At 47.8% G+C, this 133,298-nt stretch overlaps 2 protein-coding genes across 6 annotated transcripts; one reads left to right on the top strand and one right to left on the bottom strand.

Moving 5' to 3' along the window:
• Positions 1-28,415: 28,415 nt before the first annotated feature.
• Positions 28,416-46,727, top strand: ZYX (zyxin). 2 transcript variants are annotated; one of them, XM_045000006.1, is made up of 10 exons: positions 28,416-28,670; positions 33,614-33,900; positions 41,938-42,119; positions 42,626-42,718; positions 43,196-43,729; positions 44,069-44,213; positions 44,317-44,486; positions 44,708-44,886; positions 45,083-45,203; positions 45,428-46,725. In XM_045000006.1, exons 2-10 carry the CDS (start codon positions 33,636-33,638, stop codon positions 45,536-45,538), a joined length of 1,800 nt encoding a protein of 599 aa, XP_044855941.1. In that variant the 5' UTR covers positions 28,416-28,670; positions 33,614-33,635; the 3' UTR covers positions 45,539-46,725. The 2 variants fall into 2 exon arrangements, with proteins under 2 accessions (XP_044855941.1, XP_044855952.1); XM_045000017.1 differs by lacking the exon at positions 28,416-28,670 and adding an exon at positions 32,844-32,983 and having other exon boundaries at positions 45,428-46,727.
• A 14,220-nt stretch (positions 46,728-60,947) lies between these two features.
• On the bottom strand, positions 60,948-128,272 carry EPHA1 (EPH receptor A1). Of its 4 annotated transcripts, none has more exons than XM_044999966.1 (18): positions 128,155-128,272; positions 119,241-119,308; positions 97,621-97,896; positions 93,328-93,718; positions 86,129-86,284; positions 85,553-85,885; positions 84,364-84,488; positions 79,893-80,052; positions 78,071-78,167; positions 67,690-67,745; positions 67,245-67,370; positions 66,939-67,124; positions 66,389-66,450; positions 65,805-66,014; positions 65,054-65,203; positions 63,922-64,115; positions 63,473-63,628; positions 60,948-61,993 (listed from the first exon to the last, which is right to left on the bottom strand). In XM_044999966.1, the coding sequence occupies exons 3-18, from the start codon at positions 97,876-97,878 to the stop codon at positions 61,915-61,917; spliced, it is 2,739 nt and encodes a 912-aa protein (XP_044855901.1). In that variant the 5' UTR covers positions 97,879-97,896; positions 119,241-119,308; positions 128,155-128,272; the 3' UTR covers positions 60,948-61,914. The 4 variants fall into 4 exon arrangements, with proteins under 4 accessions (XP_044855901.1, XP_044855900.1, XP_044855907.1 ...); XM_044999965.1 differs by lacking the exon at positions 128,155-128,272 and adding an exon at positions 127,823-128,148; XM_044999972.1 differs by lacking the exons at positions 119,241-119,308; positions 128,155-128,272 and adding an exon at positions 110,896-110,981.
• Positions 128,273-133,298: the final 5,026 nt, after the last annotated feature.

Genomic DNA, 133,298 nt, shown 5'->3' with positions numbered 1-133,298 from the left:
GAAAGACTCTCTGGTGGCCAGAGGCGGCAGCAGCAGCTGGATCCCATGGGGGTGGGTCTGGTCACAGGTACTGGCTCTTAATTGAGCTACAGGTCCAGGAGCAGTTATTTCACGCAGAGAAAGGACAATCCCAAGTACCCCTGGCCCTGCACTGCACTGCCTCACACACTGCCCCTGATGCTCATGAACCAGGAGAGCTCACAACACTGGGCTCTTACAGTGTGGTTTTACTCTGAAAAGAGTCTAAAATATTGGCTGCTTTATGCTCACAGACCTGTCCCCTGTGTTATCCACAGTCCTAGCTGCTGGTCTTGAGTTACAGCTTTACTCTATTATACACCATTAGTTCAGCAGAGCCAACACTGCTCAGAGACAGGAACAGTTCTTCTTGTGTATCAAGAGAATTGTTTACCAAGTTCTTCTAATCAGTTACTACTGTGCAGACCCTTTGAAGGCCAATGGAGCTGCACAGGTCACTGAGAAATGAGTTTGGCCTGTAGAACCATTATTAGAGGGAAAGGGCCCTACTTGACTCTCAGATCCCAGGCTGAGCCTGCAGGATTGGCAACTATGGAACATTCCCTCCTTCCCCGTTCATTTTTTTAGACAGAATACATGTGAACCTGAAAATAAAATCTGGCCTCCTTCAGGAGTTTCCTTGCATACCCCATGAAACAGCATTTGTGCCTTACCTTAACCATGGTAGAGGTGTTGCAGGCACAGCTAAGGTTGAATTTCAGTTTTGCACACTCTTTTCTGAGCCCATTTCTCCTTTCAGACTTCTCATGCTCTCTAATCTAAACTCTTTGTAGTTTATGTCTTCATACCTCAAATCTGACCCCTTTTCTCTCCCTGACTGGTGTCTTCTCTGGTTTTCTCTTTAAGTGATTTTAGAGTATGGGCTGATGAGGCCATTGAACCTCTGTGCTCCGTCTTCTTATTCTCCATCCTTGCCTCCCTCAGTCTTAGTTTATCATCTCACCCAACCCAACTCATGGCCATATTCTTGCTCTCATCATAAGCAACTTTCTCTCTCCCCTTTTCTATTCCATCTACAGTGTAACTTGTACCATTCTCTCCTTGCTTATGACAAAGCCTCTATCCTTCAACCTTCAGAGGATTATTTTTCTTGCCTCACCATTTTCTCAAATGTCTTGATACTACCAGGCCTCTCCATCCTTATCTGTAATAATGATCTCTTATTTCCTTCACTTCCAACAGTACCTTGTTTTGTTATATACAACCCTGCCCTGTCCACTGCCCGTAACCTAATTAACTTAATCACAGAATCCATACTCTTCTTTGTACCTGTAGTTCTTCCTGATAGACTAATTAGTTATGGACCCTCACACATATAAATCTAAGTTTTAAAAATCATCTCTGTGGTTATTAAAAGTTCTGGAGATCTCATCATATACTCAGTGTTTCTCAAACTGGATTGGGCCCTACATGTGGAGCATAGTGAGTCTTTAGGGACCTCATGATATGTAACTGATTAAAATTTTAAAATGGGGAAACTTTCCATTTTTCTAATAAATTGAAAGCTAACAGATAATTCAACAGGACAGAAAATGGTTTCCTTTATCAAGCAAGGATTTACCAACAGTTATATGCAGTGGCATCAGAAATACAACACTTAATCTAGCTGCATCTCAGACAGTAGCGTGATAACTGCTAGTAAATACTGACTTAAAATGGCTACCACTATATCTCTTGTTTTTTGGAAGACAAAGGCCAACCATAATTGCATAATGACTTAGTAAAAGAAAGAGGGATCCCTGCTTGTCAAGTTGATAGTCAAAATAAATGTGGAACATGGCCACAGGAACACCCTTAGGGATCTACTGACCTTCAGTGCTGTAGTATCTTTTAAGCCTAGCCTGAGAGGACTCTGCTAGGTTTGTAACCACGACTTCTACTTGTACACTCCCAGCACCATATCTGATTTTCATTGTGTATTTTCCCTCTGCATTTTTCTCATGTGAAAATCCTAAGACTTTCTACCCTGATAAATCTGGATTTGCCTTGTTTTGTTTTGTTCTAGAAGAAAAATAAACCAGGGAAATTAAGATATAAGAACTTCAGTTAGTGTTATGTTAAGACTATGAATTTAAATAAGCCCTCAACATTCAGGAAATACCAAAGTGAAGATTCAGCCAATAAGTTTAAATCTTCTCCTCTCTACAAATGCAATACAATTTTTAATTAGATGATTGTGTTATATTTCTCAAATAATACATTATACCATACAGTTTTTTCTACAGCTTTAGATACACAGTTAAGAGCTTTTTTACGTTTGAATATTTACATTAATTTAGAGACTTGTATATGAACAATTATTTTCTCAATAATCACAGAAGTTAGAGATGGAAAAAGCAAAATAGCTCATCAAGTTCATCGCACTACTAAAGCAGGATTAGAGGAATTTACAGACTGACAGATGTAGTTTTTGCTTTGTAAACAAATACAATCAGAAAAGTTACTTATTTTAGTAACTCAAACTGATTCTCAGTAAATTTATTTATAATGTAGTAATTGTGTGTATTTTAAAATATTTCTTGTATTATTATATCTTTTAAGCAGCATAGTTATTTGCATTCATCATAAAACCTATCCTCAAACTTTCTTAATATAGTTAAAGTATTATTTGTAGGACTCATTGAATATTTTTCCTCAAACCTGTTTTTCAAAAAAAAAACCCATAAAAATAAAGTTCTTTCTATGGAAAATTTCAAGTTTTCATCAGAAAATTTTCAACCAAAAATTTAAATTTTTGGCTTTTTTTTAAAGTTGAACTTCTCTGCAGATAATTTCACCAATTTTTTTTTCATTTTCATCAGAACTGTCTAAGGAAAAAAATACACTTTCTGACCAACTCTAAATATTTGCTCTAAATATTGGAAGCACTCTTTAAAACCACTCTGAAGCTGTTTTTTCATATAAGCATGTATACACAAAATGTGTATTTTTACACCACTGATCTGAAAGTTAAACTGAAATATCTTGACAAGTATGAGTGCTCAGATACTACAATGATGGGAGGATATAGAATTTTAGTTATAAATTGGGGACACATCAGTTGGAAGTAACAGAGGAGGAGAAGGACCTCGGAGTATTGGTTGATCACAGGATGACTATGAGCCACCAATGTGATATGGCCGTTAAAAAAGCTAATGCAATTTTAGGATGCATCAGGCGAGGTATTTCCAGCAAAGATAAGGAGGTGTTAGTACCGTTATATAAGGCATTGGTGAGACCTCATCTGGAATACTGTGTGCAGTTCTGGTCTCCCATGTTTAAGAAGGATGAATTCAAACTGGAACAGGTTCAGAGACGGGCTACTAGGATGATCCAAGGAATGGAAAACCTGTCTTATGAAAGGAGACTCAAAGAGCTTGGCTTGTTTAGCCTAATCAAAAGAAGGCTGAGGGAGGATATGATTGCTCTTTATAAATATATCAGAGGGATTAATATTAAGGAGGGAGAGGAATTATTTAAGCTTAGTACCAATGTGGACACAAGAACAAATGGGTATAAACTGGACACTAGGAAGTTTAGACTTGAAATTAGACAAAGGTTTCTAACCATTAGAGGAGTGAAGTTCTGGAACAGCCTTCCAAGGGGAATAGTGGGGGCAAAAGACATATCTGGCTTTAAGACTAAGCTTGATAAGTTTATGGAAGGGATGGTATGATGGTCTAGCCTAATTTTGGCAATTAATTTGGCAATTGATCTTTGATTATCAGCAGGTAAGTATGCCCAGTGGTCTGTGATGGGATGTTAGATGGGATGGGATCTGAGTTACTGCAGTGAATTCTTTCCTGGGTGCTAGCAGGTGAGTCTTGCCCACATGCTCAGGGTTTAACTGATCGCCATATTTGGGGTTGGAAAGGAATTTTCCTCCGGGGCAGATTGGCAGAGGCCCTGGAGGTTTTTTGCCTTCCTCTTCAGCATGGGGCACAGGTCACTTGCTGGAGGATTCTATGCAGCTTGAGGTCTTCAAACCACAATTTGAAGACTTCAATAACTCAGACATAGGTTAGGGGTTTGTTATAGAAGTGGATGGGTGAGATTCTGTGGCCTGCTTTGTGCAGGAGGTCAGACTAGATGATCATAATGGTCCCTTCTGACCTTAAAGTCTGAGTCTATATAAATAGACAGGAATACAGACAGATACTGTACATAGATTTATAGATAGATACTGCAGAGTGAAGGACTGATGGGGCCCAATTCTCCATTCTACTGCAGCATAATAAAGGAAATTATAGTGGGCAGAACTGTCCCTTGGGGAATATCTTCTGTGTTGGGAGGTTCCTTGCTTGATGTAGAACTCTATGTCACTCTCTTCCCAGACCATGATGTAGGAGGTGTGCTGGGTGTGGGAGGGAAAGGGCATAGCTGGAGCATGCTGAATTCTGGCTATCTTTGTCTGTTGCCACTGCCCAAAGGGGGCTTTTGCAGCAGAGTGTGAATTAGAACAGCTTCAGGTGTGCTCTAATTTATATACCAGCAGGGTCAGGAATGCAGGAAGTGCAAAGGTGGCATAAAGCCCCTCGTTTCCTCCACTATTCCTGTACTTATCTGAGGAGTAGAGCAACAGGGAACTGGGCTCATAAACTGTAGTTAGAATCATAGAATATTAGGGTTGGAAGAAACCTCAGGAGATCATCTAGTCCAATCCCCTGCTCAAAGCAGGACTAACACCAACTAAATCATCCCAGCCAGGGCTTTGTCAAGCCGGGCCTTAAAAACCTCTAAGGATGGAGATTCCATCACCTCCCTAGGTAACCTATTCCAGTGCTTCACCTCCTAGTGAAATAGTGTTTCCTAATATCCAACCTAGGCCTCCCCCACTGCAACTTGAGACCATTGCTTTTTGTTCTGTCATTTGCCACCACTGAGAACAGCCAAGCTCCATCCTCTTTGGAACCCCCCTTCAGGTAGCTGAAGGCTGATATCAAATCCCCCCTCACTCTTCTCTTCTGCAGACTAAATAACCCCAGTTCCCTCAGCCTCTCCTTGTAAGTCATGTGCCTCAGCCCCCTAATCATTTCATTGCCTTCTGCTGAATTCTCTCCAATTTGTCCACATCCCTTTTTTAGTGTGGGGACCAAAGTTGGACACAATACTCCAGGTGTGGCCTCACCAGTGCTGAATAGAAGGGAATAATCACTTCCCTCAATCTGCTGGCAGTGCTCCTACTAATACAGCCCACTATGCTGTTGGCCTTCTTGGCAATAAGGGCAACAACTGCTGACTCATATCCAGCTTCTCATCCACTATAATCCCCAGGTGCTTTTCTGCAGAACTGCTGCTTAGCCAGTCGGTCCCCAGCCTGTAGCAGTGCATGGGATTCTGCCTTCCTAAGTGCAGGACTCTGCACTTGTCCTTGTTGAACCTCATCAGATTGTCTGCTTTTCTGAAGTCCAGGGTCTGTATTTTGCTACTCTCCTTTCTTCCTTTTGTCAGGATACTGACTACGTTAGATAGTGTTATAACCACAGGTAAATACTGCAAACTGATAAAGTTTAAAAGAAAAAAGATCAGACGTGTTTCACATGATGTACATCTTTCAAACCATTGTTGAATCACATCTATGAAACTGTATTCTTCCAAATGTTCCATCAATCTATCCATAAATATCACCTCAAGATCTTTTCCTAATATAGATGTTAGATGTACAGAGCTGTAATTTTTCAGCCTCCTTCCTAGAACCTATCCTTGTAACAAATGAGCTATAGTCACTGTTTCCCAGCAACCTGATACCTATATACATTTATGTAATTAATTCATTTATTTAAATGTATACCAATTATATCACAATAATTAAAGATCTCCAGTCCTGTGCCCTCGGTGGCCTTAATGGCCACTTAAAAATACAAATATAAACCCAGCAGCGTGATCTCCCACTCTCAGCTAAAAATATCCAGCCAGAAAGATAATTTAAAATGTCACTATAACACCCACCCTAATCCTTGGCTTGGATGCAGCCTCGCACAGCCTTCACTGGAACCCCTGCCCAAAAGCTCACAGAAAGACTTGCTAAGAAATAATTGTTCACCTCTTTGATCTCCTCTGCATTACTACCTGCTGCTTTGTTCACTTTAATTTTATCTAAATTCTTGTGGCCGGATCACCTCCTCCCATGGAAAAACCTACAGGAGGAAGGTCCCCTTGCAGAGTTTCCTGAGAGGCATATATTCAGATCTGGGAGCCATACAGAGGGCTGGGAGTTGAGGCCTCCTAACCCCATGCAGGAAAAACAGCCTCCAGATCTATGGAGGCAGGAACCCATTCTGCAAAGACGCTCCTCTGTGCAGTTCTGGTGGTCTTCTGCCATTAACAGTATAGCTTCTTCAGTAAGTGTCTGAGTCCCCTGTGACTGCTTAATCACAGTCATGGAGGAGACACCACAGGAGTTAATGATACATCAAGCTGCATTAGCACCTGATAGGTTTTTCCTGTGGACTGGAAAGGAGATGGTGCTGCAGAATGTCTGATGCCATTCTCTACTCTTTCCTGTCTGGATAGGGTGACCAGATGTCCTATTTTTAAAGGGACAGTCCCGTTTTTTGGTGGGTGTAGCAGGGTGAACCCCTGCCCCGGCCCCGAAGGGGTTAAAAACAGCCCTGGGAAGGGGCCGAGGCTTGAGAAGACAGCCTTTCGGCTGGGCTGATTGGGGAAGTGGCTGCAGCTGGGGCCATGCCCCAAACTGAGCCACAGCTGGCCCCTATAAAAGGCCAGGGAAGCCAGAAGCAAGGTCAGTCTCTCTCTGCCTTCAGAGAAAGAAGGGCCTGGCTGCAGGGGCTATAGGCAAGGTACCTAGGGTGAAGCAGGGCTGGGGAAAGGCTGAGGAGCTCCAGCCTAGAAAGCCCCAGGCTGTGGCCTAGCGAAGGCCAACTGGTACTGGGGGTTGCAGAGGGCAGCCCAGGGGTAGGCCAAAGCAGCAGGTCCAAACCCCTTTGCCTGTGATGAGTAGGCTGATACTGCAGTCTGCCCCAGAGTGTGGGGCTAGACAATGACTGGCAGTAGCCAAAACTGAGGCAAGGTGGGGATAGAGGGTGGGGGTTCCCCAAGGAGGGGAGATCCAGAGAGAAAGGGGTTACTGCCAGGGGCAGCACCCCATGTGAAAGGGCACCATATGAGGAAAGATTAAAGAGGCTAGGACTCTTCAGCTTGGAAAAGAGAAGACTAAGGGGGGACATGATAGAGGTATATAAAATCATGAGTGATGTTGAGAAAGTGGATAAGGAAAAGTTATTTACTTATTCCCATAATACAAGAACTAGGGGGTCACCAAATGAAATTAATAGGCAGCAGGTTTAAAACAAATAAAAGGAAGTTCTTCTTCACGCAGCGCACAGTCAACTTGTGGAACTCCTTACCTGAGGAGGTTGTGAAGGCTAGGACTATAACAATGTTTAAAAGGGGACTGGATAAATTCATGGTGGCTAAGTCCATAAATGGCTATTAGCCAGAATGGGTAAGAATGGTGTCCCTAGCCTCTGTTCGTCAGAGGATGGAGATGGATGGCAGGAGAGAGATCACTTGATCATTGCCTGTTAGATTCACTCCCTCTGGGGCACCTGGCATTGGCCACTGTCGGTAGACAGATACTGGGCTAGATGGACCTTTGGTCTGACCCGGTACGGCCTTTCTTATGTTCTTATGTCCAGGGAGGGACACGGGGGGGTCTGAGGACAGGCGGATCACCAGCCTGCAGAGGGCGCTCCAGCGCTGGAACAGAGCTAATTCCCGGAGTCCCCAGCAGGAGGCGCCGTAGGGGTGAGTCCAACCCGTCTACAGGGGGTTTTCTTATATAGGCACCTATTACCCTCCACCCCCTGTCCCTTTTTTTCATAGTTGCTATCTGGTGTCCTATGTCTGGAGCTCCTTCTGTGCAGAGGTTACACAGAGAACATTTTGTGGGGACCCAAGGAATAGAGGAAAGCGCCTTGAATGTAATATTGTACCTTCTTCTGCTTTGTAATGGGGATTCCCTCCCATGCTAAGTTCCCTCTGCTCAGATAAGGAGCAAGGTCTATCTTAGGCTTGCTCAATACATTTTCAGTAATCTCCGTCTCTTCCAATTTGACCTCATTGGAACCCACAAACCTATCTGCCACAGGATACGTTGTTAGTTCTTGATTTCTCCCACATCTCACTAATAACACCACTGCTTCTCTCTCTTTTAGTCTTCTAATATTATATGTGAACTGCAAGGCATTACCTATAAAGTTGTCCGAGTGTTTTCATTATAAGTGTGAGGAGGCAGATTTAACTATAGCATTTCCTCTCTTTTGAGTACTTCACTTGTCTAAGATACTTTTTTCATATGTACTATTTAAAGGATCTCCAGTTTTTATCTCAATATTTGTACTTCATTTCCCCTTTGTTCTGATGCTCTTTTCATCCCCTCTGTCTTTTTTATAAACCTCTGTGGCTGTAATGCAATCTTGAGTTCTCTCTAGTTTTTAGATCTCACTTTTTACTCACAATTAATATTAACAGTATATCTTTCACTCACACTGGCTTTAAAATTGGATGTTTAGTTTAACATAGTAATACACACTCCCCTTGAACCAGCTCTGTGACTTCTGTAACCTTTAGCTAATCATTGCCTGCAGTACTTCTTTTCTAAGATACATTATCAATATTTCTCTCTTCATTTCATCAAACTGGCCATTTAGTAGGGTGACCATATGTCCTGTTTTGGCTGGGACAGTCACTTTTTTAAGCCCTGGCGGTCCCAACTTTTTTTTCCAAAAGGAGGCATTTGTACCATTTGCTCTTGCTGACTCGATCAGTTGACAAGAGGAAACAGGACAAACATCGACTTTTGTCAAAAAAGGGGGGCGCGGTGCAGACGGGGCAGGCGGAGATGCCAGCCCCCCACAGGGGGGAGGCAAGGCTGGTGGGGGGGAAGCAGCGTTCCAGCATGCCTGGCCACCGCAGGGTTCCAGTGACCGAACAATAGCCTGGCACGGGGTGGTGGGGCAGGGTTCCAGCAACCAGCAACAGCATGTGCAGGGAGCCCTTGGGCAAGGGCTGGGGTTGTCCCATTTTCTTTTGGGGAAATATGGTCTCCCTACTGTTTACCTATATTTGTATCCAAAACATCTCCAATAGTTAAAATTTGGACCTTATTTCCAAAACTATTCTTTATAGTCACTTTATTTACCATGTCTTCAACATTCACTAACATCTCTAGGTATCAGAGACAATATAGTCCAATGCATAAGGCAAGGAGATCAGTTTTGTCCTTGACTCTGCCATAAACTTCTCATGTGATCTTAGGCAAGTCCCCTAGACAGAAATTTTCAAAACTAGCCACTAATTTGGGATGCTTCAATTTTTAGAGGTCCAATTTGGTGCACTTTGGGCCTGATTATGAGAGATGCTGATCATTCACATCTCCCATTTATTTTAGCTGGAGTTCTGAGTTCTTATAAGTCCTGAAAATCAGGCCCTAGGTGTCTCAAGTAGGGCACTCAAAAATGGAAGCACCCAAAATTAGTGGACAATAATGAAAATATGGTCCTAATCTTTCTATGGTTCAGCTTCCCACCTACATGATAGGAATAATGATACTTGCCCATTTTTGTAAACTCTTTGAGGTCTACAGATGATCACTAAGAATTATTATTAACTCTTATTTAGTTTCAAATGCTTTTTTGCCATTCCTGTGACTGTACCCAATTTTTAACTTTTTGTAACAATTTAGTAAAGGGTTTTGTCAGAGATGACAAGCATGAAAATTATTATTTTTTTTAGTTTACTATAGTTGAGAACTAATGGTTTACTAATGCCACAAAACCTCGCAACTCAGTAATATTGGATGGGAACGCTAAAGCACCATCATTTGTACTTTAACTGGGAGACTCCTTCTGCCTCAACTATGTTGTGATGGGTTAGACTCCCCCTTCCAGGGTCCCACCTGATGCACTGGGGTCCCACTGAGCCAGCCTGTTCCACCAGCCTGGCCTCCCTCGCTCTGTTCCTCTGTGCCAGGCCCTCAAGCCTTCTTCAGCACACACACACACACACAGGTAGGGACACACCCAGCTGCAAATGGACACAGTGACACTGAGATCAGCTCTGTGTGGGAGGAATCAGCTTGGAGATTGCCCAGCACTCAAGTGCACACCTCCTTTGGGATGCAAACTCAAAATTATATTGTCTTGCTCTGTATAGAGCTCTATATAGTATAAGCTCATACATTTGCCCCCTCCCTCAAAGTGGAGTAAAATATGCACAGCTCTTTGCCCCTCCCCCAGTTATGAATTGCACAAACTGGGTTAACTACAAAAGGTAAATTTTAAGTGACTATAAGAGATAGGAAACAACAAAGCAGATTACTGAGCAAATAAAACAAAACACTCAAACTAGATTGAATACATTAAAGAAATTGGCTACAAATAGTGATTTCTGACCCTAATTGTTGTTTAAGCAGGTTGCAGAGTTTCTTGAAGGTAAACTGCACTGCTTGCAGCTTAAATCTCCTGGACTCAGCCCCCTACCCCACCCCCCCAAACTTAGTTATTTTGTTTCTTCAGGTGTTTTCAGCAGTCTTCCTTCTTGGGTGGGGAAGGCAGTGGTGAAGAGTCAAGATTAATTCACTCCCCAGCCTTAAATAGGATTTAGATATGGTGGGAATCTTTTGTTTCCTAGCCCACCCCCTTCCAGTGGAAAAATACCAGCACAAGATGGGACCCTCTACCAGGTGACATGATCACATGACCTTGTAGTGTCAATGCAGCATCCCAGGAAGCTTCTCAGGAAGGTGGGAAATTAGTATCTTCAAAATTCTATTGCCCCTCTCAATGGCCTATCCAGGCTGATTGCTTACTGTCTGGTGCGTTCCCCCAAGTACACACACAGTTGTAATTGCTACATAGTCAATATTCCTAACTTCAGATACAGAAATGATAATGCATACAAATTGGATAATCACATTCAGTAAATCAGAACCTTTCCAATAAAAACAACGAGGAGTCCTCGTGGCACCTTAGAGACTAACACATTTATTTGGGCATAAGCTTTTGTGGGCTATAACCCACTTCATCAGATGAATGGAGTGAAAAATACAGTAAGCAAGTATAAATATACAGCACATGAAAAGATGGGAGTTGCCTTACCAAGTGGGGGGGTCTGTGCTAATGAGGCCCATTCAATTAGGGTGTTGGCCTTGTTAGCACTACAAAAAGTAATTTTCCCTCTGTTGATATTCACTGCTTCTTGTCAACTGTTGGGAATGGGCCACATCCACCCTAAGTCCCCAGCTTATAACCAAAATTATTTTTATTAATCCCTAAATGCATGACCTTGCACTTTTCACTATTAAATTTAATCCTATTACTATTACTCCAGTTTACAAGGTCATCGAGATCTTCCTGTATGATATCCCGGTCCTTCTCTGTGTTAGCAATACCTCCCAGCTTTGTGTCATCCGCAAACTTTATTAACACATTCCAACTTTTTGTGCTAAGGTCAGTAATAAAAAGATTAAGTAAAATTGGTCCCAAAACTGATCCCCGAGGAACTCTACTAGTAACCTCTTTCCAGCCTGACAGTTCACCTTTCAGTATGACCCGTTGTAGTCTCCCCTTTAACCAGTTCCTTATCCACCTTTCAATTTTCATATTGATCCACATCTTTTCCAATTTATCTAATAATTCCCCATGTGGAACCATATCAAATGCCTTACTGAAATCGAGGTAAATTAGATTCACTGCATTTCCTTTGTCTAAAAGATCTGTTAGCTTCTCAAAGAAGAAGATCAGCTTCTACATCTGTAGTATGCAAGGTCTTGGAAAAAATGTGAAGGAGAAAGTAGTTAAGGACATTGAGGTCAATGGTAATTGGGACAAAATACAACATGGTTTTACAAAAGGTAGATCGTGCCAAACCAATCTGGTTTCTTGGGATGCCTCTGATAGTTTCTGCAACTAGGCCTAGGCCAGCGCCCTTTGTTCCTGTGAGGCTGGGCTGGGTTTGTCCCATCCACGCCCTGATGAGGTATGAATTGCCCCTCTGCTTCTGGAGAGTTTTTGCCTGGGCTTACTTTAAGCCATGAGGATACATTTTCAGCCTCTTAACTATATACATGAAATTATAACCTATAGCATCACTGTAACAATTACTATAATATCACTATAACAACCATGCTCAGTGCATCATGAGCCTTCCGAAGACACCCAACATGACAAACTTTGCATTGGATACCACAATCATTTTATAAAGATGAACATGGGGGTGCTGGGTGTTCCCCCGAGGTACAGAGCATCACAGGAAGGAAGACCAGACTTGATATTCCTAAAATAAAAAACAATCTGAAAAAACAAATTATTTAGAAAGAAGAAATGTTCTGACTTTTTTTATACATCAAAGAGAAGCAAAAAAAAGTTTTTTAATTTTATTCATTTATGTATTGTTTTATTTGCAGATTACTTTTAACAATTCAATTCACGGTGAACAACAGTTTGTCATGTGCAAAGCCTCAAACTAGCTTCTGTTTGTTTCACTGTTTGAGGATCAGACATTTATTGCAGAGAGATGCAGATTTAAAGAATTCCAGTGTTGACAGCATCCAAAATGGGAACATACGAATACAAAAGACAAAATGTGACTGCCATCACAGCAGCCACCCCTGAGACCAGGCAGACAAAAACTATGGTCATCACTGGGGAATGAACTCTAGGTGTTCAGCACCAAATGCACAAACTCCCACCACTTGTGCTAACACAATACATCTGTTAGCTGTAGCTAAGTAGCTGGATGTTATAGTCACTGCCAGCCAGCCACTAGAGAGAGGCACAATCACACAAACTAGGCCAGTAGGTTAGAAATGTTAACAAGACAACCCCTCTAACCACAGTTCCAGATGGTGGATTGCTTTCTGGTAATCCTCCATACACCCAAAATCTTGAAATGGGAACTGTAGGAATGACAATATTGATATGAGACTCTGTAATAAATATAGCATTAATCATATCTGGCAGTCCTTTGTGGCAGAGAGTGAAGATCAGAATGGACATAGAGGCTGGAAGAGCAATAGCTGTTATTTCTGAAAAACTAAGTTATAACACAGCAATGTTGTTCTCAAACACAATAACTAGAAAAACTGTGGGAAAGTTAATGAAAGTGAAGCATCAGCATGAGGTGGTGTAGTGAGGCTGAGTGGACTCCCTCGGTGCAGGTTAAGGATAATCTAGGCATGGTACAATATCTAAACAAATACTTTGCCCCAGTCTTTAATGAGGCTAATGAGGAGCTTAGGGATAATGGTAGGATGACAAATGGGAATGAGGATATAGAGGCAGATATTACCACATCCAAGGTAGAAGCCAAACTCGAACAGCTTAATGGGACGAAATCAGAGGGCCCAGATAATCTTCGTCCAAGAATATTAAAGGAACTGGCACATTAAATTGCAAGCCCATTAGCAAGAATTTGTAATGAATCCGTAAACTCAGGGGTTATACCATACAACTGGAGAATTGCTAACATAGTTCCTATTTTTAAGAAAGGGAAAAAAAGTGATCTGAGTAACTATAGGCCTGTTAGTTTGACATCTGTAGTATACAAGGTCTTGGAAAAAAATTTTGAAGGAGAAAGTAGTTAAGGACATTGAGGTCAATGGTAATTGGGACAAAATACAACATGGCTTTACAAAAGGTAGATTGTGCCAAACCAACCTGATCTCCTTCTTTGAGAAGGTAACAGATTTTTTAGACAAAGGAAACACAGTGGATCTAATTTACCTCGATTTCAGTAAGGCATTTGATACGGTTCCACATGGGGAATTATTAGATAAATTGGAAAAGATGGGGATCAATATGAAAATTGAAAGGTGGATAAGGAACTGGTTAAACGGGAGACTACAACGGGTCATACTGAATGGTAAACTGTCAGGCTGGAAGGAGGTTACTAGTGGAGTTCCTCGGGGATCGGTTTGGGGACCAATCTTATTTAATCTTTTTATTACTGACTTTAGCACAAAAAGTGGGAATGTGCTAATAAATTTTGCAGATGACACAAAGCTGGGAGGTATTGCTAACACAGAAAAGGACCGGGATATCATACAGGAAGATCTGGACACTAGGAAGTTTAGACTTTAAATTAGACAAAGGTTTCTAATCATTAGAGGAGTGAAGTTCTGGAACAGCCTTCCAAGGGGAATAGCTGGGGGCAAAAGACATATCTGGCTTCAAGACTAAGCTTGATAAGTTTATGGAGGGGATGGTATAATGGGATATTAAAAGAATCTGTTAGACTCTCGAGTGAGTCACCCCCTCTTCCTTTGGTCAGTTTGGAACTGCGATAAGGTAATGCTCACCCGACTCTGAAGCGGGGGGGGGGGGGGAGGGCAAAGCCAAGAGAGAAGAAAGAACATGATAAAAGGGAGAGACATTTGCTCCGCTCTCTCTCTATTCGACCTACATCTACACACACCACACCAAGTGACTGAAGCACTGATCAAAGGGGAGAGCCTGGCAGAAGAGCAACCAGCCAGCCTGTGATGAGAAGTATCTAAGTTTGTAAGGGCACTGAAAGTGTTAAGATTAACTTAGAATGTGTTCTGCTTTTATTTCATTTGACCAAATCCGATTTGTTATGCTTTGACTTATAATCACTTAAAATCTATCTTTCATAGTTAATAAATTAGTTTGTTTGTTCTACCTGAAGCACTGTGTTTGGTTTGAAGTGCGTCAGAGACTCTCCTTGGTATAACAAGCCTGGTACATATCTGTCAGCGTTCCCTCCCCACTCTGAACTCTGGGGTACAGATGTGGGGACCCACATGAAAGACCCCCTAAGCTTATTTCTACCAGCTTAGGTTAAAAACTGCCCCAAGGCACAAATTCCCTTCCTTGTCCTTGGATGGTATTGCTGCCACCACCAAGTGATTTACAAAAATTCAGGAAAGGGTCACTTGTAGTCCCTATTCTCCAAAAATATCCCCCCAAACCCCTTCACCCCCTTTCCTGGGGAGACGTGAGAATTTTATTTATATATATATATATATATATATAAATAGGTTAACCAAGTGAGCACAGACCCTTTGGTTTTTAGGACACTAAAAATCAATCAGGTTCTTAAAAGAAGAACTTTATTATAAAGAAAAAAGTTAAAGAATCATATCTGCAAAATCAGGATGGAAGGTAACTTTACAGGGTAATAAAAAGATTTAAAACACAGAGGACTCTCCTCTGGACTCAGCTTCACAGTTTCAAAACAGGAATAAACCTACCTCTTAGCATAGGGAAAATTCACAAGCTAAAACAAAAAATATAACGCATTTCCTTGCCTTACTTACATTTTTTATAATTTTAGATGGTTCATTTCAGGTATGTTTTCAGGAGATGTTGTACCTGCCTGGTCTCTCTCTGTCCAGAGAGGGAACAAACAAAGAGAGCACAAACAAAACCTTCTGCTGTCCCAGATTTGAAAGTATCTTCTTTCCTTATTGGTCCTTTTGGACAGGTGCCAATCAGGTTATTTGAGCTTCTTAACCCCTTACAGGTAAAGATTCAGTACAGCTACCCAGTAGGGATTTTATGCTACCCTTATCTGTATGTTTATGACAATATCAATTTCTTTGTTAAATTGACAAATTTATATAAGCCTGCAGCGTCCAGCGGGCGTAACTGGACACTGCAAGACAGAAGTTCCTAGGGTTGTGTCTGGGACCAGAGATATTGGCTAGTGTCATTCAGTTGCAAGTAGCTGGGAGCAGCTTACATGCATGAACAGCCCAAGAGCGGGGGTTCTCACAGCAGAGCAGGGTAAGGCTGGCTCCTAGAGTCGAGGATTGGAGTGACCTAGCAGATCACCAGTCCAGATAACACCAGAGGGGAACATCACACTTCCTTTGCTGGAGAACTCATTGGAGTTATCAGAGATGAGGACTGGGAGCATTTTCAGTCCTTAATTGAAGGATTGCAGATGTTGAATTTTTAACAAGGTGAGCTTTTCTCCAACATGTTTCTCAGACATTTGAGTTAAATTAATGTTAATAAAATCATACTAAAATGCTTAAAATGAAGTCCAAATAAAAATTGATTTGATTTTTTCCTTTTATTTTATTTCAGAGATTTATCGAGTCCTCTTCCTCATCTAAAATGCTTGCAATTTCATATTTACTGCCAAATGGTTATATCTGGAGTAACAATATTAAGGAGACCTGTCATGGGTCTACCCTCACTTGAAACTGGGCGGTTTCAAAGTGAGGACCCGCATGTCACCATGTCAAAGGTCTCACCCCCACTTGGAGCTTGTGGGTTCAAAGATGGGGACCCGCATGTATTCTGCCACCATGTCCTATGGGATCTCACCCCCACTTTGAGCTTGTGGGTTCAAAGATGGGGACCCACAGGTATTCTGCCACCACCCTAACCCTTAGGGTGGGGTTCCTTCTCGCTGCCACCACTCAATTAAGAAATGTGAATTGAGACACAGTCCTTCCCCAAAATCCTAGGGGATTCCAAGAGCCCCAAATCCATGGAGTTCTCACACCCAGGAGAAACAAACCATTCCCCCTGCTTCCTCCCCCCCCCCTTTTCCTAGGAGAGATACCGGGATCCAACTACAGAGGGATACCTCCCCCTCCCCTTTCCCTGAGAATCCACCCAAGGAAAGACCAACAAGTCCTTAATAGAAAAGAATTTATTAAAGAATAAAAAGAAACTACAGAATCTCTATGAGCCCAAGCTGGACACTCATAGGGTATAACCTTATCAATCTCTGGAGAGAATCCCCTCTCCCCCTTTTCTCAGTAAAAGCAATATCAGCCAACAGGAATAAAGCATTTCCTTTAGCAAACACACAATTGCAAATATAGAAATCAAATCATAAGACTAATTCGCCTTTCTAATTAATACTCACTATTAATTAGTAGAAACTACTCCAGGAGAACTTGGAGACATGACTGTCCTCTGTTAGATCCAAAAACAGTTCTCACCCAGACAAAGGCTTCCCTCCACAGAGATTTGAAAAAATCTTATCTCTGATTGGTCCTCTGGTCAGGTGGTCACCAGGTACTACATGTTAACCCTTTACAGGTAAAACAGACCTTAACCCTTAACTATCTGTTTATGACAAGACCAGAAGTGAATTTGAAATATAACAATGGAGTTTAATTAAAGAGATTAAGTGAGTTTCAGTAAAACTGCTCAAATCTCAAGAGCAAATTCCAGTTCCTGACATCTCAGGTGAAGAAACTGTGCCCACCCGAAAGGGGAATAGGCATAGAAGGGAGTTGCAGTGGGAGTTGTTTGCTTCTGGAGTACTCACATCTGGCAGAGGAATGGCATCCAGGTTTGTTTTCAGATTACAAAACCACAGGATTTAAAATCACTTAGGTGGCAGGTTTGACTCGACTCAATGCCTTATCATTCCTGTGAACTCTGCTCTGTTGTTTCCTGTACCCACCCACTAAACACTTCTCAATTTCTTATCAGTTTTTGTTTTGACAAGTTACTACAAGGAGCCCTAAGTGTCTGCTTTCATTCCTCCCATTCTTGATCTATTTGACACTGCCAGATTAAGTACATTTCTGTTCAGTCAGAGAGGAATATTCCACAGGATGGTGAGACAATTGAAAGTATTAGAGGTGTGTGAAATGAAACAGAACAGGACCAGGTTTCTGCAGTGAAATTATACAGGAAGGGTGTATTATACTAGTAGCTGATAGACTGGCTGTCACAGAGATGTAATTCATAAAATCATGTGTGTAAAAAAACTGAAAATGGCTGAGAACTTAAAAACTGGACAGTAACTGACTGAGAAACCCAGTGATGATGGAACCTGGTGATATTCTAAACAAAAGAGCTCTCAGCCATGCTTGGAGCTGTTTCCATCACATCGCATGGACTCAACAGCCCACTCTAGGTTTCAGAGTGATGTTTCAAGTTATTGTTTGTACTGGGTGTATGGTGTGCATGGTTGTGTTGTGTGGGGAGAGTTGTGGTGATTTGTGCAGGTGGCAAGTGAGGAGTGTGTGCTTTGGTGTGAGGCAATGTGTGTTGGAGGTTATTGTGTGCACAGGCTGTGTTGTTGTATAGTTGGTTTTGAAAAACTGTGGGAGTTGGTCAAAGTAATCCACCATCTGTGTAGTCTCCTTCATACAATGAATCTGTTGCATGCAAATTGGCTAGAGAGTAAGTGTGCTGATTGATGAATTACATCTTATGCCACACAATGGTGTAGAGAGACAAGGTGAGTGAGATAATATCTTTTATTGGACCAACTTCTGTTGGTGAGAGAGAGAAGCTTTTGAACCACACAGAGCATTTCTTCAGGGGGGTGCTGAGCCAGCAAGTTAGAGTGCTATAAAATGTAAGTGAAGACAAGCCCTTATAAGTGAAGACAAGCCTAAAGTGACAGGTTTCAGTGGTAGCCATGTTAGTCTGTATCAGCAAAACAAACAAACAAAAAAAAAATGAGGAGTCCTTGTGGCACCTTAGAGACTAACAAATTTATTTGGGCATAAGTTTTCTGATGAAGTGGGTTCTAGCCCATGAAAACTTATGTCCAAATAAATTTGTTAGTCTCTAAGGACTTGGCTATACTTGCGAGTTAGTGTGTAAAAAAACAAGCCCCGTGAGCGCTAGCTCACTCCCCGTCCACACTGGCAAGGCACATAGAGTGCTCTGACTCTGCAGCTAGAGCGCTGCTGGTACTCCACCTCGGCGAGAGGAATAACGTTTGCTGTGCCTTGGCTACAATGCATGGGCGTTAGTGTGAACAAGGTGTTGCATTACTGCGCTCTGATTGGCCTCCAGAAACGTCCCATAATCCCCTTAAGTGGCCACTCTTGTCATTGTTTTGAACTCCTGTAGGAATGTGGAAATGCCCTTTCAAAGCTCAGTTTCTGACAGCTGGCATGCAAGCCCTTACTGTGGAATGCTGTGTGTGTGAGAGAGGCGGGCGGGGGGAGGGGGAGGTCTGCTGCTGTCTGAACTTACAAGACAGCATGCTGACATGCTCTCAGCCCCCCAAAAACCCACTCTCTCTCCACACATACACACAACACACTCCCTGTCACACTCCACCCCACCGACCCCCATTTGAAAAGCAAGTTGCAGCCACTTGCATGCTGGGATAGCTACCACAATGCACTGCTCTCTGTGGCCATTGCAAGAGCTGCTAATGTGGCCACGCCAGTGCGCTGTCAGCGTGGACAGACTACAGCGCTTTCCCTACTGTGCTCAGGAAGGCTGGTTTAACTCAAAGTGCTCTATATCTGCAAGTGTAGCCATGCCCTAAGGTGCCAAAAGGAGTTCTTTTTTTTTTTTCAAGCCTAAAGTGTCACTGCTAAATACAGGCTTGAACAGATTATTTAGCATAAGTAGTTAACACATATTTCAAGGGACCATTCACAGTGAAGTGGCCCATTAACACCCCTTCAGTCAAAGAGAGGCAGGGAGGGGAAACAACTGGGAGAGAGTTGTTTTTAGGTTATAGATTGTTGTAATAAACCATAAATCTAGTGTTTCTATTCAGTTCATGATTGTTAGTGTCTAGCAAAGTTATGATTTTATGATCCCAGGCTTATCTTTTGAAAGTGTTGTGCAGGTTTCCTTTGAGGATGAGGACTGAGGATTCGCAAGTGATCAGTTTGTGAAAAGTGTTCACCCACAGGTGAGCTGATGTTTTTGTCTTTTATAATTTTCTTATGTGAGTTCATTCAAGGGCACAGTGATTGTTTCACCCACATAATTGTTAATGGAACATTTAGTGCACTGGATGAGTAGAGCCCTGCAAATCCATGGATAACTGTGGACCATTGTGACGTTATTGATATATTCTGGGACCATATAGAACATAGTTGCAAACAAGGTCCTGTAGTGGCACCAAATCTTATGTAAAGGGGGTCATATAAGGTGTCTAAGACCAGGTTATGTGTTGCTGGTTATAATTATGCTCTCTATATGTATGTATCATTTTGTAGTTGAAGTTATGAGTATTGGCTCTATACTGTCTGTATTTCAAATTTGTGCTGTGCTTCTGGGAGACATCCCAGACAAGTTGGTGTTAGCTCTGCCTAGCCTGCTTGACACAATTGACCCATGGAGAGAAGGCAGATATGCCTTGTAACTCAGCAAAGTATGCAGGGACTTGCCCATGTGACTCCAGACTCCATTTTGCTGTAATTTTCCACAGTAAGAACAAAGAAGTGTTCTTACACCTGGAAGAGCCTATATAAGACTAATGCCTCATCTCCATCTTGTCTTCAATCCTGCTTCTTACCTCTGGAGGAACTTTGCTACAAACTGAAGCTCTGCACAAAGGACTGATGACCCATCCCAGCGGGGGATGTTCTCCAGAGACTTGATTTAAACCTGCAGTTTATTCCATCACTGCTACAAGCTTGAACTAAGAACTTTGCCATTACTGTATGTAATTGATTCCATTTAACCAATTCTAGCTCTCATCTCTACCTTTTTCCCTTTATGAATAAACCTTTAGATTTTAGATTCTAAAGGATTGGCAACAGCGTGATTTGTGGGTAAGATCCGATGTGTATATTGACCTGGGTCTGGGGCTTGATTCTTTGGGATCGAGACAACCATTTTCTTTTATTGGGGTGTTGGTTTTCATAACCATTCAGCCCCAGGACGAGTGGCACTGGTGGTGATACTGGGAGACTGGAGTGTCTAAGGAAATTGCTTGTGTGACTTGTGGTTAGCCAGTGGGGTGAAACCAAAGTCCTTTTTGTCTGGCTGGTTTGGTTTGCCTTAGAGGTGGAAAAACCCCAGCCTAGGGCTGTAACTGCCCTGTTTAAACAATTTGTCCTGAATTGGCACTCTCAGTTGGGTCCCGCCAGAACTGCATCGTCACAACCATTTTTGCAGATCGTGAATTGGAGGCGGATAAAAATTTTTTATCTGTGTAGGGCTCTGTGGATGAGGTACACCACATATTGTGACAGGCATGTGTAGGACCCATGGATCTTGAAAGGTGTGTTGTGGGCGGTGTTGATTGGTGTAGTGGTGGAGATGTTGACTGGTTTTAGAATGGCCGGAGACCAGTCGAGAGATTTGTCTCCCTACCTGCCTCTATCATCAGGGTTTAAGATTGCCCAAAATAAAAACTAACAAGGAAGTGCAGGAGTAAAACTCAGATACGTTTATTAAACTAACAACAGTTCATAGAATCATAGAATATCAGGGTTGGAAGGGAACTCAGGAGGTCATCTAGTCCAACCCCCTGCTCGAAGCAGGACCAATTCCCAACTAAATCATCCCAGCCAGGGCTTTGTCAAACCTGACCTTAAAAACCTTTAATGAAGGAGATTCCACCACCTCCCTAGGTAACCTATTCCAGTACTTCACCACTCTCTGAGTGAAAAAGTTTTTCCTAATATCCAACCTAAACCTCCCCCACTGCAACTTGAGACCATTACTCCTTGTTCTGTCATCAGGTACCACTGAGAACAGTCTAGATCCATCCTCTTTGGAACCCCCTTTCAGGTAGTTGAAAGCAGCTATCAAATCCCTCCTCATTCTTCTCTTCTGCAGACTAAACAATCCCAGTTCCCTCAGCCTCTCCTCATAAGTCATGTGCTCCAGACCCCTAATCATTTTTGTTGGCCTCTGCTGGACTCTTTCCAATTTTTCCACATCCTTCTTGTAGTGTGGGGCCCAAAACTGGACGCAGTACTCCAGATGAGGCCTCACCAATATCGAATAGAGGGGAATGATCACATCCCTCGATCTGCTGGCAATGCCCCTACTTATACAGCCCAAAATGCCGTTAGCCTTCTTGGCAACAAGGGCACACTGTTGACTCATATCCAGCTTCTCATCTACTGTAACCCCTAGGTCCTTTTCTGCAGAACTGCTTCCTAGCCATTCGGTCCCTAGTCTGTAACAGTGAATGGGATTCTTCCGTCCTAAGTGCAGGACTCTGCACTTGTCCTTGTTGAACCTCATCAGATTTCTTTTGGCCCAGTCCTCTAATTTGTCTACAAGGCAAGTACCTTGTTCAACAAGGTAAGTAAACTGGGAATATTATAAAGGACTCCCAACACAGGTAAGTAAAGCAAATAGGTAAAGGTGACATTATAACTCTACTGATTGTGAACAAAAAGGTTTACTCCCTCCCGAAGATGGGTCCCAGGTAAGGGGTATGGAGGACTTAAAAGGTCTCTGCCATTTCTTGCAGTTCCTGACCTCACTGTGTGAATTGGGTCTAGAACCGAGCAGGAGACTTGGCAGGGTGAGAAGTGGATCTCAGACGACATGTAGGTGGTACTCTGTGGTTTTTCTTCTTTCTTCCCTGTGGCATTATGGGTGCAAGTAAGATCCAGATGAGACGGTGGCAGCTAGCAGCTCACCCTTGTGTGCAAGTATGTTAAACCCTCTGTGGTGGGGCAGCTGCCCCACCCCCATGAGAGAGGGGGCTAGAGTAGGCCAGAGAAGCTAAGCAGGCCAGCAGCCAATTAGAGAAGGGCCCACTGAGAGCCAATCAGGGCCAAGATTAGAGCCAGCCAATCATGGCTAGGCTAGGCCCTATATAAAGGCGACCCAGGAAGGGAGCAGTGAGTCTCTCCCAGACCTTTGTGAGAGAAGGTCTGTCTCCAGAGCAGGAGACCAGCACCTCAGACAGAGCAGTGCTGGGCAGGCTCGGGGGGAGCATAGTATGGCTCTGGTCCAACACTTGCCAGACTGCGGGCCCTGATAGAAAGGGCCTAGTGGGTTTGAGGGGCCAGAAGGGAAGTGGCCCAGGGACAGTTGGACAAGGGGAGAGAAGGAGGGTAGGGAGGCTGCCACTAGAGGGTCCCTGGGTCAGAACCCAGAGTAGTGGGTGGGCCTGGGTCCCCCCCTTCCTTCTCCCCAGAGCAGACTGCAATCAGCCATTGAGACGGGATAGGATAGACTGTGAGGTTGCGGGTGACCACTGCTGTTAACCTCCCCGGAAGGGCCTGGCTGCCTGGGACTTGAGTAAGGTACCAGAGTAGAGCAGTGCTGGGGAATAGGGCAAGGGAGCTGGGGAGCTCCCACCTGGAAAACCCCCAGGCTGCAAGCCTAGGCAAAGGCCTGAAAAGGTACTGGGGTTGCAGAGGTGCAGCTCAGGGGTAGGTGGAGGCAGCAGGTTCAACCCCCCCTTGCTGATGATGAGTGATATGGACTGCAGTCTGCCCCAGAGTGCGGGGGCTAGATGAGGACTGGCAGTGAATACTGAGACAAGATGGGGACAGAGGGTGGGGGTTCCCCTGGGAGAGGAGCCCAGAAAGTGGGGGTACTGCCAAGGGGCAGCACCCAAGGGAGAGGGGCACCAGGGTCCGGGAGGGACACAGGGCCAGCGACAGTGGGACATTGACCTGCAGAGGACGCTCCAAGGCTGGAGAGCTAATTCCCATACCGGACCAGCAGAGGCGCTGCAGGGGTGAGTCCCGCATTGCTACATCCCCCTACAGAGATATCTACAGATTTTGTATCTGTTCTGGCAGGGTCTGGTGCTGCTTTGAGCTGGCGTGTCCTGGTCTGTGGGGAGCTTGCTTTTGATGATGAGCTTGGAGAGGCTTGGGGGGTTGTTTGAAGGCCAGACGATGGGGTTCAGGAAAAATTGTTTTCAGGATGGGGTCCCCATCAAGCATAGGTTATAGCTGTTTGATGATACCCTGCAGGGGTTCCAGTGTGAGGTAGTAGTTGACAACTAGGGGTGTGTGATCAGGAGGGGGATTTTTCTGTATCAAAGCACATTCTCTTGGGGTATATGGGTGGCTCATTCCATCATGCTATCTTCTTCTCTGGTGAATGCTCTGGGGAGAAAGTCTGGGATATACACCTAATCAAACTCAAAACTGCCTTCGCCAAACAATGACAGTCCACCAGAGAAATCAATCACATCATAGGTGCTGACTTTCTAAAAAATTTTCCCTGGGGGTACCCCACCCATACTCTGCCCCTTCCCCCAAGGCCCTGCCCTCACTCCACTCCCTCCCCAAGGCCAGACCCCACCTGCTGCTCACTGCTCTCCACTCTCCACCCTCCCCCAAGCCCCTCCCTGAGCCACCAAACAGCTGTGGCTCATGGGTGCTGAGTACCCACTATTTTTTTCCCATGGGTGTTCTGTGGGTGTTCCATGGGAGTCAGTGCCTATGGATCGCATCACGGGACGGGCCACCCAAACGCCCCAAGAGAATCTGCTTCAAGGACACTGGAATGGGGCGGGGAGGGGCAAGGGGCCATGGCCCTTCCACTCTTTGCCATGGACCCAGCCCCCTGTCTTTCCTCTTCCCTCTGAGGCCCCACCCCCAGCGAGTCCGAAGCTTGAGCCTGGCCAGGGTAATTGCGGCCTGGGGAGCCCAGACGGCTGTGGGGAGCCATAGACCCTCCATCTGCCCAGGATGGGGGGCCTCTGAGCAGCCCCTGGACTATGTCCCAGCTGCTGCCCCCCTCACCCAGGCAGGTAGAGGTCCGTGACTCCCCACAGATGCCCGGGTGGCTCTACCATGGCCCAGTTGTGGCTCTTTGGCCCCTGAAGCCCTGCCCCAGGCCAGAAGCCAGAGTCGGGTTGGGGTAAGAGCCATGTGGGTAGTGGTGGGGAGCTGTGGACTCTCCATCTGCCCTAGGCAGGGGGCAGGGACACAGGCCAGGGACTGCTTTCAGGCCTTCCCACCCTGAGCAGATGGAGGGTCCATGGTTCCCGGCCGGGCTCTGGGTTGGCTGGGAGGTGGGGCCTTGGGGGAAGAGGAGGGGCCACAGAGGGGGCATGATCTTATACCTGCTCCACTTTTAGGAAGAATCCGTTGCCCCGACTTGCTTCAATACAGAAATATCACCCCACCCCACCCCGTTGTCACCTACACATGCCTATCACAACATGTTGTGTACCTCATCCGGTGCACTAAGTGCTCTAATAGCAACTATGTGTGAAACCAGACAAACACTATACTATACTCTTGGATGAACTCACCCAAGAAAATGAAAAGACTATAACACCAGATCACCTGTGGATGAACATTTTTCACAAAGCGATCATCCTGTATCTGACTTATCAGTCCTCAGCCTCAAAGGAAACCTGCATAACACTTTCAAAAGATGAGCCTAGGAGCCTAAATTAATAACTTTGCTAGACACTAAAAATCATGGACTGAATAGAGACACTGGATTTATGGCTTATTACATCAATCTGTAACCCACTAATCCTCCTCCCCCTTCTTTTCCTCCCTGTGACTGTAGGAATATTAACAGGTCACTTCACTGTGAATGGTCCCTTGAAATATGTGTTAACTACTTATGCTAAATAATCTGTTCAAACCTTGTATTTAGCAGTGACTTTGAGTTTCTGTGACTTGAAGAAGAGCTCTGTGTAAGATCCAAAGCTTGTCTCTTTTACCAAGAGAAGCTGATCCAATAAAAGATATGACCTCACACCCACCGTAATATCCTGAGACCACCATGGCTACAACACCATTACATGCAACAATGGTGTAGGACATTCAGCATGGCATAGATACATGCCTTACTGTAATGTACACTGCATGGATGTAATTCATAAGGGCAAAATGGCTGAGAATTTAAAAATAAGATTGTAACAGACTGAAAAACTCAGTGATGATTGAAATCGATGGTATTCTGAACAAAGTGAGATCTTGACCACACCTGTAGCTGCTTCTATAACTTCACATGGACTCAACAGACATTTTAGGCTCCAGATCAACATTCCTGGAAGCTTTTATTATATAGATTATTCATATTCCAGTAGTACCTTGAGAACCAAATGAGATTATGGCCCCATTGTGCTAAGCATGGTACATAGTACAAGGCAGTCCTGGCCTTGAAGAGCTGAGTCTAAGCAGATGAGACAGCCAAAGGGTGGAAGACGAAACAAATGCTCAAAACATGCTCAAAATAGGTCACCAGCAAAAGCCAGTAACAGAACTCTCATCTCCTGAGTCATATGGCTGTGGCTACACTTAGCACTTCAAAGCGCTGCCGCGGTAGCGCTGCCGCGGTAGCGCTTTGAAGCGCTAAGTGTAGTCAAAGCGCCAGCGCTGGGAGAGAGCTCTCCCAGCGCTGTCCGTACTCCACCTCCCTGTGGGGAATAACGGACAGCGCTGGGAGCCGCGCTCCCAGCGCTGGGGCTTTGACCACACTGGCGCTTTGCAGCGCCACAATTTGCAGCGCTGGAGAGGGTGTTTTTTCACACCCTGCTGCAGCGCTGCAAATTTGTAAGTGTAGCCAAGCCCTTAGTCCAGTGCCCTAATGCACTAGATCTCACTGCCACTACCACACTGGGTTCTATGCTCTTGCAGTCAGAGCAGCTTGGGCTGGAACTCTGTTATCATAGCTAGCTCATATATCCTACAAAATCACATGGTGCATGAACTGTGTCTGGGGACAACCAGATTGTAAACGGGTCTCCTGACATGTCTGCACTTGTAGTATCATGACAACAATACTCAGCACTTGTATAAGAGATGTCAGTATAGTTAGTCCCATTTCACAGACAGGAAAATGGAGGCACAGGGACGTGCACAGGTGACTTGCTCAAGGCTACACAGTAGTGGAGGTGTCATGTTTCACATGATACGTACAATTAAGGGTTTGTCTGTGCTAGAGTTTTTAGACACTTGTAGCTACACCAACATAGCTACATCAGTACAAATCCCTAGTTCAGACACTTTGTACCAGTGTAAAAGGGGATTTGAACTGGTGCCTTTTACCCCAGACAAGCTGGGCCAATGAAAGTCCCATGCAACACTGGGGTTGTGCACTGTGGCAGCTACATCAGTGTAACTGGTGGATAAATACCCCATTGTAGATATGTCCTAAATCCTCTGAGCACTGCAAAGAATAAATAATCTCTGGAAATTTGGCAACAATTCCAAGGCAAAAGTATGGTGATTAGGTAAAGAACAGTAATTCCCCCTTGGTTCCCTGCTTGGAAGAAATAAGCTTAGGGACAGGGCCGGCGCTTCCATTAGGCGACCCTAGGCAGTTGCCTAGGGTGCCAGGATTCGGGGGGCGGCATTTTGTGCACTCCCCACGGGGCGCACAGGAGCTTCCGGTTCCGCTCCCGTCACGCCTCTGAAGAAGGACCTTCTGCCGACGTGCCACGGAAAACAGCAGCAGGCAATTGAGCAGCTCAATGACTGCCGCTGTCGCCTTGGGCATTTCAGCGGAAGGTCCTTCTTCGGCGGCGCGATGGAGTGGAACCAGAAGCTCCTGTGCGCCCCGTGGGGATCAGACAAAATGCCACCCCCCAAATTCTGCTTAGGGTGCCCCGCTCCTGCTTAGGGAGGCTGCCCTATAAAAAGAAGGGCTCAGGAAAAGAGAAAAAAGAAAACCAAAGATAGATAACTTTCAATTTTAAACTCCTTGGTGCAGGGACCAGAACTTCTTCTGGGTGAGGTACAGTACTAAACACGGTATCCATACTCAGATTAAAAACAAAACCTAATAGGTAATACTGGAATGGATTTGGGAATAATGTGGATCCTGCAGCTCAGTACAATTTACAAAGCACAAAACTGGACTAGCCAGGGGATTGCATCATGGTTACGTTGGGATTGAGGGGCATCAGTAGAGCTGTGTGGGGTCCTCAGGCCTGTAAGAGCATGTCACCAGGGAGCCAAGTGGTCTGTGTGCTGGGGTTTGAGATAAGGTCCTGTCCAGTACTGCATACACGAGGAATTACATTACTTGCAGTATTGTGGGTTTTTTGTTTTTTTTAAACAGCATCTGTAGGATCGGGAAAGTCTGAGTCAGATTCTCTTGCAGCTGGTTGCTGTGGGGAGGGGGTGGGGAAGAGACGGAGAGGGACCCTGACTCACCAGAGCTGCCAAGTCTCTCCTTACATGTAGGGTTTAGTGGAAATGAAGTCACTGGTGGGTGAGGGAAAAGGGGGGGGGGTCACTGGGTGAAGGAATGGGGTGGGGGGGGGGTTGAGGCAGGGAAACACCAGCTGCTGAAAAAGGAGGAAAAAGAAGGCGGCAGCCCCAGGCTGGGGCAAGAGATAAAACACAAGCCCGCAGGGGGAAGCCTAAACGGAGGGGCTTTGACTAAGCTGGGGGCCGGGAAGAAGGCGGCAGGAGTGACTGGAAGGGGCCGGGAATCAGGATTGAGAGGCCTGGCAAATCTCGGGGGGTGGGGGGCGAGAGAGGGAATCCAGGAACAGAAAGTAGAAAGGGTATGAAATATGGGCCTTCCATAAACAGCGCTAGGAGAGAAAGCTGACACCTCCCTCCCCTGAAAACACAGAGGAAAAGGGGGGGGGAGGGTAAGGAGATGCTGATTTTAAGAGTGGGAGCGCTGCTCTTCCCCCTTCTCTCAACAGCCCTGGCTAGTGCATTCAGCCTCCCCCTGTTACCTCATTGCCACATTCCCTAGTGAGTGAGCTCAGCTGTTCACACAGCCTCTCTCCTTTTATGGTCAAACAGCTTTGCTTAGGCGAGGCCTTTTGCTAGATCCTAGGGAAGTCCTTGGGCCCCGTAGCTCCACCCAGAGCCACTCCTCTTCTTTTCTCCCCCCCCCCCCCCTTTTTGGCAGACAGGCAACTGAAGCAAGTCCAGATTGCTGTGCAGGGGGCAGAGCGAGCGGGACGCTTAGCCCCGGGGAGGAAGGAGTGAAGCTGGGCTTGCGTTCCAGCAGCAGCAAAAGGAAACTTTTAGGCCAAGGGGCACCAGCCTTTTCTTCCTCAGTTTCTCCCCAGAGGTGAGTCCTCTCCCCCACGCTTCCCTTGGAGAAGAGCTTGTCCTGGGTGAAGCTCTTGCCTCTTAGTTTTAATGTAACTTTATGCTTAGAAACTAAATGCATGTTTGTGTAGCAGGGAACCCCACCCCCAATTTCCTACCACACCCACGGGGCTGAGAGGCTGAACTTGCTCTTGTGTTTTGTGGTCTAAGCTGGTTGCACGGCGTGGGCCGTTCTTAGGTTAAATTGATGCGTTTGACGTCTCTGTGGGTCCGACTTATTTTCCGGGGGAGCCTTAAACTTTTGAAAGCCTGACAAACTGTTTGGTTGGCTGGGGTAGGTTTCTCCCCCTCCCCGTGAAAAAGAAATACCTTCCAAGTCGCCTCCTTTCTTTGCTAAAGGTTTAGCAGTGGGGGAGGAGAAGGGGCTCTGCTGGCTGGTTTGAGTTGAGACACTCTGCTCTTGTGTGTATGTGAGACCCCAGAGCCTTTTTCCAGATGTGTTTAGGTGGGGAAAGAATCCGTAACACTTTCGGGAACTTCTCTCCTCTACCTTCCTGGGCGGGGATCTGAAGATAACTTGTGCCTGCAAATTTGTGACTGTCTGCAGTTTGAAATGTTTGCATGTTTCTTTCCTGCTGTGCAGAGAAGAAGACGGGGGGGGGGGGTTAGTTATGTGAATGTTCACTCTAGGCTTGGCTTGTAGTTTTGAAAGTTCCCCTTTCTCCGGTCCGATTCCGGACTACAACTTACATACAGGGTTTAGTGACTGGAATGACTCACTGCTGGGGGAAGGGAAGTGGGGGTCACTGGGTAAGGAAAGGGGGTGGGGGTTGAGCAGGCAGACACCAGCTGCTTGGAAAAAAAAATGTGTTTTCTGTTGCTGGGGCTTTGTAACTTTTTTTGCCAGCCAAGCAAACTTTGCAGGATTAACCAGAGTTTGAGGGGGTGAAAATGCGGGTGGTGTGTATGTAGTGTTGGGTTTGTGTTTTTTTTTTTAAAATTAAACAAACCAAAAAAATCCTCAAACTGAAGTAAACCAGCTTGATTCTTTCACTTCATATTTTTAATAGCACATCTCCTTTCTCCACTTTCCATTTGGAGGAGGCAGGTGACTCTGTGGGTGCAGTGCCAGAGTTACTGGATTGTGGTGATTCTGAAACATTGCTCTCTCTCTTCCCCAATTACTCCCTGCTTGGTGTGAACTGATAGCCTCCATAGCAGGGATTCTCAAACTTCATTGCACTGCAACCCCCTTCTGACAACAAAAATTACTGCATGACCCCAGGAGGGGGGAACTGAAGCCTGAGCCTACCTGAGCTCCAAAGCCCAAGGCCTTCAGCCCCAGGCAGGGGGCCTATAACCTGAGCCCCACAACCCAGGGCTTAAAGCCCTCAGGCTGCAGCTTCAGCCCTGGGCAGTGGGGCTTGGGCTTTGGCCCTGGGCCCCAGCAAGTCTAAGCCAACCCTGGCAACCCCATAAAAACAGGGCCGTGAACCACTGCTTCATAGGGAAGGAATCATTTTGGAGGATGTTAGGGTGGGTCTTTCCTTTCGTGTTCCCTTCCCTGCTCAAGGGTGGGATGCACTGGAGACTGGGCCATGAAGTTCAGGTAATGGAGGCAGGAGCCTAAGACTGAGAGTTGGTTGGTTTTCCCTTTGGTGGGTCACCCAGTAGGTGTGGTTTAGGTCGGGGGTCTACAGCACTTACATAGAAAACAAAGCAGTCTGTGATGCCTTAAAATGGATTGCTTTCATGTAACCAGTGTGACTGTGGTCAGTGAAACGATCTAAATCTTAATTTCTGCCCCTAATCAGTAGAGAGGGGTCATACATAGGGTAGCTACATAGTCCTTGCTTGAGGCTTTGGTGTCATCTGCCTCTACAGCTACATGGAGTCTTCTGATTATTGTTGTAGATGTCAGGAAACATCTTCCTTTGGGGTTTGATAACCCTGATTTAGGCTCAGGCGTGCCTATGTGACACTCCCTCAGTAATTTTTGTATGCTTGAATAACAGGACTCTACTAATGTATATTTCATAATTGGGGAGCTGCAGGTCAGGAATGATGGGTACCAGTAGAACTGGGGGAACCATAGCATGCTCCGTGGTTTGAGCATTGGTCTTTTAAACCCAGGGTTGTGAGTTCAATCCTTGAGGGGGCCATCTGGGGCAAAAAATCTGTCTGGGGATTGGTCCTGCTTTGAGCAGGGGGTGGGACTAGATGACCTCCTGAGGTCCCTTCCAACCCTGATCTATGATTCTGTGCATAGAGGAAGGAGAGGTAGGTCAGCCTAAAGGCATGGGGGGGAAGCTCCAGTCCCTGGAAGCTCCATTTTCCCCTTCCCTCTAGGCTATAGGGTGGTGGTTGGACAAACAGAAGATATGCCTTTCTGCTCCTTTTTAAGCAGAACTTGGGACAGACAGGGGCAGCTGTAGGAGGGAGGCTGCTGTGAGGAGAGAGAGGCTTCAGCCTAGAGAGAGCATATGGGGAAAAGGGCTGCTCTGGGGTCAGGGAGATGGGAACAGCTGCTAGGTATCTAAGGTATCTGCATGAAGCAGCTGATGTCCCACAATCCATTTCTATAAAGACCAGCCCCATTAAAGAGTATGATCGTGAGGTGAGTAGGATGTGATCTTCAAGTACCTATAAGGGGGGAGGATTTTTAATGGCAGAGGGCACTTAAACTAGCAGGTAAAGGCATAAGAAGACCCAGTGTCTGGTAATTAACCATTGGAACAGTTTACCAAGATACGTGGTGTATTTGCCATAACTTGGAGTCTTTAAATGAAGACTGGATATTTTTCAAAATGATATGTTTTAGCTCAAGCAGAACTTAGCTAGAAGCAGAATCACTGGGTGAGAGTCTGTGGTCTGTTATGCAGAAGGTCTCAATAATGGTGGTATGGCCCCTTCTGGGCTTAAAATTTGGTAATCTACTCCCCAGCACCCTTATGGATGGTTGATACACACAGTGCCTGACCTTGGGAGAAATGGCATCCTGTGGCTTCAGTCACTTAGGGCCTATCTACACTGGCACTTTACAGTGCTGCAACTTTCATGCTCAGGGTTGTGAAAAATCACCCCCCCGCACACAGCAAGTATCAGCACTGTAAAGTGCCAGTGTAGACAGTGCACCAGTGCTGGGAGCTGTGCCCTTGTGGAGGTGGTAGTGCTTTAACATTGCCAAAGCAATGTTAAAGCATTTAAGTGTTAGTGTAGACTAGCCCTTAGTCAATGCTGATGACTCTTCTTCCCTCCCTGACCCTCAGCAGGATGTAAGTATGACCAGGAGAGAGAGGGCTGGTGAGGATTGGTTCCAATATAACTAAGGCAAATATCTGAGATCTCAGAGTACCCCACAACTTGGGAGAACTTGTATGGGTAAGTGGCCCACGTAGGTCTCCTCAGTGATAGCAACACCGTGGAATAGCTGCAGGAGGACTGTTTGCATCGCTGCGGTTGTTACAGCAGCCTATCATCCATGCTGACTGTGCAGCAGCTGGCACTGTAGAAGAATGTTGTTCAAAACAAACTAAGCCCAAATGCTGGCATACTTGCCTATGCACCCTTGGGAGCATTATTGTGTGTGTTCAGCATGATAAACTTAGTGCCTCTCTGGCCTGGACACCAGCATGGAGGGAAATCCTAGCAATGTGGGCTCTTATTAGGAGATTGCCAATAGCTCCTGCCTGTTGTGAGTTTGGAAACATCCTGAGGGCAACTTGAGTGGTGGTTTGAGATGGGGGAGGGGAAGGGAGATGGCGGGGGGGGGGGGGGAGTTTGAGGTTTGCCACCTACAACTTGGAGAACTTGCTTTTCAGGACATGGCTGGGCTGTGATCCTGGGAGTGGAAATATGCAGCTTGCTGTACTCCAGCTAGACCGTAGTAAAATACCATCAGCAGGATGGAGCTGTGAGCATATTCTGGGGCAAACAGGAAAGTGCTGCTTGCTGTGCTGTACTAAGCTGCACCCCGAGGGGGCCAGGCCATGGATGGACTGGCTTTAGGGCAGCGTCTATACTGCAGGGGCTGGGAGGGAGTGACTCTAGGAATGTGTCAGTGAGGCTGGCTGAATCCAGGAGCTGCTTCCTGCAGGAAGGGGCGGGGGCAGGGGCAGGGCGGGCAGTCGTTGCAGCCATTGAGGACGCTGTAGGAGCTCTTGCCTATTGCTACAATGACAGGAAGGGACAGCAAGACAGAAATGACAGCAAGACAAAGGGCTTGGCTGGGGAATGTGTGATACTATGGAATCGCCCAGGCTTCCTTTTGTTCTGCTTGTGCTGCAGCTGTTGGCGCTTCCCCACTGACCAGAGGGGGCAGGGGGCCTACAGGTAAAAGGATGGGGGTGCGGTTGTGAGGAGAGGGGCTGCAGGAGGAGAGGATTGGGAGAGGTGGACTGACAGAGTTAGCAGGGATGCAGTGGTGACAGGCTTGGGGCTTCAGGAGGGCAGGGGTGGTGGTGTGATGCAAGGGGTGCTAAAGCTGCCTCTTGGTGTGCGGGGGGTGGGCTCCAGTCTGAGGTGTGGGGATCTGAGCCATCTGCAGAGGGCTGGCTTCTCTTCTGCATTGATCCCAGCTTTGTCCTTCTCTTGGTTTATCATTCCTGCCCCTCTTTTTCCCCCCATGTTTGTTAACCCCATTCAGCAAAGGGTTGAAGGTGGAGAGAGTTTATTGGCGCTTTGGCCAGTTGTTCTTTCCCTGCATCCCAGTGAGGAGAAGAGGCGCTTGTTCAGGGTTTGCCTCGAGGTCAGACAGCATTTCTTGCTTCAAAACATATTTCTGTCTGCCAGTCCTGGGGGCACCGCAAGCTCTGCTCATGCCCCTCTGAGCTCACTCAGGTGCACCCACCCTCCAATTCTGTTTCCTGCTGTCCCTTTCTCCAGATTCATTTGCCTTGGTTGTCCTCTGCAGGGTCATGTCTGATCTCATGTCTGTGTCTCCACTCTCTTTCTGCCCCCCAGGTGCTGAGCAGCCAGCAGCAAGATGACATCATCTGGTAGCCCGGGAACTCGAATGACTTCCACAGTCAGCATCAATATTTCCACCCCAGCTTTCTACAACCCGCAGAAGAAGTTTGCACCAGTGGTTGCCCCTAAGCCCAAAGTGAACCCCTTCAGAGCTGGGGGTGCTGTACCTGGGAATGCCTCAGAGCTGCCACTGCCCCAGCCTTCTGGGGCTGGTGCCCAACGTGCTCAGATAGGGAAAGTGGGGGAGATCCCACCAGCTGCAGCACCTCTGCTTGCTGAAGGTATGTGAGATCCATAAGGTATAACTCGCCCCATCTGTGGGAGCTGATGTGCGTTCCTGCGTCCTCCGGGCATATGGTCTGTGCCTGGCCTAAACAATGAATAAGGGAGGAAGGAGGGGACACAACTTGCCACGAATAATAGCTGGGTGCTCACGCTGGGAGTGTAGCAGGACTCCAGAGTGGGATACAAAGGGGTGTGTGTGTGTGGGGGGGGGGGGGAGGGACAAAACATGGGGAAACAATTCTGACCACTTTGATCTAGGTGTTCATAGCATCTTCCTCCCCAAGAGGAAAGGGGAGTGGAGGGGAAGAGAAATTCTGGGGTCTCACCAGAGTCTGTAGGAATACCATACATATCAGTGTAGGGGGTGGTTACGTTGCAGGGAAGAATCCCCCAGCTTGGCTCACTGTGGGGATAGCTCACACCGTCTTCCATTTCTGTGATTCATCCCTCACCGCACTCTGTAGCTTGTCTCAGATTGTGAAAGCTCTTCCCCTTTGGTCTCACTCATTTCCTGCCATTTCACCACTGTACGTACCCTGCCTGAGTGGGTGGAGTAGTTGCAGGGGCAGATGGTAGGTGCCATAAACAGGAACTGAGACATAGCGGTTTGCCTCCCTGGGTTTTGTTTTCTCTTGTGTTGGGTGTGTCCCCCCCCACCGCCCCTCCCTATGGGCAGGGTTCTTGTGCCGATGTGGCTTTTACTTTAGCTCTTGATCCCTGTTGGGGGGGGGGGAGGCCCTTTTCGCTCCTCTGAGGCCACCTGGTGATTCAGCCCCCATGTTGGACCTGGCCAGTGCAAGCCACTAGGAGTATCATTACTACCCGTGTTCTCCTTCTTGGCAACCCTGTATATCACTACGTGGTCACTGGGTTTGTCTTGACTAGAATAGGTGGTGTGATGTCTACACTCACCTTTTTAGAAGATGGTGGCTAAGACCATGTCCGCTTTAATGTCTGCTAGCTGGTTGAGTTAAAGTCTAGCAGACAACCTAGCTGATGTTCTAACACCATCTTTAAATCCTGGTTAAGACACAGAGTCACAGAGGAGGTGGGTGGTGCTGGGAAAACTTGCCTGCCTCTCACCCCCCCCCCCCATACCTCTCTTTATTTTATTTTATTTTTTGGCAGTGTATCTGCATTGACTTCAGTGCTGTTCCTGACCGTACTCCACTGGTAAAATGAGAGCAGGATTAGGCCCCCAGTAGCTTTTATTTGGTGCTCAGAATGAGGAACTGAGATGGGGAACTTTTTCTCTTGCCCTCTGAGTTTTTTCTGTTTGTTTGCCCTACTTAAATGCTCAGTCCCTGTTCCTGAATTCAGCCCTCTGTGGCTTCAGTATTTCTTCAGATATATGCAAGTTCTGGGCTGAGTGTGCTGCAGCCAGCTCAGAATGTCCATGGAGATGATGGCTTGCGGTGTGTGGTCTGTCATTGCAGTAAGAGACACCTGACTACACTGGGAAACATTAGGTTGGTAGCAGCCTATCCTGTGGCTGTTCTTTACCAAGGTCAGTGGCTGTGCCAGCTCCAGGAAGCTGTGGTGTTGTCCAATTGTGAATACTAAGCAAGAGTAGAATGGGGCAGTTGCTTGATGGGAGGATAAGAAAATTGGGGGTGTGCTTTCTTCCTTCTGAGTCAGTAGTGACCCCATGGTGATGCTGTGCTGCATGGAGGTGACTGGATAGATGGTGGTTCATTGAGTTATGTTCCTGATGCAGTATTACAGCCCTGGGCTTGAGGGCAGGGAGGAAAGAACTTAACAGAACATTGTGTGTGTGTGTGGGGGGGGGGGGGTGTGTTTGGGGTGCTATATGCTAGGAAACTAAGGTTAAATTTTTAAATCCTTAGTACTGCTTTGTGCAGTACCCATTCTCCCCATTTTACTGAGGAGGAAACTGCCTATTATGAAAGTCATTTCACCCTTAAGCATCAATGTAGCTTTATTAATTAATCTCTGAACTGGGAGTCCAGAGAACTTTGTGCTCCCACTTCTGCCACTGGCTCACTTGGACAAGACACTGCTTCAAACCCTTTTTCTCCAGCTGGGAAATGGGGATAATATCCACTGCATGGGCTGTGAAACTCACTTTTTGTCAGGTGACTGAGTCTGGCTGTTTGTAAATCACATACTGAGTCCTTGGAAAGGAGTTGTATAAATCCAAAGCTGCCTTGTTAGGGCCACCTATTGGGACAAGGCTGGGACTAGATCTTGTGTATTGCTGGCTTCCAGCTTTCTGCTTTGTCCACTAGATGTCTGTTTCTGTCCGAACAAGATGGCTGCTTGAAAATGGCAGGGTGATCATGAGAGGAGTGGCTGTTATAAGACCTTTAAAAAGACTATGGGGAGATGCAAAAGCTCTTACCATAAAACTCCAACAGCAAACAACCAAACTTTCTCATTGAGAGCAGACAAAACATCAGGCCAGCTGGGAGTTTCTAGCCCAAACAGTGGTTAATCTAATATTCTAAAGAAACCCCTAGACTTTCCCAAATGGTAGCAAACTTTTTTTCCTTTTTTCCCCATAACTTCCATATATCTAAATTCCCTCTTTGATTCACTCAAAAACTTGCAACAAAAGTTTTAAGGGCAGGAGGCCAAAGAGAAACTTCATGCAGATTGGTTTTGTGAATTTTGAAGCTTAATTGTGGAGACACTTTCTCTCCATAACAAAGGCAAAGAACGAATGTCATGTTAATGTGGAAAATAAATACAAGATCATGTAATGCAGTGCTTAACTATATCAACTTCTGTGGCCTGTTTTTATACAGGAGGTCAGACTAGACTATTTAATACAGGAGGACAGACACAGACATAACCAGTATTACACAAAAAATACAAGTAGTATAATGTTAAATGGGAAGACAAATGCTACTGCTGTGCAACATGGCAAGTTAATATTGCTATAAGAATTCTCTTATCTACTATTGAGGATTAAGATCAAGTTAGTACAGGTGCAATAATTAACCATTAATCCTTTATGAATAATGGTATGAAGCCCTTTTAGTGACTAATTTATAATCTCTGCTGATACTGCACCTACCATCCTGGCAGATCTTGGTTCCACTGCTGCAAACTTCTTTGTGGTGTTTGAGCAACTATTTTCTTTTTGCATTCAATCTTCCAGCATTATCTTTCCTTCCCGAGTTGAAACAGCTAAACGGACTTTGCTCAAACTTTCCATTCAGTTGGGGGTGTGTGTGTGTATGCACATGCAGAATCCAAGGTTTGACAATTCCATTTCCTGGTGGCAAGTAGGAAGCTTTCCCTGAGTTGGGGGTCAGATTACAGGCTTGGGGTGAAGGTGATGGTACTCTTTCATGCTCTAGCTACAAAAATAAGCTCTGCCCACTTGAGGAGAAAATGAGATGGTTCTATCAATAGACTGTGCAGATGTTCAGAATGATTGTGTTCCACTGGGCTTTCTGTACTTGGCTCCCTCTACGAGCTCTTCTGGGTGCATTGGGTCCTGCTCCTTAAAGGGGGGGGGGGGGAACAAGTGGTATCTCCCAACTTGTGCCAAAATGAGCTTGTCACACAGAGTACTTCCTTTCATTTTTTACATACTTTGAGCAGCGAAAGAGCTAACAGCGTTGACAGTTAACTTCAATACCAATTGATCCTTTAACAAGTGCTTAGATGAATGAGGCAGTGCCTACATCCCTGAGTTCTCGTTTCAGGCTCTCTGTAAACTCAAGCAGACCGTGCTGCTATAGTTACGCTTGTTTCACATTTTCAAGGTTTTCTTTGCAACCATAACAGTTTGCCTTCATTTTTTAAAAAAGAGATAAGTCTGAAATTTGGAGAATGAGAGCAGCTTGAGAGGAAGTCTGCATACCACCGAATTCATGGTGTACCTTGGCTAAAAGGAAATCTTACGCTTTCAGCTTTAAGAAAGTGTATCATATCCTTTGTAGCTTTGAAGAGAACCTCCCAAACGTGACCCAGCATATTGCTGATGGTTGAGTCTAACTTTCCAACAAGGCTTGACAGTTTTACTTCTGCTGCTCCTGCTCATTGTTCTGTATCCAGCAGTGGAATGGACAATAATCAAGTCAGTTTCATGCTGCTAGTCTGGGGTAACTATAAGCAGCAAGAGAGGCACTGGATCTAGGGTAAGGGATATGGCAGTGGACACCTCCCCTTCCCTAGCAGCAGCCAGAAGCCTTTGTAGCTTTGAGTTATGGGGAGGAGAGAATGCAAGGAGATTTCTCCTCGCTTCTAGAAGGTGGGGAGGAAGAGAGGGTACAGGTTTATCTGATCTCTGGTGGCTAGAGGATCCCCTAAGCTGGGCCCAGGGATATCTGCTTCATAAGAACCTCAACAACTGGAGGAGAATTGAGCTTTTTACCAGAGCATGATCCCCGGACTTGTAGGTCCCTTCTTCTTTCATCTCTACCTCTGTCAAGAAGGTGTTAAGTTTCTCAAGTCCTTGTGGAGACCAGGCACGGGAAACTTTAACCCCAAAGCCAATGCTTCTTTCAGCTACCAGAAAAAGAATAGTGGCTTCCAACTGCACCCTAGTGTGTGGTTTGTGTCATGGGCCAGATAGTCTAATGCAGTGACTCTCAACCTTTCCAGATTCCTGTACCCCTTTCAGGAGTCTGATTTGTCTTGTGTACCCCCAAGTTTCACCTCACTTAAACTGCTTGCTTAACAAAATGACAAATACAAAAGTCATAGCACACTAGTACTGAAATTTCTAATTTTTACCATACAGTTATAAAATCAACAAATATAAATATTACACAATGTAAAGTATCAGAGGGGTAGCCGTGTTAGTCTGGATCTGTAAAAAGCGACAGAATCCCGTGGCACTTTATAGACTAACAGAAGTATTGGAGCATAAACTTTTGTGGGTCAATACCCACTTTGTCAGACACATACTCTGTTGCTTTTTACTGAAATTCAAGTATATAGCATATAGAGCAGTATAAACAACTCGTAGTATAAACTAAAATTTCATACAGACTTTGCTATTGCGTTTTATGTAGCCTGTTGTAAAACTAGGCAAATACCTAGATGAGTTGATGTAACCCCTGGAAGACCTCTGCATACCCCCAGGGGTACATGTACCTAGGGTTGAGAACCACTGGTCTAATGCACCTTTTCCTGAACCTGTCTTCCATGTGTACTTGCTGGCAAGTTATATGGTGCTGTCTGCTTGACTTGATCTATATAGTTTTCTAGGCTCTTCATTGCAAAAAGCCTGGGTGCCTGCAAAAGTACTGGGAAATGAGGAATAGGCACTCTCCCCTTCTGCCCTAATGGGATCTGCTATGTAGGAGTGAGAGAGGAAATGGGAGGCCACCTGCTAATGGGAGAGGATCAGGCATTGGAGGAGCATGTGCAGGAGAATGGGGAGAAACTTAAATAAGGGTGAACATGCGTGGTGGGGTATGCATACCCCATCCCCTGCCAGGGTGGATAGTGAGGATGTGGACACTGCGGTTACTGTCTACCCGACTGTCTCATACCTCACCACACACAAGTCCAAGGGCCAGAATGAAAGCAGTGGCCCTTGGGTTTGGGGCAGCGTGGCCTAGTGGCCTAGTGGCCTAGTGGCCAGCGTGGCCTAGTGGCCTAGTGGCCTAGTGGCCTAGTGGCCATTATTCAAGGGGCTGCCACCAGGGGGGTGGTGGCCCAGGTAGTGAGGCTTGGGGCCCACCTGGCTCCACTTGACCCCGGCCCAGAACCCTATCCGTGGCGGAGTGGCCCACCACTGGGTCAGCACAGAATCCCAATGAAACACAGGTGCTGACCTCACCCAGGTGGGGGGGGAATATCACTTGCTCACTCTCCCTGAGTCACTTCCTACCATGCTTCCTGATGCTGTAGTCCATGGGCTATCCGGGTCTCTGGGCTCTTCAGCACAGGTAATTCCCTGGGGCTTCATTAGCTACAGATCTCCAGTCTGGTTCTTGGGATCTCCGGCTCCTGCAGCCAAGGGCTGTGGTGGCTTCTCAGCTGGAGACTCCACCAAAGGTCCTCCCTCTCCGGCAGTCAGTCCAGACTGAACTGCTCCCTTTTATACTGGCATAGCACTTGGAGCATGCCCAGTATGGTCTGAGGGGCAGGACTTCCTCTGCCCATACTGTGGTGTTAATCCCTTCCAGCCCACTGTGGGGTATGCACACCCCATCACAATGTGCCATATCAATTTAAAAAATCAGTTATCTCAAAGAAGACCTACTTTTTGTAAGAATAATTGGGATAAAATATAACATGGTTTTATAAAAGGTAGATCGTGCCGGACCAATCTCATATCCTTCTTTGAGAAGATAACCAAGTTTTTAGACAAAGAAAATGCAGATCTACTCTGCCTGGCTTTCAGTAGGGCATCTGATACAGTTCTACATGGGGAAACTAGTTAAACTGGAGAAGATGGGGATTAATATGAAAACTGAAAGGTGGGTAAAGGGTAGACAACTGGTCATACTGAAAGGTGAACTGTTATGGTGGAGGAAGGTTACTAGTGGAGTTCTTCAGGGAGTGGTCTTGGGTCCAGTCTTATTTAACACGGATTGCTGGCCTTGGCATAAAAAGTGAGAGCGTGCTAATAAAATTTGTGGATGACACAAAGCTGGGAGGTATTGCCAATACAGAGGAGGACCAGAATATCCTACAAGGTTTGAATGACCTGTAAACTGGAGTAATAGAAATGAGATGAAAATTTAGTAATGCAAAGTGCAAGGTCATGCATTTAGGGAATAACAAGAAGAAATTCTCCTGTGAGCTGGGGATGTATCAGTTGGAAGTGACGGGGATGGGGGGGGGGGGGGGCTGGAGAAAGACCTGGGTGTATTGGTTGATCACAGGATGACTATGGGTTGTCAATGTGATGTGGCTGTGAAAAAGGCTGATGCATCAGGTGAGGTATTGCCAGTAGAGACCGGCAAGTGTTAATACCATTATACAAAGCACTAGAGAGGCCTCGTCTAGAATACTGTGAGTAATTCTTGTCTCCCATGTTTAAGAAAGATGAATTCAAAGGGGAACAGGTGCAGAGAAGGTTTACTTCTCTGAGAAGTGTGATCTGAGAAATGGAAAACCTTCCTTATGAGAGGAAACTCGACGAGGCTGGCTTGTTTAGCCTAACCAAAAGAAGGGTAAGGGGAGATATGATTGCTCTCTCTAAATACTGGGGAGGGAGAGGAGTTAAGAGCCAGTGTTGACACAAGAACAAATCGGTATAAACTGGCCAACAAGTTTAGGCTGAAATTAGACAACCTTCCAAGGAGAGCAATGAAGGGGGGGGGTGGGGAAATCTAACTTCAAGATTGAGTTAAGTTTATGGAGGGGAGGGGATGGGATGATGGGGCATATGGCCTATCAGCAACTGCCAGTAGCAAAAATACCCAATGGCTGAAGATGGGACTCTAGATGGGGAGGGCTCTGAGTTACTACAGAGAATTCTTTCTCAGGTGTGTGGCTGGTGGGTCTTGCCCACATGCTCAGGGTCTAACAGCTGACCACCATATTAGGGGTCAGGAAGGAATTTTCCCATCGGTCAGATTAGCAGATACCGTGGGTTTCTTTCACCTTCCTCTGCAGCATGGGGCGCAGGTCACTTGCTGGTTTGAACTAGTGTAAATAGTGAATTGTCTGTGACTTGAAGTCTTTAAACTGCATTTCGAGGACTTCCATAACTCAACCAGAGGTTATGGGTCTATTACAGCAGTGGGTGGGTGAGGTTCTGTGGCCTGCAATGTGCAGGAGATAGACTGGATGATCACAACGGTCCCTTCTGACCTTAAAGACTGAGTCTAAAATGCATCAAATGCTTTGGTAACTCTCAAAGGTGCACAGTTACTGTGTTTTCTTTTTATACAATGGCAAATGTGTTGGGAATGGTCTCTGTGTGATGCCAAGCTTGTGAGGGTTGTGGGATGGGAGTTAGCGACCCCCAGAGTTTGACCATTCTTATGTCCCTGGTCTGGAAAGCACTCGATCTTGTGTCTGAATGTTGCTGGAGAAGCATGGTCAAAACCTGTCCCCTTTTCTCCCCCCTTCCCACCCCTTTCTTCTTCCTGCAGAGCTGCCACTGCCACCTCCACCCCCTCCAGGAGAGGAGACGGGCATCTCCCCAACCAGTGCTTTCCCACTGCCCCCACCACCATTCGAAGAGCCCTTCCCCCCAGCCCCAGAAGAGGTTTTTCCTTCTCCCCCTCCCCCCATGGCTGACGAGGGACTTGCGACAGGGGTGCCTGACCCACAGGTAAGTATAGCCATAGCTGGTCTGGGGTTCATTTCTTAGGTGGGCCACTCTAGTCCCCTGTGTTCTGAACACGTGCAGGCACTTGGCAGGGCTGCATGGCCTTGAGTCAACATCTCTGCAGGCACACCTCAGCACTGGGAAGATGCTGGGAGCAGAGAAGCTCTCGCACTTCAGGCACCTCCTCAGTGTTTTCAAAGTGCTTTGTTCCTGGGGAAGTCACTACTGTGGCACCATTTGTCTGGGCCTGCGTTCTGTACTGCCCACAGTGCTCGCATAGCATGTACCTAACCCCCCACCATTCCCTCTAGCTTGCCTCTTGCCCAAAATCAGTTGTAGGATTATGCTGTGATCCCAGGCCAACAGCATTCTGTCCCAGCAGAGGACTGTGGGGTTGGGAACCTCATGGTGGGATAGAGGATGTCCCCAGGTTTGCAGCTGTTCCTGATAAGGGTGAGTCACATAACATGCCCTATTGCTCCTTCCTCCCACATTGGTTGGTGACACAGATGCGTGGGAAGATGAATAGCATTGAACTGGAGATTGACTCGCTGTCCTCCATGCTGGATGACATGGAGAAGAATGATCCCTTCAAATCCCGGGTGAGCTTCCCTCCAGGGTGCATTGCATTCTCTGTATGGGTCGTGTTGAAGGGGAGGGGTGGTAGGCTGGTTTCACTAGGGGTAAGGTCGGGTCAGAGGGGATAACTGAATGGGGATTGTGTGGTAGGGGCCATTACTGATGTAGGAAATGGATAGATAAACCATAGAGGGAGGGAGCATAGCTGGAAGGGGAAAATCCTCTCAGTTGCAGGACAGTCAGGGATGTTTAGTGGATTGAAGGGGTAGCCAGATAGATGAGGTGGAGTGTGGAGTCAGGGAGGAGAAAGAAGGGCAGCTCTAGTCCCCCCTCAGTCTGTGGGAGTGGATGAGCTCAGTGTGTGTCTGAGGTTGGGGATTGCCTCAAGCAGCGATGCAGACTTACGCTGAAGTGCATCAACATGCTCTGCAAAGCATGGTGGATAATCACTTGCATAATACTGATTGGCTGTCTGTTCTCCCCATCTCTTCTCCTTGCAGGTGTCTCCAGGATCCACAGCTCCCCTGGAAATATCTTCTGCCCCTAAAGGCCATGCAGAAATCATGGCTGTGCCTAAAGATCCCCCAGCTCCTGCATCTTTCCCCCCCAAGTTCACCCCAAAACCCAGTGGAGGCTTCACACCAAAACCCTCTGAAGTGGATGTGGTCCCTGCACCAGCACCTTGGGCAGCGCCACAGCAGCGTAGAGACCCCCCAGCAACACAGTCCAGAGCGCCAGTCCCATCTGCGCCCCTTCTTCCCTCAGCCCAGCCTGCCCCTAAATTTACCCCACCCACTGTTGCCAGCTCTCCCAAATTTGGATCCAAACCAGCTGCTGGTGCTTCTGGGGTCCCCACAAACTCCATGAGATTTACTGCCCCTCCCCCTGCTCAGACCCGATTCACAGCCCCTTCAGCTATGGGCTTGGCCCCAAGGCCCCAACCTCCCAGTTTCACCTATGCCCAGCAGCGGGAGAGACCTCAGGTGCAGGAGAAGCCACATCCCACGGGACAGCCTGCTGCCCCACGGGACATGGTAAGGAGCAGAGCCATGCTCCAGATAGCTTGTGACCAGGAGTGTGTCGGGAATGGGGGGAGAAAATGGAATTGCCTCCAACATAAGGAGAGTTAGTACTCATCTGAGAGGGAGCAGCTGAGGAAGAGACTTCACTGTGTCTTATGTGAGGGGAGGGGGCAGGCAGTAGGTGGAGACGGGTATTCCCCAGAGATACGTGGGAAGGGGGCAGGCATTGCAGGGTGCTCCTGAGAGATACTGTGCCAGTGGGGAAAGGGGCACAAACATGGGGGGAGGGAGGGCTCCCATCCCCCAGTAAGTGCTTTCTGGCGCTGAATGTCTTCCTCTGTCTTTCTGCAGCACAGGGCTCCTGTGGTCACTGGTTCAGAGCCCCCCAGGGGAAACTCCTCACTGACCATGAAAGAGGTGGAAGAGCTGGAGATGCTGACCCAGAAGCTCATGAAGGATATGGAGCACCCACCCCATGCGGAAGCCTCCACTTCTGGTGGGTGCTGGCAAGTGAGGTCCCCCTGTGGAGAAGCTGGGTATTAGTCTGGGTTATGGTGGCTATTTCCCCTTCTGTAACCACCTTCTTCCTCCTATGGCAGAGCTGTGCGGCCTCTGCCGGAGGCCCCTTTCCCGAACTCAGCCCGCTGTGCGTGCCCTTGACCATCTCTTCCATGTGGAGTGCTTCACTTGCTTCAAGTGTGAGAAGCAGCTGCAAGGGCAGCAGTTCTACAATGTGGATGAGAAGCCCTTCTGTGAGGACTGTTATGCTGTGAGTGATGGAGGGGCCCATGGTGTGGGGCACTGCTGTGCTGGAAGGGGAGTGGGCATAGGAGTGTTGCTGTGCTGTGAGTGGGCACAGTGCCCTGTGTGGCTGGCCTGCCCCAGTCTTCCCTCCCTCAATTGCTGAAGGAAGGCTGCCCCTCCTGTCCAGGGATACTGTTGGGTTGGGCTGCTCGTGTCTCTGGCTCACTTGCCCTGTCCTCTCCCTAGGGTACCCTGGAGAAGTGTAGTGTCTGCAAACAGACCATCACAGACCGGATGCTGAAGGCCACAGGCAACTCATACCATCCCCAGTGCTTCACCTGTGTGGTGTGCCAGACCCCCCTTGAGGGGGCATCTTTCATTGTGGACCAGGCCAATCAGCCCCACTGTGTGGATGACTATCACAGGTAGGCAGGAAGCATCTGGCCAGAGGAGGAGCCAGCCCCACAGAGAGAGCCTCCCAAGAGAGGAGATGTGTTTTTACCCCCCCCCTCGCTCATCCTTGCTGCTCGGCTGCCTCTCTGCTCTCCTGCAGTGTTTGACTGGATCCCCATTGGGAAGGCTGCAGTTGTCAGTGTCTCCTCTCTCCTCTGTGTGCTGCAGGAAGTATGCCCCCCGCTGTTCAGTCTGTGGTGAGCCCATCATGCCAGAGCCCGGAAAGGATGAGACAGTGCGTGTGGTGGCCTTGGAGAAGAACTTCCACATGAAGTGCTACAAGTGCGAGGTAACCAGCCTCTCCTCCAAATCTCCCTCCATTTCCCCTATGTCCATCTCTCACTATGGCATTGTCCTGTTCTCAAGCCTGTCAGCCCTCCCACGGGGCCTTCCATGTGCATCTGTCTTTCTCTCTCTCCTCCCCCCCCCCCCCCGGTGTCTTGTTCACATTAGTGTTAGTTGTCACTGAACTTCCTGTCATCTATTTTTATTTTATTTTTTTCCCCCCCTCAGGACTGTGAGAGGCCCTTGTCTATTGAGGCAGATGAGAACGGCTGCTTCCCCCTGGATGGTCACGTCCTGTGTATGAAGTGTCACACCACTCGTGCCAAAGCTGCGCGCTGAGGGGCTTGGAGTGGGGTATGCCCTTGATACCTCTCCTCCCCCATACCAATGGCCTGCATTCCCCTGCTCTCAATGGTCCAATCCCTTTGCCCTACAGGGCACATTCCTGCTTAGATACCCTGGCAGTGATCCTTCCTTCACACAGGGATCACCACCCCATATCCCTTCCTCCATGCCAGGATCCCCCTCTGCAATGCCTGCTTTTCCTGGTTCCAGTGCATTTCAGACTGGGGAATGTGGGAGATTCCCCTTCCCCCCCCCCCGCCCCGTTTCCCATAAATTGCTCTAGAATGGACATTTCAATAATCCTGGAGGAAATAGGTTGGCCTCTCCAACCCTGTGCTCTCACTCCTTCAGCTCTACCTGGTAGAGCTAGGCAGAACTACTTAGTGGTTGTGTCTGAGGCTAAAGGTATCTTTGCTCCATGGAGCAGTACACGTATTTGGCATTGTGAGATGAAGTGCCCATCTCTTCAGTGCTCCTTTCTCTGCTGTCTCCCTCTCATGCCTATGCTCCTAGATATGGATATTTCTGAGAAGAGTGGAGACGTAGGTTGGTGGGCAGCCTTGCTCCCTGGGTTGGAAAGAGTTTTTAATCTAGGTTTATAGCTTTCCTGCCTCTGTCAGATTTCACCAGCTGGCTGATCCTGTCTAACATTTTTCCCTGCCAGATAAACCTGTCAGCCTGGGGAGAGGCCTCTCACTGGGTTTGGGACCCTCTTCCTCCCCTCCCAGAAGGTCTCTACTCCCCACTTCCTTTCACTCAGTGTCTTCCTTGGTGCTTGGCCCAGTCGCTTGGCACAGCAAACTATCCAAAGGATTTGTGTTTACACAAAGGACTCCTAGAGCTCATTACTGGGCGCTGGCAGCCCCCACAGGGAATGGCCCCAGGGTGCTGGCAGTGACTCCTAATACCACACACGGTTGGAGGAATGTCTCCCCAGGTACCAATAGGGGTTGCTCACTGTTATTGGGAAGGCTGCAGTGATAATTGCAATGGCCTAATGGGCTCTGCCTGTCACTAGGGCAATCCCCTCTTCCTGGGCTGGAATTGCTCTGACTGAACGGGCATTTTGGATACTGTACTTTCCAGCCACTGTGTGCATCCAATAAAACATTTTTATTGAAATCTCCTCCTTTGGTCTGTTAATCCAACCTTGTGCACGAGAATCACTATGTTCCACTACCATACAGCTATGAGATGGAGAGTTGCTGGGACAGCAATGCTGTCACTTCCCCATTCCTCACCTGAACCCTAGGGCTATGGATTCTGCCTTTCCATTGGCAATGAGAAGGGCTGGGTCTCCCCACCCTCCATTATTAGCTTCCTCTTCAAACTGTGTAAGCTGAAGAGCTCAACACTCTATAAAAATCTGGCCCTTAGCTCAAAGGTATTTAGACATATATTGATGCAGATAAGACACCTGCTTAGGTACCTAACTTCTGTTGATGCATCTCTAAGAGCCTTAATACTGAATATCTGACCTTAAAGCTCTCCATACTTTTGATTAGGTTAATTGTTTGTTCTCTGGACCTTTTCCAGAATTAAATGGTGCCCAATCCTGAATGCATATCCTTCTTTGGAAGTACCATAGCATCTCTGGGCTCTTTAACAATGCTCCTGTTGTATCCTCTGCTTTTTGACACCTAAATCTTATGGATCTAGCCCAAGTGACACAGATCTTCAAATCTCCACTCAACTACTGCCTAATCCTCTAGGCACCTCAACTTCCTCTACTAAAGTCCCTTAGGTGCCAAGTTTCTGCCAATGAGCATGTGCACAGCCTCCTTGGGTGAGGTGCCCAGGTGCTTATCTCACACTTAAGCACCAGTGGGATCCTCAGGTGGGGGAACACCTACTTTATCTTGTGTGTGGGGCTTGGAGAACTCTGAATGGAACAGGCATGCCAAACACCACATAAAATGGTGGGATGGGAGAGTAGTGGTGGTGTCCCCTCTAATTCTTAACCCACTGGTTAGAGCTCTCAGCTGGGATGTGGGAGACCAGAAGCCTGATGTGGAGAAGAGATTTAAATTTGGGTTCTGTCTCTCTTTCCCCCCCCCCCCCCCCAAGAATGCCCTAATCACTGGTCTATGGAGTCCTCCTCTCTCTGGCCTTAAGTTACTTACAGAGCAGAACAGCTCAAACAAGAGAATGGGAAGCATGCCCCATAGACCAGTGGCTAGGGCATTTGCATGGGAATGGGGCCACACAAGTTCCAGTTTCTTCTCCACATCAGGCAGAGGGGGCAATTGAGCCTGGGTCTCCCACAGCCTGGGTGAGTGCTCTAACCCCTGGAGCAAAAGTTATAAAGGGGGAGGAACAGCACCACCATCTCACTGTTTTAAAAAACAAAACAAACACCACTTGCCTAGCCCCAGAAGAGGGGTTTGTGGCTGTGAATCCTGAGAAGAGAGAGGCACCTAACCTGTTAGCTGTCTAGTGTCTCTGCAGCACTCACAGGAGTGAAAAGCAGGACAATCTTTAGATGCTATAGTATGTAGCTGGGACTCTGCTACACATGGTGTAGCAGTAGAGAATGAGGAGGGGCCAGTTTCTCATAGTAATTTTTCTGAGTAGAACCACATTTTGTCTCCCTCTCACTTGCAACATGTTTTGTGTTTAACCAGTACAGTATGTAGGTTGCCTTATTTTTATGATTCTAAACATACCGTGAGTATGAATAAAATTTTGGCACTTGAAAGTCAAACTATTAATGCAAATAGAAAATTGCATTAATAGAGACAGACAACAGTTGCCTCCCTCCAAAGATCACTCACAAACTGAGAAGCAATTGACCGCTGAGGCATCCCACTAGCAGCTTTGTGGTCATGTGAATGCTTGATGCTTCTAGCAAGCAAGAGGTTGTGTATCTAATTCATAGGCCTTTCTAGCCCAAATAAGAATCAGGTGGAAATAATACTTGTTGCTTTACACACAAATTCTTGCATTCATTCCATCACTTCACAAACATCTACTGCTAGCGATGCCTCGGTGCATTAAGTGTATAAATGCTTTATTTGACTGACTGTCACTGTTGTCAGAAAACCCAGTATCTCTTATTTTGCCTGGTCTTGCACATGTGTAATCTTTTCTGCCTGATACTTATTTACAGCTGAGTTAATACTTCTAGAGCTGTGGTAGGTGCTCTTGATTTTTTTTGGTGCTGAAGGCTTCTGGTTTGTGCACTGAGCACTGTAGGGTGTGTGTGCATTACATATGCATCTTACAAGCATCTCCTGTTACAATCCCATAATGTTAGTCCTATTGCTTGCTGTCTCTGAGTTGTGAGATCATATGCACAATGAGACATGCTTCGCCAACTTTAGTGCAATTGAAAGCTCAGCATCATCTTAACCTAGCCTATGCATATCGAATGTAACCTGTTGCTTGTAATAAACTCATTGTTCCTGGTGGCAGGAAACAAGGGTGGGAGAGTTGAAAGCAACACTGTCAACTTGAAACTCGTGTTTCCCTCTGAATGCTTCATCTCTATTCTAAGTAACCCCCAAGATCACTAGAAGTGAAAGAGATTAGAGAAATATTCTCCTTTGTTTGTTTACAATGTGTATTTGATAACATTGTCTAGCCATTTTTCCTGTTGATGGTTGGTTGCCTTTCCTGTGTGATCCACTAGTATGATATCACTCAAATATTGCTCTGGGGAAGCTCATGTTCAGCCTATTCCCCAGGTTCTGCACAAGGGTATTTTACTTGTAACAGGTGCAGCAAAGGTGAAACTAAAGGGGTAGCTGGTGAATATATTGGGGGTCTGTATGTGTGGAAGGGACAGGAGAGGTAGATTCCCAAGTTGCTCTTGAACTGACCTAAAAGATCCTTCCTCATCTAAGCTGGGCACCGGAAAACTATCACTGCCTGAATGTTTTGAAATTAGCTTAAATTGAACTTTCAGATTTACGGCACCTCTAGTGTCTTGCTGAGATAGGTATACCGGCAAAGCAATTGTCGTGTAGACAAGGCCTTAGTTCCAGTGGTTGAGTCCTTAAAGGCCAAAGACTCTCTTGCAGTCTGTATGTACGTGGCTATTGCTTGTCACATATACATCCCATGATCATAAAACTTGCCATAGAACCATTGGGTTAGAGGGGACTGCAAGGGTCATCTAATCTAGTCCCCTGCCAAGATGGAGGATTTATTGCATCTAGACCATCCAAGACAGATGACTATCCAGACTCCTTTTGAAAACCTCCAGTGAAGAAGCTTCCACAACCTCCTTAGGCAGCCTGTTCCATTGTTGTACTGTTCTAACAGTGAGGAAGTTTTTTTTTTCCCCCTTGAGATTTAATCTAAATCTGCTATGCTGTAGTTTGACCCCATTGCCTCTTGTCCTGACTCTGTGGCAGAAGAGAACTTTTCTCCATCCTTTTTTTTTTAATGGCAGTCTTTCAAGTATTTGAAGATGGCTGTCAAATCCCCACTTCCCCGCCTTAATCTCCTCTTTTCCAAACTAAACATACCCAGTTCCTTCAGCCTTTGCTCGTATGGTTTGCATTCCATCCCTTTGATCATCTTTGTCACTTGCTTCTGGATCCTTTCCAGTTTCTCTACATCCTTTCTATGCATTGGTGACCAAAACTATACACGGTACTCCAGCTGAGGCCTAACCAGTGGCAATTAGTGATACTATCATCTCCTGTGACTTGCATGCTAGGCCTCTGTTAATGCAACCTAAAACTGCATTAGCGGTTTTTTGTTGGGGGGTTTATTTTTGCATTGCATTGCTGACTCATGTTGAGGTTGTGATCCACCACAACTCCCAGATCCTTCTCAGCAGTGCTGCTGCCAAGACCGTTTCCCCCCATTCTGTATTTGTGCCTTCGGTTTTTCTTCCCCTAAGTCTAGCACCTTGCATGTGTTTCTGTTGAATTTCATTTTGTTGCCTATAGCCCAATCCTCCAATTTATCACGATCTCTCTGAATTTTAGCTCCAAAGTATTGGCAAACCCCCTGCCCCTTGCAGCTTTGTGTCATCTACAAACTTGATCAGTGTGCTCTCAATACCTGCCTCCAGGTCATTAATAAAGATGTTAACATTGGACCTACAACAGATCCCTGTGGAACCCCACTTGAGACCTCCCTCCAACCTGACATCATTCCATTAATAGTTACTCTTTGCAGTTGTTTAACCATTTTTTGTATCCGCTTAATAGTAGTTCCACCAATACTGCGTTTCTCCAGCGTAGTTATCAGAACATCATGTGGGACTGTCAAAAGCCTTGCTGAAGTCCAGGTATAATATGTCTACCATGTAGCAGGTGTGTGTGTGGAGTTAACAAAAGTCTTTCTGCAATAAACCTGTGTGTGTGTGTGTGTGTGTGTGTGTTGGGGGGGGGGGGGTCAATAAAATTTGCAATAGGAAATCTAATTCTGGATTTCTTGTGTGCATTTAAGCCAGCAATATTCCCTGTTGATTTCTTTAGCATGCTTCCTGTAATAGAGATGCTGAAGTGCTTGTGTTGGCATACAGAGACTGGCCCAATGACCTAATACCTAAATGTAGTTGTTGCTAGGATGACCACCCACAGGTGAAAAATTGGGACAGGCTGGGAGGTAATAGGTGTCTACATAAGACAAAGCCCCAAATCTCAGGACTGTCCTGATTTTTATAGGGACATCTGGTCACCCTAGTTGTTGCATACATGAAACTCTGCACAACAGGACAAGAAGTGAAGCATAATATTCCATCCCATTGAAATGGCATGGGAGAGTGATTAGGAGTATAGAAAACGTGTGCTCCTGGCCTGAAAAATGCAATTTTGCAGATGGCAAACTGGATCTTTTCCAGGAAAACCAGTCTCCCACATGGTTTGGGGCAGTGAGCACTCTGTACAAGCTAGACAAAATGGATACTGCATCTGCTACTGCAGTGGTCACCAACTGGTCGCTCATAATTGACTGGTTGATCCTAGAGCATGATCTCCAGTGGTGCAGTGTGGCTGCCACGAAGGCAGACTCCCTACTTTGGCCCCATGCTGCTCCCAAAAGTGGGCAGCGGCCCTCGGGGGGGGGGGAGACGGGGGTCTCCCTCTGTGTATTGCTCCTGCCTGCAAGCACCCTGCAGCTCTCCCTGCCAGAGAGGGGCTGCATGTGGAGCTACATGCATACCCCCCAGGACCACAGGGGTATGTTGGCCCCTTCCAGGAGCGGTGTGGGGCTGAGGTAGGCAGGGACCCCGCCTTACCTCCGGCAGCTCCCAGTCGGTGGCAGATGCAGTGAGGCTAAGTGCTGCCTGGCGGGAGGCAACGCCCCAAGCCTCAGCCCTGACATCCCCCTCGCAGAGCCTGCACCCCAACCCCCTGCCCCAGGCTCAGTCCAGAGCCCGCACCCCCTCCCAAACCCCTACCCCAGCCCGGTGAAAGTGAGGGTGGGGGAGAGCGAGCAGGGCGGGACTTTGCGGAAGGGTAGATCCTTGGTTGAAAAATGATCTTGGGGTGTAAAAAGGTTGGAGTCCACTGTACTACTGACTTAGTGTTGTTCCACCAGGTGTTGCTGCTTGGTTGTGCCCCCTATTTTTATTCTGGGGGTATTTTCATGCTGCTGTGCTTCTGCCTAGCTTGCCTGGAATTCTGGGGATGTGCCATTATCATTTCTGAGTAAAACATAAATACTCCAGTGACAGATAATGGAGTTGCATTTGTTTTTCTTAGTGCGCTAATTCATCACCAGTTGTAGCCAACAGGGATACAAGTCCTAGAAGTGCCTTTGATTGCTATTGAAGCAATCTTGTTCAACATGAAACTGATAAGTAGCCCCTCAAATTGGAGCAGTGGAAGGGGGGAGGGATAGCTCAATGGTTTGAGCATTGGCCTGGGTTGTGAGTTCAATCCTTGAGGGGGCTATTTAGGGATCTGGGGCAAAAATCTGGGGATTGATCCTGCTTTGAGCAGGGGGTTGGACTAGATGACCTCCTGAGGTCCCTTCCAACCTGATATTCTATAATCTTGTGTTGGGAGAACTTGGACTGGTGTGCCTTTTTGGAAAGGTGGTGTGGAACTGCAGCCTGCTCGTTCCTCCTGTTCCCACCACACTGGAACATACTCCTAGCCAACTAAACCTGTGTGAAATGGGGGGTGTCCAGACTGATGGAGGGGCATTTTGAGAACTGATTGATCTTTGAATTTAAGAGTTTTTAAAAATCTTTCTGCTCCATAAGTTTGAAAATGGCTTATGGGAAGCTTGCTCTCCTGTGTTTAAAAAAATAAAAAACCTCACCACTATTTTCAGCCAATTTGAACTGATCTATTGGAAATTTGGGTAGAGAATTTTTTTTTTCCTCATGAACATTTTGGTAGGTGAGGGGAATTCTCAAAAGAAAGGGTTTCATTTCTTGACTATCTTCCTCAGTTTAATAAAAATGTGTAGGTGGAGTGCACAGCACTGCCTATAGTTTCAGGTTGTCTAACGCTTCCCATTATAAACCCTGTTTTTCAATTACTAAAAACTGCCCAACTCTTTCAGCCTGAAATTTCTCATGCTTGGGCTTTGAGATTTTTTTGTTTTTGTTTTGTCAGAGCACAAGCAGTTCAAGCTTTTCTGGGATCAAGGGTAGGGAGAAGGTAACTTTGGCAATGTGTGTGTCATAAATAAACAGATCAGGGTTAAGGTCTCTTTTACCTGGAAAGGGTTAACATGCAGTACCTGATGACCACCTGACCAGAGAACCAATCAGAGACAACATAATTTCAAATCTCTGTGGAGGGAAGCCTTTGTCTGTGTTCTTTGTTAGAGCTCTCTTTGGATCTAAGAGAGGACAGTGATGTCTCCAAGTTCTCCTGGAGTAGTTTCTACTAATTAGTAGTGAGTATTAATTAGAAAGGCAAATTAGTCTTTTGCGTTGTTTTCTACATTTGCAATTGTGTGTTTGCTAAAGGAAATTCTTTATTCCTGTTTGCTGATATTGCTTTCACTGAGAAAGAAAGGGGGAGGGGGGATTCTCTCCAGAGATTGATAAGTTTAGACCCTGTGTATTGTTCCAGCTTGGTATCACAGAGACAATTACTTTCTTTTTTATTCTTTAATAAATTCTTTTATTTTCTATTAAGGACTTGGTTGATCTTTCTTTGGGTGGATTCTCAGGGAAAGAGGAGGGGGAGGTATCCCTCTGTAGTTAGATCCCGGTGTCTCTCCTAGGAAAAGGGAGGGGGGAGGAAGCAGGGGGAATGGTTTATTTCTCCTGGGTGTAAGAACTCCATGGATTTGGGGCTCTTGGAATCCCCTAGGATTTTGGGGAAGGACTGTGTCTCAATCCACATATCTGATTGAGTGGTGGCAGCTTACTAGATCTAAACTAGGATTTTAGTTTAGAGGGAAACCAGTGCAGGTCCCCACATTGGAACCCAACAGCTCCAAGTGGGGGTGAGACCTATGACAGTGTGTAAAACAAAATCAGCGGTAACACCTCCATAGGTTAGAGTAGGAATTAAAAAACTGGCCTGTCATGTTGAGAGAAGTTGTCTTTTGTTGTACCTGTGACTTGCCAAGTTATCTGTGCCTCTAACCATCTCACCATTTGCCCAAGCTCAATGCAACTTACTCTACAGGTGTTCCTTAATTTGCAGAATGTTCCAAGTGCATAGGCTCTCAGTACCCTTTTGTTTAGGGGACGATGCACTAGGCTTGAAGTCAATGGAACAGGGTCTCACGTATAGCCTTTTCTACTACCTGGTGTTAATATTTCTGTATACTTCATAACCCTTGTGGCTAAACAAGGCTACATGTCCTTACCCAAGGGGCAGACAAATATTCTTCACTCTACAGCTGGAGGCAACTGAGAAATTGCACAAGCTCATGATCCCATTACATACTTTCTTTCTCTCCCTCCCCCATCCATTATAATGGATAGATAGTGGCTGAAGAAGGGTTGCTTGTGGGATGCCTATCATGTTGGAAGATGTGTAGAGAATCAGGGAGGAGATTGCATGAAAAAAGATGGCTTTGTGTTTAAGCCCCTGGATTGGAAACTAGGCAGTTTTTCTGTGTCTGACATAGACTTCAAGCTGCTGCTGGGCAAATCACTTAAACCAGAGGTTTTGCAAGATTGGTAATTGTATGCTCCTCATTTTCTGGAGGCCCACTATGAAACACCTATAAGCTGACTTCTCAAAAGTGCAGAATGCTCTCAAGTAAAGTTGGAGACAGTGGGAGCTGAGGATGGTCGGTGCATCAAATGGGACTTAAAATAGTGGTCATACACAACTTTGTCTTTGTCTCTGTGCCTGTGTTAGTTCCTCAGCTATCTTATCTCCATCTCTCAGATGTTGGGAAGTTACATTCAGTTGTGTGGGAGGCTCTCTCACATTGTTGAAGAAGCCCATGAGGAAACGAATATTCCTGCAGTCAATCAAATATATTGGATAGCTGCCTGAGGCCTAGTCTACACTACGATTTTAGGTTGAATTTAGCAGTTACCTCAATTTAAGCCTGGACCTGTCCACACGACGAAGCCCCCCCCCTCTTTTTTTTTTTTTTTTTTTTACTTAAGGGCTCTTTAAATCGATTTCTTTACTCCACCTCCAAGGGAATTAGCGCTGAAATCGGTCTTGCCGGATCGAATTTGAGGTAGCGTGGAATTTTGAGGTAGTCGAAGGTATTGGCCTCCGGGAGCTATCCCAGAGTGCTCCATTGTGACCGCTCTGGACAGCGCTCTCAACTCAGATGCACTGGCCAGGTAGACAGGAAAAGGCTCGTGAACTTTTGAATCTCACTTCCTGTTTGGCCAGTGTGGCAAGGTGCAGGTGAGTGCAGATCTCATTGGCAGAAGTGACCATGATGAAGTCCCAGGATCGCAAAAGAGCTCCAGCATGGACCGAACGGGAGGTACGCGATCTGCTTGCCATATAGGAAGACAAATCCATGCCAGCTGAACTCCGTTCCAGTAAACGAAATGCCAAAATTTTAGAAAGTCTCAAAGGGCATGAAGAACAGAGGCCATAACAGGGATGCACAGCAGTGCCGCATGAAAATTAAGGAGCTGAGGCAAGCCTACCAAAAAAACAGAGGCAAATGGCTGCTCCGGATCAGAGCCCCGAACATGCCGCTTCTTTGAGCTGCATGCCATGCTAGGGGGTGCAGCCACCACTACCTCAACCCTGTGCTTTGACTCTCAGTGGAAAATCACGCAATATGGAAGCGGGTTTTGGGGACGAGGAAGATGATAGCTCAGAGCAAGGAAGCAGGGAAACTGGTTTCCCCAACAGCCGAGATGCATTTCTCACCCTGGACCTGGAGCCAGTAACCGCCGAACCCACCCAAGGCCTGCTCCCAGACCCTGTAGGTGGAGAAGGGACCTCTGGTGAGTGTACCTTTTGTAAATATTACACATGGTTTAAAAGCAAGTGTGTTTACTTTACCCTGGCATTTGCGTCCAGTACAGCTATTGGAAAAGTCTGTTAACGTGTATGGGGATGGATCGGAAATCCTCCAGAGACATCCATAAAGCTCTCCTGGATGTACTCCCAAAGACTTTTTGCAAAAGGTTTTTGGGGAGGGCACTTAATTCCGTCCGCCATGGTAGGACACTTTACCACGCCAGGCCAGTAGCATATAGTCGGGAATCATTGCATAACCAAGCATGGCAGCGTATGGTTCTGGTGTTTGCTGGTATTCAAACAACATCTGTTCTTTGTCTTACTGTGTTATCCTCAGGAGAGTGACATCATTCATCACCACTGGTTGAAATAGGGTGCTTTTATTAAGGGGACATTCAGAGGTGCCCGTTCCTGTTTGGCTGTGGCTGAATAGAAATGTTCCCTGCTGTTAGCCACATTGGGGGGGGAAGAGAGGTGAAGTGTGAGTGATCTCTCTTACTAAACCGGCAGGCCCTCAATACAAGAGGCAAAATGTGACCTTGTAATGGAAGCACATGTGCTGTGTAATGTGAACAGCAAGGTTTAACATGAAAGAGTGTATCCAGTGTTCTCTAAAGTGTCTTTTTAACTACCACTCTCCCTTTTCCTTTACCAGCTACAAATGTTTGTCCTTCGCAGAGGCTAGCAAAAATTAGAAGGCAAAAAAAACCACACTTGGGATGAAATGTTCTCTGAGCTGCTGTCCTCCCTCCATTGAGAGAGCACAGCAGAATGCGTGGTGGCAGACAATGTCAGAGTGCAGGAAAGCACAATATGAATGCGAGGAGAGGTGGCGGGCTGAAGAGAGTAAGTGGTGGGCTGAAGATGATAGGCGGCGTTAGCTTGCTGACAGAAGGCAAGAGTCAATGCTCAGGCTGCTGGAAGATCAAACTCATATGCTCCAGTGTATGGTTGAACTCTAGGAAAGGCAGCAGGAGCACAGACTGCCGCTACAGCCCCTGTGTAACCAACAGCCCTCCTCCCCAAGCTCCATAGCCTCCTCACCCAGATGCCCAAGAATGCGGTGGGGGGGCTTCCGGCTACCCAACCACTCCACCCCAGAGGATTGCCCAAGCAACAGAAAGCTGGTCTTAAAACCTTTGAAACTTATTGAAGTTTTAAAGTGCAGTGTGGCCTTGTCTGTGCTTTCCTCATTCCCCCACCCCTCCTGGGCTACCTTGGCAGTTATCCCCCTATTTGTGTGATTAATTAATAAAGAATGCATGAAGGTGAAGCAATAATTACTTCACTGCCTCTGCAAGTGCTGACTGAAGCAGGGAGAGGAAGGTGGCTAGCTTACAGGGAAGTAAAGTGAACCAAGGCATGGGGTTCATCAAGGAGAAACAAACAGAACTTTCACACTGTAGCCTGCCCACTCATGAAACTGGTTTTCAAAGCTTCTCTGATGTGCATGGTGCCCTCCTGTACTCTAACAGCCCTGGTGTTTGGCTACACGTAATCAGCAGCCAGGTGATTTGCCTCAACCTCCCACCCTGCCACAAACCTCTCCCCCTTACTCTCTCAGGTATTGTGGCGCGCACAGCAAGCAATAACAACAATGGGAGTGTCGGTTTTGCTGAGGTCTGTCCGAATTGGTAAACTGCACCAGCGTGCTTTTAAACATCCAAATGCACATTCTACCACCATTCTGCACTTGCTCAGGCTATAGCTGAACAGCTCCTGACTACTGTCCAGGCTGCCTGGGTATGGCTTCATGAGCCATGGCATTAAGGGGTAGGCTGGGTCCCCAAGAATAACTATAGGCATTTCAACACCCCCAATGCTTATTTTGTGGTCTGCAAAGAAAGTCCCTTCCTGTAGCTTTTGAAACAGAGCAGAGTTCCTGAAGACACAAGTGTCATGTACCTTTCCCAGCCATCCTACGTTGATGTTGGTGAAATGTTTCTTGTGATCTACCAGTGCTTGCAGCAGCATTGAAAAGTACCCCTTTTGGTTTATTACACACTGGCTTGGTGCTCCGGTGCCAAGATAGGGATATGGGTTCCATCTATTGCCCCACCAGTTACGGAATCCCATTGCATCAAAGCTGTCCACTATAACCTGCACATTTTCCCAGAGTCACTACCCTTGATAGCAGCAGCTCTTTGATTGCGTTGACTACTTGGATCACAGCAGCCCCCCCCAGTAGATTTGCCCACTCCAAGCTGATGCCTGACTGACCGGTAGCTGTCTGGCATTGCAAGCTTCCAGACGGCTATTGCCACTCACTTGTGAACTGTGAGGGCTGCTCTCATCTTGGTATTTTGGTGCTTCAGGACAGGGGAAAGCAAGTCACAAAGTTCCATGAACTTACGCATGCGAAAGTTTCACAGCCACTGGGAATCTTCCAAGACCCGCAACACTATGCGGTCCCACCAGTCTGTGCTTGTTTCCCGGGCCCAGAATTGGCGTTCCACAGCATGAACCTGCCCCATTAACACCATGATGTGCACATTGCTGGGGCCTGTACTTTGTGAGAAGTCTATGTCCATGTCTATGTCTTCATCACTCTCGTCACCGTGCTGCTGTTGCCTCCTCACCTGTTTTTGCTTTGGCAGGTTCTGGTTCTGCATATACTCGAGGATAATGCGCATGGTCTTTACAGTGCTCATAATTGCCGCAGTGATCTGAGCAGACTCCATGATCCCAGTGCTATGGTGTCTGGGCTGAAAAAAGGTGCGAAATGATTGTCTGCTCTGACGGAGGGAGGGGTGACTGATGACATGGCTTACAGGGAATTAAAATCCACAAAGGGGGTGGCTTTGCATCAAGGAGAAACACAAACAACGATCACACAGACTGGCCCCCTCAAGGATTGAACTCAAAACCCTGGGTTTAGCAGGCCCTTGATTTCACGGAGGGAGGGAGGAAGCAAATGAATACATAACAAATCAGGTCTATTTCTTGTTTTGATCAGCTTCATCTATCTTTTACACCTTTAGGCTGGCAGTAGACAGTTCAGTTTGACTGCTAGTCATCATAATCTCCTGGGTGCTCAGCAGAAGATGCTGTGTTACAACTGCTAGACATCATCATCTTCTGGCTGGTTGCCAGAAGACAGTGTAGTAGGACTACTAGCCAGGGTCATCTCCTGGGTGCTTGGCAGAAGATGGGAATGACCTGGCTGAGTCACTCCCATATCTGCCCAGGTACCCCTGACTGACCTCATTGAGGTCAGCTAAAAGAATACCCAGGAGTACAATGATAATAGCTACCAGTCATAATGCCCCATCTGCTGCTAAAAGGCAATGAGCTGCTGCTGTGTAGCAACAGTCCCACGTCTGCCAGCACCCAGGAGACTTATGGTGACGGTCAGCTGTGCGGGCTCCATGCTCGCTGTGGTATGGCATCTGCACAGGTAACCCAGGAAAAAAGGTGTGATATGATTGTCTGCCGTTGCTTTCACGGGGGGTGGGGGTGGGGGTGGGGGGGGGAAGAGCTGACATGTACCCAGAATCACCCGCAGCACTGTTTTTGCCCCAGCAGGCATTGGGATCTCAACCCAGAATTCCAATGGGTGGCAGAGACTGCGTGAACTATGGGATAGCTACCCACAGTGCAATGCCCCAGAAGTTGACGCTAGCCTCGGTACTGTGGCTGTAGTCTGCCGACTTAATGCACTTAGAGCATTTTTTTGTGGAGACACACACAATCGACTGTATAAAAACAATTTCTGAAAAACTAACTTCTATAAATTCAACCTAATTTCGTAGCGTAGACATACCCTCAGTGGCTGAGCACCATTGTTCCTGTGCACTGAATGAGGGAAGGGTCCTAGGGAAAGATAGTATGTAACCGTGTAGACATTGTACCCCAATATATACTAGGATTACAGCATGAGAGAGGATGGTAGCAGGGAATTTGTTACTGAACTTGGGGATTGTGAATAAATGTGGCTATTGCTGTGCAAATAAACTATTTGTCCCTGTGTTTACTCTGCCACTTTTGGTGTTGAGGAGAAACCAGGCTGCATCACATTTCTGAATCTACAGCAAGTAGGTTATCTCATCAGCCGGCTATGTTCCAGTTTATTAAGACAAATGTTTAGTTTTAGGTCAATAAGGTCAAACTGCCCTAGTAGAAAATCAGCAAGACTTAACACTGCTGCTTAAAAACTGATGAAAGCTTTAACAATGGCTGTTCCAGATAGAGGCCTGCACCCTCTTATTGCCTTTCATTCTGCATGGACTTGGAAGGCAAAAGTCTAGCTTGAGTTCTCAACATCTTTTCCTGTAGCATACAGCACTTTTGTTCCTCTCTCCATGGCCCATGTGCCACTAGCACCCTGGGTCAGCAGCCCTCTTCCTCATGTCCTTGCCAAGAGCAATCAGATTTCCCGCAGCACTAATAAGGACTGGGGGCCTTATGTGAGCAGAGCAGCAGCATGTGGTGTGATATCATGCAGTTCAGATAACTTTTCTTTTTTTGTGATCAGCTGCAGAACTAATCTGAGGGAAGGGGAAAGACTGTCTGCTAAACACAGAGCCAGGAGTAATGGTGTCTGGAAAGGGCTCCTGTTCAGCAACCTGCATTGTTTTTCACTACTGTAATTAAAATGCGCTTCAGTGGGGGTAGGAGTTTTCCTGGGAAGGATTTGACATTCTGGTGTCTGTCTCCCTTGAACAGGGTCTCTCGTGCAGTGTGGCTGCAGGGTTGACAGGAGTGTCATTTTCACAGCAGCAGCTGGGAGTGCCTACATGGGCTTCACTTGAGTGCTTGTATGGCTGATATCTGTCAGATCTTACAGTGCCAGGGCAGCCAGTTTGGGCTGGAGCTGGGAGATCCCCAGGGCCAACACAAGTGGCGCAGTATTAATAGATACAGCAGCAAATCCAGCCCCACTAGTGTGAGGGACTCCTAGGGTTGAGTGCCTGTTGGGGACCAGGAGAAGGTATAAGCCAGCTCAGGTTTGAGCAGTGTAGCAAGAGATAGCCTATGCCCAGCATAGCTGGCCCTTACAAAGCTCCCCCTGCATCTGGGCACTACTGAAGGAAAGCGCCATATAGTCCCCACATACTAGTCAAGGAAAGCTACAGAGCCCCCACCTCTGCCACGAGTTTATTTACAAAAAAAGTTACAGGCCACCGTGCCCTCCCCCTGAGCACTGAGACTTTAAAATTCCATATTTTCTTCCACACAGGAACAATCTTCCCCTTGCAGCACGTTTGGAACAGGCTGCAGGAGAAAACAAGTGACAGGAGAAGGGGAGATACAGGCCACACATGGTGGGGTGGGAATAGCCTTGCTTCAGCATTAACCTTGGTTCTGTCTCATGAAAGAAACTGGGACGCACATGAGCAAGAGCAGGGTACCCCATTTCCTTCTTTTTCAGGCTCTTTCCTCCCTCACAGGGAGGAGGGGGCGGTGTATAGTGGGGGAAGGAGTATATCGTTACTTAGCATTATTGCCAGATATACTCACTGCAAAGAAAGTTAAGAAGAATCCTTACCCTGATCGCTGCAGCTGCTTGTACCTACTTCCACCATAACAATCAAATCGGGAAGGCAGATGCACTGTTGCAGCAATAGGGAACATATGCTACAAAAGGTGGTAGCGGGGAAAGCAGAGATGGGACTTTCTGTTGCCCCAGCCACTGTGTAGGTTCCCCAGAGATTCTTCTCTTCAGCTCTTGTCTCTCAACAGGGGCGTCACTCCATGTGCCTGTGCATCCCTAAAGATTTCCCCCTCTGTACCACTCAGGCCTCAGTCTGTGCTGCAGGGCCTATTTCAGTGCTGCACAGAATATCGTACAGAGAATGTCAAGTGTTGGAGCTGAGAACGGTGTCCTGGCTCTGGTGTATGTACAGCACCCTGCAACCTCGGTGCAGACACACACATGGATGGAGCAGGCAGAGCAGAGGAGGCAGGTTTTGCAGGAGAGTTCTTTTTGTCCTGTTAGTTGCTTTGATCACCTCAGTCTCTCTTCTTGGAAACAACTGCCGTGGGAATGGCTCCAAGTGATACCCAGTAGGTTTGGGAATGTTGGTAGCTTGAGGGCCTGAGGCCTGGTCACTCCTTGAAGCCCTGGATGCTACAGAGAATCCTCTTCTGGTGGCCTGGAAGCGACACCCCCATCTTTTTCAAGTCCCTTAAAGAGATTGGGGGAGGGAGAAGAGAAAGATCAACTGACTCACTGCTCTTGCTCCTTGTTGACGGGGGAAGGGCATGGCACATAGCTACCGTTCATTCTGTGGAAATCAAACCCTACGATCTGTTCCTAGGTCCAGGAACTTCTCCCTGCCTCTAGCTTAGAGCTGCTGCCCCCCAGTGCCCTCCCCTGTAGTCAATGGACGTTGAGAGCCCACTGCAGGGCTGCATGTCACTGCTGCCATCAGACTCAGCAACTTACTCTTCCTGCCACTGCTGTCTTCTTGGCATGAGGATGTGGGATGTGGAGGGAGGAAGATGAAGACCCATGGCACTGGACCTAAATGTCACTGCTGTAAATATTCCACCTGATACAGTTGTTGTCGTTCACCCCCTGCTCCCCCCCAAATAAACCAGCCTCTTCCTACATCCCACTCCTGTGGCTCCAGCCCTTCCTCTGGGCAGATGCTTCCTTAAATTATGTACTTACCGTACTCCCCTAGTGCTATGCATGCTGGTCCCAACCCCTCCCATTTCCTGATATCTCCTTGCAAGCATGAGGGCTGTGCCACCCATGCAACTCCTTCCTATTGAGCATCAACCGCATGGGCTGCCTGCTGTCTAGGTGGCATGGATGAGCAGCACCTGGTTCAGGCTCCACATGGACAGAGCAGAGAAGACTTTGTCAGTTGGCAGAGCCTGCAGAGGAATCTGTCCTCAAAGGTAGGGGGAGTCCTGCTAGACTCAGCTCTGCTCCTGGATGTACCTTCCCCTCTGGCTCTGAGCAGGAGACAGCCCCTTTCCTGGCAACAGAGACCCAGGCAGAGCTTTAGCATCTCCAGGCAGACATGCTGTACCTGGGGCAGACTGACTGCCACTGAGGAGCTAAAGCTGGAAGAGCACAGAGTGGCTGGCCAGCTGACTGAGAGAGACACTGGACAACATGTCCCTACAGAGCCTCGCATTCTGCCTTCCCTGCCTAGCCAGTTCAGAGTCTGATGCAAGCCCCTGCTCCTCCTTTCCAAAGCCCTACATGGGCTGGGAGCAGGCTCACTCAGGAGACTGCCTCTCAGTGCTCAAGAAGAACAGCTGCCTGTGGCTGATGGCAGTCCACAATACGTCTGGGAGGACACATTATAACCCTTATATTTCAGACTCCAGGAGGGCAGAGCAGAGAAGACCGTCAGCTGGCAGAGCCTATGAGGAAGGGGAGGGCTACCGCTATGGAACAAGCTCCAGGGGATTTGGATAAGTCGGTTTTATCACCTTCCGGGAAAGGGGAAAGCTCCCCCTCTTTGTGACTCCAGGGAGCAGGAAGGGGATGCTATGATCCCCTTGGATAATCTGTGTACCCATTTCTGGAGTGTGCTCAGATACCATAGGGATGGCTGCATAAATTTAGTGTGGGTCTCGTCCCAAGCTCTCCTGGCCCAAAGGGGAGCCAGGTCTGCCCAGGAGGGCCACAGTGGTTTCTGCTTACTCAGTAGTGAGCTCCAGGATGGATTCCATGGTGTCCAAGCCAGCGGTGCGGAAGTTGATGATATACCGCTTCATGCGGATGGATTCCAGCCACTCTGGGATTGACTGATAAGGGATCCCGTCAGACCCACTGCAGCTGGGGAGCCGCAGCGTCACCCTGGGGACAAAAAGTCATCATCAAGGCAACTACTTTGAACTGAACGCCAGCACCTTAAAACTGAAATTTATCGAAAGAACAAGAATACCCTCTGCTGGGGCCAGGGAGGTATGTCTGCTCCCTATGCTCCCTGAGCCTTAACTCACCAACAGTGTCCTGCACACACAGCCTGGAGACTCCTCTCCCCCATGTTGTCAGTGCCCCATTCTCTGGGGAAAGCACCAATGCTGGAGACAGGAACCAACTGCATTCTCTCCCCGTTCTGTGGAACCTCCCAGCCCAGCACCACCTACCTGGGGTCGAAGTCTGCAACAGATCGGAGTAAATGGGGGCTGGAGATGAAGTGTTCTAGCTGGCCCTGGATCTCCTGGAAGCGGGGCCGTCGCATGCGATCGTGCGACCAGCAGCCTTTCATGAGCTCATAGAGGATGGATGGGCAGTCCACAGGGGGTGGGAGTCGGTACCCATCCTCTATGCTCTTCATCACCTACACACAGAAGGGCAGAGAGACTTGTGACCAGATTCTACTCATGGCAGCGACGCCACAGAGATGATCAAAAAGGAGCCAGAATGCCTCCAGAGGGAAGTCCATGCGATGGTCACAGTTTTGTGGGGCCCTATGCAATGAAAAGCAGATGGGGTCACTTCATAAACAGGCATGTGGGAAAGTTACTGGACAGCCGAGCGAGGGCTCAGGATGCTTGGAGGTGCCAGGGAGCACATTGATAGGTACAATGGGGTTTAAATTGACACTTGTCACTGTGCCCCCACCTCCATACACACATGTTCATCTTTCCAAATGTGAGATATGGGGGTCTATAGTCCTGTCCCAGGATTGGTGGGGAAAGGGTTAACAGTCTCTGAGGAAGAATCCAGCGGGATAACCTTGCTGAGCTGGGGGGTGGGGAATAGGGACAACGAGGTAAGATAATTATCCAGAATACTACAAAAGGGTAGTCTGGGTAGGAGGGGACCGAGAGGGGTTTTCAGAGGGGAAGGGGGGAAAAAGCTTTTCTCTGTACTCATGGTGGCCTAGGTCAGAGTAAGCCATCCTTTATATAGCATTATAGCTGACGAAGTCCTTGCTTTACCAACCCTGTTGGGACCAGCCTTCCATGTGGGTTGGGGGAAATACAGGTGACACACTCCAGAGGGCTGGGTCTTTGTTTCCTTGCCCCACTAACATGAATGAGGTCAGGGTAACAAGAGTTTATTCCCCTGTTATATGGCAGGGGTTAGCATACACTGGTGGCAGTGGCTACTCTTAGAGGGGCTGGGGTGCCACAGCAGGGATTGCAGACAATGGGTTCCCCAAAGTAGGTGGTGGTCCTATGTGCCTTGTCCAGTCCATTCAGCCTAGGCCCAGCCCTGTCTGCTCAGCATATGACCTCCACACCAACACCACAGCCTCTCCCTCCCTGTTACCTCCTGATTGGTCATGTCTCCATAGGGCTTGTCCCCAAAGGACAGCACCTCCCACATGACAATGCCGTAACTCCAGACGTCGCTGGCTGAAGTGAAGATCCGATGGGCAATGGCTTCAGGTGCTGTCCAGCGGATGGGGATCTTCCCGCCCTGCAGGGAGGGGCCAGAGCACAGCTAGCGGTTACCATCTGGTCATATTTCAGGATCCCAAAGTGCAGTACAAACCACATATAACAATGTGCTCACTTCATCCACACATGCAGCCATCTCTGGGCTAAATAAGGCAACTTTTTAACAGTGAGTGACACAGTTTTGGGGAAAAAATGAAGGACACTCCTTTATCCAACTGACTCCATAGGGGGAATGCTAGGGAGGCATCATAGAACCATCCAGGTTGGAATTTAGTCAGGACACCACGGTTAATCCCCAAAGTTTATACAAAGTGACACAGGCTCCTAACTGACTGCAAATGGTCAGGACTTTGGTTTTACGCCTCACCTAAAAGACAGCCCCTCCAGCACAGTGCTGGCCAGCACCACACTGAGGCCCATACTTACTCCAGAGGGAAGAGCACCACCTTCTGAGTCACCCATACCCCTCCTTGCAGGCTTCCCATCCAAATCTTCACCTGGCCTGGTCTCCCTTAGCATGAAATCCAGAAGGCTCTCTACCCACAATGTACAATAACTCCATTTAGAAGTTATAAGACCCTGAGGGGCCCTAGCCTTCACACAGGTTGTTGCCATGTCACCTTAGTTTCGTACGTCCCCTCCACATCGTTTTCCAATATCCGGGACAGACCAAAGTCAGACACTTTGCACTGCAGGCTGTGAGTTACCAGGATGTTGCGGGCAGCCAGGTCCCGGTGCACATAGTTGCGGTCTGAAAGGTAGGTCATGCCTGAGGCAATGCCCTGCAGCATAACCACCAGCTGTACAGAGCTGAACTTCTCCTCGTTTTCCTACAGGGTGACGGGGAAAGAAACAGGTCCCATCAGGTCACTGGAGTTTGCAGATTCTTGGCTAGCGGGCTTACCAGCGCGCAAGGGGACTAGCGAACATCACAGGTGAGAGGCTCAGAAGGGAGGAAGGAGAGCTCTCTGGAATCATAACCAGGGATCTGCAGTTCATTCCCTAGCAGTTCATCCCCCTGGACAACAAACAATCTGAATGGGATCCAGCCTCAGCTGCTGCAGCTGTAGGTGCAATTCCCAGCGAACAGAGCTCTCTGTGAGTGGAAGTGGCCAAGATGGCCTAGTATCCCTGCCCCTCAGCACCTGCAATGGCTGGCAAGTGCCCACAGCATACAAACACATTACAAACTCTGGCCCCTCACCCGGAGGAATGTGTCCAGGGCACCATTCTCCATATACTCAGTGATGATCATCATCGGCTTCCCTGGGGAAAGAGGAAAAAAGAGCATCACCCACACTGCACCCCTCTCTGCTACAGGATCCACTGTGAGCCACCCGGCTCTCTTATCCACAAAGCAGCATGATTCCTCACCTCCTGTTCACCCTGCAGTGCCCTTCATCCCACACCCCCAACTTGGAGCCCAGCCCCAGCCAGCTCCCTGCCTTCCCCCCTCACACCTCCAGAAATGAATTCATACCTTTCCTCTCCTCATGCCCACAGGAGACACATCCCTTCTCCTCACTCCCCAACCATCCTTAATGGGGGCTCTCATGATGGTGTTCCCCAACTCTCACAGAGCTACATCTCTCCCTGCCACAGGCTAATAGGATGGCAGTCTCCCTCTCCTCCCTGCACAGGCTAGTGGGCAGCACCCTCTTCTCTTCTGGCTCTCACAGGAATATGGCCATTCTACCCCCACCTTGTACTCGCACAGTGGTGCCCATCACTGCCCATCCCACATGGGCTCTTACGCTTGGTGACGACCCCCTCCAGGTGCACGATGTTGTAGTGATTGAACTGGCCCATGATTGTTGCCTCACGCAGAAAATTCCACCACTGAGAGTCCGAATATGTTGACTTCAGGGTCTTGATAGCAACCACAATACGCTCCTTCCCTGGCAGGCGCAGGGTGCCACGATAGACCTCCCCGAACTCCCCTGCGGCATCGTCAAAGACAGGAGGTTACTGGGGAACACAGGAATAGGGGCGGCAGACAAGGGGAGGTGTGAGGGGGAACCCAGGAATGAGGGCATGGAGACAGCCCCAATGAGACTCACCCTCCCCAATAACATTCTCCATGGTGATATAGGCCACATCTAGTTCCTTGGTGAACTCCAAGACCCCCCTGCTCGGGTCCTCATAGGGCTGTAGGTCCACATAGGGCTTCAACCAGACCTTCTCCTCTATGGCAAAGAGAAACAGAGAGAAATAAACACCCTGTCACCAAGAGTCCTGGGACTCTCTTGAGAGACAGGATGCTCTCGTTTCCCAACCAGAGCATTGGGCGAAACAGCTGGCAATCGTATGTGGAAAACCAGCGCCATTAAGGGAAGAGACAAACTAATGTAGAAAGTCAGTGCTGACAGCCAAGCAAGCTCATCCAGAGCCAGGGCCCTCCAGTCTCTCTCATTAAGAATCTCTGACCCACCCCAGACCTCCCCCTGGACTCGCTGCCCTCTCTCTCAGCAGAGCTCCCCTCCCCTTCCTGGCTTTGGATCTCACCTCGGTCGAAGGCTGAGATGTCATAGTCTGGCCGTGCTTGGTGACAACGGGCTTTCCTGGAAGACAGACAGACAGTCATCATCAAACCTGAATGACTAACCGAGCAACAGTCAGGGCTGGCTCCAGCATTTTTGCTGCCCCAAGCGGCGGAAGGAAAAAAAAAAAGCCACGATCGGCGGCGCTTCGGCAGCCACTCTACCGTGCCACTTCATTCTTTGGCAGCAATTTGGCGGCAGGTCATTCCCTCCGAGAGGGACTGGGGGACCTGCCACCGAATTGCCACTGTAGAGCTTGACGTGCTGCCCCTTTCCGTTGGCCACCCCAAGCACTTGCTTGGGGTGCTGGTGCCTGGAGCTGGCCCTGGCAACAGGACACTGAGGCAAAGGCAAGAGCAGATGTCTCAGAGTCCTTTCCCCAGCTGGTCAGGATTAGGGCTCCATGCACTCTGCAGCAGTGTGGATCCAAGTGCTGCACCCACTTCCCCGTGTTCCGATGCCGAAGGTGGGAAACACTGCAGCAGCTTCATTTACAGTTAAAACTGAGGTTTTAACTCACTACACATGGGAATGAACAATACCATTGCACAGGGCCCAGGGAAGTTACTTAGAGATTAAAATCCATTAATTTACATTGTCCCCATACTTTTAGTTTCAGTGTGCCACAGGTCCTTCTAGTGACAACACATAATGGCATCACAGAGAAGCTGGAGAATTTAGTAGCTGAACTGGCCTGGGGACAGCGGTGGGAGGTGGCATATGGGAGGTTGAGATCATGGATATGCACATTAGCTGTATGTTTCTGCTGAAGTGATCAGTAGTGAAATAAGTTACCCATGCTATGTAAATTATTGCATAACAACAACAAATTGTCACAGCTAATACTCCCTTAATAGAAACAGAGCAATGCACACCTCTCAGAGCCATTGTTCTTCTTTGAGTGCTTGCTCGTATCGATTCCAATTAGGTGTGCACGTGCCGTGTGCATGGCCATCGGAAAGTTTTCCCCTAGCAACACCCATCGGGTCAGATGTGGAGCCCCCTGGAGTGGCGCCTTCATGTTGCTCAATATATATCCCAGCCGACCCGGCACCTCCCCAGTTCCTTCTTACTGCCCGTGACAGTTGTTGGAACCATGGAATCTTGCTCTGTTTGCTCTCCACGTTTCCCTAGCTCTCTAGATAGTTGTTGTTAGTTTGGTTTATAGTTCTTATTTTTGGTATTTTCATGTTAGCCGGATTAGGGGGTTTTCCCCTCCACCCCGACCCTTCTTCTCGGGCTCTATGCCCAGTCTCCAGGATTCAAGCCCTGTCGGTCCTGGTCTAAGCCCATGCCAATGGGGAACCCTCATGACTCTTGTCTGAAGTGTTTGGGGGAGGCTCATCAAGCCAAAAATTTCACGATCTGCAAAGGGTTTAGTTCTCAGACTAAAAAGGAGAGTGACTTTTGCTTAAAGCAGCGAGACAGTTCTTAGTCCTCAGCCTCCTTCGGCGTGGCGCCCCAGCGGCAGTAGTGGAGGTGGCGGTAGTGGAGTTGGACTCTGACTGAGACCCGCAGCACCAATGCTTCCCGGCACCACAACCGGCGACATCAGCTCGGCACTGCTCCCACTCCCCTGATCAGAAGCGGCACTGGAAGCTGGAAAAGGGTGGCTCTCCTACACCGAGACCAGCTTCCCTGGAGCCAACCACTGGGGTGTGTCCCAGAGGGGAGCTCCCAGGAGGAAAAGCCGCATTCCCGGCACCGTTGACTCCAGCCCTGCGAGGGGATCCATTGAGTACACTGCCACTGGACTCCCCAACCCGCAGTGTGGTAGAAGTCCAGCTACCTTCTACCCCGGGCACCTTTGCGGTCACAAGGGACCTCATTGCCATGATGGTATCGGGGTCCCCTCAGCTCCACGCCAACACCCCAGTGCCTCTGCGGTTGGCACATCTTGGAGCAAGCTGGCATTGATTCACCCGTCAGCACTGTCGGTCGAGTTGCGGCACTGTTCCGCTCCTGGCGCCACTCAGAGTCCTGGCACCGCTCTCCATCAGGGTGACAGTCATAGAATCATAGAATATCAGGGTTGGAAGGGACCTCAGGAGGTCATTTAGTCCAACCCCCTACTCAAAGCAGGACCAATTCCCAACTAAATCATCCCAGCAAGTGCTTTGTCAAGCCTGACCTTAAAAACCTCTAAGGAAGGAGATTCCACCACTTCCCTAGGTAACCCATTCCAGTACTTCACCACTCTTCTAGTGAAAAAGTTTTTCCTAATATCCAACCTAAACTTCCCCCACTGCAACTTGAGACCATTACTCCTTGTTCTGTCATCTGGTGCCACTGAGAACAGTCTAGATCCATCCTCTTTGGAACCCCCTTTCAGGTAGTTGAAAGCAGCTATCAAATCCCCCCAGAGTTCTTCTCTTCTGCAGACTAAACAATCCCAGTTCCCTCAGCCTCTCCTCATAAGTCATGTGTTCCAGCCCCCTAATCATTTTTGTTGCCCTCCACTGGACTCTTTGCAATTTTTCCACATCCTTCTTGTAGTGTGGGGCCCAAAACTGGACACAGTACTCCAGATGAGGCCTCACCAATGTCGAATAGAGCGGAATGATCACGTCCCTCGATCTGCTGGCAATGCCCCTAATTATACAACCCAAAATGCCATTAGTCTTCTTGGCCATAAGGGCACACTGTCGACTCAAATCCAGCTTCTTGTTCACTGTAACCCCTAGGTCCTTTTCTGCAGAACTGCTGCCTAGCCATCTGGTCCCTAGTTTGTAGCAGTGCATGGGATTCTTCCGTCCTAAGTGCAGGACTCTGTACTTGTCCTTGTTGAACCTCATCAGATTTCTTTTGGCCCAATCCTCTAATTTGTCTAGGTCTCTTTGTATCCTATCCCTACCCTCCAGTGTATCTACCACTCCTCTCAGTTTAGTGTCATCTGCAAACTTGCTGAGGGTGCAGTCCACGCCATCCTCCAGATCATTAATGAAGATATTGAACAAAACCGGCCCCAGGACCGACCCTTGGGGCACTCCGCTTGATACCGTCTGCCAACTAGACATGGAGCCATTGATCACTACCTGTTGAGCCTGACGATCTAGCCAGCTTTGAACAATGGCTGCCACCTGTAAAGTTCTGAGTCATGCATGGACATGTGACTTGCCCATGTGACTCCAAAACTGCAGCTTGCGGCTGGATTCTGCATAGGAGAGAAGAAGGGGGCTCCACTCACAAGAGAAAGTCTACTTAAGCCCCTGGAAGACCCCTCCATTTTGTCTTCAGCTGGCTCAAGACATAGCCTCTCCACCCCAAAGGATACCTAAAAGGAACTGGAACAAAGGCCAGAAACACAGCGGTGTGAGTGATTGCTGGACCCAGACTAGGAGGAGACTAGTCTGTAAAAGAAGCTTACTGGAACATCTCTGAGGGTGAGGTTTTATCTGTATTCAGCTTCTTACTGTACTAGGCTTAGACTTGCATATTTTATTTTATTTTGCTTGGTAATTCACTTTGTTCTGTCTGTTATTACTTGGAACCACTTAAATCCTACTTTTTGTATTTAATAAAATCACTTTTTACTTATTAATTAACCCAGAGAGTGTATTGACACTGGGGTGGGGGGAAGAGAAACAGCTGTGCATATCTTTCTATCAGTGTTACAGAGGGGGAACAATTTATTAGTTTATCCAGCGATGAGCTGCCAAAATCTTAACAACCGGTTCCCTCCTCATCCCGCAAGGGGGACGTGGCCCGCCCCCACCCGCCGGGACTCCTGCCCCATCCAACCCCCCGCGTTCCTTGATCCCCTCTGGAACACCTGCCCCATCCACCCCCCTTCCCTGTGCCCTGACTGCCTCCCACCACCCCATCCAACCCCCACTCCTTCCTGACTGCTCCCCGGGGACCCTTGCCCCCATTCAACCACCCTGTTCCCCGCCCTCTGACCACCCCGACCCCTATCCTCCCCCCAACCCCCGACCAGCCCCCCCAAACTCTCCTGCCCTCTATCCAACCCCACCCGCTCCCTGCCCCCTTACCGCACTGCCTGGAGGTGGCTGGCGGAGCTACAGCCATGCTGCTCGGCTGGAGCCGGGCCACACCACCGCCATGCAGTGCCTGGAGCACTGGGTCAGGCTGTGAGCTCGCAGCACCCCCACTTCCCATGAATCAGCTGTTCGTGCAAGAAGCCTGGGAGGGCAGAGAAGCAAGCAGCGGCTTTGCGCTCAGGCCCAGGGAGGCGGAGGCGGAGTGGAGTTGAACTGGGGTGAGGAGCACTTCCCCTGCGCGCCCAACCTGGGTTACCTGCTGCGGCAGGGGCGGCCCCCCCGCCCCAGCTCACCTCTGCTACTTCTCCGCCTCCCTGGGCCTGAGCGTGAAGCTGCCGCACCACTTCTCCCTGCTCCGAGGCTTCCTGCGAGGACAGCTGATTTGTGGGAAGCGGGTGGGGAGAAGCAGGGCGGAGGTGGAGCAGAGGTGAGCTGGGGCCGGGGGGCAGGGCGGGGAGCTGGAGCACCCACGGGGTTGACGCCTAAGGCGCCACCTTTGGATAATGCGCTCAGGGGGAGTGGCCGCTTCCCTGCCCCCCCTCCCACCCCAGCTATGCGCCTGGGTCACTTCAACTTACCGGTTGATAAATTTAGAAGCCCACACAGGACAACAAGTTCTAAAAGGGCTTCTAAATTTACCAACCGGTTCCCATGAACTGGTGCGAACCAGCTCCAGCTCATCACTGAGTTTATCCTGTATAAGCTTTATACAGGGTAAAATGGATTTACTTGGGGTTTGGACCCCACTGGGAGCTGGGCCTCTGAGTGTTGGAGACAGGAACACTTCTTAAGCTATTTTCAGTTAAGCCTGCTGCTGTTGCGAGATGTTGTTCTGACCTGGGTCGGGGTTTGTAGCAGGCTAGTCTGTCTGACTCAAACCAGGCAGGGTTCTGAAGTCCCAAGCTGCCAGGGAAAATGGGCTTAGAGGTAGTCCCAGCACATCAGTTGGCAGTTCCCAAGGGGTTTTCTGTGATCCAGCCTGTCACACATCACCCTGGCCCTCGTGCTCCAGCTATCGCTCCCTGGGATCGGACACAGGTTCGAGGATTTCGGACCATGGCCAATCAGACCGTGGCCACCTTAATGTGGGGGCGGGGTCATAGGAGGGACACGGAGAGGGACCCACCCAGGGACCCACCCAGTGAACATTCTGGACTCTGTGGGCGTACCACCAAGCACAGGGTGCACCGTCTGGGGCTTCCCGATCAGTCCCCTCCGAGCCACGGGTGCCGGAAGCCGCTGCCAGTCGGCCTGCTATGGGGGGTATGGAAGAGGTGGTGTGCACTCTTCCCACTTCAAGACCCCTTCCGACTCCGATCCGATCCCTGAGCTGGGCCCTGCGGTTGGTGACACAGGACAGCAGGCCCCCACACTGCAGGGTGGTCAAGATGACCCTCTTCCCCGCATAGCCTCCTCTTCCTCCTCCCCCGATGAGGCTGTGGCAGGCACTTCTATCTCCGGGCCACCTCCGACTGATATCTGTGCCCACCAGGATCTCCTGCGCAGGGCTGCATGCAATATGAACCTGCAGGCTGAGGAGGTGGAGTAATCGGAGGATTCTGTGGTGGACATTTTGGCCCCAGAAGGCCTGTTAAGGGTGGCCCTGCCTCTCATCAGGACCATCCAGACTAATGCCAAAACCATCTGGCAGACCCTGGCCTCCATTCCCCCTACGGCCAAGGGAGTGGAGCGCAAGTACTTTGTCCCCTCGAAGGGGTATGACTACTTGTTCACCCCCCCCCCCCCCACAGCCCTGCTCGCTCACGGTTGTGGCTGTGAACGAGAAGGAGCGACACGGTCAGCCAGCCCCTGCACCCAAGTCGAAGGAAGCTAAGCGCCTTGACTTGTTTGGACACAGTCTACTCTATGGGAAGGCTTCAGGTCCAGATTGCCAGTCAGCAGGTGCTCCTGAGCCATTACAATTTTAACTCCTGGAACTCCATGCTGAAGTTCAAGGAGCTTGTGCCTCCTGAGTCCAGAGAGGAGTTTGGGGCCCTGGTTGACAATGGCAAGCGGTGGCACGGACCTCTTTGCAGGCCTCACTGGACGCTGCAGACTCGTCTGTGTGTACGTTGTCCTCTGGGATTGGTCATGTCTCCCGGAGGTTCAGCAGATGCTACATGACCTCCCCTTTGATGGGGAGGGTCTGTTCACAGAACAGATCGACTCTAGGCTGCTCAGCCTTAAAGACTCAAGGATGACCATGAAGTCCCTGGGTATGCACACCCCAGCAACCCAGCAGAAACACTTCAAGCCTCAACAACCACAGCAGCACTCCTATCATCCTCAGCTGAGGCAGGATTTTTACAGATGGTGGGGGCGTAATGGCAGGAGGAAACCTCCTAGCCCACGGACCACAGGGTCCTTCACACGGTGGAAGCGAGATACTCTCTCCAATTTTGTTCCTCCCCGCCCTCCCATCCTCCTTCCCCGTCCCTCTTCAGGGACCCTTCTCACAAGCAACTCCTTATTCAGGAGGTTCAGGTGCTCCTCGCCATGGGGGCGATTGAGGAGTTCCAAGGGAACTAAGAAGCAGGGCGGGTTACTTCTGATATTTCCTAACCGACAAGGCCAAAGGGAGCTTCCGGCCCATTCTGGACCTGCGCGGGCTCAACAAATTCATGGTAAAGTTGAAGTTCCGCATGGTTTCCTTGGGCACCATTATACCTTCCCTGGATCCTGAAGACTGGTACGCTGCCCTCGACATGAAGGACGCGTATTTCCACATAGCGATTCATCCGGTGCACAGACATTTCCTCTGCTTTGTGGTCAACCATGAACACTACCAGTTCATGACCCTCCCCTTCGGCCTTTCCATGACCCTCCCGGGTGTTTACCTCATGTATGTCAGTTATGGCTGCCTTCTTCCATCGACAGCGGGTGCAAGTATATCCTTACCTCAACGACTGGCTGATCCGGTGCCGCACCAGAGAACAGGTGCAGTCCCACCTCCGCCTGGTCAGGGATACATTTCTTCAGGTGGGTCTCCTCCTCGACATAGCAAAATCAACCCTGGAACCGACTCAGAGAATAGAGTTCATCGGGGTGGTTCTGGACTCCTCAGGTGTGATTCCTCCTGCTGGACACTCATTTCCAAGCTCTCGCGGGCCTCATTCGAGGTCTTCAGAGCTTCCTGACCTCGACGGCAAGAAGTTGTCTGAGTCTTCTTATATGACCCGGCACACCAGGCTCTGGCTCTGGCTGCAGGCCTGGCTCGCTTCGGTCTATTGCCCGGGGTGTGACAGCCTGAACTTGGTGGTCACCGTTCCGGAGTGGGTCCTTGCCTCCCTCCACTGGTGGCTAGATTCCTGGGTGGTGTGCAAAGGGGTCCCCTTTCACAGTCCATAGCCTTCCTTGTCCCTGGTCACAGATGTGTCAGCCTTGGGGTGGGGTGCTCATCTCGGAAACCTTCGGACTCAGGGCCTGTGGTTCCCGTCCACACTCTCCCTCCATATCAATGTCTGGGAGCTGATGGCAGTGCATCTTGCTTGTCAGGCCTTCCAGGAGCACCTGCGGGGTCGTTGTGTGGCAGTTCTCAAGGACAACACCACGGCCACGTTCCACATCAACAAGCAAGGGGGGGCCCATTCCTCCCCTCTCTGCCAGGAAGCCATTCGACTGTGGGAGTTCTGTATAGCCCACTCCATTCACCCGGTGGCGTCCTTCCTTCCTGGGATCTAGAACACGCTGGTGGACTGCCTCAGCAGGTCCTTCCAGTCACACAAGTGGTCTCTCCAGCCGGATGTCATCCACCTCATCTTCCAAAGGTGGGGGTTTCCCCAGGTTGATCTGTTCACCTCCCGCAGCAACCAGAAGTGCCCAGCGTTCTGCTCCTTCCAGTGTCGCTGCCCAGGCTCCCTCAAAGACGCGTTCCTGCTTCCCTGGATGGGTCGCCTGTTTTACGCCTTCCCTCCATTGCCCCTTGTGCACAAGGTCCTGCTCAAGATTCGCAGAGATGGGGCAAAGGTGATTCTGGCGTCTCTGGCATGGCCCAGGCAACATTGGTACACCATGCTGTTAGAACTGTCCATGGACGTTCCAGTCCCGTTGCCTCTGTCATCCCGACCTGCGGTCTCTCCACCTCACAGCATGGATGCTAAGTAGCTAAACCCTACGGACCTTCTGTTTTCGGACTCTGTACAGCAAGTACTACTGGGCAGCAGGAAGCCTTCCACTTGAGCCACGTACCTGGTGAAGTGGAAGCAGTTTTCATGTTGGTGCGACCAGCGCCACACCCCCCCTTCCCTCCAGGCACTAGTGCCCCTCATTTTGGAGTACCTCCTGCACCTGAAACAGCAAGGCCTGGCGGCATCCTCTGTGAAGGTTCACCTTACAGCCATCTTGCCAATCCTATGGTTGTTCGCTTTCTCAAGGGCTTGGACCGCCTCTACCCTCAAATCTGGCAGCCTGTCCCCATGTGGGACCTTAACCTGGTCCTTTTGAGGCTCATGGGGCCCCCGTTTGAGCCTCTGGACACATGCTTCCTCTTGTATGTCTCCTGGAAGATGGCTTTCCCTGTTGCCATCACATTGGCGAGGTGCGTCTCCAAGCTAAAGGCCCTTACCTCAGAACCACCTTACACGGTCTTCCATAAGGAAGCTCAGACCTCACCTTGCCTTTCTTCCCAAGGTGGTGTCGGCCTTCCACACCAGCCAGCACATTTTCCTGCTTGTTTTTTTATCCTAAACCTCATGCTGGTCCCTGGGAGCAGCAGCTGCATTCCCTTGATGTCCGCAGGGCTCTGGCCTTCACTGAGCACACTAAGCCATTCAGGAAATCGACCCAGCTTTTCGTTGTGGTGGCAGACCAGATGAAGGGTCTCCCGGTCTCCTCTAAGAGGATCTCCTCTTGGATTATGTCCTGCATCCACGCTTGCTATGAGCTGGCCAGCGTACCGACCCCAGCTCTCATCGCTCACTCCCCAGCTCTCATCGCTCACTCCACTAGGGCCCAAGCCTCATTGGCGGCATTCCTGGCCCAGGTACTGATTCAAGAAATTTGCAGGGCAGCGACTTGGTCCTTGGTGCATACTTTTGCCTCGCACTATGCCATCATCCGGCATGCCAGGGACGATGCAGCTTTTGGTAGAGCGGTACTTCAGTCCACATTGCTTCACTCCAACCCCACCACCTAGGTAAGGTCACCTAATTGGAATCAATATGAGCAAGCATTCTAAAAAGAAAAATGGTTACTCACCTTTGTAACTGTTGTTCTTCGAGATGTGTTGCTCATATCCATTATAAACCCGCCTCCCTCTGTCAGAGTATCTGGCAAGAAGGAACTGGGGAGGCGCTGGGTCAGCTTGGGTATATATTGAGTGCCCTGAAGGAGCCACTCCAGGGGACTCCACAGCCTACCTTACAGGTGCTGCCAAGGGGAAACTTTCCGACAGCTGTTCACGCAGTGCATGCAAACCCTAATTGGAATGGATATGAGCAACACATCTCGAAGAACAACAGTTACAAAAGTGAGTAACCATTTTTCAGGCTGTCTGCAGACCCAGATGTTGCACCACTTACATTTGGTTCACATTCTCAAGATTTTCTTTGCAACCAGGAGAGGTAGACCCATAATTAATAGGGGGTGGAGTTTCTGCAATTTCTGCAGCTGCAGAATACATAGGCCCTTGTGAAAATGCACAGGACTGCTGGCCTCAAATAGCTCTGCTGTTTGTGCCTCAGTCCTGACCCCCTGCTCTTCTAGTTTAGACTATGAAGTTTACAATCTTCAGCAGCTAAAATGTCGCAGACTTAATCAGCTCCTGCTTCCTTCCTCCTGAAAAAGCTCTCCTTCACATCCAAACAAGAGCAGACATCATCAGCTTTCTAGGGTAGGGGGTGGGAAGGGACAGGGTTAGAATTTGGAGTCTCCCACCCCGAACCTGTTTTGTCCCCCTGAAATGCATAAAATGGCATCCTGACAAAGACATAATGTCACAGTGCCGGATCACAAAGGGGCAATGTCCAAGAGGAAATAGGACAGTGGGAAGCCACTGCTCCTTTCTCGGTTGTCAGCAGTGAGTGCCAACCCGACAGACCTATCATGCAAACCTCATGCCAGCCCTGCAAGTCACCTTGCACAGCATGAGCACATTGTCAATGCAAACGGCCAAGTCCCTCAGTACACCGTCAAACCCCAGCTGTCTCATTCCACCTGGCCCTGGCCTCCCATCTCCCCTTCCATCTCTAACCAGTCACCCCAACTTCTATCTGTTCTGCTCCCCAATGAACAGTCAAGCCCCACCACCACACTGCCTGGCTTCTCTCTCCACAGCTCCTTCCTCACCATACCACCCAGCCCTCCCTACCCCACCACCCTTTTCATCCAAGAAGGGGCTGAGTTTACCTTTGTGTGAAGATGAAGATTCCCACAACCAGTCCAATAAACAGTAGGATTCCAAAGACAATGGAGACAAGCACCCCGCCAGATGGAGCCCCCGTGTCTGTGGGACAGAACGACAGTCACATGCTTTCCCCACACAAAAACAAAAGACCAGCACTCCCCTCCCCAGGCTGTGGTGACTGAGAATGTAACAGCCAGCCTGTCTAGCAGATGGTGCTGAATGAGCAATGGCCATCTGCCCTCCCTAGTGCTGGGCAATAGCATAGAACTACAAGTGGCTGGAAATACCAGTAGTGTCATTTGAAGGAACATGGGAATGGGAGCAGGGAAGGAATAATGCTGACACATCCTGGGGTGTGGCCATCAGCCAGACTTGACTCCCAGTGCATAATTATTACCCATGTACATAGTGCATAGCCACATGGCACTTTGAGTGTAAAAGCCAGCAGGTTTGGGCCAAATATCATTATTATTGTTATTTCACATGGTGGATGAACTAAAATTCACCTTCAAATGGATGTCTGGATGAATTCCAGTTAAGATCCTGATATTCAGCTCCAACTGAATTATTTTTCCAAATACTTTCAGATACCAAATATTTCCACTCTCTCCTTCTCACCTGTTTGCACCTACCCACTTTGTATTAGACCCTTTGTTCTACTCAGGAATGAAGTCAGGGAGCCTGGCACACAGTCTTCAAGGGAGTCTAACTTGCCTTATTCCCCACTCATGCAATCTGTCCTGGAAAATGGACATTTTCCTCCACCTTCTGCATACATTCATCAAACTCTGAGCTTGGTCCTGAGGCCAATTAGTTCATTGGCAGCTGTTGGGTACGGAGCATTTTTGAAAATCCAACAGATGACTAATTATGGACTTGGGAGCCTAACCGTAGGCTCCTGTTTTTAAAATATTGTTCCTAGTTTCTGTCTTGCGATGGGGTTTGTGTCCTGTTTGTTTGAATAAAGCAAATTCTCTTCTCCATTCAGATTCTTGAGGCCGAGCAATTCTAGTCCATAACAGTCCCCGCATGCTTATCACAACAAGGGCTAAGTGACTAGGAGAGTTGGGTGAATTATATTCACTGAATCACTTACCTGACACAACCTCTCAAATCTATTATTTGATTTTTTTTAATTATTGTTTTTCACCCAATTCTAATGACACCACTATTCTTTAGAAAATGTGACTAGTGGGACATTTGGGGAACCACCCAGGAGAAAGAACGAAAAACAGGAAATTCCTAGACAAAGGAGAATTAAGGGAGAATGAAGGATGAGACAATATTTCACTTACAACCAATGCTAGCTAGACCACTACAATTCAAAAGCCAAACAGAAAGTGTTAGAGCTAGCGGCAGCAGTGTGACATTAAGGAAGACAAAGTTTAGGCTGAATGTCAGGACATTATGGTGAGATCTGTGCGTGTGCGTAATTGTCTCCAAAAGGGATGGAAAGGAAGACCCCTCACGTGGGATGCAGGGAACAATCCTGCACTGACCTGGGAGTGGAGGTGAGAGGCCTGTGAGAGACAGGGTACCTCCCCTATCATGTGTTCTCTGCAGCACTAATCGCTACACTCTGCTTTCAGGGAGACCTCCCTTCCTTCACCTACCTTGATCCAGCTTTTAGCTGAGTTCACAATCAGAATCATGCTCAGGAGCCAGGTAAAATGCTGCAGGACTTGGCCCCAGATAACAAGAATCCCAAAAGTGCTATTCCTCAGTTATTTCCTTCCACAACTGTGTGTGCTGGGGGAAGAACCTAGGCCATAAGTGCGAAGCCCCTGCAACCCACCAGTCAGATAGAGGGTAGCTGTGCCTCACCTGGCGGGAGGGTGCGAAACTCCTGTTCCTGGGAGAAGGGGCCAGGGCCTAGGGGTGTGATGGAGCGCACACGGAGCAGATAGGCTGTGTCCGGCTGCAGGTCCCTCAGGGTCACATTGGGTTCATGGAATTGCTTCACTGTGTAGTGTGCATCCTCTCCCTGCGGGGGCCAGACACAGGTTACTTGGACAGCCTACCACACATACGGAAACAGAACATAAGAATGGCCATAATGAGTCAGACCAAAGGTCCATCTAGTCCAGTATCCTGTCTTCCGACAGCGGCCAATGCCAGGTGCCCCAGAGAGAATGAACAGAACAGGTAAGCATTAAGTGATCTGTCCTGTCACCCATTCCCAGCTTCTGGCAAACAGAGGTTAGAAGACACCATCCCTGTCCATCTTCGCTAACAGCCATTGATGGACCATGAACTTACTTATGAACGTATCTATTTCTTTTTTGAACCCTGTTATAGTCTTGGCCTTCACAACATCCTCTGGCAAGGAGTTCCATGGGTTGACTGTGCACTGTGTGGAAAAAATACTTCCTTTTGTTTGTTTTAAACCTGCTGCCTATTAATTTCATTTGGTGACCCCTACTTGTGTTATGAGCAGTAAATAGCACTTCCTTATTTACTTTCTCCATACCAGTCATGATTTTATAGACCTCAATCATATTCCCCCTTAGTCATCTCTTTTCCAAGCTGAAAAGTCTGTTTTATTAATCTCTCCTCATATGGCAGTTGTTCCATACCCCTAATAATTTTTGTTGCCCTTTTCTGAACCTTTTCCACTTCCAACCTATCTTTTTTGACTTGAGGTGACCACATCTGAATGCAGTATTCAGGATGGGGGTGTACCATAGATTTATATAGAGGCAATATGATATTTTGTGTCTTATTATCTAGACGCTTTCTTAATGATTCCCAACATTCCGTTTGCTTTTTTGATTGCTGCTGCACATAGAATCATAGAACATTAGGGTTGGAAGGGACCTCAGGAAGTCATCTAGTCCAACCCCCTGCTTAAAGCAGGACTAATCCCCAGACAAATTTTCACCCCAGTTCCCTAAATGGCCCCCTCAAGGATTGAACTCATAACCTTAGGTTTAGGAGGCTAATGATCAAACCACTGAGCTATCCCTCCCACCTCAAGTGGATGTTTTCAGAGAACTATCCACAATGACTCCACAATCTCTTTCTTGTGTGGTAACAGCCAATTTAGACCCCATCTTTAGTATATGTATAGTTGGGATTACGTTTTCCAATGTGCATTACTTTGCATTTATCAACACTGAATTTTATCTGCCATTTTGTTGCCCAGTCACCCAGTTTTGAGAGATCCTTTTGTAGCGCTTTGCAGTCTGCCTTTGACTTAACTATCTTGAGCAATTTTGTATCATCTGCAAATTTTGCCACCTCACTGTTTACCTCTTTTTCCAGATCATTTATGAATATGTTGAATAGGACTGGGCCCAGAACAGACCCCTGGGGGACACCACTATTTACCTCTCTCCATTCTGAAAACTGACTATTTATTCCTCCCTTTGTTTAACCAGTTACTAATCCATGAGAGAACCTTCCCTCTTATCCCAGGACAGCTTACTTTGCTTAAGAGGGCCCTTATCAAAGGCTTTCTGAAAATCTAAGTACACTATATTCACTGGATCTCCCTTGTCCACATGCATGGTGACCCCCTCAGAGAACTCTCATAGATTGGTAAGGCATGATTTCCCTTTACAAAAAACATATTGACTCTTCCCCAACAAATTATGTTCATCTATATGTCTGACAATTTTGTTCTTTACTATAGTTTCAACCAGTTTGCCCAGTTCTGAAGTCAGTTTTACCGGCCTGTAATTGCAGGGATCACCTCTGGAGCTGTCTTTAAAACTGGCGTCACATTAGCTATCCTCCAGTCATTTGGTACAAAAGCTGATTTAAATGATAGGTTACAGACTACAGTTAGTAGTTCTGCAATTTCACATTTGAGTTCCTTCAGAACTCTTGTGTGAATACCATCTGGTCCTGGTAACTTATTACTCTTTAGTTTATCAATTTATTCCAAAACCTCCTCTAATGACATCTCAATCAGGGACAGGTCCTCAGATTTGTCACCTAAAAAGAATGGCTCAGGTTTGAGAATGTCCCTCACATCCTCAGCCGTGAAGACCGATGCAAAGAATTCATTTAGTTTCTCCGCAATGACCTTATCGTCCTTGAGTGCTTCTTTAGCATCTCGATTGTCTAGTGGCCCCACTGGTTGTTTAGCAGGCTTCCTGCTTCTGACGTACATACATTTTTTTTTGCTATTACTTTTTGAGTCTTTGGCTAGCTGTTCTTCAAATTCTTTTTTGGCCTTCCTAATTATATTTTTACACTTAATTTGCCGGTGTTTATGCTCTTGTCTATTTTTCTCACTAGGATTTAACGCCCACTTTTTAAAGGATGCCTTTTTGCCTCTCACTGTTTCTTCTACTTTGTTGTTTAGCCATGGCACTTTTTTGGTTCTCTTACCATGTTTTTTTTTAATTTGGGATATACATTTAATTTGAGCCTCTATTATGGTGTCTTAAAAAAGTTTCCATGCAGCTTGCAGGGATTTCATTTTTGGCGCTGTACCTTTTAATTTCTATTTAACTAACCTCCTTATTTATTTATTTATTTATTTATTTTGTGTAGTTCCCCATTCTGAAATTAAATGCTATAGTGTTGGGCTGCAGTGGTGTTTTCCCCACCACAGGAATGTTAAGTTTAATTATATTATGGTCACTATTACCAAGCGGTCCATCTATATTCACCTCTTGGATCAGATCCTGTGTTCCACTTAGGACTAAATCAAGAATTGCCTCTCCTCTTGTGGGTTCCAGGCTCAACAGGTAGTGATCAATGGCTCCATGTCTAGTTGGCAGCCAGTATCAAGTGGAGTGCCCCAGGAGTCGGTCCTGGGGCCGGTTTTGTTCAATATCTTCATTAATGATCTGGATGATGGGATGGATTGCACCATCAGCAAGTTAATGGATGACACTAAGCTGAGGGGAGAGGTAGATATGCTGGAGGGTAGGGATAGGGTCCAGAAGGATCTAGACAAATTGGAGGATTGGGCCAAAAGAAACCTGATGAGGTTCAAAAGGACAAGTGCAGAGTCCTCCACTTAGGACGGAAGAATCCCACTCACTGTTACAGACTAGGGACCAAATGGCTAGGAAGCAGTTCTCCAGAAAAGGACTTAGGGGTTACAGTGGAGGAGAAGCTGGATATGAGTCAATAGTGTGCCCTTGTTGTCAAGAAGGCTAACAGCATTTTGGGCTGTATAAGTAGGGGCATTGCCAGCAGATCGAGGGATGTGATCATTCACTCTATTCAACATTGGTGAGGCCTCATCTGGAGTACTGTGTCCAGTTTTGGGACCCACACTACAAGAAGGATGTGGAAAAATTGGAAAGAGTCCAGCAGAGGCCAACAAAAATGATTAGGGGGCTGGAGCAGATGACTTATGAGGAGATGCTGAGGGAACTGGGATTGTTTAGTCTGCAGAAGAGAAGAATGAGGAGGGATTTGATAGCTGCTTTCAACTACCTGAAAGGGGGTTCCAAAGAGGATGGATCTAGACTGTTTTCAGTGGTACCTGATGATAGAACAAGGAGTAATGGTCTCAAGTTGCAATGGGGGAGGTTTAGGTTGGATATTTGGAAAAACTTTTTCACTAGTAGGGTGGTGAAGCACTGGAATGGGTTACGTAGGGAGTTGATGGAATCTCCTTCCTTAGAGGTTTTTAAGGCCCAGCTTGACAAAGCCCTGGCTGGGATGATTTATTTGGGGTGGACCTGCTTTGAGCAGGGGGTTGGACTAGATGACCTCCTGAGGTCTCTTCCAACCTTAATCTTCTATGATTCTATGACTAGCTGCTCCAAGAAGCAGTCATTTAAGATGTCAAGAAACTGTATCTCTGCATCCCATCCTGAGGGGACATGTACCCAATCAATATGGGGATAGTTGAAATCCGCATTATTAATGGGTTTTTTATTTTAATAGCCTCTTTAATCTCCCTGAGCATTTCATAGTCACTATCATCATCCTGGTCAGGTGGTCGGTAATAGATTCCTATTGCTATATTCTTATGATTAGAACATGGAATTACTATCCATAGTTCATTTAAGATTTTTACTTCATTTGATTCTATGCTTTCTTTCACATATAGTGCCACTCCCCAACCAGCACGACCTGTTCTGTCCTTCCGATATATTTTGTATTCTAGTATTACTGTGTCCCATTGATTATCCTCATTCCACCAAGTTTCTGTGATGCCAATTATATCAATATCCTCATTTAAAACAAGGCACTCTAGTTCACCCATCTTATTATTTAGACTTCTAGCATATTATTTACACTTCTAGAGGAGGAAAGTTTCTGTGTGTCACAAACAAAGAGCAGAAGAGACACAGGTAAGGAGCAGAGAGGAGATGCCTCTCACCTTCTCAAAGTACATGACCTCGTACTGCACTGAGCTCCGGCTGCGGTGTCGTGGGGCTGGCCAAGACACAGACAGGCTGTTGTCGTCACGTTGGGTGAGAGTCAGGTGGGACACTGTTACTGGAGCTGCAGGGGAGAGCAATGGCATGAAACAGAATCAGATGAAAACACAAACAAAATCCCCTCCATCCTCCCAGGCTGTGTGGCCCCTTCGCACAGATTACAGCTTCTCCCATTGCTGCCCCTGCTGAGCCTCCAGTACTGCATTCAGCTCATCCTTCTCTGGTGTGCCTGAGGGGAAGTGAGGGGTCTAGTAGTAAATCACTGCTGATGGCCAGGGCACTTCAGCTGTGATTTTGTTGTACTTTCGAAACATCATCCACACTCACAGTAGCTCTATTAATGCAGCACCAAGGTGAAGACTTTAAATGCAGAAAGGAACTTCCAAAGTTAGGGCTCCTACAGCAACATGAACACACCTGCACTTAACAACACCATACGGGTGCAGCTCGGCTCTGACAAGTGACTGTGAAATGCCATTGTGAGACTCCATATCTATCATCTCTCAGTTAGTCCAGGGCAAACGTGCTCTGTTTAGGTGTGAAAACATGACCCTCTAATGGCAGCACTGTGAATTATCCTGGGATCCAAGAGCCAAGCCACACTCTTTCCATATCTGGCACCATCATTGGTGTAGAAGAGAGTGGTGAGGTGGGAACCTGCACTTGTGAAAGTCCCGATTTCAGTGTGTTTAAAGCCTCTATTTGCACCAAGATGTTGTGGTCTGTTTGTTGCATATATCAGGCAGGGAGGTGTCTCACTCTACAGGCCCAGTTCTGCTCTGTTACGTGGGGGCAGGTCCCATCACCTTGCAGCTGTGTAACTGAGAGAAGACTTGGGCCCCATCATGTCTGCAAAGAGCCTGGTGAACATACTGCTTTTTCTGAACGATTATTACAGCCACTACTTTGGTTTATAAACAGAACAGGAAAGTGACTGACAAAGACAGTGACAGAGCTGAGATGCCAGAGCTACAAGCACCTTAGAAGAGATTCAGTCAATAGGCAGAAGGCAGGTACCAGGCTGATGGGTGCAGCATAAGGAGAGAGATAAGATGAAGAAGGCTCAGAGACCCACATTGACTCTTCTCTTGCCTCGAAATTGCTCCCCTACCCACCTTGGTGACTCACCTGCATGCCCGACAGAGACCCAGATGGCAGGGGAGGCCCGCTGGGGGAAAGGGCTGACTTCTGAGACACCATTACGTGCCATCACAGTGAAGCTGTAGTTGGTATAAGCCTCTAGACCATTCACATCTATGGATGTATTGTTGAGGCCTGAGGCACTGGGGGAGAAGACCACGCTAGCCTCACATGGCTCACATGCCAGGACAGAGCAGTGCTGGCATGAGACGCTGTAGGTCAGATCCTTACGCCCACCATGGTCGCTGGGTGGCTGCCACCAGAGAGAGAGTTGCGTCCCCACCAGGGAGAAGCTGACATTGCGGGGACTAGAAGGGGGACCTGCACAGAGTGGAGGAGAGAGAATTAGATCCAGCATACAGGCTCCAATGCACAAACCAGTCTAGTAGTTTCCCTTCCCCTCATGCAGCTCAGGACCTGCCTCTCTCCCCACCCCATAAGGCATTTCCCTCTCCACAGCACCAACATCCCCTCTCTCTGCATCTGGCTCTCCACCCTCCTCTCTCCCCCTGACCCTTCCTCTTCTCCACATCCCCTTGCTCTCCTCCCCCAGCACTGACTCACGAGTGCAGGCAACACTTTGACTCTCAGTGGGTGCCCGGTAGAAGCCCAGGTTGCAGGGACAGGCTGTGGCCCCTGTAGCACTGGATGAGCTGTTTGGGGGGCACTTGAGGCAGTGCTCAGTCTCTGGGGAGTGACGGTAGAATCCTCGCTGGCAGGCTGCGGACACACAAACAACAGGGAAGCACAGGATTAGTGGGAAGTAACCAGCCAACCTTGCCTGGCTCCCTCATCTTCCACCTCCACAGCCCTGGTACTCCTCCCTTCCTCCTGCTCCCAGGGATAGGGAATAGAAGATCAGGGCTGCTGGAGACTGCACATGGGAGGTCCCTGTAAAAATCAACAGAACACTTAGGACTTGGTTAGCCTCAAAGAGACTCCTCCCAACATACATCCAGCACATTCCCTGTCCCTTCAAGATTTACACCAAACCTGGCTATGCCACCCTGGGCTGCAAACACCAGAGCTGAGTGTGGTGTAGGCAGCTTTGGAACTGCTAGTACTACTCCTCTACCTTTCTGGGGTGTCAAAAGAGCAACTGTGAGGCAGATCTGATGCAGCTTGGTACCAAAAAAATGCCCACACTCCCATGAAGACCTTCCTTTTGTTTTTTCTTATTTGCTTGTTTCCCTTAACCTAAAATAAAAGTCTCATTGGACATACAGGATTTCTCTTTGGGCTGGGAAATCCATAACAATGGGGGGTGCCCACTGACACCACGGGTTTAAGTCTAGGGACTGTGAGCACAGGTGGCCTTGCTGATCTTGACTGCTGTAGCAATGCATTGCCTAGCCAGCCTTGGGGCATGTAGGAATTTCTAGATCAATGTCAACACCCTGGACTACAACTTGGATGCAGCTGGACACGAAGCCAGTGTAGACTGCAAAAAAGATGTGCCAAGCACTCCCTATGGCCAAAACCACTAAGGCAGAGAGCAGCTGTATTCTGCATTGGTTGTAGCATCTCAGGAGTCTTCTAGGGAAGCCCAATGAAGAGCACTTGCAGACACCCAATAGGGAGGTCACAGGCATGGGTTACCGTGGTGAGGTTTGCACCACAGAAATGACTAATCGTCTGACCCAAAGGAGATGGAAAGAGATGCTCCAGGCCACCAATGCTATTTGGAAACTGGGGAGCAGTTGAGGGACCCAGCAATGTTTCCAGGATCCAGGAGCTCATTGACAAAGGGCAGGCATACCCCCTTCAACAACAGGGTCAGGCACTCTCTCTGCCACAAATCAGGCTTCTCCCTAACATCTGACACTGCTGGACTGAGCCTCAGCCTTTTATTTCCATCCACCCCTTGACTTGGCCAGGGAGAGCAGGCAGACCACACCATCCAGGTCTGATGACACAGACTTGCATGTCAGTTGCATAATGGTGGTGTCATGACCCAAAGAGTATCACAGCCTCACCCATCGGCTGTGGATACACATTGAGCAGGTAAGCCACAAAGAGCGAAGCCTGCAGAGTGCAGGAAGAGGGAACCACTGAGGACGTGCAAGCACTTGCCCAACAGCACTCTCTTGTCATCTTTCAGGGAAAAGCAGAACCATTCAAACGTGAGCCCATCTTTACTGGCCAGGATCTGTAGCTGAATCAACAAAATTACGTGCCCCGTGGTATTAAAGGGTGCTGACAGATCTATAGAAGAATCGAGCACGGAACCCTGGCTAGGGCTGAGTGAATAACTGATTTGTCAGTTCAGCCAGCGAACTGAAAAAATATTCAGTTCCGAAAATGTTCTGATTTTGTCAGCAAATTGAAAAAGTCTGCTTCAGGCCAGGAAGCCATCTCTGGGTATGTTTACACTGCAATTAAAATCTTGCGCCTGGCCCATGCCAGCTGACTCAGGCTCCTGGGGCTTGGGGGCTGTATCATTACACACCGATGTCTGGGACCACCATGCAGGATCCTAGAGCCCAGGCTCCAGCCCGAGCCCAAAAATTTATACGACAATTAAACCCTTCTAAGCAAACCCTAGTCAGATCACTAACACCGCAAAAGGGGCAACCTCTCAGCATACAACTTTCAGCCCAACCCTACAGATCTCCTCTCGTTCGTGGACTGGAAGGACAAAAGCACTTATGTGATGCTCATTCCCCAGGGACCTCGAAACCCTTTACAAACCCGGGGAAGCAGCAGCACTATCACCCCACCAGACAGACAGGAAGCTGAAGAACAGAGGGGAAGTAACTTTACCAAGGTTGCAAGCAAGTCAGTGGCAGAGCCAGGAATGGAACTCAGGTCTCCTCCCTCATGCTTACGGAACCACACCGCCTGCCAGGTAGGTAGAGATGGCATATATACCCAGTCCCTGCTGCTAGGGGGAGCAAGGGCTGAATGGGGAAACCAAGTGAGGAGAACAACCACTTCAGGGGATACTCACCCTACATCCTGACTTTACCCCAGAAACCTGACTTCCTCCTTCCTTCTTTCCTCTGAACTTTCACTTATCCAGCAATATCATCTGCATCCTCTTGTCACCTGCAGCAATCCTGCCATCAAGCAGCTTTGGGGGTCTCTCTCCCCCTTTCCCTGGTGGCAAGGACTTTAGGTGGGCTGCCAGGATTGGACAGGGCCTGGTGAACCTCCAGGGGTTTCCAAGTGCTATAGCCAAGGAGTGGGATGAGTGTGTTTTTATACCCTCCCCTTACGCTGTCCTGATATATTTCCTCATGTACCACTGTTCCTCCCCTCTCCTGCCCAGCACAGCTGGTGTTGGTGACAGTTGGCAAGCCCATCAGAAGACAATGGGTGGGGATGAAGCATCATTTGGTATGTGGCAGAAAGGGCATTTGATCTTGGTTCCCCCCAGCTCCCAGGTAATAATTGGAGCTATACCAATCTCCTAGAACTGGAAGGGACCTCAAAAGGTCATTGAGTCCAGCCCCCTGCCTTTACTAGCAGGACCAATTTTTGGCCCAGATCCCTAAGTGGCCCCCTCAAGGATTGAACTCACAACCCTGGGCTTAGCAGGCCAATGCTCAAACCACTGAGCTAGCCCTCCCCCAAGCAGACTTTTAGGCTGGTGCCAAAGGTGGCAGATTTGGTCCAGTTGTCCCTGTGTCATTACAGAGGGTATCTGGGCCTGGCCAAACAGAAAGAGGAACAGCCAGACAGGAAGCAGCAGCAACCACGGCCAGAGCTGAGCATGGAGCAAGCTGGACCCTGATCCTTGTGCCAGGCCAACCATTTGTGAGGACCCCCCCCCATCTCATTGCCCACTCCTCAGGATAGGAACAACCAGCTTACCCCCCCCCCGCCCCTGACCAGGATGGGACCAGCCCACTAACCCCCCACAAGCTGCCACGGCCTCAGCGGGGAGGCGGAAGCAGGGATGCTGGCACTCTCCTCTCCTTCCTTGCATTTTTCTGAAATGATGGCCCTGGATGAGGAACACCTAGCTAGACAGAGTGGGCTGCTGCTTCCAAAGGTATGAAAACAAGATGGGAAATTTTAGTGTGGGCCTGTGGAGGGTGTGCTGAAGAGCAGGGGAGGGAACACACCCAGGATCTAACAGGGTAGAGGCACGCCAGACAGACAGGATTATGTCACCACATCGAACCAGCCGGAGAGAAGGGAATGAACCCAGGTGAGATGGAAGGTGCAATGGTAACAAGCGCCAGCAAGGGGCAGCACCACACCAGGAAGGCAGATTCTTACTGCAGCGCAGAATGTGGAAGCTTGCTTCCCTTACGGGTGTCCTCAGGGACCCCTGCAGACACTGGATGGCAGGAAGGGGTTAAGCAAGGTGGCAGGGGTGGCAAAACCAGGGGAGGAGAACAGGCTAGTGCCACAGCAATGGAAATATTGTGAGACCTGATGTATGTTTTGGTCCCCGCAATATTTCCTCTGTCTCTGGGGAGGATGCATTGTGAGAAGGGGCAGCCTGGGCTCCCTTGGTGCGGAGGAGAGAGGTGGGGGCTGGAGGTAGGTTAGGTGGGATGGGGTGGCCAGACAGAGCCGTGTCATTTCAGGGATGTGGGGAGAGCTGTTTCCACTCCAGGGCAGGAACCTCTGCAGGTAGTCTAAAAGCAGCATGTGGGGTGGGAGCAGGAAGGTGGGTGAGGGGCTGCTCTGGAGGCCTGTGGGCAGGGGGGAGGGATACCGAGCTGCTGCAGCCACCCTAAGTGTGCCATTTCCTCGACCTACCATTTGTGTCCGAGGCCCAGGTGAGAGTTTGCCCCACCGCTGCCCTCCCACCCCCATCACCCCAAACTCCCTGGCACACATCCCAGCCCCAAACCTTGCCCCCCATTCAAAGCAAGGTTCCCCCTGCCTCTGTCTGGGGGGCAGCTGTGCCAGGTCCCCATCCAGAGCTGAGAATTCTGATTCATATGTGGAAGGAGGATATGAGAAGGGAACAAGTTTCAAATAAATCAGATACAAACTGGGGTGACCCCGCCACATTAGCAGAAAATGAGGCACCCCTCCCCTGTGTGGGCGGTACAGAGTGTGGGACTGGCCCAGAGCGCTGTTGCCATCGCTGCCGCCACGTCCCACCCAGCAATTATCTTTAACAAGGCCTCTGTGGGCTCATCAAACAGGAAGAGGAACAGAGAGTCTCTGCCCTCAGTGCACCCAGAGTGGGAGGTTACTCCCCGTTAGAGACGTCAGCTGAGCCATTCCCAGACTTCCTGTACCCTGCCCCTCCTCCCCATCCCCAACTGCCTGTTCCCCCTGCCTTCCCAGTGCACCCCCATAACGTTTGGGCAGCTTTGTTGTTTGGAATTAAAGTCCGAAGGAATCAAATGGGGAAAACAGGTTCTGGGAAAGGCAAAAGACCAGGACCGCCCTCCTGAGGGCAAAGATCAGAGCCGGCTGCCCTGCCCTTCATTCATCATTATTACTAGTATTTATTTGGTGCACGTCACTAGGGTGACTGGGCACCTTACAAAGATTAAGCTGAGGCAATCAAGAGTACAGTAATAAGAGACCAACCCACATACTCTCTGCTGCTTTGCCAGCCAGCTAGGAAACCAGGGGACCCAATTGGTTTGGAAGGCTTGGGCAAAGAGAGGCATCCTGCACCTTTGTAATTAATTGTATTACCGCAGGGAGCTAATGCCAGAGGTGCAGGCTGGCCACTGGGAAAGCTATGCCACCAGTGCCCACAAGCAACATCTTTGGGATGCAGAGCCGTCTATCTCCACATAAGCATAGATCTATGGTGGGTGCAAGGGGGTGAGGTGCCTGGGCTTAGACCCCTTAAGGCTTTACACTCTGATATCAGTACCTGAAAAGTCACCCAGCAGTTGTCTGAACTAGTGCACAGCTGGGACCCCCTCACACTCCGATTACTATCCCTCCTCATCCTCCTATTCCAAGGCAAAGGTCAGAGATGTCTTCCTTGTGATGTCCTCCTCCCTTATCAGAGGGTACCGGTCACAGCTGGATCTCCCCCCCCCATCCCATCCCATTCCATCCCATCCCAGTGAAAGACTCTCCCTGCCTTTCCAGCCCTCTTCCTATCAGAGGACAAAAGCCAGAGCTGAGTCCTCCTCATCCCCATGCCAGGGCAGAGCTCTGATCTGGACCCCGCCTCCTTCCAAAGGGAAAGGTTAGAGCCACGATCCCTGCCTCTGCCGCACTACGTGGGTTCAGCGAGAGATCTAGATTAGTTCTGATCCTTTGCATAGCACTTGGCCCCTTGCCACTGGAAATCAGCTGGAATGGAGATGTGGGAAGACAAACAGGTGCCCTAGACCTACCCTTCCTTCTCTGCATCCACCAACAAGATGCCACTTCAGGCTTTGCCATTCCCTCAAACACACCCCACCCACCACCCTCTGGGCGACTACCCTGATCCCTGTTGTCCCTTTGGAGGACACATCTGGCTTCAGCTATACTTGGGTTGGGAGGGGGAGTAGCCAGGACCTGGAGGCCGTCCCACTCCATGATAGCGGTGAGAACCAGCCCAGGCATGATGGATTCCCTGCCCCTTCCCAGGAGAGTGTGCTCAGCTCCCAGGAGGGTGGGGAGAATTCAGCAGCAACAGCTAAGTGGAAAAACTGGCTGGGCCATTGAAGGAGAGCAAAGGGGAGGGGCAGGGATCTCATGCTGGAAGTCTCCCTTAACCCTTCATCAGCTCCCAGAGCAAGGCTGGAGTGGAGAGGCATCAGCAATCCAAACAGAGATCCAGTCCCCACAGTACAGCAAACAGAGGGAGAGCAAGGCAGGGAGACAGGAATCGCTCAAGGCCCCTACAGACCCCTAAGAATCCACTGTAGATTGCCTGACTCCCTGTGCACTTAGGCTCCCATCAATTCTCCCTTTCCTCTTCATTCCTTTAGCTGCAACTATGTAGCACATGAGCAGGAATGTATCACTTGTGGGCCCTGTAACTGCCTGGGCACAGTCACCACCCCCATCAGCAATATAGGATCAGCAATGTGCCATCCACATAGGCTCAACACATCCCCTTTCTCTCCCAGCTGCTACAGGCTGGAAAATGGTCCACCAGCACCTTCTCTCCCCTTGCTGCCAAGGGAAGACTCAATCTACTGCTATGATGGGCCCAATTCAGTTTGCCAAGCGCTCCCCTCCAATACAGCGGGTGTGCCCATGGTCTTTCATGCGCTTGTTCTCCCTGAATGCTGAGCTGGGACGTGCAGGGGGTGCTATACTCATTCCCCAACACAGCAGAATTCTCTCCCACTCAGGGAATGCGTGTGCACAATACAGGAGGAGCTCTGACCTTTCCCACCCATGCACCCAAGTTCCTGGCCATGGGGAACAAAGGTGCCGATCTGTCCATCTGCTCTACCTTGACCTAGCTGCTGCACCCCAGAGAACAAGGCTGCCATTTAAGAGTTGGGAGCCGGTTGCTGAGTGAGTCAGTGTCAATCATATACTTACAGCTCCCAGAAACCAGCTCCAGACCTGAAGCGCTGCTGGAAGGAGACCAAGAGGGAGTGGAAGAGTGTGTGCAACTGTTACGCCTGACAGGGACAGGAATAAAAGAGAGAAATAAAGAGAGAATAACTGAATCACTGAGAGACAGACAGGGCACAGCCAACAGGGGTGAGAGATGGGGACAGAGAGACAGTAGCAAAGTCAAATGCACTTAAGGCAGCTCTTGGTCAGGTGACTATAATTCACCTCTCACCCCCCTGCAAACACTGCTGGATTGTATCAGTGCCCAGATCTCCATCTCCCCATCGTTCCCCTTGCACCTGACTGCCCCCTTCCACACCTACCTACACAGCTTCTGTCAGCCTCCTCAAACCCAACAGCACACAGGCACCGGCCCATTGGCACCAGCCACTCCCCATCAGCACTGCAATGCATCCTGGGTGGGAAACCTGCTTCTTCGGCTGCGTCCTCTACACAGACCCCTGGCACCTCTGTCAGCCCCTCTGAGCCTGCCAGTGTCTCTGGAAAGTGGGCCAGTCCCACCACTGTTTCTGGGCAGGTCTTGTAATATACCCGGACAGAGACCAGAGCCACACAGGCCCCAGAGTTCTGGAAAGCCAGGTAGAATCCACGCCGAGACAGCTTCCGTATGGGGCACACTTCCACATTCAGCTGCATAATGCCTGACTTAATGTCCCGGCTTGTGAAACTCCGATCTGCTGCCACTGTGTTGACCTGAAAAGGAGAGGAAGAATCAAGATCTATGGCACCAGAAGATCTTCCTCCAAGGTTACATTTGTCATGCATCTTTCACCCCAAAGCCCCTGTGACAAGAGTGCTGAGGCCTAATAGATGGGCCAGCACTCTGATCACTGTAGCCTCAATTAGTTTCCCCAGTGACAGCTGATTGAGGAAAATAGAGGAATTAGCTAATTAGATGGGGAATCTGGGTGGGTGAAGGAACTAACTGGCCCATCAGCTGACTCTCTTGATAAAAGGCAGGAAGGAAGCATTAGCAGGAGGGGAAGACAGGCCTAGCTATGCCCAGACTGAAGCTGATCCCAAGAAAAGGAGGTCTCTTTTCCTTTCAGGGCCCTGAAAAACAGGTAATAGGGATATAGGTATTATAATTGTTGTTATTGCACTGCACAAGTGTTGGCGGAGGCAACTTGAATAAATTCTCTGGAGTGGACACTATAAGGAAAGAGTCTGAAGGGTTTTTATAGAATCAGGCATGGGGGAAGAAAACCTATGCCCTGTTACAGCCTTCACTGTAACTCCTTTCTCTATGGCCTCTCCCTAGCCCTGATGCTCTGGACTCCAGGATCTGCCCATCTTTGCATGTGGATGACTAAGCACGAACACATCAAACCAGTGCACTCGTTCCCCATTGTTTCCCTCATTTTATATAACTCCTATGGACGTCCCCCATCTGCCTCACAAGCCTCGTTGCTATTCTTTCCTCCCAGCTCTTCACTTAGCTTCTCTTCAAGAGCCGTGTGACTGATTCATTATTTGTACAGCACCTAGCATAATGGGCCCTGATCTCAGGTTGACCTTTGGGCACTGCCGCAGCACACTTACAAACTACAGCAAGAAGTCATTCTTCTGAGGTGGATTGTTTCTTTTTCTGTCATCAATTTATCTACCAATAAACAGTGATAGTCTTTGGATTTGTTTAGTTGAAATTACATGTTGAATAAACTGCTGCTGACAATTCTCCGTCTGTCCGGTGCTTGTGAGCAGTCCTGCATGTGCCTTCGATATTTCCCATCTGTTGATATAATCCATAGGGGACAGTGGGTGTGTTTCCAGTCCCTGGCTAGATGGGCATTGCTCCTGCACACAGGCTTTTGAGGCAAATCTGAAGTCCTTGGGAGTTTGACACCTAACTCCCTTAGTGCTTGTCTACACTTACCGGAGGATAAACGTTGCAGCGATTGATGCCTCAGCGGTCGATTTAGTGAAGACCCACTAAATTGACTGCCGATCGCTCTCCCGTCGACTCCTGTACTCCACCTGATCGAGAAGAGTAAGGAGAGTCGATGGGAGAGCGTCTCTCTCATTGCCGTCACATAGTGTAAGTAGATCTAAGCTACATCAATTTGAATTACGCTATTCATGTAACTCAAATTGCGTAGCTTAGATTGACTTTTCCCTTTAGTGTAGATAAGGCCTTAGACTCCTCTGAAAACCCCAGCCTGAAACATCTCTGCAGTTAATTGGTAATCAGCTCACCAGAAACTTCAAGTGGCTCAACTGCCATCTTTGGATGCAGCAACAGCAGATGCGAGGGGTGAGACAGCTGTTGACGCAAAATTGGTGCTAAAGAAGTAGGTGTTAAAATTCCACAAAAAAAATTTCAAATCACTTCTGCCTCTGCCCCAAGGGGGAGGGAAAGAGGAAATGCAGGCAGTGTTGCCTAGTGGATACAAAACAGGACTGGGACTCAAGAGACCTGGATTCTATTCCCAGCTCTGCCACTGGCCTGCTGGGTGACCTTCAGCAACCCTCTTCACTCCTCTGTGCCTCAGTTTCCCCATCTGTAAAATGGGGATATGATACTGTCCTCCTTTTTAAAGTGCTTTGAGATCTACTGATGAAACATGGAGATATAAAAGAACATAGGCCATACCTACAGTATGTGGGACTCTGCTTTGGGAAACAGTGACTCTGAAAAAGATTCGGGGCTTGTGGTGGATAATCAGCTGAACATGAGCTCCCAGTGTGATGCTATGGTTAAAAGAGCTAATGTGTTCCTGGGATGCATAAACAGGGGAATCTCAAGCAGGAGCAGAGACTTTATGTTACCTCTGTATTTGACATTGGTGTGACCATGGCTGAAATAGTGTGTACAGTTCTGTGCCCACAATTCAAGAAGGATGTTGGTAAATTGGAGAGGATTCAGAGAAGAGCCACAAGAAAGATTAAAGGATTAGAAAACCTGTTTTACAGTGACTGAGCTCTTTGAGTCTATTTAACCAAGAGTTAAGGGGTAACTTGATTACAGTCTATTAGGATCCACATGGGGAATAAATGTTTGGTAATGGGGTCTTCAATCTAGCAGAGAAAGAGATAATATGATCCAATGACTGGAAGCTGAAACTTGACAAATTCAGACTGGAAATATGAGGATAATTGAACAGTGAGGGTAATTAATCACTGGAACAATTTATCAAGGGTATTGGTCAATCACTGACAATTTTAAAATCAAGACTGGATGTTTTTTCTAAAAGGTTTACTCTACAAATTATTTTGGGGCATTCTAAGGTCTGTGTTATACAGGAGGCCACAATGGTCCCTTCTGGCCTTGTAATCTATGAATAAGAGCTGGGTGATGATGATCTCCTCCTCTTTAGTACTGGAAGCCCCAATTTCCTCTTACCTATCAAAATCCCCAACTGCCTAAATCTCCAGAATTTCACTAGAACACAGTGAAAATGTGGGGGCAGCGAGAATGAATAGAAAAAAACATGAATTTAATATCAAAATAAATAACCCAAATTAATAATCATAGACTATCAGGGTTGGAGGGGGACCTCAGGAGGTCATCTAGTCCAACCCCCTGCTCAAAGCAGGACCAATCTCCACACAGATTTTTGCCCCAGTTCCCTAAATGGCCCTCTCAAAGATTGAACTCACAACTGGGTTTAGCAGACCAATGCTCAAGCCACTAAGCTACCCCCCCACCCAAAGGTCATCAAGTCCAGCCCCCTGCCTTCACTAGCAGGACCAAGTACTGATTTTGCCCCTAAGTGGCCCCCTCAAGGATTGAGCTCTCAACTCTGGGGTTAGCAGGCCACTGCTCAAACCACTGAGCTAATCCCACCTGATACTTGCATTTTTCATTTTCCTGTTTAATTCAGTGCAACTTTCTGGGCTTGAGTTTACTAGAAGTTTCTGCAGAGATTTCAAGAAGAATTTATCACGCTGTGTTGCTGAGAATGAAGAGGGGAGGACTGCCAAAGAATATAAGTCTATGGCTTGCCATAAAACACACTGGGCCTTGATTATGCGAGACTGTTTACAGGAAAGCTGAGAGTCTCTTCACTGGAATTCAGCTGCTTTTGGGGCAGAAGGGACAACAAGTACCATATCCAACTGAAACTGCAGGAGAAACGTAGGGCGGCAGAGTGTAGTGACACAAATAAGAGTTTGGTCCAGCCAATGAGACCATTGCCTCCACCCTCAAAGAAAATACCATGCACTCTTTTCTGACCAGTGATGAGAGCAGGGGATTAGGCATCAGGAGACCTATGTCCTATTTCTTTATCTGTCCTGACTTGCTTTATTACCTTGGGCAAGTCACTGGTTCTCTCTTGGTCTCAGTTTCCCTATTTGTAACAGGGGGATGATGATGTTTGTTAGAACCCTTCACAGTCCTTGGAAAAGTAAATGCAAAGCATTACCATCAACCTTAAATATTCTCAGTCCCTCTATTCAACAACTCATTTGACAATTGGTACCTCCTGCAGCAAAGAGGGCCCTGACCATCATGCTGGGGCAGCAGCAAAAGAGCATTTCCTGTGCTCCCTATGGGACCCTTGATTTCCTTGGAGGTCTCCCATCTGGCCAGCCCATCTTGTTTAGGTTGGGGCGGAGGGATCAAAAGGATCCCCAACCCCACTGCTACTGACCTTGGTGAACAGGGGACGACGGAACTGGATGCCGACGTCCTGCTCTGACTCCATATAGTAGAGATTGAAGGTCTCTTTGCAGGTCACTACCTCACCCTTGAAGCTCTTGCAGTCACGCACAGTGAACTTTAGCTCCACGTAGATGCGGGAGGCTGCCTCACCCCGGTAGATCCAGTTGGTCCGGAGCCAGTGATTAGTGTCGCCCGCCGAGAGCACGTTGCAGTCTTGGTACATATAGATGGGGGTACTGTTGATCATCTGCTGCACCTCGCTCCACTGGAAAAGAAAAGAAAACACACACAAACAAACTCATGTTATACAGAGAAGAGACATGTGACACTTAAATATGCAATAAAACAAACCCACAAGATCCAAGTCTCTGCAGACTTGGGACTCAGATCCTGAGTAACCTCAAGGCCTTGAACAATGAACAAAATCTGCTTCTGGCTCAGAGCTCTGAGCCTGCCTTAACTCTGTGAGCATGGAGCAATAACTATGATCTGCAATCCGGGTCTGACTCAGGTCTAGCTGACAATGACTCACTACTTCTCCCGAACATGGGCTCCTGGTGCAATGCTATGGCCAAAAGGGCTAATGTGATCCTTGGATGTATAAGCAGGAGAATCTCAAGTAGGAGTAGGGAGGTTATATTACCACTATATTTGGCACTGGTGCAACCACTGCTGGAATGCTGTGTCCAGTTCTGGTGTCCACAGTTCAAGAAGGATATGGATAAATTGGAGAGGGTTTAGAGAAGAGCCATGAGAATTATTAAAGGATTAAACAATATGCCTTCTAGTGAGGGATTGAGCTCCTGGAGTCTATTTAGCTAAACAAAGAGAAAGTTAATGAGTAATGATCACAGTCTAAAAGTACCTACAGCTGGGGAACAAATATTTGATAATGGGCTCTTCGATCTAGCACAGAAAGGTATAACATGATCCAGTGGCTGGAAGTTGAAGCTTGACAAATTCAGACAGGAAATAAAACACCAAATTTTAGCAATGAAGGTAATCACCTTTGGAATAATATGGAATACATCTGTGGTGTAATCTCCATCACTGGCAATTTGTAAACCAAGACTGGGTATTGGCTATGTCTACACAACAAGCTAGGGGTGTGATTCCCCTGCTTATGTACACATCTTCATGCTGGCTCTCATTCAGTTAGCATGAGTATAAATAGCAGTGTAGCTGTTGCAGCATGGGTAGCGGCTGCGCGGTGCCAAGTACAAACCTGACTGAAACCTACGGGTATGTAGTGAGTATATCTAGGGCCTCCCATCTGCCCCTGAAAATTGTGTCACCCGAAGGGGTATCAGACTCCAGCGTATCCTCCCTGGACAAAGGCAACAGCAGCTTGGAGAGCAGAGTGGGTGAGGACATGGGTCTGTCACAGAATCTCATTGTGGGAGAGTCAATCACAGGGCTTTCTTTCTTAATCCTAGTCTAAAATAACTCATTTAAAGTATATGGTTACTCCTTGTGTGTGGAAACACACAGCTGCCACACCATTCAGTTAGCGTCTGGGCTGGCAGCTAGCTCATGGGGAATTTTAAAGTAAATACGCGTTTTCCATGCTGCAAAAGAAAGCAAAAGATTTACTGGATGGTTTATTAATTGTGTACATCTGTCAGTGACAATCTAGACTAATGTGTTTAGTTGCGTCTTGTAGAAACACTCTCCTCTTGCTTATTGTTTTTCATAAACATGTTTTAATTCTTTTAAGGAAACTGGAATACTGCTTACATAAATGATTCATGTTTAACCCTTTCAGTCAGCATGGTGCTGCAATGGCACCTACCTGATGAACATCTGGAAACACAGGCAGAGACAAGAGACCACATAAGAGATAGATGGTTTGGGGACAGTTTTCATACAGCAGGCAGCACAGGAGGGGTTGGCCAACCATTATTTCTTCAGGAGGAAATTATACTTTGGTAACAGATACATATTACCTGAAGCAAAGTCTTATCTGAAAGACAAAGATTCTGCTGCCGCTGAAACCTGCACAGCCTCATTATACCCAGGGACCTGATTTGGCTATCATTTCCACTGATGTAACTCCATTGATTTCAGGGGAATCATTCCTGATTTACACTGGTGGAATAAAGCTCAGATTCAGCATCATGTTGGGTATTTAAAAGCCACCTTTCCACAGGAAATCATACATTATTTATTGTGACAGTCTGCAGCAGCTATGGGTAGCTTCTTCCTTTGGTCTGGTCTACACTACAGACCTATATCAGTATAACTACATCGCTCAGGTGTGTGAAAAATCCACACCCCTGAGCAACGCACTTATACCCACCTAACCTCCAGTGCAGATAGCGCTATGTCAGCAGGAGAGCTTCTCCCATTGACACAGTTAATCCACCTCCCTGAGAGAAGGTAGATATGTCGGTGGCAGAAGCTCTCTGATCAACTTACAGCATCTTCATTAAAGCACTACGGCCGTGCAGCTGAATCACTGCATAGTTTTAAGTGTAGACTTGCCCTTAGTCCTGTTTATAGAATCAGAGAATATCAGGGTTGGAAGGGACCTCAGGAGGTCATCTAGTCCAACCCACTTAAAGCAGGACCAATTCCCAATTAAATCATCCCAGCCAGGGCTTTGTCAAGCCTGACCTTAAAAACCTCTAAGGAAGAAGATTCCACCACCTCCCTAGGTAACCCATTCCAGTGCTTAACACCCTCCTAGAGCAAAAGTTTTTCCTAATATCCAACCTAAACCTCCCCCATTGCAACTTGAGACCATTACTCCTTGTTCTGTCATCTGCTACCACTGAGAACAGCAGAGCTTCATTCTCTTTGGAACCCTCTTTCAGGTAGTTGAAAGCAGCTATCAAATCCCCCCACATTCTTCTTTTTTGCAGACTAAATAATCCCAGTTCCCTCAGCCTCTCCTCATAAGTCATGTGCTCCAGCCCCCTAATCATTTTTGTTGCCCTCCACTGGACTCTTTCCAATTTTTCCACACCCTTCTTGTAGTGTGGGGCACAAAACTGGACACAGTACTCCAGATGAGACCTCACCAATGTCGAATAGAGGGGAATGATCACATCCCTCGATCTGCTGGCAGTGCTCCTACTTATACAGCCCAAAATGCCATTAGCCTTCTTGGCCATAAGGGCACACTGTTGACTCATATCCAGCTTCTCATCCACTGTAACCCCTAGGTCCTTTTCTGTAGAACTGGTGCCTAGCCGCCTGGTCCCTAGTCTGTAGCAGTGCACGGGATTCTTCCGTCCTAAATGCAGGACTCTGCACTTGTCCTTGTTGAACCTCATCAGGTTTATTTTGGCCCAATCCTCTAATTTGTCTAGGTCCCTCTATATCCTATCCCTACCCTCCAGCGTATCTACTGCTCCTCCCAGTTTAGTGTCAGCTGCAAAGTTGCTGACGGTGCAATCCACACCATCCTCCAGATCATTAATGAAGATATTGAACAAAACCAGCCCCAGGACTGACCTTGGGGCACTCCGCTTGATACCAGCTGCCAACTAGACATGGAGCCATTGATCACTACTTGTTGAGCCCGACGATCTAGCCAGCTTTCTATCCACCTTATAATCCATTCATCCAACCCATACCTCTTTAACTTGTTGGCAAGAATACTGTGGGAGACTGTATCAAAAGCTTTGCTAAAGTCAAGAAATAACATGTCCACTGCTTTCCCCTCATCCACAGACCCAGTTATCTCATCATAGAAGGCAATTCAGTTAGTCAGGCATGTCTTGCCCTTGGTGAATCCATGTTGACTGTTCCTGATCACTTTCCTCTCCTCTAAGTGCTTCAAATTTGATTCCTTGAGGACCTGCTCCATGATTTTTCCAGGGACTGAGGTGAGGCTGACTGGCCTGTAGTTCCCTGGATCCTCCTTCCCTTTTTAAAAGATGGGCATGACATTAGCCTTTTCCCAGTCATACGGGACCTCCCCGGATCGCCATGGATTTTCAAAGATAATGCCCAATGGCTCTGCAATCACACCCTCGGATGCAGGGCATCTGGCCCCATGGACTTGTGTTCGTCCAGCTTTTCTACATAGTCCTGACCCACTTCTTTCTCCAGAGGGCTGGTCACCTCCTCCCCATATTGTGCTGCCCAGTGCAGTAGTCTGAGTGCTGACCTTGTTTGTGAAGACAGAGGCAAAAAAAGCATTGAGTACATTAGCTTTTTCCACATCCTCTGTCACTAGGTTGCCTCCCTCATTCAGTAAGGGGCCCACACTTTCCCTGACCTTCTTCTTGTTGCTAACATTCCCGTAAAAACCCTTCTTGTTACTCTTAACATCCCTTGCTAGCTGCAATTCCAATTGTGATTTGGCCTTCCTGATTTCACTCCTGCATGCCTGAGCAATATGTTTTATACTCCTCCCCCGTCATTTGTCCAAGCTTCCACTTCTTCTAAGCTTCTTTTTTTTGTGTTTAAGATCAGCAAGGATTTCACTGTTATGTCCCTTGTCTGTGAAGTGTTCAGCAAGCTGCTGCTGTTTGTGTGGGAATTTACCAGGAATCAACCAATCACTAGGGCTGAGAGTCTGTCACAGTGACTGTTTCTCACTGGCACAAACTAGTCATGTTCCCTGCCACAGAGGCCCAGGAGCAACCATGGGTACCACAGGGGTGTGTTTTAGCAGTACAGAGACTAAAAATGGATGAAAAGTAGGTTGAGGGATCAAGGTAGTGGGGGTGGGGGAAGAGGAAGACCATAAAGTTAATTAACTGCAAACCTGACACTGAAAGAGACAGAAGAAACTGAGGCTGGAATATTTTGAAGGCGCGAGAAAATGAAGAATAAAGAGAAACAGCAAAGCCAAGGGAGAGGCAATAACTATAGAGTCATACACCATTTGAGGCAAACACGCCAAGAATGGTATAGATTTGCACTTAACTCAGGAGACATGATGAGGTAGAGGATGGGGTGGGTGGGTGGATGGGAGACATGGGAACGTTGTGATGTATTTTTCAAGTTCATTACACTGAAACAGGCTTTTGGAAGGTTTTCTGTATACAGCAGGGGTCGGCAATCTATGGCACGCGTGCCAAAGACAGCACGTGAGCCGATTTTAAATGGCACACTGCTGCCTGCCGGAGCAGCGTGCCATTAAAAATCCTGCCTAGCCCGGCCCAGCCCGCTCTTCTCCGCCCTCCGCCTCCCCCCCCAGGGGCAGGGGGCAGAAGCATGGGCGTGTGCATGGGGTGTGCCCAGGCACACCCTAATGCAGGGGTGGGCAAATGGCCCCACTCTCCCGGTGCGGCAAGCCGCGGGGTCCACGCTCCCGGGCCGGAGCGTCCAGCCGAGTGCAGCAAGCCGCCAGCCCCTCCCCCGCCATTCCCCCTCCCCTGGAGCCATGCCGCCGCATGCGCAGAGCTCTGGGGGCCGGGGCTGCGCACTCCCGTGGGGCAGTGTTTGGCTCCACGGGGAGGCAGACATGCTCCCCCCTCCCCTGGAGCCATGCCGCCGCGTGCGCAGAGTTCTGGGGGCCGGGGCTGCCCGCTCCCATGGGGCAGCGTGTCTGGCTTTGCACGGAGCAGAACATGCTGCTAGGAGCCTCATGGTAAGGGGCCCAGTGCTGGGAGGGTTGGATAAGGGGTGGGGGGTAGTCAGAGGACAGGGAGCAGGGTGGGTTGGATAGGGGGTGAGATCCTGGGCGGGGTGGTTAGGGGTGGGGGGTCGCTGGAGGGGGCAGTCAGGGAGCAGGGGAGGGTTGGATGGGGCATGGGAGTCCTGGGGTCCGCAGAGAAGTGGGGGCAGGGCCTTGGGGATGGGGGGTGGTGGGTGGAATAGGGGCATATCCCCCCCATCCCTCTGCCCTGACCCCCCCCCTCACACACACCCAGCCCTCTGCCCTGAGCCCTGTGCCCCACACACCCTCCAGGCCCCTGCCCTGTACCCTCCTCACACACACCCAGCCCTCTGCTCGACTCCTTCACCCCCCCACGACCCCAGCCCTGACTCTGGCACCCCCACACATATCCAGCCCCCCTGCCCTAACTCTTGCATCCCCCCACACCCCACCGCACACCCTGACTCTTGCACCCCCCACATCCCCACCTCCACCCTGAGCACCAAACAGGGGCTCCTGCACACACACCCTCACATTCTCACCTGCACCCCTCACACCAAATGGGAGCTGCCCAGGTAAGTGCCCCACACCCAAACCTCCTGCCCCAACCCTGAGCCCCCTCCCTCATTCTAGCTCCTGGCCAGACCCTTCACCCCCAGCCCTGTGCTCAGTGCACTCCCACCCTCAGTTCAGTGCAGAGAGAGGAAGAGAATGGGCCAGAACCAGGGAGAAGATAGGTACCTACTGTATGTGGGCAGGGCCGGGACCCCAGACTGGCAATGGGGTGAGCAGGTCCGGCAGCCAGGATCCTGGCTGGCAGGAGCCGGCGCATGGAACCCCTGAGCAGCAGCGGGCTGAGCCACTCAGCCCACTGCTGGTCTGGGGTCCCGGCCGCGGGCCCCGCACAGCCTGCTGCCGGTCTGGGGTTCTGGCTGCTGGACCTTTGTCAGCCGAGGTCCCGGCCGCAGGCCCCGCTCAGCCTGCTGCCGGCCTAGGTGAACAGAACCCCAGACCAGCAGTGGGCTGACCGGGCCGGCGGCGTAAGATCAACATTTTAATTTAATTTTAAATGAAGCTTCTTAAACATTTTGAAAACCTTGTTTATTTTACAATACTACACTAGTTTAGTTATATAATATATAGACGTATAGAGAGAGACCTAAAAAACATTAAAATGTATTACCGGCATGCAAAACCTTAAATTAGAGTGAATAAATGAAGACTCGGCACACCACTTCTGAAAGGTTGCCGACCCCTGGTCTACAGTATGGCTGTATGCCTTGCATGTGCCTGTTGGAAAATACATGAGTATGCTTTATAAAGGAGGTCAGAGTAGATGATCACAATGGTCTCTACTAGCCCAGGAATCTCTGAATATGAGGCCCAGCAGCTGCGCTGCACTGTTTGCCACAGACAAGGTATTTAAGTACAGCATTTCAGATGAGTACCATAAGGTGGCATAGTGATTTTGCATACATGTTTGAGGGAAGGGAAGGGTGGCAGTGACTGGAAAGGTTCGAAAAGATATGTTCTAAAGTACCGGAAGTTAGTTACAAGGATAGGTGAAGAAAGGCCATGGTCCAGCTACAGACAGCACTCACCTAAAATGAGATCTATGTAAAGACTCCCATGGACTTTATGGCAGTCCTGTGGAAGATGCTGGCGGGGGGGGGCTTCAGCGACAAATATGCTTGGGAAATTCCAAAGCTTTCCATTGTAGCCCAAATGTCGGTGTACACAAAAGGGAACAGTTTCAAATATAACTTGGGCCCTTAGGTGCTTTTGAAAATTTTACCCAAAGTTCGGGACAAAACTACCGAGTTCTCCCCACCTGCAAAACAAATAACAATGAAACTGGCAACAGACCCTACACAAGTTAGACCTGATGGATAAAGCAAAGCAGAATGAAGCCATCACCTATTGACACCCACAATTTTCCCCATTAATCAGTTGAACTTTTAAATTCAGCGAACTGCGAAGTATGCAACATTGATTAAAGGGTTAATCAGCTCACTAGTTGCTAGGCAGCAGTGTCATGTCCTTGGAACATCAGCAGCCAATCAGAGTTTGTGCCTCTGATGCAATGCTTATTAATTCAATGTCCTTGCAGAATTGTGTGGGTGAAATTTGGCTCAATCACTCTAAACTACTTGCCCTTCCAGCTTGCCTGCTGGTGGTATTGAATCAATCTCCTCTAATACAGTTGTTATCTTTCCATTTCATCTCCACACTCTTTACCATTGCTCCAATCACCATAGGTTGGCAATGAGGAAAAGAATTGATGTTGCTTTAGGAAGAGAGGGAAAAACAGAGAAAGGACCATTTTAGCAGTGAGTCTGGATCATGCTTTTGTGATCCTACAGAGAGCTTAGAGCTCATGAGAAGCATCTAAGAGTTTTTAGAAGCAGGGCCAAGATTTTCAAGACAGGATCCTAACATTAAGGACCTGGTTTTCAAAGAGGGCTAAGCACCTTACCCACTCCACCCGGGATCAAAAGGAGTGATTGGGTATTCCATATTTTTGAAAAATCAGCCCTCTTATTTAGACACCTAATTTTAGACTCCTAATTAAGCAAGTCTTGGCTAAATAACTTAGGAACAATGCAGAAAGAGAGCCAAGTTCTTGTCATTGTTGTGCCCAAAGGCATTTGGTCAACTAAAGGACAAATCCAGGATAAACCATGTTTAATGTTACCATCAGAGTGCTAAGTGAATGAATAGCTCTTAAGATAGCTTCTTAGCAAAAGTACCATTAGTGCCCGTAGACAGGCGGAAGCAGCACAACAGGCTTGGGCTTCCCTGGGCAAGTGTGATTTTATGTCAGGAGAATGGCCGGGAGGTAAATTTATTCAGGGGATTATTAGTAGTGAGCTGAGCAGCAAATCAGTAAAAGCAGCCTTTGGAGAAGACTGGTCTTGGATCTGAACTCTGGCCATTGCGAATAATTGGGAGAGCCTTAGACACAGCATTTAATGATTTAACTTTGATCACTGGCAATTTTTAAATTGAGAATGGATGTTTTTCTAAAAAAATATGGCTCTAGCCTAGTTCAGAGAGGAATTAATTCAGGGAAGTCCTATGGCCTGTGTTATACAGGAGGTCAAACTAGATCAGGGGTTCTCAAACTGGGGGTCAGGACCCCTCCGGGTTTGCATCCAGCATTTATAATGGTGTTAAATATATTAAAAAGTGTTTTTAATTTATAAGGGGGGGTTGCACTCAGAGGCTTGCTGTGTGAAAGGGGTCACCAGTACAAAAGTTTGAAAACTACTGAACTCGATGATCACAGAGGTCCCTTCTGGCCTTAGTATCTACGGACTGCATAATGCTGCTCTACATGGGCATACTGAAAATTCTGATCATAGAGCAACATGGAGCCAGAAAGCAAGACTTGTAAAGAGATCAGCCCTTTGTTTTCACTGACTGAGGACTAGCACTGGATATATTCAGGTTTAAAGACATTCTAGAATTGGGTATGTTCACAGTGGAGGCAGATCAAGAATGGATGTGGAATTAGGATCACCCTTCAAAACATGGGAGTCGGCAGGTCATGGCCCAGATATGGGGCTAGAGTGGTGTAATGCCATTAAGGGGAATTTAGGGCACTATTCTCAAGCTCTGCAGCCCACAATATTCTAAGAGAAGTTAGACAGTTTGCTTTCTGACAGTTCTCTACATTCCCAAGAACCCACAACATGACCTGTGGAGACCGGGGGGGGGGGGGGGAGAGAGAGAGAAAGACTGGTATGGGAACTACATAAGCACAAGTTGTACAGACTGTGTGCAAAAAATCATACCTGGGCGATGCCCACAAAGGCATAAAGATCCAAATGGAAACAGACACTGGAAATTTTGTTGCCATTTTAAAAAATTTGCAAAACGGTATGTGCAGAAAATGCAAATTGCGTCCTGAGCTCTAGGGTCAGGTAAAGATATAAACAAACAATCTTAGAAAGAGGCAGTGCTTAATTAGCCCCGGTACCATTGGGCTTGCTGCATCAGTTATGAATGTAAAAAAATGCTTGAGCTACAGCACTTTTTTCCTTATAAATTAAGCACTGGAAAGAGGCAAAGGCTCTGTTCTATTTGGCAAAAATAGAATTGAGAAACCAAATTTCTACCAGACTTGATAATGGACTCACCACTGTTAACTGCCTAGGGAGAGGTCTATTTGAACATTGATAACTTATCTAATAGGTCATAGCCCAAGCCCAACTAGTTGTCATGACAAGTCTGAGTTCTCTCAGATCATCTTGACTTTGACCTACAATGTCCCTCACCACTCCCACCTTCCCACATGATCTCTGTCTCTCTCTCTCACACACACACATCCACCCCTGCTACATAGATCCACTTTGGCCTACGTTGCATGCAAAGATCAACCCCCCATCCCCATCAAAAAACCCCAACACACCTCAGAGAGGAGAAAGAGCCTTGCATACATATCCCACTATGTGCCTTGGTGGCTTCACAGCCTGAGCCACAATGTCTAAGCAACATTTACACAGCTATTTTTGACTTAATAGTAATTATCCACAGTGAAACAGTCACTGGGTCAGAGAAAGACTGTGACTCTGTAGTCCAGTGGTTAGGGCACCCACCTGGGAGGTGGGAGACCCTGTGTTCATTCCCCCTTCTCTAAACATACTTTAATTATTTAACCATGGTGGAACTGCTTTAACAGAAGAGACCGAGGAAACCCCGTATCAGAATATCCCATAGCTCAGTGGTTAAAGCACGTGCCTCAAAGGTAGGAGACCCATGTTTCAAATCCTCCCTCCCCCTCAGGCAGAAGGAGGAATTGAATCCAGATCTCCCACATCCCAGGTGAGTGCTCTAACCTCTGGGATAAAAACTATAAAGTGAGCAGCAGTGCCTCCTGCTGGTGAATTTTGAATGGGACCTGAGCCAGTAGGCAGCATCTCATCAGAAGAGACCTCATACGCAAGATGGGCATGTTTTCCCCTGGTTCATGGATTGCTCTGGGGATCAGTGAGGAGATAGGCACTCAGACGGCTAAAGTGAGGCAGCATTGCGCATGCCCAGAGGCAAAAACTTAGGTGCCAGGGGAACTTTTACTCTGAAAAGTTAGGTGCCAAGTAAGTTTAGGGACCTACTGGGTCAGCAGGAGTAGCCTAAAAGTGGGTCTTAGGCACCTAACCCTAGATTTAGGACCTAACTCTGAGTACCTTTGTGGATCAGCATCCAAGAGGCATTTGTTCACTCTTGCTTTTTTCATCATCTAGACTAGGAGCAAGAGGATATTTTTCCATTTGGTAGTGGGAAAGGTCTCTAATGGACTTAGCCACCACAGTGACCAGTGCAAGTTAAATAAAAAGGTCACGCTATGGTACAACTAGTGCATTAGCTGTTTATGTCTTTACTATGGACCAGAGATCTGAAAGCAGCTGGTGTTCTCGTTATGGCAGTAAGATGGAAGCCTGGAAGTAACACTAGGTAAGTGGCGCTGGGCTGGAGCTCGGACCCTGCACCCCTCCTGCACCCCAACTCCCTGCCCTGAGCCCCCTGCCGCTCCCCACATCCCTCCTGCACCCAACTCCCTGCCCTGAGCCACCTACTGCACCCTGCACCCTGACCCCCTGCCGCACACCTCACCCATCTTGCACCCCACACACCAACTCCCTGCCCTGAGCCCCCTGCCACACCCTGCACACCTCCTGCACCACAACTCCCTGCCCTGAGCCCCGGCTGCATCCCACACCCCTCCTGTACCCCCTGGTGACAGGGAAGGGGCAGCGTTGAGGTGAGGACTTTGGGGAAGGGGGTGGAAAGGGGCAGGGAAGGGGTGGGAAGAGGCAGGGCGGGGCAGGGCCTCAGGAAGGGGTGGAGTGGGGACGAGGCCTGGGGCAGTGAGGGTGAGGTGTCAGTGATGCGGCCCTCGGGCCAATGGACTAGACCCCTGGTGTAGCCTATGTCAAAAACAGGTTCAACAATGAAGGAATTAACCACAGAAATCCAACCCTGAAGCTATGAGCAATATCTACAGTTAGCCAGCTGTGACTGTCCTAGCATTTGTAAGCTATTACGGAAAACTCATTTTCACATGTGGCTGCTCTGGTACAACATGACTGACTCAATACAAATGGTATTCCTGTGGCCGAAGTGGAACATGGAAAGTGTTGTGTGCCCATGTGTTAGAGCATTTTTCCTCCACTTTGCCTGTAATTTTAGTTTATGATACCTCTCCTGTTGGAGTGGTACTGGGTGCAGCATGTGCAATAATGAAATTCCACACATGTGCTACATAATAGTTCACTTACAGCCTATCAGACACAGCCTCAAAAGAAGCAAATTCTTCAGGGCAAAGGGTTTCCATGGTGTGTCTCATGCAGGGTCAAGCACATTGTCAGCAATTATAAAAGAAAGCAAACACTTTCCAGTACACTTGGAAGAATACAGAGCAGGAGAAGACAGAGGAGTCTAGTTATAAAGGAAGTTTAGTGAAACGTGCCATTACAGAGCACTAGCGAGAAGCATGTTGCACAAACATCCGTAAAGGGGTTAATCACCTCTCAGAAATTGCTAGATAACATTGTTATCTTCTTTTTAGTACAGGATTAGCTATGGAAATTCTGTGCCAATGGTGAAACACAGTATCCTTGCAGGAGTGCCATTGCAGCTCTCTTCTTCATAGCAATGGATTAATTAGACGATAACTTGAGTGCTTCTTGTTTATGGGGTAATGACTGTATCCTGGGCTACTAAGTTCACCTCCAAAGTTAGTTAGCCCAGGACACAATAATTACCAATTTACCAGAGAGAACTCAAGTTATGGCCCTTTCATCCACTCCCAACTCATGCTTCTGTCAATCCTCCCCTCATCCCTACAGTGAGTACCTTAGTGTAGAGAGAATTCTCCCCTCTTGCCTCCCCAGCCCACAGCAAAAGCAGTTTATTTTTCACTGAGCTGAATATTTATTATGAGGAAGAACATTGGCATTCCCCCACTTGGTGCAGATGAGCAGCAGCAGGAGCGGAAGAGTGAGAAGGAGAAGCGTTCCTATTTCCACAGCCAGTTGCTGTTGATTTTGCAAGTCAAACAAAAATCTGCCAGTGTTTTATCCCAGGTTTTGTAACTTCCTTGCAAACTTAGTCCAGATGAAGGACTGCCAACCTGACAAGCCCCGTACATTAACAGCAAGTGGAGTCACAGGAGGCAACCCCACCCAGGACTTCTTAGTGAACCCCACACCTACACACATCCCTTGAGCTAGTCCTTCCACACAGAGCCACATGGAGACAGACTCATCAGCTGGGGGACAGACAAATATTAGGTATAGAATTTCCACAGGTTATTTCCCCTGCAATCAATCAATATTATCTCAGTCTTATCTGGAATGAGCTTCAACTGGCCAGGCCTCTGCAAGCCCTTATTTCAGGAAGATACTGAGAAAGCTGATTAATTGCACTGTCTAGTTATGATGAAATAGGCACAGAGCTGGTATTTAGCTGCATAGGGAAGGTAGCACAGCCCACACTGCCTCCCTATCTCCCCTAATGACAGTGTCTACCTATTGAGCAGGAGTGATTATACTGCCCTCCGATATCCTGCTTGAGAGCACCCTCAAGGCAGACGAGAAATCAGTTAACACTACCCTTTGGGACCTCTCAGAAAGGGAAGGATTGACTCACTTTTAGAGGGACACTGTCTACCCTAGTCAAGGTCAGCAGACATGTAAACAATACCTCGTGGTCAATGGTATCAAAGGCTGCTGACAGGTCATGGATCCTTGATCTTCGCCTACCACCAGAAGAAAATAATTGACCAACGCAGTGCCTATGCAATGTCTGGGACTGAACACCAGACTAACAGTGGCAAAGAAAATCTGACAATTCTGTCTACTGCTGAAGTTGTCCTATTCATAGATTCCAAGGCCAGGAGGGACCATTGTGATCATCAAGTCTGACCTCCTGTGTAACACAGGCCATAGAACCTCACACAGTAATTCCTGCATCAAGCCATAACTTTTCACAACAGTAATGGCTGGAATGAGCGATAGTGACTTGCTCACCGCCTCGTGACTCTGACCGGGTTCAGGTGACTGGGATGAGGTGCACACCCTTATTACCGGGTGTCAAAATGAAACTACAGTAGAACCTTAGAGTTATGAACACCAGAGTTACAACCTGACCAGTCAAACACACACCTTATTTGGAACCAGAAGTACACATTCAGGCAGCAGAGTCCAATAAAAAAAAAAAAAAAGAAGCAAATACAGCATTGTACTGTGTTCAATGTAAATTACTAAAAAAATAAAGGGAAAGTTTAGAAAAAGCTTTGACAAAGTAAGGAAACTGTTTCTGTGCTTGTTTCACTTATATTAAGATGATTAAAAGCAGCATTTTTCTTCTGCATAGTAAAGTTTCAAAGCTGAATTAAGTCAATGTTCAGTTGTAAACTTTTGAAAGAAAAACCATAATCCTTGATCCAAAGTTGATGTAAATCTATTTGTGTTAAAGAAAAAGATTACTGTTGTTTTAAAAATTGTGTTATTCTACAACACACCAAGTAGCAGGATAATAAATGTGTTGTAAATCAGTTTGCTTACTTTTAGGATTACAGATGAATTCATAACAGATAACACAGTACATGACTGGATCAATTCAGTCATTCTTGAAGTATGTCAGTTCAAGTACCCCATGCCAATCTGTACAGTTTAGTTTGTTAGGAGAAAAGTCAAGACAAATAACAAAGGACTTGATTTAAAGAGTCTTGATGAATTCAAGGGATCTGTCTTTTGCATTGTGAGAATATCACAACAGACCTCACAATGCTTTACTGGATTCACTAGCTCAGAGACTCATAGACACGACAAAATATTTCCTAACCCTCTGATAAACTCCTTGAGAAAAGACAATTAACTCTGAAATAGTTACAAGAGAGCGGTGATGGTTAGAGAACCTTGTGGTGAAACTGTGGCCTAAGCGAAGTTGACTTGTGGCATAAAGAATGTTTGAAAGCTAACATCTATACAGGAGCAAAGAAAGGATTCATTGCCTCCACCCATAAATCTTCAAAGGTCTCATCAGTGGTGGATAACCTGGAGTTTTCAAGTTGTCTTCTGTCTGCTTAGCTATAGAGGCAGCAAGCATTTCTTGCTACCTTATCCACAAAGTAAACTGAAAATTCCTCCCAGCAAGAAATGCTTGCTGCCTCTATAGCTAAGCAGACAGAAGACAACTTGAAAGCTCCAGGTTATCCACCACTGATGAGACCTTTAAAGATTTATGGGTGGAGGCAATGAATCCTTTCTTTGCTCCTGTATAGATGTTAGCTTTCAAACATTCTTTATGCCACAAGTCAACTTAGCTTCTGTATGATCCATCCCCTGTCATCCGCTTCCAACTTCTAGCAATCAGAGGCTAGGGACACCCAAAGCATGGGACTGCATCCCTGACCATCTTGGCTAATAGTCATTGATGGACCTGTCCTACATGAACTTATTTAATTCTATTTTGAACCCTGCTATAGTTTTGGCCTTCACAACATCCCTTGGCAACAAGTTCCACAGGTTAACTGTGCATTGTGTGAAGAATTACTTCCTTTTGCTTATTTTAAACCAGCTGCCTATTAATTTCATCGGGTGACCCCTGGTTCTTGTATTATGTGAAAGTGTAAATAACACTTCCTTATTCACTTTCTCCACACCATTCATGATTGTATAGACCTTTGTCATATCCCCAATTAATTGTCTCTTTTCCAAACTGAAAAGTCCCAGTTTTTTATTCTCTGCTCATACAGAAACTGTTCCATACCTTTAATCATTTTTGTTGCCCTTCTCTGTACCTTTTCCTATTTTAATATATCTTTTTTAAGACGGGGTGACCAGAACTGCACACAGTATTCAAGGTGTGGACATACCATGGATTTATATAGTGGCATTATGATATTTTCTGTCTTATTTTCTACCCCTTTCTTAATGGTTCCTAACATTCTGTTAGCTTCTTTGACTGCCGCTGAACATTGAGATGTTTTCAGAGAACTATCCACAATAACTCCAAGATCTCTTCCTTGAGTGGTAACAGCTAATATAGAGCCCATGGGATTATGTTTTCTAATGTGCATTACTTCATATATCAACACTGAATTTCATCTGCCATTTTGTTGCCCATTCACCCAGTTTTGTGAGATCCCTTTTTAACTCTGTTTTAAACTTAAATATCCTAAGTAATTTTGTATCATCTGCAAATTTTGCCATCTCATTGTTATCCCTTTTTTTCAGATCATTTATGAGAATGTTGAACAGCACTGGCCCCAGTACAAACACCACTATTTACCTCTCTCCATTCTGAATATTGACCGTTTATTCCTACCCTTTGTTTTCTGTCTTTTAACCAGTTACTAATCCATGAGAGGACCTTCCCTGTTATCCCATGACAGCTTACTTTTCTTATGAGACCTTGGTTAGGGACCTTTCAAAGGCTTTCTGAAAGTCCAAATGCATTATATCCACTGGTTCACCCTTGTCCACATGTTTGTTTATCCCCTCAGAGAATTCTAATAGATTGGTGAGGCATGATTTCCCTTTACAAAAGCTATGTTGACTCTTCCCCAACAAATTGGGTTAATCTATGTGCCTGATAATTCTGTTCTTTACAATAGTTATAACCAATTTGCCTGGTACTGAAGTTAGGCTTACTGGCCTATAATTGCCAGAATTGCCTTTGGAGCCTTTTAAAAAATGGATGTCACATTATCTATCCTCCAGTCAAGTGATAAAGAAGCTGATTTAAATGATAGGCTAGATAGTACAATTAGAAGTTCTGCAGTTTCACATTTGAATTCCTTCAGAACTCTTGGGTGAATACAACCATGGAAGCCTTTTGAATGCACATTGCAGTTAAGTCACTATCACTCTCTGCTGTACTGTACAGGTCATTTTGCAAGCAGGCAGGTTAAAAAGACAGTTTGTGTTTGTTGACTGTTCTGTAAAAGTCTCCATAAAACACATCTGGCAACCTGGATCTCTCAGTGCTCTAAGAATATTTGCTGCCCAATATGTACAGATGAACCTATTATTGCCAACCCTGTCTGTTCAAGAATCATGAGTCAGGCGCCAGATATAATGAGATTTCAAAATATATGGGCTCTTCTCTTTGCCTTTGATTTCTGAGCCTTTGGGGTACAAGCGGGTCACATTCTCCAGCATTTCTTTGCAACCACAAGGGCTAGAAACTTTTTTTAAATGGAAGGTGAGATATTTATGCAATCTCTTGATGCAAGCAGCTGGGGCTTTGGGAAACTCCCCCCCGACACCAAACATTGTGACACCTGGCAAAACCTACTCAAAAAATTACTTTGCCACTAACAGACAGAGTTTGTTCTCTCTACACCACTCCATCTCCCAAATTCCCTTACTCAAAACTGGCACTCCTCACTCCCTGCTGCCTGATCCTAGGCTTTTCTTTCAACAGCTGGGGCTGCATACCTTCTCTTCAGTGTCCAAGAGTCCAAAGTGGGGTTTATATTGCTACCAATCTACTGGAGTGAAACATTTGGATTCAGTACTCCCCATTAGCCAACTGGGAATACTATATTAGTCAAAGCCACAAGGTGGTGGCAAGGCAGGGGAAAAGACTGAGAAGTGTTACTGGCATAACTATTTTGGTTAAACAAAATAGTAATATTGGTAAAAGCCCTAGTATGGATGCAGTTCTGCTAGCTTATTCTGCTTCTTAAGCTGGAATAAGTTATACTGGTACAAGCACATTTATACTGATATAACTGTGATCACACTGGTGGGGGTGGGGTTATTGCATAGGAATTGTCATGCCCTGTAACTGTATTCCCAGCTCCCAAGAAACATAGAGAAGGGACATTATTTTCGTTGCTGCTCTTTGGATAGTCATTACCAAAGCTGGCTCTGCAGGCTTATCCTATGCAGATTAAGATATTATCTTGGTGCCAACTAGTGACACCCTTCCTGTGGTAATGGCATGTGGCTATGCAGCACTTCATTTTATGCATAGTGCATCTTTAACTTTCTGGTAGTCTGCTGAAGGCATCTGCTATTTTGTGTTCAGTTCAGACATTATGGAGAAGACAAAAAACCCATGCCGTCTTATCACAGAGTCTTTATTTTTGTTCTCTTATTTATTTAGTTTTGATCTAAAACAAAAGTCATTTTACAGACAGTACATGTGTGACATTGTGCAGTCTATATGGTTTTATAAAAATTTAATAAGTGAATATAATGTAACTGGAATATGCTTCATGCAAAAGGTCTCTTGTAAGGTATCATTACAAAGCTTAGAATCTACTGAGTGTGATCATCCTATTTATATAAATGTACCACTCTTGTATCTGAAACAAGAAATATGAAATATAACTCTGAGGGCCTATTGTAATTATGTAAAGTGTGAACGATTAATGGTGGTTTGGAATCTTGATGACTCCCATTAACTAGGACCATTGTCTGCAAATGGCTGTGTTTTACCTGCAAGTCTTCCTGTATATGTGTGTGCTGGCAAATGGGTAATGAAGTCTTGCAGTGACATGTAATCATGTCACCTGAACTGGAATCCATCTTTAACCTGCAAAAAGAACAGGAGTACCTGTGGCACCTTAGAGACTAACAAATTTATTTCAGCATGAGCTTTCGTGCACTACAGCTCACTTGTAAAGCTCATGCTGAAATAAATTTGTTAGTCTCTAAGGTGCCACAGGTACTCCTGTTCTTTTTGCGGATACAGACTAACATGGCTGCTACTCTGAAACCTGTGATCTTTAACCTGGTGTCTTTCCATTGAGAAGGAGGGGGTGAGAACACAGAGAGTGACAAAGGATTCCCGCCTTATGCAAAAGATAAAGGGAAGAGAACAAAGCGAGAGTGGAGCCATCATGAAAAATCCCCTAGCTACCACCTGAGCTGGAACGAGAGCTGTAGCAGGGGAAAGAACTGTGCCCAGGCCTGGAAGGTGTCCAGTCTGAATCAAAAACTTACTGAAGCATCTCTGAAGGTGAGATTATCTGTATTCAGTTTGATTAGACACAGATTTGTGCATTTTATTTTATTTTGTTTGGTGACTTACTTTGTTCTGTCTGTTACTACTTGGAACCACTTACATCCTACTTTCTGTATTTAATAAAATCACTTTTAACTTATTAATTAACTCAGAGTATGCATTAATACCTGGGGGAGCAAACAACTGTGCGTATCTCTCTATCAGTGTTATAGAGGGCGAACAATTTATGAGTTTACCCTGCATAAGCTTTATTCAGGGTAAAGCGAATTTATTTGGGCTTAGACCCCATTGGGAGTTGGGCATCTGAGTGCTAAAGACAAGCACACTTCTGTGAGCTGTTTTCAGGTAAACCTGCAGCTTTGGGGCAGGTAATTCAGGCCCTGGGTCTTTGTTGGAGCAGACGGGAGTGTCTGGCTCAGCAAGACAGGGTGCTGGAGTCCTGAGCTGGCAGGGGAAACAGGAGCAGAAGTAGTCTTGGCACATCCAACCCATCACAACATGCTTGCTTTGTTTGTACATAACAGATAAGAGCAGAAGAAAACCAAGCACTCTGTGAGATGTGTAAATGCCAGGTCAGAGTTTGTAGTGCTGGCAACTAGAAGAGTCATATTATGATTTGTAATAATAATAGATCTCAAAGCACTTTAAAAATGAGGCCAGTATCCCTATTCCCATTTTACAGATAGGGAAACTGAGGCACAGAGCAATGTGACTTACCCAAGGTCACCCAGCAGGCCAGTAACACAAGCAGAACTAGAACCCCGGTCTCCTGAATTCCAGTCTAAGGCTCTATCCACTAGACCAGTGATCACCAACCGGTCAGTCATGATTGACTGGTTGATCCTAGAGGATCTCCCAGTCGATCGTGATCTCCAGCGGTGCAGCGTGGCTGCAGCTAAGGCCTATCCTGGTCCCATGCTGCCCCTGGAAGTAGCCAGCATGGCTCTGCAGCCAGGGGTCTCCCTCTGCATGCTGCTCCCATTAGTGCTTGCAGAGACGGGGCAGCTCATGGAGCTACGTGCCCTCTGTCCCTCCCCCAGAGACTGCAGGTGTGCGTTGGCCCCTTCCGGGAGTGGTGTGGGGCCGCGGTAGGCAGTTACCCTGCCTTAGCCTCACTGCTCCCGCCGCCTATTGGGAGCTGCCAGAGGTAAATGCTGCCTGGCGGGAGGCTGCACCCAAAGCCCCAGCCCTGAGCCCTCTCCTGGAGCCAGCATCCCAAGCCCCCTCCTGCACCCCAACCCTGAGCCCCCTCCCAGAGCCATCACCCCATACCACCTTCTGCATCCCAAACCCCCTCTTGCACCCCAAGCCTCAGCCCTGACCCCCCTCCCAGAGCAAGCACCCTGTACCCCCTTCTGCACCCCAACACTGTCCCAGCCTGGAGCCTCCTTCTGCACCCAAACTCCCTCCTAGAGCTTGCACCTCTCACTCCCTCCTGTACCCCAACGCCATGCCCCAGGCTCAGCCCAGAGCCCCCTCCCACACTGTGAACCCCTCAGCCCCAGCCCAGAGCCTGCACCCTCTCCCGAACCCCAACCCCATACCCCAGTCCGGTGAAAGGGAGTGAGGGTGGGGGAGAGTGAGCAATGGCGGGGGGGGGGGGAGAAATGAAGTGAGTGGGGCGGAGCTTGGGGGAAGGGGTGAGGCCTGAGGGAAGGGGTGGGGGTAGATCCTTGGTTGCCCTTTGATTCAAAAAGTGATCTTGGGCATAAAAAGGTTGGAGACCACTGCACTAGACCATACTGCTTCTCCATGAGGCAGTCTCTCAACTGATTGTTCACAGTCAATTAATGATCCAATATATTCAGTTTACAACCAGTAAGGCCCTGAGAGGGAGTGAACAGAAATTCCCACTTATTTTCAAATTGTTCAAGATTCTTCAAAATCATTAGGAATGGAAGTAGTTCTGTCATGGGTATGTCAATGGGGGTGGGAAGCACACACTGTACTTGCAACAAGAGACAGAGGAACTCAGGTGACAAGATAGGACATCAGTTTTATTCTTCCTTCTCCTGTATTTAGATTCAACATATGAATCCATTTGAAAGATTTCTTATTTAAATACCAACTGCCAATAATCACTAAAAAGTAACATTATTATATTTCCTTAGTAATGGGATCCATGGCACGAGACTAACAGGGGGGCTGCAGGGCAGGACTGAGGGGCATTGGCAGAGCTGTGTGGGGAGGCCAGGAATGAAATACTATGGGGAGCTGCAAGGCAGGACTAAGGCTAAGACTAAGGGCATGGCTTCACTTGCTGATGTAGAGCGCTTTCAGTTAAACCCGCCTTCGGAGAGCGCAGTAGGGAAAGTGCTGCAGTCTGCCCACACTGACAGCTTCAAGCACACTGGCATGCCCACATTTGCGGCACTTGCAGTAGCATTGGGAGCGGTGCATTATGGGCAGCTATCCCAGCATGCAAGTGACTGCAACATGCTTTTCAAATGGGGGGTGAGGGTGGGGTGGAGTGTGACAGAGAGTGTGTTGTGTGTATGTGGGGGCAGAGAGGGTGGGTTTTGGAGGGGCTGAGACCATGTCAGCATACTGTCTAGTAAGTTCACACAGCAGCAGACCCCCTCTCTCCCCCACCTCTCTCTTTCACACACTGCATTTCGCATTCCACACTAATGGTTGCTTTGTCTCGGAGTAGATAAGCAGCCAAATGGAGCTTTCAAAGGGCATATCCACATTGCTGCAGTGATTCAAAACAATGACAAGAGTGGCCACTTGACTTAAGGGGATTATGGGATGTTTCCGGAGGCTGATCAGAGTGCACCAATGCAACATCCTGTTCACACTGGCACTGCAGCGCTCCAGTGAGGGCACATCAAACGTTATTCCTCTCGCCGAGGTGGAGTATCAGGAGCGCTCCAGCTGCGGAGTCAGAGCACTCTACGTGCCTTGCCAGTGTGGACGGGTAGTGAGCTAGGGCACTTTAATGTGCTCTAACTCGCAAGCGTAGCCAAGCCCTAAGAGTCCCTTTTTGGAATTAATCCTTGATTTCTCTCCACGGCAGACAATACTCCAGAGTTCTGCCCTTCCTTCCCCAGCATAGTACTCACCCCTGTTTCTGGAGGATCCGGAAGCCAGCCCAGTTCACTCTGTGCAGTGCTTGTGTCCAGGAGATTCACTGCAAGCCAGAAGGAAAGGATGAGAAACCCAACTCCCACGGTTTATGGAAGAGGCATAGAGAGCCTTCCCATTCTGTCATTGCTTCTTAGGTCACTACTGCTTTTGACTTTCCCCATTCTATTCACTGTGACTGTATCCAGGTCATTCAGCAATGTCTGCAGTTCTGCCCCACAATTCATAGCCACATCATCTCTCCCCAGTTCTTTCTTCTCCAGCCAGGAAAAGAGCATGAAGAATCTTTGCCTTTGTCCCCAAACCCACACTTTTCCCTCAACCCACGCAACAGCACAGCTAGATGAAGGATAGCATAGATCTCAGTAACACTGCAGCTACCCAACATGCTTGAAGAGCAGCCTTTCGTGAAGCTTAGCAGAGTAAGCTTCCTCTCAGTGCTTCCCCACCCCCTTAAATGGGTACTGGATGCTGGGATGAATTAAAATGGGAATGCAATGCCCCAAAACTGGCCTGGTAATGGAATCCTTTCCAAGAATCTCCCTTCAGAATAGAAGAAGCACAGACAGAGGGATGAAAAGAGATAAGTGCTGAAGTGACTGAACAAATTACCACCACAAAAGATCAATTAGTGTTGCCTCAGGGAACTAGCCAGGGCTGGGGAAGGAGAGGAAGGAGGGTCATGGGAAGGTACAGTGTAAAGAGACCACATGAAGAATGTGGGTATCCGCATCCGAAGAAGTGGGTATTCACCCACGAAAGCTCATGCTGCAAAACGTCTGTTAGTCTATAAGGTGCCACAGGATTCTTTGCTGCTTCTACAGAACCAGACTAACACGGCTACCCCTCTGATACTTGACACATAAAGGCTGTGGCTACACTTAGCACTTCAAAGCGCTGCCGCGGTAGCGCTGCGGCGGCAGCGCTTTGAAGCGCTAAGTGTAGTCAAAGCACCAGCGCTGGGAGAGAGGTCTCCCAGCGCTGTCCGTACTCCACCTCCCTGTGGGGAAAAACGTACAGCGCTGGGAGCCGCGCTCCCAGCGCTGGGGCTTTGACCACACAGCCGCTTTGCAGTGCCGCAATTTGCAGCGCTGGAGAGGGTGTGTTTTCACACCCTGCTGCAGCGCTGCAAATTTGTAAGTGTAGCCAAGCCCGAAGAGTGTAGCCTCCACTGCATCACTCACAGCAAGCAAGAGCCTTTAGCAGCTAATTTATGGATGTATCATCTCCCCTACATATGGAGCCATCCAACTGTTATTTTGTTTTTGTATTTAAGTTTCTAGGAGTCTTCCTGTCTGCAGGGGAAGCTGTCATTTTGCATTCAGCCCAGATGTAGCTGGTTGCAGAGACAAACACTGATATCTGCTGGGAGAGCAATACAGCAGTACACAGACAATCCAGGAAGTTTCTGGAAAGTGTAGGGGACAATTTCCTGGTCCAAGTGCTGGAGGAACCAACTAGGGGCAGAGCTCTACTTGACCTGCTGCTCACAAACAGGGAAGAATTATAGAGGAAGCAATAGTGGATGGGAACCTGGGAGACAGTGACCATGAGATGGTCGAGTTCAGGATCCTGACACAAGGAAGAAAGGAGAGCAGTAGAACAGAGACCCTGGACTTCAGAAAAGCAGACTTCGACTCCCTCAGGGAACTGATGGGCAAGGTCCCCTGGGAGAATAACATGACGGGGAAAGGAGTCGAGGAAAGCTGGCTGTATTTTAAAGAATCCTTATTGAGGTTGCAGGAACAAACCATCCCGATGTGTAGGAAGAAAAGTAAATAAGGCAGGCGACCAGCTTGGCTCAACAGTGAAATCCTTGCTCGTCTTAAACACAAAAAAACAGCTTACAAGAAGTGGAAGATTGGACAAATAACCAGGGAGAAGTATAAAAGTATTGCTCAGGCATGCAGGAGTGAAATCGGGAAGGCCAAATCACACTTGGAGTTGCAGCTAGCCGGAGATGTTAGGAGTAACAAGAAGGGTTTCTTCAGGTATGTTAGCAACAAGAAGAAAGTCAAGGAAAGTGTGGGCCCCTTGCTGAATGAGGGAGGGAACCTAGTGACAGAGGATGTGGAGAAAGCTAGTGTACTCAATGCTTTTTTTGCCTCTGTCTTCACAGACAAGGTCAGTTCCCAGACAGCTGCACTCTGCAGCACGGTATGGGGAGGAGGTGACCAGCTCTCTGTGGAAAAGGAAGTAGTTCAGGACTATTTAGAAAAGCTGGACGAGCACAAGTCCATGGGGCCGGATGCACTGCATCCGAGGGTGCTAAAGGAGTTGGCCGATGAGATTGCAGAGCCATTGGCCATTATCTTTGAAAAATCATGGCGATCGGGGGAGGTCCCGGATGACTGGAAAAAAGCTAATGTAGTGCCCATCTTTAAAAAAGGGAAGAAGGAAGATCCAGGGAACTACAGGCCAGTCAGTCTCACCTCAGTCCCTGGAAAAATCATGGAACAGGTCCTCAAGGAATCAATTTTGAACCACTTAAAGGAGGGGAAAGTGATCAGGAACAATCAGCATGGATTCACCAAGGGCAAGTCATGCCTGACTAACCTAATTGCCTTCTATGATGAGATAACCGGCTCTGTGGATGAGGGGAAAGCAGTGGATGTGCTATTTCTGAACTTTAGCAAAGCTTTTGATACAGTCTCCCACAGTATTCTTGCCAGCAAGTTAAAGAAGTCTGGGCTGGATGAATGGACGGTAAGGTGGATAGAAAACTGGCTAGATGGTCGGGCTCAACGGGTAGTGATCAATGGTTCCATGTCTAGTTGGCAGCCGGTATCAAGTGGAGTGCCCCAAGGGTCGGTGCTGGGGCCGGTTTTGTTCAATATCTTCATTAACGATCTGGAGGATGGTGTGGACTGCACCCTTAGCAAGTTTGCAGATGACACTAACCTGGGAGGAGTGGTTGATATGCTGGAGGGTAGGGATAGGATACGGAGGGACCTAGACAAATTAGAGGATTGGGCCAAAAGAAATATGATGAGGTTCAACAAGGACAAGTGCACAGTCCTGCACTTAGGACGGAAGAATCCCATGTACTGCTATAGACTAGGGACCGAATGGCTGGGCAGCAGTTCTGCAGAAAAGAACCTAGGGGTTACGGTGGACGAAAAGCTGAATATGAGTCAACAGTGTGCCCTTGTTGCCAAGAAGGCTAATGGCATTTTGGGTTGTATAAGTAGGGGCATTTCCAGCAGATCGAGGGATGTGATCATTCCCCTCTATTCAGCACTGGTGAGGCCTCATCTGGAGTACTGTGTCCAGTTTTGGGCCCCACACTACAAGAAGGATGTGGATAAATTGGAGAGAGTCCAGCGGAGGGCAACAAAAATGATTAGGGGGCTGGAACACATGACTTATGAGGAGAGGCTGAGGGAACTGGGATTGTTTAGCCTGCAGAAGAGAAGAATGAGGGGGGATTTGATAGCTGCTTTCAACTACCTGAAAGGGGGTTCCAAAGAGGATGGATCTAGACTGTTCTCAGTGGTAGAAGATGACAGAACAAGGAGTAATGGTCTCAAGTTGCAGAGGGGGAGGTTTAGGTTGGATATTAGGAAAAACTTTTTCACTAGTAGGGTGGTGAAGAACTGGAATGGGTTACCTAGGGAGGTGGTGGAATCTCCTTCCTTAGAGGTTTTTAAGGTCAGGCTTGACAAAGCCCTGGCTGGGATGATTTAGTTGGGTTTGGTCCTGCTTTGAGCAGGGGGTTGGACTAGATGACCTCCTGAGGTCCCTTCCAACCCTGAGATTCTATGATTCTCTCTCCCTCTCCTGCAGTCTTTACTCTGGTTTTCTTTTCCCTACTGAAATTATAGAGCTTTCTTTCTTTATGGCAAACTATAACAGTGAAAAGAACAGGAGTACTTGTGGCACCTTAGAGACTAACAAATTTATTTGAGCATAAGCTTTCGTGGGCTACAGCCCACTTCATCGGAAGCTTATGCTCGAATAAATTTGTTAGTCTCTAAGGTGCCACAAGTACTCCTGTTCTTTTTGCGGATACAGACTAACACGGCTGCTACTCTGAAACCTATAACAGTGAAAACTTTATCAGTGCTTTGAAGGTGCAAAGGGCTGTACTAACATTAACTAATTAATTTCCAGGACAAATACAGGACAGTATCAGCCCTAATTTGAGTCTCCAGTGGGAGTGTTTCTGTCAGCTGTGTTTTAGTATCGACTGTCCACAACGACTTAGAAGCAGCAAAGAATCCTGTGGCACCTTATAGACTAACAGACGTTTTGCAGCATGAGCTTTCGTGGGTGAATACCCACTTCTTCGGATCTCTCCTCTCCCTCTGTATTTCCATGGGGAGATCTTTAACTCAAAGATCTCCTCCATGTTCAGGGATGGGAATAAGAAAGAAATGTACAAGCTTTGTCTCAGCATTCACTTCCCCCCATATCCCAATATCTCCCTCACTAACCTTCCATCTCCCATCCCTCATACCCACAGTGTTCAACTTATCTTCTCTCCTCTGACTTTTGCATCCTATGACCACCACCTTTCATCCCTTTCCCCTCCAAATGCACTGCCTCAACTGCTTCATGCAGTAGTTAACTCAGCAAGTGTGCAAGGGCTGCAGAATGCAGTATTGCCACTTCTCATGGTTTTCTCATGAGTCTCAAGCTGTTTGGTGTTTTTCTTAGTCTCTTGACTCCTGGAAAGCATGTGATTAAGTGAGAATCCTGCTTTCAGTTTAGTTTCCATCCCTCATGGCTGCTGTGAAAAAAATGAAAACGTGATCTGAGTGCACCCTAAAGTCTTGGGATCTAGAAGCCAGTCTCATGATTTTTTGAGGCTTGGCTCATGATTGTTGAATGCTTTTGTAGTTGGGAATCCTGAGGCCAGGCCTACACTATAAAACTTTGCTGGCTCTGTTGGCCAAGGTATGAAGAGGAGTGTTCCCTGATCAACAGAGCTGTGCTGACAAAAGTCCCTAGTGTAGATACAGTTATACCAGCAGAACTGCACTCTTCCATGTATTGCTTGTTTTTAGGCTTGGAAGGATTAGATTTTTATTGGTCAATGTTAGTCACAATTCACAGAAACTGACGAAAAAATATTTCCATTGATAATCAAAATGTTCAGTTAGGCAAAGTAAAAAAATGCTGCTTGAGAACTTACTAGAGTTTGATTTAAGGATATTTACTTTTTATATTTTGCTATGTGATCTTGACAATTTGTGTTTTAGCAATTATAAAGCTTTAACTTTTTGCATCTCAACATCTATGGTCATTAAATAATTCTTGTCTGATCCCCCCCCCCAATAATTTTCTACTACTGTGAAAATTTAAATTGATAAGCATTGAAAAACTGCTTAAAAATAAACATTGCTATTATCCATCTAAATGATCAAAAAATAAAACCTGAATCCTGCTAAGTCTACTGCTTTGTCTTGGGGTGTGGGTTGTGCCCAGGAATAAACTATACCAGCAAAGAATAGTTTTGCTGGTATAAGCTGCATCCTCACTATTCCAGGTCAGCTATACGAGCAAAGCGCTCCTAGTATAAACGTGGCCTGAGAATTACACTTTTGCAGCACAGAGAAAAATCCCTGAAGATGCCCTGTCAATTTCCACTAGCTTCACTCTGAGGGCCATATCCAGTTGGACTGGGAAAGAACTGGGGGTGATAAAGTGCCATTTAAAGAGCCGGAATCTCTCTTTTGCTGCCCCTGACTAGATCAGTGTTGCCTGACAGTTACAGAACAAGGATAGAACAAGGAGCCATGGTCTCAAGTTGCAGTCGGGGAGGTCTAGGTTGGATATTAGGAAAAACTTTTTCACTAGAAGGGTGGTGTAGCACTGGAATAGGTTACCTATGCAGGTGGTGGAATCTGCATCCTTAGAAGTTTTTAAGGCCTGGCTTGACACAGCCCTGGCTTTCACAGCTTGACAGAGCCCTGGCTGGGATGATTTAGTTGGGGTTGGTCCTGCTTTGAGCAGGGGATTGGACTAGATACCTCCTGAGATTCCTTCCAACCCTGATATTCTATGATTCTACAGCCAGCAGAGTGTAAAGTCCAGGAGAAAGCGTGTAAGAGACGTGTGGAATGAGGAAGCAGGGCATGGCCCAGAATCAGAGATAGGGCCATGAATACTTGTACCCCTCCCTTCTTCTTCCCCTCTCCACTCTATTCCCTCTGGGACTTTTGCGGTGATAACACTTCCACAGTACTGGAAGTCCCAAATCCTATCTGCACGAGGTGCTCTTCTCTCCAGTCACTTCCTAGAGGACACAATATTTACCCTACACAAGTAAGGGGCAGGATAAAGTGATGGGGAAGAGACAGTTTTTATAAGGGTAGGGTGAGGAGAAAAATACTGTAGTGAGCAAGAGAGATTTAAGAGCTTTCTGGGCAAGGACAGGACCCAGCTGTGCAGAAGCTCATGCTGCCTTGGAGTGCCATCTGGTAGTACAGGATAGTTGCTGTGAGTTGTGGTGGGAACACATACATGCACTGCCTGCCCCCATGGACAGTGCACCAGCAAGGCAGGTCTCCACCCACAAGGCTCAAAATTTGGATGCTGCATGGAGGTGGAGGGAAGGTAGCGTTGAGCCACTGACTTGCAAAGTTAAGATATTAGGGGACAGAGGGCACACTGGTGGGGCAGAGAGCTTGGCTGCCCATCCCCTAACATGTGGAAGTCTCACTGTTATGTGGCATATAGTGAGGGAGAGACTCTCTCCAAAAGAAATAAAGGCCCCATCCACACTGGGACCCAAACAGAGTCAGGGGATATGAGCAGTGGGGATGAGTCCTGTTAGGGTATGTCTACCCTTTGGGCTGGGAGCACGATCCCCAGCGCAAGGAGACATACCTGCACTGTCTCTGATTGAACTAGTGTGCCAAAAAAAAGAAAAAGGTAGCTGCCGTGGCTGGCATCTGGGGCTAGCTGACCCAGGTGCCTATCCAGTAGAGACTCTAGGCATATACTGTAGCCGCAGCTGAGTCCATGCCTGGTGCCTTGGACGGGCACATACTCTGGGAGGCTACCCATCCTGCTGCTGTGGCCTCATTCTATTTTTAGAGCTCTAGTTTGATCAGAAGCAGCAGGGGTATGTTTCCTCAAGCTGCAAATTGCACCCCAGCTCAAAGCATCTCAGGGCATGTCTACACATGTTCTAGGGTCTGGACTTGAGGAAGGGATCGCAGCCACAACCAAACCAAAACAGTCTGAGGCAGGTGAACTGTTAGTGAAGGAGGCAAGGCAGATGTATTTGAACAAGTTATCCAGTCCCCAAAATGTTATCACCAACTATTCTTCCAACAGACAAGCCAGTTCCTGGAGTTCACTTGGAGCCCAATTTAGGTTCTAATCCAATCTGGCCCTCTCGGCGACAGATACAGCCAAACCTGTCTAGAAACTTATTTATCTGGAACCCTATTTAAAGTGTGTCTGAGAACCACATCCAGTATAAAGCCCAGAGCAGGGCCAGAGAGAGGCCCATACCCTAATCTGCACAGAGGTGGATGGCTCTTCTAGTTGAGTGAGTGCTAGGGGAAGAGCAACTCCAGTAGGAGAGGAGAACACTGAAGCCCCTCATACAAATGTGCAGAGAAAGGTGATAGAGACAGGTAGTGTAAAGGAGGGTCAGACAGTTCCACAAGTTCACTTTAACCTCTCAGGAAGGTAGAGAATCATCCCCCCCCCACCCTGTTCTACGCAGGTTCTGAATCCCTCACAAGGACCACACTGTCTAGGAGTATCTATCACTACATCCAGCAAAAGGAGCTAGGTGGGACTGGAGGGAGAAGGAGCTAAGCAGGAAAGGGAAGTGGAGCAGAGGCAGGCCAAGAGGTGGAAAGGAAAGAGAAATGGGAGGGGGGGAGACAGGGATCAAGGGGAAGGCACCAGGCAGGGTAGATAAGCTGTGCAGAGTAGATGAACCCCCACACAGGTTCCTCGCCCTGCCACAAGGAAGTGGAAGGGGAGACCAGTACGGATGGGTTTTCTAATGCAGAAATCTCCACAAGAGCTACAAATCAAACAAGAACTGTTATTGCTGAAAGTGTTAACTCCCCCCAGTCCCCAGAGAGATTCCTCAGGGAGAGGGGGAGGGGATTTATTCATTTGGTTTGTGTTTGAACTTGTAACCCCAGAGCTTGTGTTAAATGCAAAAGGAGAAAAATCCTTTCTGGACCTACAAATGCTTTAAGGTGTTGTGCTTAAAACTGACTAGGGGAGAGGGAAGGTGCAGTTCCCTGAAGTTGCAGCATCATGACTGCTTCCCCACCCACATGGAGTGTGAAAATAGTTTACAGAGTCACAAAGAAAAATAAGGAGTCAGACGTTAGTTTCCTGAGCAAACCGCACCTGTCAGTCTCCCCACACCCCTCCACACACACAATTCCCTGTTTTAATTTTACAACTCCCTCCCTCCCTATTTCGAGGAGTCTCTCCTTCCCACCCCCCACCTCCCCAGGTCTCCCAAGGAACCTTCCGTTCCCACCCCTCTCTCAGCCAAGCTGTAGGGGTTCCTGTTGCTGGAGGCAGAGCCCGGCCCGGCTCTCGGGGGATGGGGGAGGCCAGGCACTATCCTTACCTTCTTTCCCAGGTGTCTCAGGAGGCAGGAAAGCACAAAGCAGGAGAAAGAGCCCAGTGGAGAGACCTGTCCTGCTGCCAGAGGATCTTAGCTCCATAGTCCCCGGGGAGGAAGCCCTGCTCCCAGCCCCTTGCACCCTGGGTCTCTGCTTCCTTGGCTCAGGCCCTAGACACTTGGCACTTGCTCCCTGTGTGAACTGCTCCTGGAGCCTCCTGACGGGAGCGCACACATTGCAAAATCTGCCTGCCTGCCTGCCTGGCCCGGAGTTATGATGAAAGACCAAAGCGAGGGGTGGAGAAGCCAGTTCTCTCCCTACCCACTTGCTGCTTTACCTGCTCTTTAAAGGGGCTGGTTACAGACTTCACATCTGGCAGGCAAATAAATCCACCTTAAAGGCAGCCAGCCACCCATTCCCGCGATCGTTCCTCCACCCGACCTTTGCTCCAATGCTGTGCATGGCTCCTGGATGCCATCTTCTGGGCTAGCGTTGCCATAGCCCCCATCCGGGATTAAAGCAATGCGTCCTGCCACCTGAAAGTTGTTCCAGCTGCTTCTTGGTGACCTCTGTGAAAGGGCCTTAGCTGGTCAGTGTACAGGGCCGGCTCCAGAGCCCAGCGGGGCAAGCACCCGCCTTGGGCGGCCCTTTCCCGGGGGGGCGGCAGGCTGGGCCGGCGGACCTTCCGTAGTCATGCCTGCGGGAGGTCCACCGGAGCCCCGGGAGCAGCGGACCTTCCGCAGTCATGCCCGCGGGAGGTCCGCTGCTCCCGCGGCTCGGGGGCGCCTCCTGGGCATGACTGCTTGGGGCGGCCAAATTTGTAGAGCCGCCCCTGTCAGTGTACTCCATTCGTTGACAGAGCACTAGGTAGAAAAGACAGTGCCACTTTTGTTTGGCTTTAGTGTGTCCTATTGGAGATACTGGGACTGGCACATCTAAATGAGGAGATAAATCACAGAGGATGACATTGAAACCTTTTGACTGCCTGGACTGTTTCTAAACACACAAATCACTAATATCATGCAAAACTTTCCTGCACTGTCCACTAGTCAGTAAAAACAACAAGGAGTCCGGTGGCACCTTAAAGACTAACAGATTTATTTGGGCACAAGCTTTCGTGGGTAAAAAACCCACTTCTTCAGATGCAATAGGTCAGTGTATCTTAGTCGATGTCTCTTAACCGTCTCCTCTTATGGCTGAGCCACAGAGAATGTAGCTGTTACAGCTGCAATTACTAAACCTGATCATTAGCTCTAGCTAGGGTGACCAGATAGCAAATGTGAAAAATCGGGACAGGGGGTGGGGAGTAATAGGAGTCTATATAAGAAAAAGTCCAAAAATCAGGACTGTCCCTATAAAATCGGGACATCTGGTCACCCTAGCTCTAGCTGTCAATACACGTGCTTTTATCTTTTCAAGTCCCAGGTTCAGGCCCTGGCATTGGCCAAAAAGGCAAATGTCATACATGGCTGGAATCTGGTATCGGCAAAAGCAGCAGATGGGGCTGATGTCTCAGTAAGAAAGGCCAAAAAGCAGGAGGGAATAGCAACAATCTTGGCAGATAGGCTGAATGAAGGGGATCATGGGGAACTCTCTCCCTGTCTAGTTTTACCAGAGTGTTTGCTCTCTTAGGCCTTGACTCCATTGCGGTTTGCCCCATTCCAGCTATTGTTGCAGCTGCACCAGTGTAAAACCAAAGTGTAGACAAGAAAAGCTGCAATTTACACCAGTGGAGCTTACCCATTTCAAGCTCCATCAGATCAAATATTGCACCTTACCTTCTTACTCTAGGGGTTTGCACTGGTGCAGCTACACCAAAGGTGGGTCATCAGTATCTGAAATTGGGGCAACCCCTATAGACAAGGGCTGAGATAGAGATTGTGCTGAGGAGATGGAGAGAACCTGCATTAGGAGAGGGGGATTTCACTGGGGATGACAATTCTAGTTTGGGTTCAACAGTTGGAAGAAGTCACAGCAGGAGGAAAAGAAGAGAGAGAGCTGAGGACTCGCGTTTAGGTCCTTAGCGCTGTAAGACGTGTATCTGTGTATATGGTGTTTTCACAGCTTCAGAAGGACACTCCAGAAATTCTAGAAGCAAGTTTATCAAACAGCCACCCCTCTGATATGACCTGTTCAGGAATTTCCTGTCCACGGCTTCTGTACAAGGCTGTCATTTCTCTATGTTGCCATATCATCAGCCAGAGCCAGCCAACTATTGGGAGTCTGAACAACAGGGTTTTTGAGTCTTAGCTAGTTAGTTTATGGGGCATAATGCCAGGAATAGCATCAAGTGGCTTTACTGTTGCTTTAAGTGCTGGAATTTGCTAGCTCTTTGTATATATTTTCTACCAGTAGCTCACTATCTTAGGGTATGCCCAGATAGTGAAACAAAACACTCTGTGACCCCACATTAAGACCTGGGCTGAGGGCAAATAGTTTAATATAAAACAGGAAATGAACCCAACCATCCAAAACTCAAACCCAAATCCCCCAAAGGATCTTTGATGGTTGGGGAAAAAAGTTCAGTTATGTTTCTTTATCATCCATCCTGTTCACTGAATGAGGCAGGACCTGTGGAAAATAGAATATGCAATCATGCAGATAAAGACTGTGCAAAAATACATACACACATGAGCCAAAATAAGGTTGCACAGGAAAGCTTAATTCTGGCATTTCCTAATTTGAGTGCCTGACTGTGAAGCCTCAATAGTTTTTTAAACATAGTTAGCATGTCATAGACATATATTCAGCAATTTTTTTCAGTCTTCCCTCACTCACTTCCTCCAGGCACATGATCACTTTGTTGCTGTTCTTTGAACACCCTGATTTGTCAGTATCTTTGTGGGAAATGTGGTGCTCAGAATCAGGGATTGTATTCTAGATGCAGGTGCATCACAGCCATATAGAAATGCTCCATTGACATGATGCCTTTGCATGTGCAGCTCAGAAGGGGATTGTCTCTCTGCTGTCATATCACATTGCTAAGTCATGTCTATCTGGTGCCTAGTACTTTTCTGGATGATCAAAAATAGAATCTATTTGGTGTCTTATCACCTCTAGGTCTTTCTCAGTATCACAGCTTTGCACATTCCTTCCTTCCACTGTGTATCTCCCAACCCCATTCAAATGTATTAGTTTCATATTTTCAATTTGCTTCTTAGTCTGTTGGTTTTTGCCCAGGCTCCTATGCTCTCTAGGTCTCTTCTAAACTATTTTTCCAGTCCTTGTTAGTGTTTGCTGTTCCTCCTGATTTCAGTAAGATTTGTGAATTTCAGTGTTCTGTTTGCTCATCCTTCTATATCATAACTGATGATAAATAAGTCAGGGCCCAACACTGCTCCCTGTGGTTCCTCATTAAATACCATGCTCCAGATTGATACACTGGCATTTATCACAGCTCTTTCTTTACAATCATTTAGCCAATTCTCAAACCCTGTGACTGCAAATTGGAATTCATTTTTCAGTTAAGATTTTATGACAGACAGTACTAAATGATCTAGAGATCCAAGGGCCCAATTCTCCCCTGCAGGATACCAATATTCCTACTTAAGTCTAAGGCAGTTATCAATATCCTAGGGAAGGGGAAGGGGAAGGGGAAGGTGGGGGAGGAGGAACAAGACCCCAGCTGTAGGGCCTGTAATGCCTTCCCCTCATCTGCTAATTTTGTAACTGACAGGAAAACAATTGCAATTTCTCTCTGTCAACCTTTACTGCTGTCTATTTCAGGAGAGTTTTTGTCCTTCCTTATGTCCCTGCCCTTCCCTCACCCACATACCCCACAGCATACCTTTCCAGTATTTCTTTATCTCCGAAAGTTTCTTAGCTGTCTGCCCAGCAGTATCTTAGTAATTTTACTGTCCTTCTGCAGAGGATGGACTCTTGGCGCCATCAAGTGGCTTTAATTTCTCACCGCTGTTCACCTACTTTAGCCTGAAGGTCCCACATTATTTAAGGTAAGTGAATTTCAAAGAGAGGCAGATTCTTTGCCTTGTTCTGCTCTCTTCATTCTCAGACACACTTGAGCATTCAAAAATCATAAGCCATGACATTGGCCCATAACCAGGAGATTATTTTTAAATTGTATTTCTTTTTATTTGCCTTCTTTACCTTTAGGGTGCACTTGCTTTGTGTTTTCAAGCTTTTCTCTGCAACCATGAGGTCTAGAAATTTACTTCTAGAAAGGAAGCTGAGATTTTCATGCAATCTTTTGACTCCATGAGCTGAAGCTTTAAGAAATACATCAAAAATCACAACTTGCAATAAAATCATAAGAGCTGGTAACCCTGGAAGCCATCTGTAAATTCTCCCTTGGGGATTCACTCAATACCCCAAGTACTACCCTCCTGTGGGTGTAGTACTGGCATAGCTGGCTCCTATACCTGCCTATGGTCTGCTCTGGGGGACATGAACAAACTGTGTCCTGGCTAGTCCCAGTTGGCATATGGCCTATTGAGGACTATACCCAGTTGGTGCAAATTAGAACAACCCCCAGGCTACTTTAAATAGGGCTGAGGCAGAGAAACAAGTAGCTGTAATTGGTTGTTGATTCACTTTTCCCCCCTTCTCCTGGGCTACCCTGAGTGGCTGTTGGGAAAGGGAGTCATCCAGCAGTAGGCTCAGGCAGAGCCAGTCAAGCTCCTATCCTGTGATCCTTGGGGCAGGAAAGCTGGCAATGGAACAACCAGAGCAATTCTCTTCACTTGTGATGCAGTAGATGGTCAGTAGGGGAGCTGCTGAGCAGTTCCTGCATGGAAATGTCTGCTGGTGCTCCCAGAACTCCCAGTTTACACCACACCTGCACCTATTGCTGCAGCAGGTGTGAAAGGAGGCACAGGACCAATTCAAACACGAGTTTAAAATCTAAGTACACCTGATGTGCTGGGATACCATTGGGCCTACCTGTTCTGCCAGCCTGGGGCCGTTTTTACCTGTCTTGCTGAGCCTGGCCATTAAGCCTCCTCCAGCAAACACACAGGCAGGGCCACACCCAACTGCAGAATGACACAGACACTGAGATCAGCTCTGGGAAGACTCAGCTTAAGGGACTTGCCCTAGCACTCAGGTGTCCACTTCCCTAGGAGTGCAGACCCAACGGTATATTATGAAATCCACCTCCTCCCTCATTGTGGAGGAAGAAATGCACAGCCTCTTGCCCCACTCCCAATTATGAATTGTACAAATGGGGTTATATTATCAACAAGAAATAAGTTTATTAACTACAAAAGGTGAATTTTAAGTGATTAAAGAGATAGCAAACAGAACAAAACAGATTATTAAGTAAATAAAACAAAATACACAAACAATTTTGTTGTTTCACTAAAGAAATTGGTTACAAATTATAATTTCTCACTGTAGATATTGTTACAGACAGATTGCAGAAAGTCTTGAAAGGCAGCTGCGTTTGCCTGCAGCTTGAGACCTCCGATATTTTTAATCACAAGCTAGATGCCCTTCCAGCTTGGGCTCAACCCCACTCCCTCC

Source organism: Mauremys mutica, chromosome 1 (genome assembly GCF_020497125.1).
Source record: "Mauremys mutica isolate MM-2020 ecotype Southern chromosome 1, ASM2049712v1, whole genome shotgun sequence".
In the NCBI taxonomy this organism is placed as follows: domain Eukaryota; kingdom Metazoa; phylum Chordata; order Testudines; family Geoemydidae; genus Mauremys; species Mauremys mutica.
This window is presented reverse-complemented; position numbering and strand designations above follow the sequence as displayed.

Coding starts and splice junctions, on each gene's coding strand:
- ZYX (XM_045000017.1), top strand. CDS start 33,636: ATGACATCATCTGGTAGCCCGGGAACTCGAATGACTTCCACAGTCAGC. Junction 42,120..42,625: donor CAGGGGTGCCTGACCCACAG/GTAAGTATAGCC, acceptor TTGGTGACACAG/ATGCGTGGGAAGATGAATAG. Junction 43,730..44,068: donor CTGCTGCCCCACGGGACATG/GTAAGGAGCAGA, acceptor GTCTTTCTGCAG/CACAGGGCTCCTGTGGTCAC.
- EPHA1 (XM_044999965.1), bottom strand. CDS start 127,919: ATGGAGCTAAGATCCTCTGGCAGCAGGACAGGTCTCTCCACTGGGCTC. Junction 119,309..127,822: donor TGAGACACCTGGGAAAGAAG/GTAAGGATAGTG, acceptor TCTGGCTTGCAG/TGAATCTCCTGGACACAAGC. Junction 67,746..78,070: donor ATCTTCATCTTCACACAAAG/GTAAACTCAGCC, acceptor TCTGTCTTCCAG/GAAAGCCCGTTGTCACCAAG.